The sequence below is a fragment of the Meriones unguiculatus genome, chromosome X, assembly GCF_030254825.1.
Source record: "Meriones unguiculatus strain TT.TT164.6M chromosome X, Bangor_MerUng_6.1, whole genome shotgun sequence".
Lineage (NCBI taxonomy): Eukaryota > Metazoa > Chordata > Mammalia > Rodentia > Muridae > Meriones > Meriones unguiculatus.
This window is the reverse complement of record NC_083369.1, coordinates 141,386,752-141,530,930: the sequence shown is the minus strand read 5'-3', so window position 1 is coordinate 141,530,930 and position 144,179 is coordinate 141,386,752. Positions and strand designations below refer to the sequence as shown.

Sequence of the window (144,179 nt, the reverse complement as noted above, 5' to 3'; positions counted from 1 at the left end):
CCATCAATCACAAATTTTAAAAATGCCTTACAGCCAGATCTTGTGGAGTCACTATCTCAATTGAGGTTCCCACCTTTCAGATAACTCTAGCTTGTGTCAAGTTGACAAACTATCCAGCAAATTATCTGTGTGATCTTTAATGAATGTTTGACCATGACAGTCCCAGGAGGAGCATGAAGGGGCCAGAAAGACCCCTTGACCTACCAAAGCTGCACACTGCTGTATCTCTGAATTCAGGGCCTATCATCCCGTTGCCCTGCCACTAAGGACAATAAGACAATGTGAAGGACAAGTCACAAAGCTGATCTGCAAGATGGTCTGCTGAACCTGATCCCCAAACACAGAACCTAAATCCAACATCATCCCTGCAAACGAGGGAGCTCTGGATCCTAGAGAGTCCACATGTGTGCATTTTTGAAATAACTATGTTCCTCTTCTGACTGTAAAATTTTAAATACTATTTTATCAAGTTTTAGAAAAATGCCAAATTTTGTTTTACTTTTTTAAAGAGTTACGTGTTAACACACAAAACATTTCACTGTTTGGGGATGTGGGGGGGATGTATGACTAACAAAATGTCTCCCAAGCTTGATTAATGGGAAAGCATCTTTCCAGCTAATCTCGAATGACACATCTTTGCTTCAAGAATAATATCCTGATAGTCACACACATGTCTCCCTTGGCACAAAATTCCTAGTGGCATGGGAAAATCCTCCTCCCTCTCAATTATGGTCAGATCTCTTCAAAGAAGAGGACTGTTGGAATCTAATCCCTTCAAATTGGTTTGGCCAAAATGCTAAGTGATCTATAACTTGCAGTGACACATTAGGATGGTGTTCCTCAAAAGAGCAGTAAATCCTTTTGTAAGACTTTGGCTCTTCAGACTGAAAATTCTGACATTTTCTCCCATTTCCTACAAGTCAGGATTTGCTTGTGGAAAGTTGTTAAACAACATCCTTATGTGAAAGGTCAACCATCACTCCAAAATTGGATTTTGTAATGGCTTTCTGATCTTGGTCACCCATATAAAAAGGGAATTCTAAAGCTCTTGCATGCAGTTAATAATTGTCACCTATATTCTTCCTTAAACACTGGGATGGTTTATGAAAAGTATTATTAATAAAGCTGGATAGGTTCAGGTTGGACAAAAAAGAAATGAAATACAATATAGCAAGTTTGTACCTAACCTAGGCTACATAACAAGGCCCTATCTCAAAATAAAATACCTTTTTTTTAATGTTTATTTATTTATTTATTTTTTCAATGCAGTTTATTCAGGAACCTTGAACAATCATCTGACCCTGGGGAAAGCCAGCCCACAGCTTAAATAGCCTCTGGGTAGCCAACCCCAGCGTGCCTCATGGGCAATGCAGATAGGTCCACATACAGGGAAGCAAGCCAGATCCTCAGCCTTAGCCAAATGTGGAGTTGTTTGTGACAGAGAGCACTCACCATCAGGAAGGTGGAAGGCAGAAACCAGCTCCATCTTTAAGGCGCAGCATTCCGCAGCTCTCTACAGTTCCCCCTTTTTGTTTTAGACGCATCAGGCAAGAGTAGAGGTCTGATCTCTGATACTAGAAATAAATTGGGACTTTGTACCGATGTTCATTTAGGTGTCATCCACCCAAAGAGCATCAGACCCGTCCGATACCTTTTTCTCAGAGGCGGGACCTGGGGCATCAACCCGCATGCAATCAGACATGCTCTTCTCTGGGTCGAAAGCGGCTGACCCTGAGTGCAGTGCTTAGCCTCGCATCCTGAGCGTAACATTTTAGCTTTTTATGGTAGCCAACCATGCTTGGGGAGACTGTCCTGCTTCAATGGCTGTAAAGGCCTGAATGATCATGGCTGCATTAAAATATCTTTTAAAAGAGCAAAATAAATGAAATAATGGACTACTGGAGACTAAGGAAAAAAGCTCCTAAAAAGAAACCACTTCTCCTGTCTGATGATTATACTAATATTAATGTGTTTGATAGTTAATGTTTTTCCTAATCTCCTTTCCTGGGCTTCTTTGTGAGGTAATAAATTCCAAACACTACAGTTATGACCACCCTATCCATCCAGTATTATGCAAGTCACATGAGTGATTAATAAACTTTGCACACAGAAAAGAGCTACTTTAGTTCGTATCAACCTATCATATCATATACACCTGTATCAACTAGTGGAGTAGTATCTTATAATTCAGCTGCATTGATTCAATTTACTCTTCTAATTACACCTCAAAATGGGGGGTTTTAAAGCACAAATTTAAGAAATCAAGAGATATTTTAAAAAATAGAAAACCTCTTTTCACCAAGTATTTGAAACTATTCACTAAAAGAACTACTCTATTTGTAATTTTTATAATATTGTACAAAGTCAATGTGGGAAGAGCAATCAGGTTCCAAACTATTTTGAGATATATGTGTGTATATAGAGAAAAATGTATGTGTATATATTAAATGTATATTTATATATTAATACATTTAATATAAATTAATATAGTTGATATATCGTATATTTGAATGTACATTTAAATATATTTGATAGGCAGCATGAGTAGGAAAAAGATCTGAGGCAAACTATATTTAAGCAGTGTGCTGGCTTTACCCTCATTCTATTTTTGTGCCCTTGGTTTATGACCTCTGCAACTGAGCCACGCTCCATCTATAACGTTCTAAAATCTTTCTATCAGTTAGAATTAGATTTGGTAGCAAATAGAATGGTCTCAAATAACTTTTTAACAAGATAAAAACTTACTTCTTTCTCACATAACAAAATGAGAAGTAAGCCTTTATCTTCATAGTCTTAAATAGTGCCTAGAGAGCCACTCATCACTTGCATGTTTTAGACAACAAGAACTGCAAAAGTTAAATATCATGAGAAGTAAATTGCACACACAATTTTTTTTACAGCAAAATCCTGAAAATTGTTAGCCATGGATTCTGTCAATATCATGCTGATCACACAGAGTTGCAATTGAAAGCAGAAAGTAAGGTCTTAATTTTTTTTTCCAATTGAAGTTGGGACAAATGGTTATTAGAAAAACCTTGAAATGTACTGGGAGGCCAGTGAGATGGCTCAGTGACTAAAGGTTCTTGCTGCCAAGCCTAGCAAATTAAGTTCAATTTCCAGAACTTACATGATGGAAGAAGAGAAGCAACTGCTGCAAGTTGTCTTCAAGTCTATTATGGAACGTGTATACACACACACACACACACACACACACACACACACACACAGACACACACTGATTTTAAGTGCTATGAAAAGTTAAAGCAAGGGAAGGGAATAAGGAATAGTGAATGATGACAAGGTATTGCGGCAAATGTCAATAATCCCATCACTCTGGATGGGGTGTGAGACAGGAAGATCACAAGTTCAAGGCCAGTGGAGGATACACAATGAGCTCCTTTATCAAAATAAAGAAAAAATAAAACAAAGAGACAAAGTACAATGAAAGCTATAGTTATTTTTAATAAAGTGGCCTCTGCTCACCTGTAGGAAATGAAGCTTATCATTTCTGAAGGACAAAGTGCCAAGCTCTGCAAATAGTGTATGCAAACACCTTAAAAGCAAAGAATAAACCTATGAGGAGAAAAGTCAGCATTCCTACTCAAGCCACTATTTTGTCTACATATGAAAGCTGAAACTATTGTGAACACCTTGTAACCATAACAGATAATCCAGAAGTCCAAATGTATCTTCTGAGAATTTCGGGTCAAAATTATGGGATTTTAAGGTCAGGAAGATGGCTCAGTGGTAAAAGAGATTGCCACCAAGCCTGACAGCTTGAATTGAGTTCAATCCTCCCCACAGCCCATGTTGGGAAAGCAGTGTGCTGACTCTCTAAGGATGTCCTCTGACTTCCGCATGTGCATGCACATGCAAATAAACGGATGTCAAAGTAAGATCTCAATAACAATGTCATAAACTAATTAATCTTGCAAACTTCCTATTTCCTGTGCTCTTGTTGTATTAGAAAGAAAGAAATGAATGCCTTTAATTCTTAAACTACTTTTAGATACAGCTTTCTGCAGTTAAGAAAGAAAGAAAGAAAGAAAGAAAGAAAGAAAGAAAGAAAGAAAGAAAGAAAGAAAGAAAGAAAAAGTTGAGACACCTCACTTAGTATAATACAAAAGTGACTTAGTATAATACAAAAGTGTGATACTTTTGCTTGATTTTACATTAGCTTTTACGCACTTCTCTTAAAGCTTAACCTCCAAGATAAAATGATGAATAGACTTTAGGTTTTTGTGTGAAATGTACAAAATCTTTTCTATAAAATAACAGAGAGAGAGAAAAGGTTATTCCTTTTCAGTCAAATGTATTTGGGCAGATAACAATGACATCAATGCTCTTGAATTATTTAATACTTTCTCCCACAATGTCACTTATGAGTAATGTCTTTTTCAGGTCAGGATAATAAGAAATTTGGCTTTGTGCTTAATTTACCTTGATCACATAGGGTCTTTTTAAATTGTCTACCTTGCCTTCCTAATTGTGCTTTTCAACTAATTGAATTTAAAATACTACAAGATATATACAAGATACAAAAGCAGAGAATATCTAGATAAGTAAGCAGTAGCTCCACATAAAAAAAATTCTCACTCTAAAACACTAATATAGCTTTACAAAGAGTTAATAAGGTACAAAGAACCAAAAATTGTCATCAAAGTCTAGCCTAAAGATGTAGAAAAAAATCTATTACATGAAAAATATTTAAAGATGGTTTCTCTCTAAGATAAAGCTGCTGTGGCATTAATGGATCTGGGGAGTAAGTTTAGATTCTGAGTATGTTCTTGAAATAGTACCAGGAAAAAAAGCCTAGTCCAGTAGCAAGGGCTGGAAAAATAGGAAGAATAAATAAAATAAAGCCAAAAAAGAAGATGGATTCTTTTTAATTTTTTAAATTAATTACAGTTTATTCACTTTGTATCCCAGTTGTAACCCCCTTCCTCCGTCCCTCCCAAACCCACTCTCGTCTCCTCCCATGCCCGTCCCCAAGTCCACTGATAGGGGAAGTCCTCCTCCCCTTCCGTCTGACCTTAGCTTATCAGGGTCTCATCAGGACTGGCTGCATTGCAGAAGATGAATTCTTAAAAAGCAGTCTACTTAAGGCTGAGATCTGGTCCATGTAGTTAAAATTTAAAAAAAAAAATCCATTATACTTACATAGATTTTTATGTAAGTATAATGTCAGCATTTAAACTTTATTAAATATGTCCCCCAAACTGTCCAGTATGTAGAAGATACCCATGGAACTCTGCTGCTGAATTAGTTGGGAATCCTTGTTATGTTTTTATGATATATAGATATATGACTTGCATGAACATTTTAGGCAGTGTTATTTAAATTCACCTTAGTTGGAATATTTCAATTATTTCCAACATTTCTAATAAAGCACTAAAAATCTAAAAGGCACTTAAAGAATATTTCATAATATAGGCTGACGTGAATAAATTATGTTGCATTACTTCCAAAGGAATTTAGCAATGACTTAACTAAAACCATTATTGGCACTGTTTTAATGTTGGTTTTAATTCCCTTCAATGGAAGTAAATGTTGACTTGGTTACTCATTCATTCACTCAGTATCTATCAGCATGATTTTGAGTGAAGCCCTGTAGTAGGTCAGGTAGAGTAGGACAAAATGAATCAGGGAGCAACTCTGACCCTTCTGATTCTATAGTTTGGGAAGATAAAACTATGCACACAAGACAAAAAACCTGAGGTTGGGAGAGGTTAATGCTACAAGAGACATTACTATATTAGTTACTTTCACATAACTGTGGCCAAATACATGTCATAAACAACTTAAAGAGAAGAATTACTTGTTTCAGATCATGATTTCAGAGGACTCAGTCCACCATGGTAACAGGAGAGGAGGGGTGTGGTAGAGCAGAGAGAGCAATTGATGTCATAGCATTCAGGAAGCAGAGTAAATGTGATTATAGGATGAGGCCAACCTCCTTTTTTTTTTTTTTTTTTTTTGTCTCCAGCTCCCAATAATGCCGCCTTCATTTTGAATCCATTTTTGGATGAATCCATTGATTAGTCAGAACTATCTGGATCCAATCACTTCCCCCAAAGCCAATCTCCTCTCAATGAAGCTCCCAATTTACGTGAGACCATAGGAGACATTTTATATTCAGAGCATAACAAACATGAGGATGAAGTTTAAAAAAAGAGTAAGAGTACATGTGTAAGCGGTAGATCCAATGGAGGCTTCATGGAGAATGAATACTGGTGTTTAGTGCAGTTTTGGTTTTTATTTCCTAGAAAGGAACCCTTACTAGGAGGAGGCTTTGAGAGTTTATAGAGCTCTGTCTCATTTCCAGTTCACTCTCTGCTTTTGTGTTGTGGTTATAATGTGATCTCTCAGTTTCCTGATCGCCTGCTACCATGCCTCCTTCCACTGTTATAGACTCTACCTTCAGAAACATAAGTCAAAATAAACTTTCTTTCATATGCTGATTTTGATAATGGTATTTTATCACAGCACCAAAAAGTAACTCACAAAGTATGTATGTATATTGAAATCTGTATTCTGCATATGAGAGAAAACAAGATGTGTTTTTGTTCTGTGAGTCTAGCTTATTTCCCTTAATATGATGATCCATCCATTTTCTTGGAATGATGTGATCAATTTTTTTTTGAAATGAGAAGATGACTAGAACACCATTGTGTATGTGTCCCGTATCTTCTTTACCCATCCATCTATTGATGTGCACCTAGGATGTCGAGATTGACCATGGTGGATGGTGCAGCAGTGAACATAGATGTGCAAGCATGTCCGTGCTGTTGAGTTAGAGTCTTTTAAGCATCTTCAGTCTATCCCAGGAGCTGTATAGCTAGGTCAGACGGAAGTCCAATTTTTATTTCCTTCAGCAACCTCCATGCAGGGTTAATCTTTTCCCACATCCTCACCAGCATTTGTTGCCATTTGTTTTAGTTTTTCTTTGTTTGTTTTGTTTTTTATGGATAACCATTCCGAATAGTGAGATTGAATCTTTTTTTTAATCATTTCTATCATTTTTTTTAACTTTTTTATTTTTTATTAATTACACTTTATTCCTTTTGTATCCCCCCATAAGCCCCTCCCTCTTCCCCTCCCGGTCCCACCCTCCCCCCCTTTCTGCATGCATGCCCTTCCCCAAGTCCACTGATAGGGGAGGTTCTCCTCTCCTTCTTTCTGATCTTAGTCTATCAGTTCTCATCAAAAGTGGCTGCATTGTCCTCTTCTGTGGCCTGGTAAGGCTGCTCCCCACTCAGGGGGAGGTGAACAAAGAGTAGGCCAAGTGAGATTGAATCTTAAGGCAGTTTTAGTTTGCATTTCTCTTATGGCTAAAGATGGTGAACATTTCCTTCCTTATTTATTTATTTACTTATTTATTTATTATTATAATTTATTCTGGATATTAAGCCTCTGTCAGATATAGGGTTGGTAAAGATCCTTTCCCAGTCTGTAGACTGTCGTTTTGTTCTGATGACAATGTCCTTTGCTTTACAGAAGCTTTTCAGTTTCATGAGGTCTCAATTATAGATTGTTGATCTTAGAGCCTGTGCTGTTGGTGTTCTGTTCAGGAAGTTGTCTCTTGTGCCAATGAGGTCAAGGCTCTTCCCTAGTTTTTCTTCTAACCGATTTAGTGTGTCTGGTTTTATGTTGAGGCCTTTGAACCACTTGGACTTTAGATTTGTGCAGGATGATAAATCTATTGAGCCACTGTTCTGTTTCTATGTCAGTATCATGCACTTTTTATTACTGTTGCTCTCTAGTACAGTTTGAGATTAGGGATGGGGATACCTCCAGACGATCTGTTGTTGTACAGGATTGTTTTTGGCAACTCTGCGTTTTTTGTTTGTTTGTTTGTTTTGTTTTGTTTTATGTTGTTTTTCCATATGAATTTGAGAATTTTTCTTTCAAGTTCTGTAAAGAATTGTGTTGGTATTTTGATGGAAATTGCATTCATTCTGTAGATTGCTTTTTGCAGAATGGCCATTTTCACTATGTTAATCCTACAGATCCATGAGCATAGGAGATCTTTCCATCTTCTAATATTTTCTTCAATTTATTTCTTCAGAAACTTAAAGTTTTGTTTTGTTTTGTTTTGTTTCTTTTCAAGCAGGTCTTGCACTTGCTTGGTTAGAATCACACCGAGGTACTTTATGTCATTTGTGGCTGTTGTGATGGGTGTTGTTTCCCTAATTTATTTCTCAACCCTTTTGTCTTTTGTATACAGGAGGACTGCTGATTTTTTAGTTAATTTTGTATCCAGCCACTTTGCTGAAGGTGTTTATCAGTTGAAAAAGTTCCCTGGTAGAATTTTAGGGGTCACTTGTGTATACTATCATATCATCTGCAAATAGTGATACTTTGACAATTTATTCACTTTGTATCATGGCTGTAGCCCCCTGCATCATCTCCTCCTAATACTATCCTCCCTCCCTGTTCTCTCCCTATGCCCCTCCTTTAGTTCACTGAAAGGGGAAGACTTCCTCCCCTACTATGTGACCCTAGCCTATCAAGTCTCATCAGGACTGGTTTGATCTTCTTCCTCTGAGGCCTGGCAAAACTGCATCCCCCAGGAAGAGGTGATCAAAGAGCAGGCCACTGAGTTCATGTCAAAGACAGCCCTTGTACCCCTTACTAGGGAATCCACTTGGACACTGAGCTGACTGTGTGCTATGTTTGAGCAAGTGGGTCTAGGTCCTCTCCATGCACGGTCCTTGGTTGGAGTATCGGTCTCTGCAGGCCTCCTTGGGCCCAGATTTTTTTTTAGCTCTGTTGGTCTCTTTGTGGAGATCCTGTCCCCTCCAGGTGTTTCTATCTCCCCCTTCTTTTATAAGATAGATAAGCATACTAAAAGCTATACTCCTATAGAAGCTAAACAACAAGAAGGACTCTAGAGAAGATGCTCAATCCTCATTCAGAAGGACAAACAGGACAGACATCAGAAGTGAGAAAAGACAGGAAACAGGATATGAGCCTACCACAGAGGGCCTCTGAAAGACTCTACCTAGCAGGGCATTGAAGCAGATGCTGAGACTCATAGCCAAACTTTGGGCAGTGTGCAGGGAATCTTATAGAGCATTTTCTATTTTTGTCTCTTCTTTTGAGAACTGTCAGGGCAACGCATTTAGCCATTTATTGAATGAATGGTTCAAGTTTTTTTGTTGTTTGTTTGTTTTTAATTTTTATGTCCCTTTACATTCTATTTGTCAATTCCATATCATACACATAAGTGTCAAAGATTTTTCGTCATTTTGTAGTCTCTTCACTCTGATAATTGTGTTGCTATGCAGATTTTAAAATTGCATGCAATCTCATGTGAAGATTTTTGCTATTATTTCCTGAGCAACTGGAGTTATTTTCAAAATGTCTTTGCTTATGCCTATATCTTGAAAGTTTTTCTCCATTTTGAAATGATTTTGTGCAGAGCAAGTGATAAAGATCTAATATCATTCTTATATATGTGGATATCTAGTTTTCCTGGCACTATTTGTTGAAGAGGTTGACCTTTATCTAGTGCATGTTTTTGATACCTGCTGTGTAACACTATTCCTAGAGAGATGTGAAAAAGCATCCAATTACTCTAGACAGGAAAAAACAACTAGACCTAAGTAATAATACCCAAGTCCAACTTGGTGAATCAATGAGGGTTTTTTTTTTCTTTTGGATACTTAAATGTGTATATCTTCAGGGGTTAGGAAAACAAATTCCACATATTCTCTCTTAGATGTGGATGTTAGGTATGAACCTTTAGATACATGTATTTAAAGTGAAGTGCCCATAATAATTATGAAACTAGTAAGTGACCTTGGGGATGGATTTTAAGGGAAGAGAGATAGAACACAGTTAGAATGGAAAGGAAAGAGGAAATACTGGACTAAGAGAGGTTAAGTGGGATAACAGATGATAGGGCAAGGTAGAAAGGGAGTATGGGAAGGGCTAACTATATGAAAGACCTTTGAAAATACCATATGGAAACTTACTACTAAGAAAGTTTCCTAAAATATAAACACACATTTTTAAAAAATTACATGACAATGCCATTATTAGACACCAAGATTTAAAAAGAAGAAGATGACGACGACAACAAAAACTAGCACCAAGAATAAGTTACTTCTTTTGGAGGTTTTAGAAACTGGAGCCTCATAGACTCCCAAACGTTGTAGACTATTACCATTGCTCTTAGCATCCTCTATAACTTAAGGATAAGACTCTATTCCTAAAATACCACATGCTTAAATTATAGAACATGGAGAAATCTAGTTGGTATTGATATAGGAAATCTATCCCCATTGGCTAGCTTCCATAGTGCTGAAGATGTTACATATGCTACCAGGAGAGAAAAGGAAACTGTAGTCTTATACAGGTGTGAGCCCTGCGAGGAAGATATGCCCATGTATAATAGTGGTACAAATGTTATGAGAGTAACCAGCCACTTTGTGCATAAATTAAGACCTCCCCCAAGAGACAGAAATCATTCCTAGCACCGTTAAAATGTCAAAAAACCCATGGTTGTGTAAGTCATAGATCCTGTGGAAGAACCTGCTATTATTACTCTGCTAAATGGATGTAGCATTAAACTGTCCCTTAGGTTCTAGGAAATTCTTTTGTTTACCTAGTAAATCTTTTTTTACTTTTTAAAATTTTTATTTCTTGGTTTTGTGTTTGTGCATGCACACTACAGCATGTTTTGTGGTAGTCAGAGGAAAGAGTTCAGTGGTCAGTTCTACCTTTAACCACATGTATCTACATCTGCCAGGCTTGGCATCAAGCATCTTTTACCCCTGAGCCACCTAACCGGCTCTTCATCTTATTTTTTTTTTACTTTTTATTTTATTTTATTTATTACAGTTATTCCCTTTGTATCCCAGCTGTAGTCCCCTTCCCCATCTCCTCCCAATCCCCTCTCTCCCTCTTCTCCTATGCCCCTCCTCCAGTCCAATGATAGGGGAGGTTTTCCTCCCCTTCTATCTGACCATAGTCTATCAGCTCTCATTAGGACTGGCTACCCCCTCAGGTAGAGGTGATCCAAGAGCCAGCCCATGAGTTCATGTCAGGTGGTCCCTGGTCCTATTATTGGGTACTGAGCTGCCTTGGGCTACATCTGTGCAGGAGTTCTAAGTTATCTCCACGAATGGTCCTTGTTTAGAGTATCTGTCTCAGAAAAGAACGCTGAGCCCAGACTTTTTGGTTCTGTTGCTCTCCTTGTGGAGCTCTTGTTCCCTCCAGCTCTTTTTATCTCCCCGTTCTTTCATAAGATTCCCTGCACTCTGAAAAAAGGTTGGCTATGAATCTCAGCATATGTTTTGATACCCTGCTGGGTAGAGTCTTTCAGAGGCCCTCTGTGATAGGCTCCTGTCCTGTTCCCTGTTTTCTCCCTCTTTCGATGTCCATCTCATTTGCCTTTCTGAATGAAGATTGAGCATCTTACCTTTTAGAATTACAGAGACTCTTGCCCAAATGGAATGCTACAAGTTCTAGGAAATTGCTGCATTACAACACCTTTGTCAAAAAATTAGTGGCTGTGACAATGTGGGTTTTATTTCTGCTTTTTATTATGTTAACAAGTGTTTGATCTTGTACCACTTGCATGCTGGGTTTGTTACTATATTCCACAATATGATTTGAGACTAAGTGTTGTGATAGCTCCAGCATTGTTCTTTCTGACTAGAATTGTTTTAGCTACTCGGGATTGTTTGTGCTTCCATACAAATGTCATGGTTGTGTTTTCCAGGTCTGTGAAGAATTCTGAATGAAATTTTATTGAATCTTTAGAATTATTTTGAGAACACCAATTTATGAGTCATTGTCATACAAAATAATATTTATATCCATGGACTTGGATAAGACCAGTAGCGGAAAAAACATTTCTATAGTAGTACAAGAAAGCTTAAACCAAGTCTTCGGTACTTAAAAGATGAATAATATTTTGATAGACAGAGATATAAACAGCATCTAACCATAGAGAAGAACACAGTGAACAAAAGCTAAGTTAAAGACAAGCTTAGCATAAGTAGGAGAGCATGAGTAATTCGTGTAGGGAGAGATAATAATAGATGTCAAATCCTAGGTGGATCCTCAGATTTCAACTGGAGAATAATGTAAGGTTTTTTGTTTGCAGAGAGTTTCAGCTTTTGATGATACCTGAGTATCCCCTACATATGACCACCATTTTCTTTATAATAACTATAAACATGAAGCAAAATTTTGGTGGCACATGCCATTAATCCCAGCACTCAGAAGACAGAGACAGATGCATTTCTGAGTTTGAAGCCACCTTGATCTACACAGAGAGAGTTCCACGACAGCCAAGGATACACAGAGAAACCTTGTCTAAAAAAAAAAGCAAATCATCATCATTATCATCATCATCATCATCATCATCATCTTACTAAAGGCACTGGAGAATAAACAGAAATTGCCAAGTGTTGGATGGGTAAATGTCTGAAGAATGTCAGCTTTCTTTGAGTTTCCCATTTTCATTGGCTTTTTGATTAGGAAAAAAGTTCTGGTCTTCACCAGAAATATTTACTGAAGAACCAGAAAGCAGTTTAGAGAGAAAAATAGAAATCTCTTAAAGAAAATATCCAGATACCAGCTGCTTTAAATTCTGTATTTTAACTTTGCCTAAGTCTCTGGTTGATCCTGAAAACACATGTACATGGCAGATTACAAGAAAATCAGCTCAAGCTTAAAGATTTGGGCTAAAACTTCAGCTGCTGCCCAGTTTGGAATCTGAGGTCAGCCCAGTTCATTGCCTGTAAAAACAAACAAAAAAGACCAAAATTCTTTCGTAGGATCATAACATAATCCAGACTCCCTAGGCATGTCATTTACAGTATTTAGGATATAATCCATAATCATTATATACTTGAATAGTAAAATATGACCCGTGATCAAGAGAAGTAATATTCAATGAAGAAAATGTTGCAGTAAACATCCAGAAGGGAAATGTATTAATATAGAGCTGATAAATCAACTCATCATTACATACCTTAGAAGAATGAATCATTTAAGTCAGTGGATGAGATGAATTTGAGTAAGCAAAGGCCAGATGTAGGAGAACAGTAAGGAAGCTATTAATTAGCAAAAAGATACTTTGTGAAAGACATAACTTGAACATAGGATGAGAAATTGAGTTTGGGAAATACTCAGTTTCAAACATTAGCATGATATTCAGATGGAATACCCAATGTAGAGTTCCAAATACAAGACTGAGTTATGCAAAAGTTAGAATGAAGCATGAGGAAAATAATTCGGAGTCAGTCAATATAGAAGAGATTTCTGCTTTGGAAGCATAATATGCACATTTAAAAGACAAGTTATATGCTTTAGTTAGCAAGTAGTATGATGCTAAGTGTTATCAACTTGAGATGATCTAGAATCTCTGGGCATGCCTGTTGGGATTATCTTGATTATGTTTACTTAATGTCCAAAGACCCATCTTAACTATCTGGGAGGCCATGCCTTGATCTGTATGAATGGAGAAAAGGAACAGAGCAGTAGTATGTGTTTATTGCTCCCTATTTCTGATGATGGACACAATGTGACCAAGATCCTGCCATCTTGCTTACCTGTCTTCATGGGTCATACCCTTAAATGGTGAGCTAAGATAACTTTTCTCCCTTAAGTTGCTTTTGTCAGAGTATTTTAGCACGACAACAGGAAAAGAAACAAATACAGTTACCATGTGCTTAAAGCAACAACCAGCCAGAAGGGACATATCGGTCTATAATCCCGGCAAAGAATGGAAGATTATGAGTTTGAACTACTTAGTGAGATCTTATCTTGAAATAAAAATAGCAGCAACCACTTAGTTGGCTTAAAATTTCATAAAATGGAAATTTGGGGTGAATTCAGCTCTTTTATATACAATTATTCTGCTCTTTTTTTAGATCCACTCATATCTTTGTAGTTAGCTGTCCAGTCCTTAGCTAAACATTCACACTTTTGTGGTTTGTTTTTGTTGTTGTTGTTTTGAGCCTCATCTAAAATGTCTTTCCTCGTGTGTTCTTTATTCCCTAAATATTTCTGCTCTAATTGTGTTCATGTGGACTCTAAGAAAGGAAGAAAAAGTTTGCAATATTACTATGGCTTGGGCTTGAAACCAGTACCACATTGCATTCATCACATTCTATTGGCTAAAGGCAGTCATCAGGTTGTCCCTTGTTTAAATAGTCAAAAATTAACTCTGGAAAATCATGCTGCAAATTGGCACTGTGTCTGTGACAAAATCTTTCCTAGGGTGATGAAACACATACTTCTATTCATCCCAGACAGAGAACCTATGACAGACCAAAGTACAGATACCATCAAAGTTCATGAGTTTCACTGGGGTTACTTACAGGAGTATGGATGAGGGGTTACTTACAAGAGCAGAAATCAATCAAAGACATCTGCATCACCAAAACCCACCCCAGCATGAATAGGCTCACAAAACATGGGAACATGGAGCACACTGCACAGCCTGAAGGCATCTCAGTGGGCTGGAGAGGGGTCCTGTACAGGTGCCTCAGTTGGTCCCAACCTCTTCCAGGCATCTCTGTTGGTTTGTGCTTCTTTCAAACCAGCTGGGCTGGTCTCAGAGTCTATCTTCTTGAAAGCTCAGCTTTTTATTGTTTACTCTGGCAGGGAGGGGCATAGTGAATCTGGTCCGTTTCAGGGAGTTCTTGAAACTATTTTATAGCTTATTTTTAAGTTGTTTACCTCCGTGCTTAAGGCTCTTCCCTGTAGGATGGAATCTCTGAAGAGGCTGTTACACAACACATGGATACAAGCTTAGTGTGTGATTTGGACTCATTAGTGTATGATCTGTACTCTACCATTTAATCAGGGACATAACTGGATTTTCATATTCATGTTCAGAAAAGATTATTCATGATAACCAAAAGAAGCAAACCATTTTCTCACTAATGAATGGATAAATAAAATAGTCTGTTTATTACAAGCAATGTTACAAATTACAAGTGGACTCAGTGAAGAGAAGAAACGTTGATAGAGTGTTCAACCACAAAGGAGACATTTCTGTTATATCCTTTCCTTCTATGTGAGGAGCTATTGATAGATGACAGTTTCTGAGGGAAAAAGAGTTTGTTTTCTTTAAAGGTGTGGTCCTTGGTAGGTTGATCATGCTCCAGTGGACAGCCACAAACCCATGAGTATATGAGCAGCACAAATTGGAATAAATAGTCTATTTAAAAAAAGTCACAAAATCAGAAAGAGATGGTGGTGGATATGGGAGGAGTCAGAGGAAGAGGTAGACGGTGAATATTATCAAAGCACACCTCATGTATGTATGGAATTATCAAAAGCTAACAAGATAAGATATCTTAAAATAATATTACAGAGAATATGGATAAATAACCAGATTAAAAAGTCCGTAAGAAAAGATACAGAGGTGCTGTGACTGCAGGAGCTTCTATCCCTGTGAAATTTGGATGCACTACCCTCCTGGCACAGGGATGTGGTCATCAACCTGAAAACTCTCCAAACCCTACAGCTTAGGAAATTTTAATAGCTGCTTCATCATAAAGCATGATCAGTTATTAACTCAATCTCCAGTCCCTCTCTTCTCCCTGGAGCATGGTAAGGATGAAACCTCCAAGCTTCTCATAATATTCAGAGCCCACTAAAAGTCACCTTACTACTCACAAAATTATAAGAGTTTTAGCAACTGTGTGTGAGAAATTAGGGGCAGAAACTCTGTGTGTGTGTGTGTGTGTGTGTGTGTGTGTGTGTGTGTGTGTCTGTCTGTCTCTCTCTCTCTCTGTGTATTTGTGATGTTACAACATGCAAGGGAATGTTATCTAACCTTAAAAGAAGAAAATCCTGTCACATACTGCAACATGGATGAACTTTGAAGACATGGTGCTAAGTGAAATAAACCAATCACAAAAGAAAAAGCAAATAATCTATTTGTCCAGTTGTATAAGGTATCTAAAGGAGATGAATTCCCAGAGATGGAAAGTAGCATGTTCTCAAACAGGGCCCGAGATGGGGGGAAAAATGGGGAGTTTTTTACTGGGTGAAGTTTCAAGCACTGAAAGATTTTTTTAAAAAGGGGGAAAAATCATGACAATTTTGCAGCAGTGTGAGTTAAGACTACTGAGTTCTGCACTTAAAAATAAATAAGTTGATACAAAGACTCATAGCCATACTTTGGGCAGAGTGCCAGAATGCCTATGGAAAAAGAGGAAGATACAAAGACCTGGAGGGGACAGGAACTCCACAAGGAGAACAACAGAGCCAAAACACCTAGGCCCAGGGAGCTTGCAGACATATATTCCAACCAAGGACCATGCATGGAGAGGACCTAGATCCCCTGTTCAAAGGAAGCCCATTGGCTGCTCAGTCTCCAAATGGGCTCCCCAGCAAGGGGTACAGGAGCCATCTCTAAATTTGTTTTTAATAGACAAGGGAGGGGACTGCAGCAAGGATACAAAGTGAATAAATTGTAATAAATAAATATGTAAATTAAATTTTTAAAAATAAGGTGGTAAATTTTCTATGACATTTTTGTCACAAAATATCAAAAATAAAATAATTAAAATATTAAAAGATAGATAAATAAAATAATAAATATTAAGTAAAATATTAAAAAGATAGAGTTTACTCATGGGGAGGGGGAGGGAGAGGAAATAAAATGGAAAAACAAAAGAAACAAATTTTTTTTGCTATGTCTGAAACTAATGGAAACCAATCTAACAAGTGGATTTGGAAATTGGTTTTCTACTCTTTGTCTTTATGTATCACTGTCAGATAAAGGGCTCCAAAATGTATTCTTTGTTTACAGGAGTGAAAAAGAGAGCCAGCTCATCTGGCCTTCATCTCTCCAGGCTAGGATTCACACCATCTATCCTATTTTCTTATAATATCTAATGGAAATTCCAAACCCCAAAACATATTTTTTTCTCCTTTTTCTAGGATCTGTCTATGCAAAACTACTAGATTTTTATGGAAAAGCATTATGGATTTTAAGGAATTAAATGACATGAACTGATTGGCTTGCTCTTTGATCACCTCCCCCTGAGGGGGAAGCAACTTTACCAGGCCACAGTAGAGGACAATGCAGACAGTCCTGATGAGACCTGATAGGCTAAGATCAGAGGGAAGGGGGAGAAGGACCTCCCCTATCAGTGGACAGGGGGAGGGACATGGGTGGAGAGGAGGGAGGGAGGGTGAGATTGGGAGGGGAGGAAGGATGGAGCTACAGGTGAGATACAAAGTGAATAAACTGTAATTAACTTTTTTAAAAAGGCCTAAATTAAAAAAAAAATGCATCCTTTGACCATAGGTGAGAGCTAGTGAGAAATGCTTTGACAAGCAGGGCAGAGATAGAAGGGGCCCTCAGAAGCAGTTACTGGGAAGGGGGCACACTCCTTTAATCCCAGTATTCAGGGAGGCAGAGGCAGAGGTAAGCAGATGATGTGAGTTCCAAGCAAGCCTGGTCAGTTCAGGTCAGTCAAGTCTACACAGAGAAACCCTGTCTCAAAAAAAAGAGAGAGAGAGAGAGAGAAAGAGGAGCTTAGATTAGGAAGTAGAATTAAGCTCTAGTTGTGCAATAATTCTGGAAGTGGAAGAAAAATGGGAGGAGGACAAGGGTTGGATGGTATGATGAGGCCTCACATACCCCTGTCATGTACCTCCCTCCCGTCTTTTCTTTCTTCATATAGCCTAAGCACACACACACTAATCCTGACCTCTACAATTCTAACTTGTTAAACTGAGCAAATGGTCATTCCACAAACCTCCAAAACCTCAGGAAAAGAAGAAAATTATTATTTTTTCTATCCAAAGACAGACAGCCCTTATATAAGGAAAGATTTAATATTAATTTGGTCTAATAATAGTGCTATACCGTGTGAGGGAGAAGTTTTTCTTATAAATTTTTCCAGATTCCAGAGACCTGTAAAGAAGAGTCGAGGCTATGTTGTTGATATTGTCTTTAACCCGAAAAAAAACAATGAATTGGGGCTATATTTCTAATCCATTTTAAAATATCTTACATAGCCCTCTGTTGTTATTTCCCCCTGTTGCTTGCAAAGATAAAACTGCTAATTGATAAAATCTTTTTAAATTTTTTTTTATTTATTCACATGTATCCCGAATGTATCCTCCCTCAACTCCTCCCATTCCTGTCCTTCCTCCTTCTTCCTTCCCTATTCTTCTTCCCTAGTCTACTGATAGGAGAGGTCCTCCTCCCTTACTGTCTGACCCTAGCCTATCAGGTCCCATCAGGACTGCCCAGAAATCAAGGAACAGTCAACCTAGTTCATGTCAGAGACTGTCTTTGAGAAAATCTCAAATTCTAAGTGTAGTGTTTTCAAAAGTGACAATGTTTTGCAAATACACAAGCAAAAAATACCTCCATCGTTGTATTAAACAGTTAGTGCTGCTATAAAAAAAGGACTGCAACCTGGACAGCTTTAATGATCAATGCTGAAAACATACATAAAAGTAACATTGTATAGACTGAGAATGTTGTATTCAATAATAAATGTACACATACGTATGTAACACAGTTAATGAAAAAAGGAGGCCATGAATTTGAAAAAATAAAAAAGAAAATCTAGGATGGATATATGGCAGGGTTCAGAGAGAAGAATGAGAAGGAGGAAATGAGATAACTATAATCTCAAAAAAAAAAAAAAAAAGAATTCAAATCCCTGTCCACCCTCCATTCAGGAGACTGATGCAGAAGGATAGTGAGCATAAGGACAGTGAAGGCTCTAGTCTAACCTTGGTTAATCCAAAGGAAAAAAGCCCTGTCTAAAAAAAGGAAGGGAGGAGAAGGAGGGGATGGGGAGAAGGAGAAAAAGAGGAGTTGGAGAAAAGAGAGAAGAAAGAGTAAGGAGAGATTTTCTTACAGTTGCAGAGGGTAGAACCCTGATCTCAGGGTAGTGCACAGACTCTAACTCCCTCTGAAACCTGTAGGAACCTCTTCTTAGTCCCTCCTTAGGTTTTGGTGCTTTGACATTCCTTGGATAGCAAATGTATCATTTCCATGTTCCTTTGTTATATGGCACTCTCCCTGTGCCTCTGTTCACACCACTATCTTCCTATAAGGGCCCTGGTTATGTTGCATTACAGGCCCATCCACTAAAAGCGGGGCCCCTCGCTAATTCATTAAGCCTGTAAAGAGAGTATTACTAAGTGTGGTCACTTTCTAAAGTAGTAGTGTGGAAGTTTTTCATTATTTTGCTTTCAAACTACCTGTTTTTTTTATTTTGTTTTGTTTTTTTAAAATTTTACTGGGAAGGGAACTCAGGGCCTGTCACATGGCAGGAAAACATTCTGTCATTGACCTATAGCACCAGCCATCAAAAATTATGATATTTCTCTTTGAAAATCATAAAATTTTTTGGGTTTTCTTTTTTATTTTTATTAATTACAGTTTATTCACTTTGTATCCCCCCTGTAGCTCCCTCCCTTCTTATCTCCCAATCCCATCCTCCCTTCCCTTTTTCCATCCATGCCTCTCCCCCAGCCCACTGATAGGGGAGGTCTTCCTCCCCTTCCTTCTGATCCTAGTCTATTAGGTCTCATCAGGAGGGGCTGCATTGTCTTCCTCTGTGGCCTGGTAAGGTTGCACCCCTTTCAGGGGAAGGTGATCAAAGAGCCAGCCACTGAGTTCATGTCTGAGACAGTCCCTGCTCCCATTACTAGGGAACCCACTTGGACACTGAACTGCCATGGGCTACATCTGTGCAGGAGTTCAAGGTTACATCCATGAATGGTCCTTGGTTGGAGTATCAGTTTTCTAAGCAGCATTTCACAAAATTTCTTGCACAACTACAAACAATTTAAACGTACACAGTTTTATTAGGTGTGGTTAACTACATTTTCAAATAAATCCATTTATAAAATTTACCCCTTACTTAATAAGCAATTTTAAGTTATGTTCAGGTTTTTAAAATAATGTTTTTGGTAGCTATACACCCAAAGTATTTTTATCACCAGTTATCTGTTTAAATATGTTGCTAAATCATAATCAACGTGTTTCTTTTTTTTTTTTTTAAGAAAATGTGCTTCATTCATAGATGGCATAATTAAATCAGTCACCAATTTTCCCAGCAACAGACCTGATCTAACACTGCTTCACTTACATGGTTTTCTGATTTTAGTTGCATATTTCCCAAACATAAAAATTTGGGATTTGGTTAGTAGCCACAGAGTAGAGTTCAATTTAATTCCATGATGTCACTTCCAGTTGAGCACTGGTCATGGATGAGTTTAAATCCAAATCTCTAAAAAAAAAAAAAAAAGCCCAGATTTTTTCTTCAAGTTGTCTTCCTAACAACACAAAAGTAACCACAATAACAGCCACATTCTAAAACAATACTTTCATGATGTTTAAACATTTCTTTTTCTTTCTTTCTTTCTGTTTTAAATTTCCTCCCCTGACCCCCACGATGATGAATAGGAACCGGTGGTCCTTGGGGTTTTGCTTCAAAATGGTTCATGAACTGGAAAAAAAATGAGAACCACTGTTCTAACCAAGCACAGTAAATTGATAGTTATACAACAGAAATGCTGGCCTCTGAAGGAACACATTATACTGTGATTTTTACTTAAAGTTAAAGCAACCAATTTTAATATTGGTTGTAAAATGAAGTTTGAATGTATTATGTCCCTCTTATGAATTAGTGTTTATAGACAAGAACATTTCAAGGGTCTTTTCTGCTCCAGTCAAAAACTGAAGGGAAACAGTAGCTTATTAATGCTTCAAGAATGGCTTCTCAGTTCCTTGTCAAGTCTCAAAGCTTTGTAATGTTTTCCCTTCAAAGGACTCTAAAACAGAATGACACCTCTAAGGATTAAACATTTTGGAAACCAATAAAAGAAGAAAACATTAAAGCATGCCTGACATAAACTCTATATTACCCTGTTCCCCCTGTGTTCCCTCCATAAGTATGAGTCAGGTGCATTTGTAAGTTTCTTTTGAGCATTCTATAAACAGGTTTTGATCATAGCCTCTGTGGCAACTGACCTATAATCATTTGCATTTCAACACATGTAGCTTGAAACACAGAACAGGTGGTTACCCTACATACTTTTATTTGAATTCCACAGGAAGTTACTCACAGTGCCCTCCCTTTTTTTGTTAATATGAGTGCCCTAAAGAAATAGTACTACAATAAAATGCTCACCTAACAAATGGAAAGATATAACTTTCAAGTGCTACATTATGTATTTAGGAATACTACCTTTATGAAATGGGTTTTTTAAAAAAGCCCCATTTATTGAAGGCTTTCTAATGACAATGTGCTTAATGCTTTATAGACATGGTCTCCCATTTAATCTTCACAACCATCCTATGAGGCAATTACTATTATTCTCATTTCAGATAAGGAAATCAAATCTTATTTTGCAAATACCTGTTGAGCAACTATTATATGCCAATGTTCTAAACAAAATTGAAGCTTAGAGAGATAAACAAATGTGAAATTTGGATATGGGCCTGTTTCTGCTCTTATCATGACCCCATTCTACCTTCATGGAAATAATGCTACAGAAAGTGCTTCTTGGGCTGGAGAGATGTTTCAGCAAGTACAGTACTCACTGCACAAGCATGAGGACCTGAGCTTGAATTCCAAGAACCGATGTAAAAGCTGGCACCATACCATAGGTAGATGTAGGAGAATCCCTGGAAGGTCAAAGGCCAGCTAGCCTAGCACACACATGTGCTGAAGAACAAAAGAGAGACCCTCCCTCAAACAAGGTGGAAGGCAAGGACCACAGACACCTAAGGTTGTCTTCTGACATTCACATGTATGCCTGCAATCACACGTGAACCCAAATGAGTCAAATTTTTTAAAGGAAGCATTTCATGTGTTTGTATTGTAGAATACCTTTACCCTTGTTCTGTATAGATTTTATTAATGCCTTTCATCATTGAACTTTCTATATGGAGAGGAACATACGAGAAAATGCTTACATTTCCAAGTATTTGACTTTTCTCAAATAAAATAATCAACTAGATCTTTCTTGTTCTTTCTTATAGGTTTGTATTTCAACATGTTTTTCATTTGACAAGGAGTCTTACTCTGTAGCTCTGGCTGGCCTGAACTTACTATGCAGACCAGGTTGGCCTCAAACTCACAGAGATCCACCTGACTCTGCTTCTGGAGTACACAGTCTTTATAATTTTTTTTTTTTAATTTCAGAAGTTTAAAAAAATCATATACATGAAAGATACATTACTATGCATTTTGTTTGGCTCTTGTCTTATGTGATGTAAGAACCTAAATCATATCATTCTTTCTGTAAAGAAGAAAGTGTCTAGTATTTGTTTAACTTTTCCTTTTGTGAAAATAATATAAAAGGTAAAGCCTTTTCCTGGAGGTGACAACAATTATGCTTTGTGAGTTTTCTATACTGGTGGCAGGTCCATATGTATAGAACTGTGAATTTTGAATGGACACTGCACCATGAGCCACGTGAGTCATGTTGCAACTTTTCCAGACTGAGGTAAGTCAGTTTTTTGACAAATGTTATTTTGTCAAATGAGTGCCCATTTAAACTTGTACACAAAGGTTATAGTTACAGCAGAAAATTGCTGGGGGCAGAGGAGGTTAAAGCTAGTTGTCCTGTCATACATTAGAAATCATCTCTTGGAACTTTAGTTCAGATTTTCTGCTCAAATTTGCTCTTTTCTCAGCTGTAACTTTCCAGTAGTTTGGATCTTGAGACATCAGGTAGGTAGATTAGAAAATAAATGAATCAATCCTTTTTGCTGATTTTGCACAGAGATGTGTATGTGTGTCTGTGTCTGTGTGTGTGAGAGAGAGATACAGAGACAGAGAGAGCAGGATCTAAAGCTCTGAATTTAAGGTTATAGGACCTGTAGGCAGTCATAAAAGGCTCAATGTTAAAAGAGAATTCTAGATCATTGCTGTCCTTTAGAACTATTCTGTGAAGCTTAACAAGAAATGCCATGTGCAAGAATGAGTTTATAGATGGTTTTTTTGTTTGTTTGTTTTTTGAGACAGGGTTTCTCTCTGTGGCCTTGGCTGTCCTAGACTCACTTTGTAGATCAGGCAGCCTTTGAACTCACAGAGATACCCCCATCTCTGCCTCCCCGAGTGCTGGGATTACAGGTGTGAGCCACCATGTCCAGTGAGTTTGTAGGTTTTAAAGGTAAAATCAGAAGCTAGTTGTGGGGGTGGGTGCACACTTGCAATCCGAGTACTCAGGAAACAAAGGATTATACGTTCGAGGACAGCCTGGGGTAGGTGGTGAGATTCTGTCACAAAGTGAATCAAAAGTGAAATGAATATAACTAAATTTTATTTAACACAAGGGAGTTGTAATTTCATTATAGTATATACAAAAATTTATTGACGAGATACTTTATATTCTTAAGGTGTAGCACATCATCTCATCTTGTTTTGTTTGCTTGCTTACTTGTTTGCTTGGTTTTGTTTGGTTTTTCGTTTTTTTTAAAACGGGTTTTCTCTGTGTAGCTCTGGCTATTCTGGCACTCACTCTGTAGCACAGGTTGGCCTTGAACTCAGAGATCCACCTGCTTTTGCCTCCCAAGTGCTGGGATTAAAAGCATGTGCCATGGCCACCACTACTCAGCTAATCTTCATAGCTCACACAGACCTGGCCAGCCAGGCGTGGGTCTCTAAGGTCATTCTCACAACCTGCTGAAGGGACACTGTCCAGGTGTCTGGATTCCCGGGATGATTAAAGGATCTGTTAAAAGGCAAGACATACAGGAAGAGCACAGCAGAGGGACGCACTGTGGTAGCCAAGCCTAGGAGGCTTATGGGCCTCAGGGACTGAGGAGACAAGCTGACCTGGGATCCTGAGATATTCATGTTCTCTCTCTGTCTCTCTCTGTCCCACTCTGTCTCTGTCCCTCTCTCTCTCTCTGTTTCTCTCTCTCTGTGTTTCTCTCTCCCTCCCTCTCTCCCGTGTGTGTGTGTGTGTGTGTGTGTGTGTGTGTGTGTGTGTGTGTGTTTCCGATGCAGGGCGATTAGCCAGGGTCTGCAGTAGCTTTCCACTCAGCCCAGCGACTTTTACACATTTCTGTCCTGGCACACTCAGCGGCGCCTAAACAGCAGGCTCAACGAACCCAGGATTGAATCTGGAACCTACTCAGAGAGCCCAGGCCTTAATTCTCAAACTCTTAAAATGCTTCGGCTCAGTTGCCGCCTACTGAGGATTGGGTTCCCTTAACCCAGGGCTTCCACTTCTTGGGCAGGAGGAGGAGTCACAACCTCCCCTCCCTTTCTCCTCCGCCTACGACCAGCTTGATTTAAAAAAAAAAAAAAAAACACTCATCTTTTATTTAAAGTCAACGGAGGAGCAGGAACCCCGCGCTCCTGCCTACAAGATATTTTTACTAACTTCTTAATCTCTGCCAAGAAGGGCAGAGATTTAACCTTAAGGAACCTCTGTTTTCTCTTCTTTGAAGATTTAGGTAGCAAGAGAGGGTTGTGACAGTCTGGGCTGAAACTCGAGGGCTCTACACACTTGGGAAGGGTTATTGGGACGGGGGCAGGGTAGAAGGAAAAAAAAATTACCAATTCCTACAAATTTAATACGAGCACCAACTCAAAAAGCTTTGAATATAACTGGGAGCTGAACCTTCACTAGGCTGGGTCCCAGGAACCAAGCCTCTCGAGTCCTCGAGTACCGGTCCAAGCAAGAGGAAAGGGGTCAGGTGAATTCCCAGCATGTGACCCTCAAGAGGTAGAGTCGCTGGCCAGAAAGGGATGTTCCCAGAGCCTAGGCGAGCCCAAGCGCACCCCTGGAGGAGAAAGGCTGAAAGACGCCTCCTGCCTCCGCCCAGGGCTGCTGGCACGGGACCACAGCCCCAGTGCCTTGCCTAGCTTCTCCGGCTTGAGCTTGAGCGCGAACCACTCTGCTCTCCCATTCTCAAGGAGCCTCTAACCTGCTTGGACTCGTGGCAGTGAAAGGCACCCAACCTCTCATCCTTCCTGCATAGGCCATTTCTCTCGCCCTCCCACCCCCCGCCACCTCCCCGCCACCTCCCGCCAACGCCCACAAATCTCTTGGGCACGTTCTTCCTGAAAGTAGGCGAGGCCCAGAAGCTGAGGCTTGGGAGAAGGAATTGGAGGGTGGGGGGAAGAGGAGGAACGGAGCTCCGCGGCTCGGGGGCGTGTCCTGCCCCAGCCCCGCCTCTGGGTGCGCGCGGTGGTGGTGGCGGCGACCCAGCCTGGCTCTGAGAGACAGGTATCACTTAGACGCCATGTTGTGAGCGGAAGTGGGGGTGCGCGCGACGGTCGCTGTTCTGCTGGGAGCGGGCGCGGGAACCGGCGGGGAGGGGAGGTGGGGGGGCGGAGCCGCAGTTCGGGCGGCGGAAGGAGGAGAGGAAGAAAGGGGCGAGCCCTGGTGCCTGGCGGCGGCTCGAGGCTCTCGCTCGGAGTGCGGGCGGCTGTGGCCAAGCGCTGGGCGTTCCGGGCGGTCAGTGTTGGCGTCGAGCTCACTCTCCGGAGCCGCTGCTCCTCGGGCTACCGCTTCTCGACTCTTGCCTCCGGCTCGAGCGGCCAAGGAGCCGGGCCGGCCGTGGGGCGGGTGGGGAGGGAGGAGGCGGTGAAGGCGGCGGGCCGGGGAGGGGGGGAAAGATGCCGCTGGCGCAGCTGGCGGACCCGTGGCAGAAGATGGCTGTGGAGAGCCCTTCCGACAGTGCTGAGGTGAGTGCAGCCGGGCGCGCCCCTTCCCCGCGCCCCCGCCGGCTCTAGCTTCCTTCCCCGGAGCAGCCCCTTCGACCACCTTTCCCTGCTCACATCTTGTCCCCAGTGCGGGATTCTGCTTCAGGTCGTTGGGGTTTGCCGGTCCGCCTGTTCCTCCCGCATGCTCACCTCTCCCGGCTTTTTTTCTTTTCTTTTCTTTTCTTTCTTTCTTTTTCTTCTTCTTCTTTTTTTTTTTTTTTTTTTGGTGGGGGGCTGCCAGTGTGGCGGCGCGTGGGGTTTGGAGTGGGCGCTGAGGCTTTGCAAGGAGCCCGTTTTAATCAACTTTGCGTGGGGGAAGCAGGAGGCAAAGCTAGAGCCGGCAGGGAGTTGGGAAGTTTGGCCCTGCCGGCTCTAAGGGGTTTCTCTGGAATCTTAAAAGACTTTGGGGTAGTGGGTTGGGTTCACCCTGGAGCCAAGACTTGAATCTGGCTGAGGGTGGGGGTTGCTGCAGGGAGACGGGCGCACTCGGGGCAGGGTGGCAGAGCCGTAAGGGTTTTGAGTAAGGGGTACTGGACTGGAGGGACCCCCCCCCCATCTGCCGCAGCGCTCTCTGCTGCTGCTGCAAAAGAAAACCGGGACGTCTCCTGTCCCCACGCCAGTGTTTTTGAGGTCACTGAGTTGAAAGACCCAGAGTATAACTTTGTTTCCTGTCCGTGGAGGTGAGCGGGTGAAATTCAAGGAGATCAGCAGCCGCTGTAAAGGGCTATCTGATTTTCCCCGCCCGGGATCTGGTGACCATCACCGAGATATCCACCCCTGTATCAAAACCCCAAACAGTACACCCAAACAAGGCAAAACAATCTCTGCGGACACATCCCAGCACCAAGCTTCTCGCAACTGTCCCTGTCCCAGAATCAACTCGAGATCTGAGAAAATAATGCAGACAAGATCCGTTCTAGGGTATCGGCGCTCCTCTCCGAGAGTGGAAAATCAGTTCCTGATGGTGGCGCGTCTGTGATTCTTCTTTCTTGACTTTTCGCTGCCTTCTATCCTCGCAGCGGACTTCAGGGGATTACAGGATGATAGGCTGGGTGTGTGTAATAGTTACTGAGCGAGTGACCCCATTTCTGGAAAGCATGACTGAAATGCGGGGGTGGAATGGGGCAGGCTCTGATGAGTGGTGTACTTGGCGGCAGCCTCTGCCCCTGTCGGCCTCTGCAGTGTGAGAGGTGGGTAGGGTTACTGGTTACGTCAGTAAAACTCAGGCTCAGTTTGGCGTGAGATGAGGGACACTGACATTCCCCGGGAGGGGGAAGGAGGAGGGAATCTGTTCAAATCCTTTTTCAAATTTTTCTCCCCAGTCTCCTCCACAGCCATACAAAAATATTTACTTGTTCTTCTTAAATGCAGGAAGAGTTGTAATAAAGCTTACGAGTCCATGCTTAATATTTTGCGACTGGATAATGCCTTTAATATATAAATACTGTTCTAAAATAGCAAAGACATAGATATATGTTGCCATTTTTCCCCCAAATGAAAGCCCGGTGTGAAAAAAGAAATCATGTTTTTGAGACTGGCAGAATACAAGAATTTTATTTAAATTTGAAAGCCAATATGATACTATAAATCTTTAATAACAAAGTTAAATTTAGAATGTTTAACCATAATTTGAATGGTTGGTGTGAAAAACAGTACGACAAGGGATTATCTTCATTTTTTCCTAAAGAAAAAAAAAATGCATTTAAAAATACATCTATAAAGGTGTTTAAAATTGTTCCCCAAGTACTACACCTGTCGAAAATATTGTATTTGCTTATAATCTGCTTTTTATTTTAGGGTTTTTTCCTTAGGGTTTTTTTTGTTTTGTTTTTTTTGAGACAGCCAAGGCTTTCCTGGGACTCACTATGTAGACCAGGCTGTCCTTGGTCTCAGGGAGATCCATCTGCTGCTGCCTCCCAAGAATTTGGATTAAAGGCATAAGCCTCCATGCCTGGTTTACGAGTCTGCTTTTTTAAATACACACAATTATAATTATGACTCAAAATTAATCCAATGATATATTTTAAATAATTTATTAAAGCTATACCTCAACAATTGCCTTTAGATAGTTTCTTTGGTTGTTAAATTGCTAATCCACATTTTTCCTTGGCATATGTCAAATATGCAGGGAGAAATCATTTAAAATTTTACTTCATCTTTTTTCTGTAGAGTATGGATTTAGCTAAAGAAAGTACAGGCCTACTTATTTAGCATCTACTATATGAAAAAATACTGTGCTATGTACATGCTGTTTCATTTTATCCTCCCTATAACCCAGCAGGAAGGATTGTCCCCATTGTTACAGATTAGGAAACTAAATTCAGTAGTTAAGAGCACAAAATTATAAATAGTCAATAGCAGAGCCATGATTTAAAGCAAGGTAGATACAATTTGTGTGCTTTGCTTTGGGAAAGAGTCAAAGCATACACATGCTCATATTTAGAGATCATGTATTTCTTATAAGCAAATATAAGATGCGAGTTGGCAAAGCCTAAATATACTATATAAATATATATCATGTGTGTTTATCAGTTAGTGTGACATTTCCCAAAGCTTGATGGATAAGATTTCGCATATTGCAATTTCTAAAAAATTTCTTACTATTCTGGCATAAGCTATGTCAGAGCCAGAGGTTGCCTAGATTTATTAAAAGTAGACTTCAACAAATTGCCTTTGGATACTGTTTCCTTTGGTTGTTAAGCTGTTTCAAGAAAATTCTAATATGATTTTCAAATATTGAAACCAGTAAGAAAAGAGTTGAGCGTTTTCATAAAGAGATCTAATATTGATACCATTATTATGCCACCTCCTACCCAGTAGATTCACATCAGGGAATAATTGTGTTTTACCAGAGAAACATCAGGGTTTCTAAAGAAATATTTACTTGAGCAGATGCGTCAGAAAATTTGTCTCCATGCTTAAAGATATATAGGACTGCATTTATGGTCTCATTACTAGTTAGACTGAGCTCTTGAAAGCAAACTCTCTTTATTTCTCTGAATCCTCAGCAGTTAACAGAATGCCTGGCACATACATATTATGAACTCAATAAATATCTGCTAAATGAATTGTGAAGGTTGGGAATAGGGTGCTTATGACTCTTAGCTCTGTTCTTATCATTTTAACTCCTCATTGAAATATGAACAATTTTAGAAGACCTGAGTGCCTCTAAAAACACAGGCAGTTTCTTATTCTTTCACACACTTCCTGCCTTAAGACCTCACACAGTCTCATGGTGTTCAAAATAAAACAACAACAAAAACAACAACCAAAAAAAAAAAAAAAAACCTTTGTGGTTGAACTCAAACGTAGGTCACAGCATGTTAGGCTAGAACTAGGCCAAATGTTGAAGGCAAATTTAGGATAATGTAGTACTATGTAAGCGAACTCAGGATTATTAGAAGATTAAAAATTGAAAATCACTTCCTAAATAATTAGATAAATTCAGAAATCCTTAATGGGTTACTTAAAGTTGCAAGTACCTTTTCTTTTCTTTCTTTTTTTTTTTCTCTTTTCTTGGTATTTGACTGTTTAGAGGGTGGATATAGAGGAATTCTGTTTCTTCTACAAATCCATTGACACTGCTGTCAGGGACAAATAACACTAAATGACAAGCCTAACTTAAAGTATATGGCTTTCTTTAGTGGGTGGAATTGGGATAAATGCAAATTTAAATAGAAACAATGTACAAAGTAATAAAGTGGATGAAATTGGGATAAATGCAAATCTAATAGAAACAATGTACAAGGTAATAAAGTGAAGGTTATTTTTGCTCTTTAAAAATAGTTACAGTGCAGTATATTGTATATTATAGGACCAATGTTTTTTATACAATGTGTTGCATAAAAATAGCCACCTTGCCTTCCTTTAAATAACAACTATTTTACAGGCATAATACTATATTTGATAGAAAAAAATAAGAACTGTGTTGTAGATCATCTTTAGTGAACATGAAACCATTTTTAACCTCAAAAAAATTATACAGAATCCTTCGTATAATATAGTATAAAGTTTCTAGTAACTATTATATAGGTTTCTTATGTTCTATCTGTCAGGAAAATGTTTGTTTTTGTTCATCTACGATGATTGACTTTGAACAAGTATTATATTAAGTTCTTTTCCATTTCCTGTTTCATTTTTACCACTTTTCAGGTTTTTTTTTTTCCACCTAAGGAAGACGTAAGGCGGGAAGAGGTATTGCTTCATGTTAACCGTCAAGTAACTGTGACACATTACTAAATACTTGATTGTTTTTAGTAATTCTGGTACAGGACAGCAGTTTTTGAAAGTCTAAAAACCTGTTTTATTTTGGCAGCCGGATCCTTTATTAGTAGAGTGTATCTAAAATGTGAAACTTCCCATATTACTTTGAACTGTAAGGTAAAGAGATAAAAATATTTATTCACAGAAGCAAATATAGGCACATTTGGCCTTTTCTTTCCTTCTGGAAATCACAGTTGGTGTATCCTAATTTTATATAAGAAAGATGACATAATTTAGATATGTACTCCTGAACCCAGGACTTGGTAAGTTGTTAAATAAACAGAAGTGGAACAAATTATGTATCCTGAAGTCTGAATTGCAAAATTGTTCTTAAAGTTTACCTTTAATTATCATCTACTAAAAAATTCATGCTATTGTCACATTAGCAAGATTTCCTCTACCCTTCCATGTTCAAGGATGTGTGTAATGCCATGCTATAAATGATGAGTAAAGTCAGAGGGGCCTATTCACTCATTGCAAATTGGATGCTTTAGTCTCAGTAGTTCAGATTGTAATGAATTGTAATTAAATGTAACATTTAGTTGAGTCTCTAATGATACATAAGTATAATAGTGTTTAATTGTTAATGTGCTTTAGTGAAAAATACATTTTAAGCATTAAAATACAGATGTGTATATTTAAATCCCATTCTCTGAATTCATAGAAAAAAATCAGTGATTACTTTCTAATACTTAGTATTAACACATCCTTGTACCCACCAATGTGTTCTTTAGATTTAACAGAGTGACTTTGATACCATGAATCTGGAGCAAACATCAGCTGCTCAGTCTGATTTATCAGTTTAATACCAAAAAGCATAAACACAGAAGAAAAATATAAACAATAAATTTTACTTGCTAAGTAAAATGTGTCAGGAATTAACAAAATAAGTACATTCAACAAATACCCTTTGCACAGATTATAAAACAAGTTCAGAAGAAAATATACTCATATAACATATAATGATCTTTTAGTGTATTTGATCTATTTCAGTGAATTCACTGGTTATTATTTGCAGTTAAGAATTTTAGCTTTACCACCTTGCAATTTAGAAGAAACTTCTAGTGAGATCATTTCCTTTATTCAAAGGTGGTTTAAAAACAAAACAAAACAAAAAAACGTGGAGCTCTAAAGACCTATGCTTTAAGTCTTGGCCTTTCTTAATATCTTTCTAACAATTATCAAGTTTATTTACTGTGTCTATCCTTGAATCTTCAAATTAAGCATAAAAATAGTGACTTTAGAGTTGTGATGAGAATTAAATGAAATGATACTGTATTAAAATAATTGTATAATCTATGATTTATATTTATTAACTATACTTATAAATTATTCAAAGAACTGTCTTGGATTTTTTTTTTTCAGATTTAAGTAATGTAGGTAAAATTACTTGGTTGATCCTTAAAACAGAATCATTATAATATCTGAATATCAGGGTAAGATAAGCAGAAATCTCTTCAGTCTTATCCTTTTTGTATTATTCTTTCCAAACATTATCTTTGAAGGCTAAAAGCCAACAAAGAGTATCATGAGGGACATGTAAGGAAAAGGAGGACAAAAAAGTGTGTTTACATCTTAAAATTGTTAAATTAGAAGGTGTGTCATAAACTAACAAGCCAGTTTTCTTCTTACAGATAAATAAAATGATAGTAGACCTTACATGATGGTGTCTTATCTGTGAAATACAGGATAACCTGTATAGAAATGGTTAAAGTCAATATATAGCATTAATAGTACAATTTTCACTTTCTAAAGTATGACAAGACAAGATATGAAAAGATGTGTATCCTTTTATAATTTAGGGTTAGTCAGTTCTTGTTCATTTTACATTTAAGGAAATTAATATAGCACAGCTCCCTTCCCATTACTGTAAGCACATTTATTTTGGTTCTTGAATAGGCCATGAATAAATAGGATTTCCTGTCTAGAAATATAACCCTTTGAATTTTGTCTTTTGTGTGGTATTCATATTTTAAAAACTTTATATACTATAGAGTAGTTTACAAAGAAGAATCCAGAGACACTGTTAAAAAAATTTCCAGAGCCTCTGGTGTTGTTATTAAGGAAAATGTATAATATATGTGTGTGTGTATGAGTATATAGGTACATTTGTATATGAGATATGTATATATATATCCCAGCAATCAACCCCCCCCAAATAAGAACACATAACATCAGTAGTTTAAAAAATGTGGAATATATTTACTACAGAATTTCTGAGAACTTTTAAAATTATGTACACAGTGAAACTACAAAATAGTACGTGAGCCAGGGGTACATAATGAGATCCTGTCTTTATAAAACAAACAAGGAAAACGACAAAAACAGTATTTGAGACTTGATGTCAGAACCTTGTTTTCACGAATCACCTATTGGAATCTCAAACAATGCAAGCGTTTTACAGAACAGTTTCAGAAAGTTCAATAGCTTGTAACTTGATTCAGTGTTGCCCAGAAAAGAACTCCTATTTTCAGTTGACTGTTCTGAAGCTTTTGGCTTTGTCAAGAAAATTTTCATTTCGTTTTTAATTACAATATAATTTGTACAATAAATTTCCAGCTCCGTAGTGAGCTAAAATTTAAATACGACTTAAGGCCAACAAGCTGTCTCAGTGGGTAAAGGTGCTTACTCACCAAGCCCAAGTAACCTGATTACATCCTGGGATGCATATAGAAGAACGATAGAACCAGTTCATATAAACTGTTCTCTGATTTCCACACGTGTATGCCATAGCACATGTGCACTATGACATGCTTGTGCTACTCTCTCCCAGCAAATAAATAAATGTTAAAAACATCACAATTTTTAAATAAAATATTTTAAATTTTTTTCAATTTTTGATAATCATTAATTATATAGTTCTCTAAGTTCAAGCCTTTATTAAATGACTGCCTACATTAACTTCCTTTAAATTTTTCAGGTATTCATACTTTTTAATTTTTTACTTTCTGTTTTTCAGAAAGAGTCTCAATGTAGTCCATGCTGGCCTCAAATTTGCTCTGTGGCTAGGCTGGCCTAGAACTGCTGATCCTCTAGCCTCAGCTTTCGAACTGTTTAGATTATAGGTGCACCTCCATGCCCAACTTAAAAAAAAAGTTTGTTTTGCTTTGTTTTACCATATGCCACTTTATTCTTCTGTTAATCTCCCTGCCACTTCACATTATGCTTTTTGTAAATTAACTGCTTCTAACTTGCAGTTAATTTCTAGAGAGTAGAAAACTAGGGTTAATACTATTTAGATGGAGCTATTTTTAACGTGGGAATATTTTGACTTCATTTTTTAAATTCACCAAATAATGTAAAAGAAAAAAAAAAACTCAACCTTTTGTTAGGCTCTGGCCATTATGTACACCAGGGGTATCCAACTTTTTTATTGCAACTTGACATCATCTATAAACAACTCATAATTATCTGGGGGATTTATGTAACCTGCATGTTGATGTAGCCATAGCTAGAGGATCGGTATTAGACATATTACCTAATATTAAATGTTAATTCTTGTTTTGGTATACCATAACAAAATGGCTCTATTTACTGCCTTCTCTTAAAGATGTCAGCTAGAAAATACCAAGGACCTTGCATGGAAAGGACCTGGACAACTGTTCAGAGGAAGCCCATTCGGCTGCTCAATTTCCAAGTGGTTTCCCTAGCAAGGGGTAGAAGGGCTGTCTCTGACATGAACTCAGTGGCTGCCTCTCTGATCACCTCCCCTTGGGGGTTGCAGCCTTGCCAGGCCACAGAGGAAGATGATGCAGCCAGCCTTGATGAGACCTGATAGGCGAGGGTCAGATAGAAGGGGAGGAGGTCCTCCCTTATCAGGGAACTAGGGAAAGGGCATAGGGGGAGAAAAGAAAGGGGACTGCAGTGGGGATACAAAGTGAATAAATTGTAATGAGTAAATATATGTTTAAAAATGAAGAAGTAAAGAAAAGAAAATAGAATGTGAATAAAGTAGTGACCAGGCAGCTAGCTCTAAAGTAGAAAGCTAGCCTATCTCCCCACATGGAGTCAGGTTTCCACTGTGTGACTCCAGTTTTGTTCTTGGAAGATATTCCTGGTTTCCCAGATATTATTTATTCTACACTTAGATGTCAATCCAAAAGCACTTTTAGATTTTTTCGTTCTTCTATCCTGTAGTAGTAGTAGTATAGCCAAACTGAGTTAAAGAGAGTGTCTCTCCATTTTAGCTAATACAGTCTCTTACTTTAGGTGTTGATTATGTTTTGTTGACCATATAAGTTGATTTTTGTATCGTCATCTTATATACGATGATCTTTAAATCTGACCTGGTCATCTGGATTTCTCTGGGCTTAGCTCTAATTTTTTTGGTTCACAAAGCTTGTTATAGGAAACTTAGTTCAGTCATATGATATGTGTTAGAAGCAGGTGCCAAATAATAGCTTAAAGCAAAAGACCATTTTGGCTCTAATAAATTGAACTGCATCTTACATGCAATGGTTGGAAAGAAATCTTCGTTCTAGAAATCTTATAAAACCTATAATAAAGTCCTCACAGTTAAAATGTTATTTATTTTTTTACACTTGAGGAAAGAGGCACCTGTGTTTTATTATTTTAATACTTTAACATTTTTAACACTATGAAATAATGAGAAGCTAGCTGAGCATAGTGGGACATGCATATAATACTAGTGAATGGAAGGTGGAGGCCTGAGCATGAGTAGTTCAAGATCATCCTGAACAACATATATGAAGTTTGAGACCAACCTGGGCTATGTGAGACTTCATCTTAACTGGAGAAAAAAAAATGGATCTAAATGGTTCAGTGGATAAAAACAGTTGTCATGAAGACCTGAGTTTGAAGTTGCAGAGCCCATGCAAAATCCAGATTTGTAGCATGAGCATTTTAAACTCTGTCACTTTACCAGGAAAAGGAAGGCAGAGACAGGGAGAATTCCCTGAAACTCAAAGGCCAGATGGCCTCGCTTATTATGCAGAGGAAAAACAACAGAGAGTCAGCCACAAAGAAGGAAAGGGGCAGAACTTCAGAGATTGTCCTCTGATCTCCACATGTGAACTTTGGCCCATACTTATAAGCCACACTCTTCACACATGCACAAGCCCCCCCACACACACATTGTGCACACACCCAAAGATTAATTTTGTTAAAAAACTGAAAGGTGGTGGGGAAGTGGCTGAGCAGTTAAGAGTGCTGCTCTTCCTGAGGACTGGATTTCAGTGTCGAGCAGCCATGTCTGTGAGGGACTTAACCACCCGTAACTGCGACTCCTGGGGATCTGTTGCCTTCTGCATCTGTGGGCATCTACATGCACTTGCAACCCAATCCCCACCACAAACACAAACAGCTCAGCATTGTTAAATAAAATAATAGTGGGTTATTACACACTTGAAATACAGTCTTCTGTGACTGAACAACAATTCTGGGAATGGAACACAGGGTTTCACATATGCTAGGAAATTGCCCTATCATCCAGTCCTGAAATTTTAGTTTAATTTAAATAGTCACTTATATTTTTTGTCTACTATATAGACCAGTATAATCATAGATCGTAGGATTTGTACAAATAGAACCCCCCCCCTTCTAGTTCATTGCTATTTTCCATTCTTCTACTTATTTGTATTTTGAAATGAATAGGCTAAGACATTTTTTTCTAAATAAAATACATTTGATACGTTTTCACAATTAACTGTTTCCTATACTGATGATCTTTTATAAACCTCTTTAAAATTAAGTAATGTATACTCACAATTCATTCTGTTCTTTAGTAGTTTTTCTGGTGGCATTTCCTTTTGAAGCAATGAGACTATTTGGCTATCAAAATGTTGCAATTATAAGCTTCTGCTTGTGGAAAGAAGTACAAAAGAATAAAAATAGGGCAGAAAAATACATGCTTATATTTTGTGTTATTTAGGGAAAAATGCATGGTATCTTAAAATATTGTATTCTGTACATTCTATTGTGCCACATAAGAAATGGACTTAAGTGTCTTGGAACTTGAAACTTTTACATTTTAATTTAGTATAGAATTTTGGAGCTAAGAACAATTTAGCCCTACTCTATGTATGAAAGCTGGGACCCAGCCAGGTGTTATGATGCTCACCTTTTTATTTTTATTATTTTTTATTAATTATAGTTTATTCACTTTGTATCCCAGCTGTAACCCCCTCCCTCCTCCCCTCCCAACCCCACCCTCCCTTTCCCATCTTTATCCATGCCCCTCCCCAAGTCCACTGATAAGGGAGGTCCTCCTCCCCTTCCATCTGACCCTAGCCTAACAGGTCTCATCAGGACTGGCTGCATTGTCTTCCTCTGGGGCCTGGTAAGGCTGCTCCTCCCTTAGGGGGAGGTGATCAAAGAGTCAGCCACTGAGTTCATGTCAGAGACAGTCCCTGTTCCCCATTACTAGGGAACCCACTTAGAGACTGAGCTGCCATGGGCTACATCTGTGCAGGGCCTTGTTCTAGGTTATCTCCATGTATGGTCCTTGGTTGGAGTATCAGTCTCAGAAAAGATCCCTAAGCCCAGATTTATTGGTTCTGTTGCTCTCCTTGTGGAGCTCCAGTCCCCTCCAGATCTTTCTATCTTCCCCGTTCTTCCATAAGATTCCCTGCACTCTGCCCAAAGTTTGGCTATGAGTCTCAGCATCTGCTTTGATAACATGCTGGGTAGAGTCTTTCAGAGGCTCACTGTGGAAGACTCCTGTCTTGTTCCCTGATTTCTCCCTCTTCAGATGTCAGAGAATTCTCAATAGAGAATACCAAATGGCAGAGAAATACTTAAAGAAATACTCAGTGTCCTTAGTCATCAGGAAAATGCAAATCAAAATGACCCTGAGATTTCACCTTACACCCATCAGAATGCCTATGATCAAGAATTCAAGTGACAATACATGCTGAAGAGGAAGTGGAGAAAGGGGAACCCTCCTCCATTGCTGGTGGAAATGTAAATTTTTACAACCACTTTGGAAATCAATCTGATGCTTTCTCAGAAAATCTAGGCATATATCCAAAATATGCTCAAGTATACAACAAGGACATTTGCTCAACCATGTTCATAGCAGCTCTATTCGTAATAGCCAGAATCTGGAAACAACCCAGATGTCTCTCAACTGAGAAATGGATACAGAAATTGTGGTACATTTACACGATGGAATATTATTCAGCAATTAAAAACAGGGAAAGCATGAAATTTTCAGGTAAATGGTGGGAACTAGAAAAGATCATCCTGAGTGAGCTAACCCAGAAGCAGAAAGACACACGTGGTATATACTCACTTATAATTGGATATTAGACGTATAATATAGAATAAACATACTAAAATCTGTACTCCTAAAGAACCTAAACAAAAAAGAAGACCCTGGGTAAGATGTGATGCTCACTTTTAATCCCAGAACTAGGAAAGCAAAGGCAGGAAAATCTATGAGTTCAAAGACAGCAAAGACTGTGTAAATAGACCCTGACACACACACATTGAGACCAGGTCAGAACATTCTATTTCACTAAAATTCTTTTTTTTTTTCTATCCACAACATACATAATTTAAAAGTGATTATTTCAAAACTTCTTTAAAGGTCAGTTTTTAAAAACCTCTGTGTAAAGACTGGACTGTTTTTCTATTGTATTTGTTCATTTTAGGTTTGCTTTGTCAGAATAATAAAATCAATTTGCCTTAACTTTAGTTTGTAAATTTGCAAAATTCAGTCCTTAGTGTAAAGAAAAAACTTGGGAAAGACCTTAGTATAATCAAGTCATGTGGAGTATGTCAAGGTCACTACTCTTTCTCTTGTAGGTGAGTGTGAACACTCAAATTTACCGAGTGCTCCTTTGATTTAGGTACTCAGTATATATTAACTGGAATGAGGTATATAATTATTCTTATCTTAAAAGCAGGGCAAATTGAAGCCCAAGGGAAATAAACTGCTCGTGAGATTCCACAGCTAGTAAACAGGAGCAACAATTCAAACCCAAGTCTCAGATTGCCAGTTGCATTGAATTTCCACAGAGTTGGCCAGCTTGAATTGAGAATGTCCAGATGAGTGATTCCATCTGGATGAAATCATCTGCAGTGATTCTGAAAGCATCCAGGTGGTTTGCATAAGTGGCTGTATCTGTGAGGATCTAAGGAGGTTAATGACCTAGAAAGATAGACACCCTCTCCTATATGTAAAGCCCTCTCACTGAGGAGGCCAGTAGAGGACATGATGCTGGCATGAACTAAGAATGCTGTACATAACAGAGACAATGTTTATGTACTTAGAAAAGGCAGTAAAAATTACTACTTCTTTGCACATACAGCTTTTTTATTTTTGTTTTTGTTTTTCTTGACACAAGGTTTTGTTGTATAGCCTTGGCTATCCTGGAGTTCACTCTGTAGAGAGCTGCCTGCCTGTGCTTCCCAAGTGTGGGGATTACAGGTGCCACCACTGTCATTGCCCATCTCTCATATAGTATTTCTAAGCTGTCCAGAGTAAAAGTATTTCATAGTACATGAGAAAATGCTTTGAGATTTCTAAAGAGCTCTATTACCAGTGAAACAAAGTGTCTTGTATTTGAAGTGGGGAGTAGGCTGTCTAAACATTACTTAGCATGTCTTATAGAAGCCCCTAGGTAGGTATGTATTTGAGTAAATGTGGCCTGTTATTTGCAGTTTTTAAATGAATCATTACTTGTTGATATTTTACTTCTCTTTTCAGGGGAAAAAGTATACTCCCTTAAAGTGCCAGGAAATTGCATCTACTTCAATTCAAAAAACAAAAACAAAAAACTTAACAATTGAAAAATAAATTATGTTGTTGTAGTATAAGAAAAAAATAGGATTGGAAGGTGGCTTAGAGGTTAAGAGCATTGTCTGTTCTTGTATTCAGCAACCACGTGGATGGCTCATAACCATCTATAATGAGATCTGGTGACCTCTTCTGGCATGCAGGCACGCATGCAGGCAGAATACTGTATAAATAATAAATAAAATTTTAAAAAAGAAAAAATATAAAGTTATGCAATCATTGGATTCTTTCATTAGACTTCAAAACAAGTGCAATGGCAAGGGCAAACAGGATAGACACTGGAAGTAGGAGAAGACAGGGAACAAGATCGGAGCCTTCCACAGTGGGCCTCTGAAAGACTCTCCCCATCAGGGTATTGAAGCAGATGCTAAGACTCATAGCCAAACTTTGGGCAGAGTGCAGGGTATCTTTTTTTAAACTTTTATTAATTACATTTTATTCGCTTTGTATCCCCCCATAAACCCCTCCCTCCTCCCCTCCTAACCCTACCTTCCCTCCCCCTTCTTCACGCATGCCCCTCCCCAAGTCCACTGAAAGGGGAGGTCCCCCTCTCCTTCCTTCTGATCTTCGTCTATCAGATCTCATCAGGAGTGGCTGCATTGTCATCTTCCGTGGCCTGGTAAGGCTGCTCACCCCTCAGGAGGAGGTGATCAACGAGCAGGCCAATCAGTTTATGTCAGAGGCAGTCCCTCTTCCCATTACTGTGTAACCCACTTGGACACTAAACTGCCATGGCTACATCTGTGCATGCAGGGAATCTTATGAAAGATGGGGGAGATAGAAAAACCTGAAGGGGACAGGAAGATCAACAGAACTAAAAAATCTGGGTTCAGCCAGACCTGCAGAGACTGATCAATCAACCAAGGACCATGCTTGGAGAGCACCCTGCTCAGGTGTAGCCCATGGACAGCTCAGTGTCCAAGTGGGTTCTCTAGTAAAGGGAGCAGGAGCTGTCTCTGACATGGACTCAGTGGCCTGCTCTTTGATCACCTTTCCCTGGTGATGTGTCCTAACTAGGCCAGAGAGAAAAGATCCAGACAGTCCTGATGAGACCTGATATGCTAGGGTTAGATAGTAGGAATGGAGAACTTCCCCTATCAATGGACTAGGGGAGGGACATAGGCCTGGAAGACAAAGGGAATATGGGACCTGGAAGAGATGAGGGAGGGGCCTACAGCCGGGATACAAAGTGGATAAATTGTAATAAATAATAATAATACAGAAAAAAATGGAACAAAAAACAAGTGTGATGGTCTTTAACTTTTAATTGGGATAGAAATTATAGACTACAAGATTTACCTTTATAAAGAATGTGCCCTAGTTTGCTTTCTGTTGCTGACATAAAACATTGGCCAGAACCACATTGGGGCTTAAAAGGGTTTATTTGGATTATATCTCTTATATTTGAGGGAAGTCCTGATCAATGAGGGAAGTCTGGCAGGAACTAAGGCAAGAACTGAATCAAAGACCATTAGAGGAACTCTGCCTACTGACTTGCTCTCCGTGGCTTGCTCTCTATGGCTTGCTCAGCTTGTTTGCTTATAACTTGGGACGACATACCTAGGGGTGGCCCCATCCACACCGGGCTGGACCCTCCCATGTCAATCATTAATTATGAAAATACCCTCACAGACATGCCCACAGACCAGTCTAACAGAAACAATTTCTCAGTTGAGGTGACCTCTGCCCAGGTGACTGGTTTGTATCTAGTTGACAAAAATTAACCAACTCGGACAGTGACTTGCTCTTAACTATAGTCACCAAATTGTGCGTCCATTATAACTCACTGTTTAATTGTAATATTGCCATTACTCCAAAAAAAAAAAATGTCCCAGCTGAGCATAGTGGTGCACCCCTGTAATCTCAGCAGAAATTAATGGGAGAGGCAGAGACAGGTGGATCTCTGAGTTCAAGGCCAGCTTGGTATACAAATCAAGTGTAGGACAGTCAAAGCTACCCAGAGAAACCCTGTCTTAAATAACCGAAAGAACTCACACACACACACACAAAGAGAAAGAAATGCTTCACTCATTAACTGTTATATTTTCCCACACTCACTGGCAACCACTGATGTAAATTTTATCTTTATAGTTACCTGTTAGGGACATTTCATATTAATGGAATCCTGCAATATGTGGCCTTTGAATGTGTTGTGTTTACCTCCCGTGATGTTTTTAGGGCTCATCCATGTTGTGTAGAATGTGTCAGTGCTCCATTTTTCCCCCACATTGTGTGAGTATTCACGTTTTATTTACTCACCAGCTAATGGAATTTGACATTTCAAAATTCTACTCTGTGATTTTTATGAATAATGATATGAATGTTTAAGTAAAGGTTTTGTGTGAACATGTTTTCAATTATCTTACGTATGTAGAAGGAAAATTGTGGAGTTACCTGATCTTTATTTTTGAGGGATTACCAAACTCTTTTCTCACCATTTTCCATTGTCCTTGGTAGTGTTTCTACACATTCTCCCTAACACGTGTTACAGTTATTTACTGAAATTGTCTGTAGTTAGTAAAATATCTCATTTTTAATTTGCATTTCCTAGTAACTAATGATATTAAGAATAGTTCCATTTGCTTTTTGTCCTAATTTGTGTGCTTGTTACTGATTTGGCAATTTCTCTAAAGAAGAGGAAAGTGCCCTATATGTCTGCGTTCTCAAACAATTTCATTTTGTATGTAATAAATATAAAACTTTCCCTAGAACAGCGGTTTTTTTTGTTTGTTTGTTTGTTTGTTTCAGTTGGATTCATAAAGGCCTAGGTCCTATGAACAAGCTTTAGGATACATCATTACCTTGTATACCTTTATCTGAGCAGGAGCAGGGTTCCTTGAGGAACACACTATCAAGCTATACTTTGGTTATAGGAAGCTACAGACAGTACTTGAGGGTGGAGGCAGTAAGTAGTTTCCTTGGTCTTGGAACCTCAAGGTCATGCTAGCAGTTGGTATAATTCAAGGGAATGACTAGCACAGTGGATGTTGGTATCAAAACAAGAGGGGTTGGTTAAAGAGAGAAATAATATAGGCAAGTTAAAAATAAGATATGCCCTGTATTAATGAAAAGAACGTGTAAATTAGTTTTAAAATATTCTTTTCCACTTGGCTCCCTTTAGTTTGTGAAATATAGTATTGGGTGATAATGAATTAAGTAGAATTCAATTCCTTTGCATTATTTTAGTCTAAAAATACCTAGTTGTCTGGACAGATAGCTAGAATAGCATAAAACAAGCTAAATTGGCAAGGAATAAAAACATGTAATTGGATATTTAGAGGGAAATTATAATATGTTCTAATGTAACAACTTTCCATAGTACAATTTTAATGATGTGAAAACTAGAAAACAAATGTCATTTTCAATATAAATATCACTTGAAAGAAAATTCTGGTTCTGCCAAAATGGAAGAGCCCTATAGGCCCTGGGACTTCCCTTTCAGCTGAAATTCAACAGATAAAACCAAATACATTGGAGTGGTGGAAAAAAGAAGGCAGATTGCCTGAGGACCTTGGAACCTAAAAGTAATACAAGCCATGAGGTCTCTGTTGTTGGTGGTGGTGGTTCCCACTTATCACAGACAAAATGCTAAAGTACTACCAGGCACAAAAAAAGAGCTCAAAACTCAGTTCTCTTTAGTGAAACGGGGAAATGGTAGCTCATTAAGACTAAACCTTGGCAGTTCTCATTCTAAGCTATCCAGATGCTAATAGAAGTAGCCTGTTCTACCTCCAAGAAATAAGTGGCAGTGTTCTGCTCCTCCAGCCCAAGAATGCTGGCTAAGGAAAATAGGTCCTAATTACCCACTCCTTGCTTTGGGGGTGGGTGTCAGTGCTTTGGTTTATCTGCTGGGTGACTTTTGCAGACTGTTAAGGAAGCTGGTTCCTCACTAGCTTTGTAAAAGAAAGTTGTGCTCTTCTCAGTATACTGTCAGCAATAAGTTGAGCCTTCACCACAAACCCAAAATAATGAGAATTAAAGTAGTATAAGGCAGGGACACTTCACACTAAACTTGCACCTTCTCCCCAGCATCAATCAAGCAGAAGATACTGGAGGCAAGAGTTGTCAAGTGTTTCACATCCCCACCAATGTTAGTGGGGCTTAGCAGACAGCTGATCCTCCCCTTCCATCTGAAAGATGGTAACACTAGCTTAGGCATCCACTTCTCTTCTGTTCCTCTCTTTTTAAACTCTTCCTGAAGAACTCCTTGAGAAGACAGGCTGTTGGTTCTTTAGCTGATCAACATAAAAAATGAGCCAACTTTGCTTCCTCAGAGCTCTAATCATAAGCAACAAGGTGTTTAGAGGTTGGTAGCTCACTCTCTGGAACCAAGCATATAGTTGAATACATCTGCAACAAGCATTTCAGACATTGTTCCACTATTACTTGAGTAGTCTTGGTAGTGTCCAAGAAACATATATACTCATCTGCTCTCACAGTACACCTCAGCAAGGGACTGCCTGCCAAAGTACACTAAATAGGCTCCAGTTAAAATGCTCGTCATACAGTTTTTTAAAAATGCATCAAGAACCATGAAAAAATAGAAATGTGAAAAGTCAGCAGATAGTAATACTCATGATTCAGATGTTAGAATTACCTGGTCAGAATTTCAGAGCAGCAATTTTTAAAAGTGAGTAAATATAGGCAGTTAAATAAAATTTTCATCTCTGAAAAATAGATTTAAAGGAGAGCTAGGTGGAAATTTTAGAACTGAAAAATATGAGTGAAATAAACTGAGAATAAAACCAGTAAGAGTAGAGATGATGAAAAATCATAATATTGAAGATAGAGCAAGAGAAATTACCCCTATCAAACTGTGTGTTGGCATATACCCATAATCCCAGCATTTGAGAGGCCAAGGCAGAAGGATTGCTGTGAGTTCTTGGCCAGCATAAGTTGCAGTGCAAGGTCCTGCCTCAAAAAAAAAAATAAAAAGTACACACCAAGTCTGAACAACAACAACAAAAACCTGGAGGAGAATGAATAGGGCATTAAAAAGGACTTACAGTTGATGTTATCAGAGTCGCAGAAAAAAGAGCCGCCTAAAGAAATTTAATGGTTGAAATTTCCCCAAATAGGCAAAAGGTACAGTCCTCTAGATTCCAGAGTCCGCCCAAAGTAATCCATCCCCTGAGTCATCAAATCAAAATTTTAGTTGTGGTTAGTGGGCATAGAATCTCCATTTTGCAAGATTGGTTGCACAACAGTGTGACTGTCACTCAGCACTGCTGAACTGTTCAGTTAATGTGATTCAGAAAGTCTCATGTACAGTTTATAGCAATTTTAAAGCAGCATGGAAATTAAAGAGAATTTTTAAAGCAGCTAGTGAGAACTGTGCTAGTACCTATAGGGAGTGATTTATATGCCAGGGATTTATCGTCAGATTCTAGGGAAATGAAGCATGTTTTAAACTCTGATGAAGAACTACTACTCTAGAATTCTAAACCCAGTGAAAATATTCTTTAGAAATGTAGGCAAAATCAGTAGTTTCTGGTATAGGGTAACTAAGAATTTTGTCAGTGTCAGACTCTAAAAGAATTGGCTAAAGGAAGTTTCTTGAAACAGAAAAAAAAATGGCAAAAGAAGAAAACCTGGAACATCAAGAATAAAGAAACAACATGAAATCTATAGTTTCTCTCAGGAAATAGAGGGGGAGAACATTTCATATGAGACTTGTTAAATACTCAGAGGCAGTACAGAAATTGTGTGTGCCATAAATACGTATACAGAATTGTTAACAAAATATTAGCCTCAAGCAAAGCAATACTCATACACCATTACCAGGTGGGTTTGACTCCAGAAAGAGAAGTCTTTCAGTACTGAAAAGTTTCAATTGAAGATAGTCCAAACAGTTTAAAAATTGAAAATCACATACTGATGCAAAAAATACAGGTGCTAAATTAAACATTCAGGATGAAAATATGGCAAACTAAGAAGGGAACTTTTTCAGCTTGCTAAAAAATGAGAAAACTCCATAGTTGACATGTGGTAAATACAAAATTAAACAAACAAATATTAGTGCTTTGTTTTTAAAATCCAGGGATATGACAGAGATGTCCATTCTCACAACTGTTGTTCAGCATAGTCCTAGAAGGGCTTACCAGCATGATAGACAAGGAAAGAAGGCAAGAAGCATATGAATTTAACAGTGAGCTAGCTCTGAATTTGCTGTGAAAGCCCCACTGCCTGACTTAGAGCCCTCAAACCAATGTGGTAGAACACATCTGTATTCCCAGAATTTGTTTGCCAGGTTGGGAGGTGGAGACAGGAGAACTGACCAGAAGCTCATGGACCAGCTAACCTAGCATACACAGCATGGCAGAAACAACAAAAGAGACCTTAGCTCAAACATTCTCTTCCTCTCTCTCTCTCTCTCTCACACACACACACATATTAGAAAGAAATAAGACTACCCCTAGCTGCAAGCACATATTGTTCTCCAGTGAAACTCTCAGGAAATCTACCAAACATTTGAATTAAGTGATTCTATCAAGGTTGTAAAGGTCAGCATACAAAATTAAATTTTATATATATATATATATATATATATATATATATGTATGTATGTATAAAATATGTGTACATATATTTATGTAACAAATACGTAGAAACTGAAAATTATAGTTTCGCTTATATGTAGCATTTATGTGATGAAAATTAAAATTCCTAAGAATGTCTAAATAAATGGAAAATAGATCACAGATTCGAAGACCCGACATAATAAGAGACGTTAATTTCTCCCAATTCACTTGAAAACCTTTGCACAAGTTTATCTCCAAATTAAGTAGAAAGTTAAAATAACTAAAGTATTTAAATAACATGGGAGTGTCTGGGCATGGTGGTAGCCTCCTTTAATCTCAGCACTGGAGAGCCAGAGGCAGGTGGGTATCTTTGAGTTCAAGGCCAGTTTGGTCTACATTGTGAGACCTTGTCTCAAAAGAAAGGAAGAAAGGCTTTTTAAGTGTGGTCAACTGGTTATAGCAGATTAAAAAAAAAAAAAAAAAAAAAAAAAAAGCTCAAGTACTGGGAAAATCAAATATGAGTAAAAGCTCTGGCCTTAAACAGCTTACCTGAAATCCAAGCAAGAAAGCAGGTTACAAGACTACAAAATAAGCAGATTTTATGAAAATGTTTGGAAAAAAAACACTAATGATCATATAGTAAATGTGAAAATATAGTTTCAGGTGATTTTGCTGCAATCAGACCAAAATAAAAGTTTGGCCTTTGAACCAAGCATGATGGTATTTCTCATTTAGATAGGAACGCTTCTTGAGACTCTGGAAGCCAACTAAATAAATCATGCTTGCTCTAGAGACCTCTGAATTAGTCAATTTTTAATCAAAGGATTCTGACATTTTGAGGCTGAGGGAGCTCTTAGCCTTAGGGGCTTCCCCACAGTCTGTGATACACTCTCAAATGTAAACTGGCCAAAGTCCCATAGAACTCTGAGAACTGTAGGTAAGTATTCTCTTAAGTTACATTTTCAAGATCACACTAGTTCTTAGAAATAAATTGGACAGAAAATCATGTTTACTTTTGATTCCTTGCTTTATTTAGTTTTGCGTTCTCTTTTTTTCATAACTCTATTGAAAATAGGTTATAGAAACTCTTCCTAGGAGATAATATGATTTGAAATATATTTAGCCAATAAAATGGTAGAAAAATGAGCCATGCCCTTATTAGAATAATTTGTTTACAAAGTGATTATTTTCAGAACATGTTATATTAAAGAAATGTGGTTGTCTCCACTTTCTTATAAAATTTTATATTATGCAAAGAGATAAGCCTAAGTGTGTTTACCAGGTCCTTTGCATTTTTATTTTGGTTCAGTTATTTTATTTATAAAATGTAGCTCTGATCTTAAAAAAAAATTACCCTCAACCTTTCTTCATCTCTACTATACTTAACACCAATTATTAATAATTGAAAATAAATCGTAGGATGAAAATAAATGTAGTATGGCTAGTGCTATAATTTAAGCTAGGCACTAAATAAGTGATAGTTGCTACAGTTTTCTTCCTTAACCCAATGTTTATTTAGAAGAACATTAATTTCTGGGTGATTGCTATAGGTTTCTTTTTTTTCCTCGTTTAATTTATCGTAACCAGGAGAAATACGTGATTCTTAATTTTAGTAGTTTTATACTTAGGGCCTCTTAGATGGCTCAATGGTTAACAATGCTTGTCACTAAACCTAACAGCCCAAGTCTGATCCCTAGGACCAATATGGTGGAAGGCAAAATTGAACTCCCATGGTTTGTCCTTTGACCTCCATACATGTGCTGTGGCATGTGCATGTGGTTGCAAATGCGCACACGCATGCGCGCACACACACACTATATTTTTACAAAAAGAATTTTAGAGACTAGATAAGGCTCAGAGGACCCAAGTTCAGTTCCCAGAACCCATTGTTAGAGTGCTCACAATCCACTGTAACTCCAGTTTATATACACATATATGCACATAATTAGAAATAAAAATAAGTATTGGAAAATTTTAGATTTATTTTAATGGCTTAGGATAGTCAGTTTTAAAAACTTTTCATAGGTATTTAAAAGTCCTTAATCTTTTTACATTCTATTTTATTCTAAAATGTAGTATTTACCTATCCTAGTAGAAATTATAACAAATTGCCCTTATTCTATTTTTGTTAGTTGATGCTATTATGTTAAAGTTTTCATATCTCCCTTGTTTCCACTTAGTTCATGGTATAGTCCTAATACATCTGCTTTTGTGTTGTAGTTTGTTTAATCTATGCCTAAATGTTCAGTAAGTACTTTTACACAATTACTGTTTGATTATTTTTGTGCTTAAAAAGTAGCACATGCTAGTTATGTAAGACCTGAAAAATAAAGAAGCATACACAGAGGAAATACACATCTGTACTCTTGCTATAATGGAGAGTTATTAAAATATTCTTGTGATTAAAGAACAGAAGGGTTAGATTTAAATTTAAGTCTAAATGTAGGTCCCAGTTTTATCCTTGGACAGGATATTGGACTTTCTTATGTGTTAACCAAATATTTATTGATCATGTACTATGTGCCAGGCATTTTTCTGAGACTATACTAAAAAATATTGACAGGTCCGTCTTGGCTTTTTTATTTGTAAATTGATTATAATGTCTCTCAAAGTTGTGAGAAGCATCAGAGAGAATAATACGAAAGTATTTGCCTAGTGGGCAAGAGCTCAGTGAATGACAGCAAACATTACTACTATGAATTCATTACTGGTGTCTTTAGTACAGACAACCTTTGTGATCACCTTAAAGGTTCTATGTCTTAGGTTTTATGTTAGGTATTAATGTTACGAACACCTGCTCCCATTTTTATTAAAAATGTGTACATAGAAGAGTTTGGAAATGATATATTTCGGTATTAGAACACTTGACTAATAATGCGTGAAGGCCTAGTTTCAATTTCCAGAGCTGCAGAAGTTAGTTTGCTCGCATTCTTTTTCGGTATGGTTTTCTATACTTACCTCTTTGACGGTAAATAATGGGTTTTTTTTTTTCTTCTTTAAAAATTTATGCCTACTAAAAGTTTTTCGTGTAAAGTATTTCACACGCAGAACACTGTAAGTAGCATAGTCAAGCAACATTTTTTAAGAATAGTCTCAAAAATTATCAATGTATGACTCACTATTTTATTTCTATTGGTTCCTCTCTCACAGACTCCTTACACACACACTTCTTCACCCCATCTCTAGTGAATTATTTTTAAGCTAATCCTAGATAAATCAACTCTAATATAAATATCTGTGTCATATTTCTTAAGAAATAAAGACTTAAAAAATTTCATACTCTTTTCACACGTGAAAATAATTTTGGGGCTTGGACTAATAGTTCAAAACTTTAAGCCCAGCCACTTGGGAGGCTGAGAAGGGGTTCAAGTCTAGGTTTGGCAACTTAGTGAGACCCTGTCTCAAAATAAAAAGTAAGAGGACTAGAGATATAGCCTAGTGGTAGAATACTTATCTAACTGAGGTCCGTCCTAGATTCTGCTCCTAGCAGCTCAGACAGACAGACAAACAAAAAGCCCCAATAGAATCAAATACTTAGTCACTTTATTTTAATTAAACACTTGAAATTTTTTATATAACCTTTAAAAGAGTTGTTATTTTGTATATTTCCTTGAGAATTTTTCTTCTTCCATATGGAATGTTTTGTTTGAGAAAATTGTGAAAGAAAGATAGGAGACTTGCTGAACTGAAAAGACCTGAGTGTGAGTCCTGTTTCCTCCATTCACTAATTAATTCACCAAGCTTTGGTTTTCTCAACTGTGAAATACTGGTAATTTACCTCATATTCTTAGGATTGCATGAAGGTCTATCAAGTGTATCTGCCACATAGCACCTTCTTTAGTGATCTGGACTCTAATAAATACCTATTTTTATTATTGTGTGTTTTTTTTTCAAAATATTCCAAAACCTTAGATACAAACTAAACATAATGGTTGTTAAATATAATTTTAGTAAGTATGGAGAATTAATTTTTTCTCCTGCTATTTCTTTTGAGTCCATATGAACTTAGTCTAAGGTTACAAATCTTAATTCTATAAAATAATTTTATTTTGTATTATTTATATACTTATAACAATTATATATTCATGTTTTATACATTCTCCTTTAGTGGGATTAAATTAGTCAGTTACTCTTGGATATTAGCTTGGTGTCTGTAGATGTCACTTCTTCTTGTATACTTGAACTCTTTATTCTCCTGATGGTCTTCTAGAGTATGCCTTTGAACATTTTATTTTTAAAAGATGCTGCCAAGATGGTGACAATTTATAAGACGTTGTAGATGTAAAAATAATTTTCTATAACCTTTGAACTTGACAACTAGGGTGAGGTATGAAATCCTTAGTTCTTAACTGTTTCCTTTTAACTCTTCTGTAGGTCATTACTTCATTGTCTTCTGGCATTTTATTGTGAGGAGAAATCTGAGATCAATTTGATTTTAGTACCTTTGAAATAACCTATTTTTCTGCTTGTATGCTTATAGGATTATATCTTTATCCTTGAAATTTAAAAACATTTACCAGGACATGTCTTGGTGTTGATGATCTCTGTTGAACCTTCTCAGTCTGCAGTCTCAGGTATTTTTTTCAGAACTGGAAAGTTTTCTTATACTTTTGATTGATTGAACTGCTCTGTTTTTTTTTTCCTTAGGAACATTTGTTATTCATAGATTATTTCTGTCTGTCTTCCATAGTTTTTAAATCTTCTTTATTTTATTTTATTTTTTTCATTTACTCAAGTTTGTCCCTTGTGGCATGGATTTTTGTTTTCTGCAGTGTGTGTTCTGATACTTGCTATTCACAATATAGACTTAATTTTGGCTATGGTGTTTTCATTTCTTTATTCCCAACACAACTTGTTTCATAAACAGAATTTCCCTTAGGGGTACACTTCAAAAAACATGAGATGGATCTAGGCCTAAACATTATTTTCTGAGGCCACAACTATAGGACCAAGAAAAAAAAAAACTAAATAAAAACTTAAGAAAGGGCCCTCATAAACTTAAAAGTATAGATATAATCAAAGGTCATACCTACCTAGTCTAGAAAATAGAACAGTTGTGGGTACTAGCAAGTTTTTGGTAGGGAGATAGCTAATAAAGCAGGCATCACTGCACTGTAACTAGAAGATAACTGATTTTTCTAATTACATTTATTTTTTTTCTCTTTAAAAATACATAATAAATGCATATAATTTTGAAAAGACAGTACCAAGAAGAAAATGTTATGGCCCAGGTAACCGCTGATAAGGTTCTGTGTTTTGTTAGTTACATGCTCCCATGTTGGGAGGGAGGGTACAGAATTGGGACCATACTTACAAGTTTTATATCCTTTTAAATGTAATATATTGCAAGAATATTTTGCATCATTTTCATTAGGCCCTAATTTTAACCATTACATAGTGTTCCTACATATGAATAGATGTATTATGATTTATTTAACCAGTCCCCTGTTGGTCATTTAGATTGTTTTCTATTTTAAAGTATAATGAATATCACTGTACATAAGTCTTTATGCACATCTCTGATATTTCCTTAGGATAAATGAGGAGCTGATTCTTAATCCTGTCACATTGGTAAGGATTATATACATTCCTTATTAAGAATATAAAATGCTTGTTTCTTATTGTTTCAATGTGATTGCATAGAAGCTTCATTAGATTTTGAAAAATACAATGGTATCTTACCAAAGTTGCCTCATGCACAGCACCTTTATGATGAAAATTCTGCTACATACACTTTCAACAGGAAACCACTGCTGAGATCAGGGAGTTTGAAGGCAGATATACTTGTAGAAATGTGAAGGGGGGAGTTTTTGTTTGTTTGTTTTTGTTTTTGTTTTTGTTTTTTTTGGTTTGGGTTTTTTTTTTTAAGTGTGGTCCTTGCTCCTTCCTGCAACTAGGGTCTCCATAGTAATATACTATTGCTTCAGGCCCTTTTCTTCTTCCTTTCCTGTTATTTCAGAGTGTTATTCTCTGTGAGTAATCCTTTTCTCCCAGTGTTCTTATGTGCATTTTAGTTCTAGGTAAAAGTGTATAACTAGTTTGTATGTCCTACAAAGGTAAAGGTCAAATTTCATTCTTCACAGATCACTTCTTAGTCCTAATACACTTGTTCCAGGTGATCTCCTGTTAGAAAGTCAAGAACTTCTTTTTAAATTTACCTTATATTTTTTTCCAGAGATATAAAACAACAACCTGGGAATATATAGTGTAACATTTCATTGCAGCAAAATAATCTCCATTAATAGGGTTGCTCAGAGTGAAACATTTTTAATTAAGAAAATATCTTTAACATGTCAGCATTTCTTTTAAAATAGTTGGGACTAGATGAGAGGTATTGAAACCTCAGTTTAGAATTACTGATTGAATTGAATACCTGTCATTGTACCTTAAAGATAACTTTTAGTGATCCCTGTATATAACATTGAAAGTAGTTTTGAAAATAATATGTGTTGTAACTGAATGAATAGTCTCCTTTATCTGGTTTGTTCTGAGCAGACCTGTATTGTAGGTTATTCCAATTTGACTTTTTACACATTTCAAAGTAACAAAGTAAAGCATGATTACCATTTCCTAACCTTTTCTAGTATTTCACATCATATTTGCATATATACAATCTGCCAAGCTCTACAGGTTTTGTTTGGTTTTGTTGTTTTAGCTGGCAGGCATCTTGGTAGGATGAGAGAGGAGAAATACATTTGACTCACTTTAAAACTATTTTTCCCACACTTATTCTTCAGCCACAATGTACTGAAAAATAGCACACATATGATTTCTTCTATCCTGCTTGGCAGGAAATTGACTTCTGTGAGTGATGAGAGAGGCATCTCTCCTGTTCTTCACAGCATAATATCTTTAGAAGTTATCTGTAGAAATGGAAACATTTCTGGATCAGTTTATAGTCAGAAGAGAAAAAATATATAGCATTAAGTCACCTGTGATGGAGTCTTCTAGTTACAGTTTTCTGTGAGGTGGGCATTATATATATATATTTTGTTTAATAAATCCTATACTCTATCTTTAGAAACTATAGAAAGTACAGCATTGAGTCAGATTAATCATGTTTATCCTACTCTCTAGTGATAACAAGGGCCAGTTTTCAAAGTGGAAATAACTTAACTGCAAAAGTAACCTTAAATTCACTTCTAATTTTTGAATTCTTGTTTTGATGAATGATGCCAATGGTTCATTGAAACAAAGTTTTTTTTTCTATTTTAGTAGAAAAAAAGTGGTTTATAAAGTTGGTATGTTGGATAATACTGGCTTTTGTATTTTCCTGCTTTAATAATGACGTTCAAAGTTAAATCTTTCCTAAATTCAAAAAGAAGTAAATATTTGTCTACACTAGAGAATAGGATGCCTTTGAGGTCATGTTTCAGTTCAGTTGTTTCTTAGAATGTTTATTTTTAGTATTAATTACCTAAATAGTTCCGAAAAGATAATACATTATCAAAACTTGAGAGTGACATAAAATTGAAAATAGTGAAGTGGTTTACAGGGTTTTTTTTTTATTCCAATGTATAGAAATTGTAGCAATAGATTATAGGTGGAAAAAGATGAATCATTAAGACCTTTTCTGTGGTAATAAGTTGAGTTACAACAGGTTCAAGATGAAAGATATACTATCTTGAGTGTGCCCCAGCATATTGTTGGTGTATAATAAGTTGTTCTTTAAATAAAAAAAAAAATGAGGGTCGGCACTAGATGGTTCTTCAAGTAAAAGTAGCTGCTGGGAAACTTGATGACCTTAATTTAATCCCTGGGACCCATGTAATAGAAGAAGAAAATCCACTACCTCAGGTTGCCTCTGGACTTCATACACACACAACGGCACAAGTAATCCTCCCACTACCACCAAAAACAAACTAAACAAATGTTGGGACTAGAGAGCTAGATCAGTGGTAATTAAGGGGACTTTTTCTTGCAGAGGACCCAAATTCAGTTCCCAGCACCTACGTTAGGTGGTTCACAAGTGTATGTAACTCCAAGAGGATGCCATACTTCTGGCCTCCATTGGCACCTACATATACCTGTATAAACCCATACATAGACATACAGATACACATAACTAAAAATAAAATAAATCTTTTAAAAAAGACAAAGACTGAATCAACAGAAAACTTAGTATGTGTCAACAACATGTTGAGGCATACCCAAAATTGCAGATATGGACAGCCTCAATGAGAGTATATTACCTAAAAAAGGGGGAGGTAATATGCCCTTATTTCTGCATTTTTAACCAGAGTTGTATTTTTGACTGCATGTATCTTAATATATTACTCTTTAAAATTAATCGAGAATATGCTCAGAAAATGGGATCACAAGCCTCAACTGTCTTAAATATATAAAGAAACTTGAGGTTTTTTCTGGAAATGGTAAGACTTGGCTACTTTATAAGCATGGATGTAGATTTACTTACAATGACTTTGCAGGTAATATAAAAGCAAATTAATATTCACTTGTTAGTAATCTTTTTTTTTCATTTGTTAGTAATCTTAAATCAAATTTGTGATTGAGGAAAAATTACTGTACAATGAGGATTTATGTCTTTTTTTTTCCAGAGGCAATCTAGTACTGAGCTTCCTGGTGAGCCCATATTCTTGTCCGGATAGTAACATAGGGGAAAACAGGGTAGAAAGAATTTAAATAAATTATATGCAGGAGGAACAGAAGAGTTTGGAGATCTTTTTGATTATCAAAAGAACTTTATGTCATTTTATTCTTCTGAGGCTGTCTCATTTTAATAGCACTTTACATTTGTATGGTTAGCTAACAAAGTGCTTTCTTAAAAATTATCTCAATTTTGAGCTGAATAATAACCTTTTGAGTAGACAGGGAAAATAGTCCCCATTGAGCATGATAGATTCGTTGAAAGTACAATTTCCATAAATCATAAGGCTTATGAATGCCATTTCTCTGTGCCTTTACCACTGGTCTACCAGTTCCAAGTTTAGTGCTGTTCCTGTTACACCAAATTACTTTAGAAGTAATTTCAAAATTGTGATGGTTTTGTATGCATAAAAACTTAAAAGAACCTAAGGGTTCTAAAATTCTGTTCCCATGGAAAATAAAAGTACACTCCCAATTAGACCAAGAGTTCTAAAATCCAAATAATAGCAAAAGGTAAATAGAATTACTGGATGGCAGTATTCACTAAGAGAACAAATACAGGAAAAGTAGCAGGTTGGTCGGCCATAGATGATATGATTATATCTGAACATAATAAAAAATAACTAAAAAAAATAATTAATGCTGATTGTTTATTAAATGCCAAATGCTCAGCACAGGTTTTCATGTAATTTATCTTTCATCTTCATAATACTCTGAATAATACTCGAATTTATCACTTTCCATGTACAGAAACTAAATCTTACATGATTTAAATAACTTTTCCAAGGCTTCATCATCAGTATAGAATAAGATTTTTAATATACGTGCTTGACTCCAACCCAGTGTTCTTTCTTTTTTAATTTTATAACTCAGTGTTCTTAAGAACTAATTTAAGGTTTCCTTGGGGTCCCTGGATTGGATTTAAAACAATCAGTAGTCAAATAAAAAGTTATACCTTTTGGGGGGGGGAAGGTGTGTCTTGGAGATAGTTTAAGATGCTCTTGCCACAGAAGTGTGAATCTTGTAGCTTCTAAAAATGTGTCAGGAAATTAAGATTTTATTTTACATATGCACCTCCCACCAATTTCCTGCATTTTGGCACCAATTTTATCCTTTGTGTTATTGTATGGACAAACCCTAACCTAGGTGCCCTTGTTTAAATCAGTAGACGTTTTAGAATGAATAACATGTTTACATTAATTTTCAGGTCAGAACCTAGAGCATAGCATGAATAAACAAAGAATGAATGAGTGGATGAAAAATAGTGCTGGGGAGAGTGGAGAGACAGGAATTCAGATTCAGAAAATCTGCCTTGTGTGATTTTGGGGGCTGCTTTTTATTACTTTCCAGTTTATAATGCTCTAAAAAAGATTAACATAGATTCTGGTACACTTGTTGAATCAATAAGGAGATACAGGGCTTTGTCCACTGAGGGAACAAAAGAAGACCGTTTATATTCCCGAATTCCTTCATTTTAAGTTTTTCTTTGAGATGTGGGCTTGCTACATAGCTCAGGCTGGCCTAAAATTTACAGACCTTCTGCCTCAAGATAACAGGTTCTAGAACTATAGGCATGGATCATCACTCCCTACTGTTTTTTTTTAATTACACAAATAATACATATTTATTATAGATACTGTAGATACATTTCAAAATTCAAATGAGTAAAGTAAAAGTTTAAGTCATCTGAAATTCTGCCATTCAGAGATAGCCACTGTTAACATATTGATGTATATTCTTTCAGAGTGTTTTCCCATGCAAATATATACATGTTTTGATGTATATATTTGTTTAAAATGGGTTTGTTATAGTCCATATTGTTTTGTAAACTGCTTTTCAGTTATTATATGTGACTGTCTTTCCATGTTAATACATTTACATCTTTATCATCATTTTAATGACCACATAGTATTCCATTATATGGATGTATCATACTATATTTAACTAGTTCTCTATTGTTAGGAATTTAGGTTTCCAATTTGGAGTTCTTTTTGGAAAAAATTATGGTGAGCATCTTGTATATACATCTTTGTACACTTGTCTATTTTAATAGAAGAATGGATGGGAAACTTTAAATTTTTTATGTCTGATATTTGTTTATTTTAATACAGACTCAAATTGTCTTCTTGAAAGATTGTGCTGATTTACATTTTCTCCACTGTAAACCCGAACTGCTTTTCCCCATGCCCACTGAGTGTTCTTTTTAGTCCATTTGTAAACTATTACTGATTTGGAAGGTAAAGGTATCTTTGGGTTAAATGCATTTCTATGACTGGCACTAAGGCTGAATTCTTTTTTTCCCTTATTGCTTATTTCTGTTGAGGTTCATCATTTTTTCTTACAGGTTTGTAAAACAAAGATCTTTATGTATCAAGGATACCAACTCTTTGTCATGTTGCTTTAGTTTTTTTTTTTTTTTTTTTTTTTTTTTGTAATGTTTGTCTTTTGTAATCCCTTGTGTCTGGCAAAATAACTTTTATGGATGCAAATGTCACTTTTTTCTTTATGATTTCTACTCTTACCTTGTAACTATTACTCACCCATATAATAAAGCTTACTTAATTTTGTTTTTTACATTTAAATGTTTAGTCCATCTGGAACTAAATTTTGATGTAGAGATTGAGCTTAGTTTTCTCTATAATAATTAATCAACCGATTAATTATTAATGGAATTGGAATTTAGAATGTGTATTGCTGTACAAAGATTATAAATGATGTTTGGTGAGGCTTAACTAAGACCATGTGTAATACATTTATGTATGAAGCATAAGAGCTCACCTGGAAAGGTAGCCTTTATTTATTGGTTACATGGAAAAATTGCTTACATAAGTTTCAAATAATTAAATTACCTATGAACTTTTGAAACACAACTTGTTGCAAAGTTGTACTTGCATTCTTAGATGGTGGTTCTAATTCATTGAAGCCCTTTAGGGGTAGAGATATTCTAGATGATGGGTTGGTAGTTTTGTTGGTTTATTTTCTGTCTGTCTTCATATAATTTTGATGTAAAATTTGTTTTGTTAACTTTCTACTTGCTGTGCTTTTCACAGAATGGACAGCAAATTATGGATGAACCTATGGGAGAGGAGGAGATTAATCCACAAACTGTAAGTAGAATATTGTTTCACAAAGGACAGAGACAAATCAGATGATATAAAATTATTCTTAATTCTAAACTAAGCAAAGCAATCATTTTATAATATAAGCCACTCACTGATGCTTTCACATTAATTTTACCAAAATATGCCAGTGACCTTTCTAAGCACTGTTTAAGATTTGTTTTAAAAGAATGACAAAGCTAGATCTGGTGGCACAGGCCTGTAATCCCAGGAAATTGAGGCAATAGAATCATATGTTTGACACCAGCCTGGGTTAATAGTAAGTTCCAGACCAGCCGGGATTACATAGACTCTGTCTCTGTCTCTGTTTCTCTGTCTCTGTCTCTTTCTCTTTCTCTCTGTGTGTCTGTGTGTATTCATTTGTATGTACATACATATTAATGTCATATTAAAGAAACATTTAACACAGAAAGTGGATATTGACCATTTCTTCCCTTTTTAATTTGTTGTTCAATATTTAATACCCAGCATCTAGATCTTGGCACACATTAAGTATTCATTAAATGTTTATAAATGAATTAGTATGTTGTTGCCAGTCTCCCCGGGATACCTATCTATTGTCAACAGCTCAGCTATAATTTTGTTATTCTATGCATATGACAGTAATTCTGCAACTTTATTTTTTCACCAACATGTCTTGGACATCTTTTCATAACATCTGTAAATTTACCTTTTTAAAAAAAAAAATGGTTACATCTTTTTTACAGTGGTTACATGCTTTACTATTTTGTGTGTGTCTTATATTTAATGTAATTTCCACTATTTATTTTTATAAGCTTGTATTTCAGTAGACTACAGAAAAGGTTACATTGAGCCAAAAGGTATGAATATTTAAATTTCAACAGACATTACCAAATGCCTTCCAACACAATAGGTTTGTAAAACTAGTTAAAGTTTCACTATAGAACAGTACCTGTTTGACCATTTCCTGTCCCATACTGGAGTGTTATCAGAAAAGTCTTTATGTACCACTGTATATATTTAATACTTTCTCACTTTAGTTTGCATCTTATTTGATTATTAGATTAAGTATTCATGTATTGTTGGCTTCATGTTTTATGTTTAGCATGAACTTCTTTTGGATAACTCATTTCTTTTCTGGTTTGTACAATGTCTGAACATATTCTGGACAATAGCCTCATGTTTTTATCAATCTTCCAAATATTTTATGCAGTTTTTTAAACATTGATTTTGCATTAAATATGCACATAAGTTTTTATTTTAAAATTAATACAACTGGGTTCTGGATTTTATGTTTAGTCTAGAATACCTATCCCCCAGGCTGGAGAGATGACTCAGAAGTTAAGAGCACTGGCTGTTCTTCCAAAGGTCCTAAATTTAATTCCCAGCAACCACACAGTGGCTCATAACCATCTATAGGAAGATCTGGTGCCCTCTTCTGGTGTACAAGCGCACATGCAGACAAAACAAACTTACGCTATGAGCTATGTTTCTGTCCAAAATTCCCTTCTCATAAGAATGTTGGCCATTTTATTACGGACTATCCTGTTCAGTACAGCCTAATTTATATTGCATTTACAAAGATTCTACTATAAAATAGGGTCACATTCATAAGTAACAAGGCTAGAACTTGAACATCTCTGTTGAGTTTAACTACAATCCTCCTTGAATATTTTGGTCTTTTTCAACTACTGTGCTTTTACCATATTTTTAATATGTGTAAGGCAAGACTTTCTCTTTTAAAAATTATAATCTTTCACATTTAATTTTTCAATAATCTTATATTCCGTTTGTCTGTTACTCCTGAAAAAGATGTACTGGAACTTTTAAAAATTAGATTGTGCCAAACTTATAGGCTAACATGAGAAATTATTTTAATAATATCGAGTCTTCATATCTAGACATATTCACTTACTCCAATATTCTTGTGTATCTTTTCTCAAATTTTATGGATTTTTACATACAGTTTTTATACACTTTTACAAAGGCAAGGTAATTTATGTGTATTTTATAGTTCTTTTTATTTTGGGGGGGGAGGTTCCCCACTCTGAGACTAGTCTGAAACTTACTGTGTAGCCTAGGATGGCCTCAGACTGGTAATTTTTTTGCCTCAGCTAAGAACTAAAATTATAAGATTATACTAACAATGCATTTTAATTTTTGTTATTATAAATTTGTTAATTTTCCTATGTTTTACACCCAGTAACTGATAATATTTATATATGTGTTTCTTTTCTACTTTAGTAAATAGGGAAGTAGTTTTGAAACATGATTAAATGTAGCCCAGGATGGGTTCAACTAAGAATGTCAATGAATTCCTGATGCTCTTGCCTTCACCTTTCACATCATGGAATTAAAGATAGTTATGTGTTTCTTTTGTTTGTTTCTTTCTTTGTTTTGAGACAGGGTTTCTCCATGTAGCCTTGGCTGTCCTGGACTCACTTTATAAACCAGGCTAGCCTCAAACACAGAGAGATCCGCCTGCCTCTGCCTCTCCAAGCACTGGGATTTCAGGCATGTGCCATGGTGCTCAGCTAGTTACGTGTTTCTGTTGGCTTTTTAACATATTGCAAAAGTTATTTTTTCAGAAATCAACAAATTGCTATGAATACCGTATGAATTATGGAAGAATAAGCTTATTTTACTCTTCTGCTTAAAGCTCTCTAATAGTTGTGTGTTTCCTACAAATAAGGGCTAAACTCTGTAGTATGACCTATGATGTCCTGTATAATAAGACCTTTCCACACATCGTCTCTGGCCACACTACTCTGTCTACTACTCAGAGAGCACTCACTCAAATTTCTCAGCTTCTCTTTTACTTTAGCACTTTCATAGATATTTCTTTTTCCTCTGGTTCTTAACCACCCCGCCCCTTTCATTTAATTCTTAATCATTGCCGAGGCTCAAGTTTAGATATCATTTTAGCTGAGACATCTTCCTGATATAACTAGCACTTTCACTTCTGTCTTGAGTTATGCATTTTCTTTTGTGCTGCCGTAGTAGTCTATGTATATCTTAATGCAAACACCACAGAGATTCCTTTATTTGTTTAGATTCCCTATTGAAGTGTAAACTACATGAAGTAATGGCCAAATATGGCTTATTCATTGTTTTATAGTACTCAAATGGCGAATTTGTTAATTCATTCTATGCATGGATTAAGTTTTAGCTGTAGAGAAAAGGCCTAGGACTATCTTGATTTTGTCTTTTCAAATCATTTGATGTATTTTACATCATGGACTATAATGTATATTGACATAAACATAAAATTAATCAGTAAATATTAACATTAAATCTCTTTTGCTTTGCGTAACAATCCTTTTAGATGGAAAACCTCCAAATTTTCTACTTTTTATAGTCTAAAATGAAAGCATATGATGTCGTACCGCTTGTACTTTGCCTATGGTACACTTCATCTACGAACTGCATTATCGATACAAGTTGGAAAAATGTAGAACTAGAATATTACCAGCAATGTGAATCAACATTCTAGTAAATATGGAATTAGATTTAGCTATCAAGTACAAATTTAGTACACCTCTAATGTAATTAGATAAGACTATCCAACATATAAAGTGGCTCAGTGGGTTAAATGTTTGCTGTGCCAACATGAAGGCCTAAGTTTAGAACCCGTGACCCACATAAATCCAGGTACATGGTAACAGAAACCACTAACCCTAGCACTACGGGGTTATAGACACAGGTGGATTTTTGGTTAGGAGCTTGCTAGCCCAGCTTTCTAGCTAAAACAGTGAGAAGCCTTGTCTCAAGCACAAAAGTGGAAAACAATAAAAGAAGGTATTTATTGTCAGTCCTTGGCCTTCAGATGCACATCTGTGAGCATGCATACTCACAAGCATACACCTCACACATATACACAAAAATAGATAAATGTAAAAATTATTACCAAAATTTATATTAGCATTGTTCTTGAAAATCGTCCTTTACATTTATTTTTTAAGTTATTTATTTTTTTTATAAATTACTCACTTTGTATCCCAACTGTCGGCCCCTTCCTCATCCCCTCCCAATCCCAGACTTCTTCCCTATCACTTCCCATGTCCCTCTCCAAGTCCACTGATAAGGGAGATCCTCCTCCCCTTCCCTCTGACCCTAGCCTATCAGGTCTCATCAGGACTAGCTGCTGCATTGTCCTCCTCTGAGGCCTGGTAAGGCTGTTCCCCCTACAGGAAGTGATCATAGAGCCAGCCACTGAGTTCATGTCAGAGACAGTCCATGTTCCCGTTATTAGGGCACCCACTTGAAGACTAAGCTGCCATGGGCTACATCTGTGCAGGGGTTCTAGTTTATCTCTATGAATGGTCCTTGGTTAGAGTATCAGTCTCAGAAAAGAATCCTGTGCTCAGAATTTTTTGGTTCTGTTATTCTTGTGGAGCTCCAGTCTCCTCCAGGTCTTTATATCTCCCCCTTCTTTAATAAGATTCCCTGCACTCTGCCCAAAGTTTGGTTATGAGCCTCAGCATCTGCTTTGATACCTTGCTGAGTAGAGTCTTTCAAAGGCCCTCTGTGGTAGGCTCCTGTCCTGTTCCCTATTTTCTCCCTCTTCTGATGCCTGTTCCGTTTGCCTTTCTGAGTGAGGATTGATCCTCTTACCCAGAGTCCTCCTTCTTGCTTAGCTTCTTTAGGTATACAGATTTTAGTATGTTTATCCTATATTATATGCCTAATATCCACTTATGAGTGAGTATGTACCATGTATGTCTTTCTGTTTCTGTGATACCTCACTCAGGTTGATCTTTTTCAGTTCCCACCATTTGCCTGCAAATTTCATGATTTCCTTGTTTTTAATTGCTGAATAGTGTTCTATTGTGTAAATAAACCACAATTTCGGTATCCATTCCTCAATTGAGAGACATTTGGGTTGTTTCCAGATCCTGGCTTTTGCAAATAAAGCTACTACAAACATGGTTGAGAAAATGTCCCCGTTGCATACTTGAGCATCTTTTGGATATATGCCTACGAGTGGTATAGCGGGATCTTGAAAAAAATCCTAATTTTCTCAGAAAGATCCAGATTGATTTCCAAAATAGTTGTACAAGTTTAAATTCCCACCAGCAATGGAGGAGGGTTTCCCTTTGTCCACTTCCTCTCCAGCATGTATTGTCACTTGAGATTTTGATCTAAGCAATTCTGATGTGTGTAAGGGGAAATCTTGGGGTTGTTTTGATTTGCATTTCCCTGATGACTAACGACGTTTAGTATTTCTTTAAGTGTTTCCCTGCCATTCGATATTTCTCTGTAGAGAATTCTCTGTTTAGGTCTATACCCCATTTTTTAATTGGATTACTTGATTTGTTTCTGTTTAACTTCTTGAGTTCTTTATATTTGTCCTTACATTTCAAATACAGTTAACACAATGGAATACTACTCAGAAATTAAAAACGAGGAAATCATGAAATGTGCAGGCAAATGGTGAGATCTAGAAAAGGTCATCCTGTGTGAGGTATCCCAGAAGTGGGAAGACACACATGGTGTATACTCACTTATAAGTGGATATTAGACATATAATATAGGATAAACATACTAAAATCTGTACACTTAAAGAAGCTAAGCAAGAAGGAGGACCCTGGATAAGATGAACAATCCTCACTTAGAAAGGCAAACAGGGTGGAAATTGGAAGAAGGAGAAAACAGGGAACAGGACAGGAGCCTACCACAGAGGGCTTCTGAAAGACTCTACCTAGCAGGATAATAAAGCAGATGCTGAGGCTCATAACCAAACTTTGAGCAGAGTGCAGGGAATCTTATGAAAGAGGTAGGAGACAGAAAGAACTGGAGGAGACAGGAGCTCCACAAGGAGAACAACAGAACCAAAAATGTGGGCACAGGGGTATTTTCTAAGACACATACTTCAACCAAGGGCCATGCATGTAGAGAACCTAGAACCCCTGCACAGATGTAGTCCATGGCAGCTCAGTTTCCAAGTGGGTACCTTAGTAAGGGGAACAGGGGCTGTCTCTGACATGAACTCAGTGGCTGGCTCTTTGATTACCTCCCCCTGAATGGGGAGCAGCCTTACCAGGCCACAGAAGAAGACAATGCAGCCAGTCCTGATGAGACCTGATAGGCTAGGGTCAGATGGAAGGGGAGGAGCACCTCCCCTATCAGTAGACTTGGAGAAGTGCATGGGAGAAGAGGGAGGGAGGGTGGGATTGAGAGGGAATGAAGGAAGGGACTACAGCTGGGATAAATAGTGAATAAACTGTAATTAATATATAAAAGAAAAATTAAAAAATACAATTAAAAGTTTGCTTTTTGTCAGCTATGAATAATTCACATGGTGAAGGTTAAACAGCTATATTAACCTATAAAAATTGTATACATTTATTATCTTAAAGTTTCTATAGGTCAACAGTCTGTGCACAGCTTAACATAACCTTTGAGTTGTAAAGACTCTCATAGATTGCAGTCAGGATACTGTCCCCAGATAGCTTCTCATCTGAAATTCGACTAGCCCTGTGTCTGTTTCTAAGTTCATATGGCAGTTGGCTAAGATTCCTAGTCCACCGGAATTGTGAGATAATATATGTGTGAAGATTGTTAACTGGTAGGCTTTTTTTGTAGGTTGATTAGTCCCTTTATCATGGTCTGCAGTCCAGAGTTATGATAAGCCAGCTTTCACCAGGACAACACAGAAGATGAAGAAAAATGAGGAAGAAGAAAACTGAGCCTCTTAATTACCTCTAATGAACTACTCTTCACCCTAACCTACCCTCTTACTTGTGAACTGCCCTTTGAGAAATGAAACAGGCACTTACTTTACTTGCATCATTGCAGTTTTAGGTCATGTATTTACAGCAGATTAGTCTGTATCTAACCCACTCAAACCATTGATTGGCTGAGTTCTTCATGTCTGTTAGGTGCCAAGTACACTACTACCTTGGTAAAGATGTGAAAGAATCTAAGAGGAATTTTCAGTTTTAAAGGCAAAACAAAGCTGCTTTGTTCTACTTTTCTTGTGGGAAATTGTCACCCAAAACAATTAAAAAATAAGAAACAGAAGCTTTTTTTTAAATTAGAGATATATTTTGAATCGTAACACATACATGAAAAAGCAGATGGAAACCTAACAATAGGAAGTGATTTTAGAATACTCCAACATGAAGCAAGCCTTGGTTACAGCCCTGGAACCTCAAAAAGAGGTCAAGAGGGGCCCCAGGTACTATGGGAAGTAGATTCATAGCAGTGAGCTAAAAATATGGCAGCTTGCAAGAAGGTGTGCCATCTGACTTGTCCTAAGATCCTCAAGTTGTTTCCTGCCTCTTTTTTTTTTTTATATATAGGATTGCCTAGGCTAACTTTGAACTCTCGTGCTCATGCAGTTCTCCTGTCTCAGCCTCCTGAGCAGCTGGAACTCCTTGTACATAGTACCTCACCCTCATTGTTACTAATAAAAATTAAACAGAGAGAGGAAAGGTAGAAAAGAAACACCATTAGAAATGTATTTTCTCATATTTTAATCTTTGAAATCACAATGTTAATCATAACCAATGGAATGGTGCCTTTTAATTGCATGATTTTTTTTGCATACTTGTATAATGTTGCTCATGTTCTTATATTAGGTAGAATATGATTGCACTGTTTTCCCCCAAGTAAGGATGACTCTCTGGATTAAAACATCCCACCAAAAGACTATTAGTAGGAGAAAGACCAAATAGGCCTGATCTTAAGAATAGTCATTTTTATGAAATACCAAAACACCAGGAATAAAGGTAGTGCCCCCTCCCATTTTTATTGTTATGGTGGTGGTGCTGGTGTGGTTTTGGTCTGGTTTGATCGGCCTCAAAAATAACTGAGATTATAGATATGTGTTACTATGGCCTATTTCTAAGAACTTTTTAAAGAGATTTTTAAAAATCATATAAAAGATTGGACATAAGAACACTATTACATAATAGAGATGAAAGATCAATGGCTTAAAACACACAGTGAAAATGATTTTCAGCCAGTATATTTGTAGACATTACCTGTTGGAGAAAGTTTTTAGAGAGTTGTTGGCAAAGAAAAAGGCAAGATACTGGGGACACAACGGATCTGGTACTACAATTTTGCTGAGGAAAGGGCCTTCTCATCATAATAAATAAAGGAATTTTCAGAAGACTAGTTTATTCAGTAGGCTTAAAAATACCAAATCTGGACTGAAACACACACCTTCAGGGATGCTGCCCACAAAGAGGATAGGAAGCTGCCAATAGTATAAAAGCAATGAATTCTCCAATAGGTCTGAGTGTTGAAAATTCATTTGAGATACTGTTGCAGAGTAGAAAGAATTTGAAATAAATACAAGGAAATCAAGTTTGAAAATAAAGCCACTATAATGTAAACTTAAGAAAAGAGAATACACCTAGGAAATAAACAGTTTCTATATAGTCAGAGTAGTCTTAATGTTATGCTTGCTAAGATATAAAATATGTCTAATGATATCAGAAATTGATAGTATTAGATAACATGTCAGGGAAGCCAAGCATGGCTTATACCTTTAATCCCAACACAAGTTCAAGGCAAGTGTAGGCTACATATTGAGTCCTAGGTCAGCCTGAGCCAGAGGGTACTCTCTCAAAAGTATCAGAAGAAATGATGAAAAGACCTTAAAGGGTTAACATTGGCAGCAGTTTTTGACCCTTTCACCCTTAATTGAAAATTTTAAGTCAGTGGCCAGCTCTTTGATCACCTCCCACTGGTGAGGTGTCCTTACTAGGCCACAGAGAAAAAGGATCCAGACAGTCCTGATGAGACCTAATAGGCTAGGGTCAGATAATAGGGGAGGAGGACCTCCCCTATCAGTGTACTAGGGGATGGATGTGAGGGAAGTAGTAGGAGAGAGGCTGGGATGGGGAAGAGTTGAGGGAGGTTCCTATAGCCTGGATACAAAGTGAAAAAATTATAAATAATAATAATAACAAATAAAAAGTTCAGTAAAAAATTTTCAGTAACTATATCATGTAATCAGATTTAAAAACTGGAAATTGCTGAGTAGTATTCCATTGTGTGAATGTACCACAATTTCTGTATCCATTCCTCTGTTGAGGAACATATGGGTTGTTTCCAGATTCTGGCTCTTACGAACAAAGCTGCTACGAACATGGTTGATCAGATGTCCTTGTTGTATACTTGAACATCTTTTGGATATATGCCTAGGAGTGATGTAGCTGGATCTTGAGGTAGCAATATTCCTAATTCTCTGAGAAAGGGCCAGATTAATTTCCAAAGTGATCGTAGAAGTTTGCATTCTGACATGCTCAGCAGTTAAAAACAAGGAAAGCATGAAATTTGCAGGCAAATGGTGGTAACTAGAAAAGATGGTCCTGAGTGAGGTATCCCAGAAGCAGAAAGGCACAAGTGGTATATACTCACTTATAAGTGGATATTAGACATATGATACAGGATAATCATACTAAAATCTGTACACCTAAAGAAGCTAAGCAAGGAGGAAGACCCTGGATGAGATGATCAGTCCTCATTCTGAAAGGCAAATGGGACTGACATCGGAAGAGGAAGAAAACAGGGAACAGGACAGGAGCCTACCACAGAGGGCCTCTGAAAGACTCTACACAGCAGGGTATCAAAGCAGATGCTGAGGCTCATAACCAAACATTGGGCAGAGTGCAGGGAATCTTATGAAAGAAGGGGGAGATAGAAAGACCTGGAGGAGACAGGAGCTCCACAAGGAGAGCAACAGAACCAAAAAATCTGAGCCCAGGGGTCTTTTCTGAGATTGATACTCCAACCAAGGACTATTCATGGATATAACCTAGAACCCCTGTACCATGTATCCCATGGCAGCTCAGTCTCCAAGTGGGTACCCTAGTTATGAAAGCAGGGACTGTCTCTGACATGAACTCAGTGGCTGCCTCTTTGGTCACCTCCCCCTGAAGAGGGAGGGAGCAGCCTTGCCAGGTGACAGAGGAAGACAGTGCAGCCAGTCCTGATGAGACCTGATAGGCTAAGGTCAGATGGAAGGGGAGGAGGACCTCCCCTATCAGTGGACTGGGGGAGGGGCATGGGAGGAGAAGAGGGAGGAAAGGTGGGATAGGGAGGGACCTCCATGTGAGATACAAAATGAATAAATTGTTACTTAAAAAAAGTGCAGCCTAAGTTCTCCTGAATATAAAAGAAAGATCTCCACTCAAACCTTCATATTCAGAGTTCATCTCAGTGTGCATCTTTAAACATAACCTTTTATTTGTGATAAAGCCATTTCCTTCTGACTGGATTTTTCTTTTCTTCGCTCCTCATTAATTCCTCTCTTCCGTTTGTTGATTTTCCTGTAATCTTCCTCCCACCCAAATCTTAGATACTTTTCTATCTTCTTTAAGTTTTTTTCCATTAATTTATTTATTTCATTAAATCATTTAATAATTTACGTCCCTCCTCTCCTCCTGGTCTCTCCCTCTCTCCTCCTCTTTCCCTATTTCCCCACCATTTCTCTTCAGAAAAGGGGAGGCCTCTCATGAGTATCAACCCACCTTGGCATATGAAGTTGCAGTGGGCATAGACAAGGCAGCCCAGTTAGGGAAAAGAGATCCTAAGGCACACAAGGAACTCAGAGACAGCCCCTACTCCAATTGTTTGGGGACCCACATGCTGACCATGCTGCATGTTTGCTAAATATGTGTAGAAGGCCTATATCCAGCCTGTGCATGCTCTTTGATTGATGGTTCAGTCTCTCTGAGCCCCCATGGGCCCAGGTTAGTTTACTCAATAGGTCTTCCTGTGATGTCCTTAACCCCTTCTGGCTCCCTCTGTCCATCCTCCCACTCTTTCACAAAACTCCCTGAGCTTGGCCTATTGTTTGGCTGTGGGTCTCTGTATCTTTTTCCATCAGTGCTGGATGAAACCTCTCAGAAGTTAGTAATGCTAGGCTCCTGCCTGCAACTATAACAGAATATCAGTAATGTTAGAGGTTAGCTCTCTCCCATGGGATGGGTCTCAAGTTGGGCCAGTCATTGGTTGGTCATTCCCTCAATCCCTGCTCCATCTTTATCCCTACACTTCTTGTAGGTGAGACAAATTTTGGGTCAGAGGTTTTATGGGTATGTTTGTGTCCCCATTCCCTCCATTGGAAGTCTTGCCTCATTATAGGAGGTGGCCATTTCAGGTTCCAAATCCCCTGATGCTAGGAGTCTTAGCTAGGGTTACCCTCATAGATTCCTGGGAGTTTCCCTTGACCTAGGTTTCTGGCTCATCCCATAGATTTCCCCCCACCAGTTCCATTTCTCTCATTTTTCTCCTGACATCTGCTCCACACTTGATCCTCCCTGTTCCCCTCCCCACCCCCTCTCCTACCCAGTTCCCTCCTTCCACTTACCTCTGATGTCTATTTCATTTCTCCTTGTGAAGCACCCTCTGTTGGGCCCTCCTTGTTATGTGGCATCTTCGGTTTGGATTATGGAATGGTTATCTCTTACTTTATGACTATAAGTCCACTTATAACTGAGTGTATACCATGGGTGTCTTTCTGCTTCTGGGATAGCTCACTCAGGATGATGTTTTCCAGTTACCACCATTTACCTGCAGATTTCATGCTTTCCCTGCTTTTAATTGCTGAGTAGTATTCCACTGTGTAAATGTACCACAATTCTGTATCCATTCCTCAACTGAGGGACATCTGGGTTGTTTCCAGATTCTGGCTATTACAAATAAAGCTGCTATGTACATGGTTGAGCAAATGTCCTTGTGGTATGGTTAAGCGTCTTTTGGGTATATACCCAGGAGTGGTATAGCCGGGTCTTGAGGTAAAGCTATTCCCAATTTTCTGAGAAATTGCCAGATTTAATTCCAAGATGGTTGTACAAGTTTGCACTTCCACCAACAATGAAGAAGTGTTCTTGTTCCACATCCTCAGCACTGTGTGATATCACTTGAGTTTTAATTGGCCCATTCTCTACGTTTTAATGCTATTATTCTTTCTAAAGATTCAAACTTTACCAGTCTTTACTCACTGGAAATTCTTTATTTCCTCTCTGCATCTTATAAAGTATTAAGAAAATTTGCCTAATTTAAATTGTTCAGCACCAGAATATCAACTGGTAGTATCTCCTTCCCTAGATATGTTACCTCATTAATTTCATATTTATGCATAATTAATTTATCTTACAACATATTCCAGCCACTATTCTGTCTTTTCTGCTGATGAGAGTAGGTTATTTTTATCTTTCATTCCTGTAAGACTGAGAAGAGAAGTTGCCTTCTTAGTAGAAGATAGAACATTCCTTATAGTATCCCAAGGTAAGATAGCTTCCTAGACTTCAGACTTCTCTGTCTTTTCTCAGGTGGTCAGAAAACTACATGGTCTTCGCTGAAGAACTATCAAGTATTCACTGTTAAGATGGCCAGTAAAGAATAATGTAAAGCAATTTTCTGCTTAGTAGGGAATTTATTCTCTTAACAGCTCTTATAATACTATGCAAAGGTCCTTCTGAGAATTGAGAATCGAAGTAGAGAAGTAAGTGCCTAGCACCAAGTAAGGGACTAATAAGGAATATTTTCCTGTATTATTCCTTCTAGAGGCCGCTCTTGCTTTCCCATATTGTTTGCCAGAGATAACATATGTTCCTAAGGAACTAGGGTGATAGCTAGTATTTACTTAGTTCGTTATTTAGTTATTTTGCTGAAAGTAGGCTGGGCTTTAGGCAAAATTGTGAAATGAGATCACTTTCCCCTTAATGTAGTCTATGGACCTTTCCATTCATCGGCCATTCATTCATTTATAAATAAGAAAATAAGACACAGAATTGTCTCCGCCAACAAGCTTCAACCTTCTGGACTCAAGCTTTTCTCCTGATTCAGCCTCCTAACTGAGTAGCTGGGACCAAAGTTACCCACCACTGCACCAGCATCTCTTCTGTCATGTATTTCCCATGAATATACATATATGGATTGCTTATACCATTAGCTTTCTAAATAACATATTGCTATAAAACAAAACATTTTATTAACCCAGTCTCCATATCTTTTTTTTTTCAAGACAGGGTTTCTCTGTGTAGCCTTGGCTATCTTGGTAGACAGGCTGACCTTGAACTCGTAGAGATCCACTTGTCTCTCCATCCTGAGTACTGGGATTAAAGCCATGTGCTACCACCTCTTGACTCAGCTTTTACATAATAGTTATGAATATAATTACTAAGAAGCAAAGAAAGCTAGTGAACACTAGAGCACCAAAAGTGTTCCAAAATCTGGAACTTTTAAAAGCATGGGCATGATAGTACAACTAAAATATTCCATACCTACACTGGTATGACAGATTGTAATAACAATGAAGGCTTTTGAAAAGTAGTGGATAAAATTAGCTTCTGGCTGTGTATATAAGGTGGGTATGAGACATACATGAAGTCTATATTTAGACTTGAGTTCCATCCCCCAAATATGTCATTTATTAGGTATTTGAAAATACTCTGAAACTTGGTTTTTTGTTTTTGTTTTTTTTTTTTTTTGTTGTTGGTGGTGGTTTTTTTGTTGTTTTGTTTTGTTTTGTTTTTATTTGCCATGCTGAGGACTGAACCCAGGACTTTACACATTTCAGGTTTGGGGGTTGGTTGGTTTGTTTGTTTGTTTGTTTGTTTGTTTGTTTTTATGAAGGACACAAGCAGTGGTACAACAAGTAGTAATACCCCGATGTTTTCACATTTCCAGAAGTCACATTGGGGCATTAGCAGTTAGCAGTAGCTTCTTCTCCCACTTTCGCCACTGTTTTAGCTACTGCTTGTTCTGTAACTATGAGTCTGCAATGCTGTACATAATCCACTTCAAGGAATTTCACTTGCTCATTTAGGCTCCCTCAAGCTGCCTTAAAACTTGAATTTGAGCATCCCAAATATTACTCATAGTCATGAGTTAAGCATACCACTAGCAGTCATGGTTAAAGCACAGAATAAGCTACAGAAAGAAACTATATTATTTCTTTTTTAAATTTTTTATTTATTACAATTTATTCACTTTCTATCCCAGATGTAGCCCCCTCCATCAGCACCTCCCAATTCTGCCCTCCCTTTTCTCCTCCCATGCCCCTTCCCCAGTTCACTGATAAGGGAGGTCCTCTTCCCCTTCCCTCTGACCCTAGCCTATCAGGTCTCATCAGGACTGGCTGCATTGTCTTCCTCTGTGGCCTGGTAAGGCTGCTCCCCCCTCAGGGTGCCATCCCCCACCACTCAGGGGGAGGTGATCAAAGAGGCAGCAACTGAGTTCATGTCAGAGACAGCTCTCTCTGTTCCCATTATGAGGGAACCCACTTAGACACTGAGCTGCCATGAGCTACATGTGTGCAGGGGTTCTAGGTTATCTCTATGAATGGTCCTTGGTTGGAGTATCAGTCTCAGAAAAGACCCCTGTACCCAGAATGTTTTGGATCTGTTGCTCTCCTTGTGGAGCTCTTGTCCTCTCCAGATCTTATTATCTCCCACTTCTTTCATAAGATTTCCTGCACTCAGCTATGTAGACAAAGAGATGGGTGAAAAGTTTCTACCTGGAACACTGATGTTACTTCCTATCTCTCTTCTGGTCCATGGGAAGGCCACATAGTGTGCTGCACTCCATCCAGACAAGGCCTTCATAGCAAGCACTCACAGTGCTCTAGGAGTCACTTCCATTTAGTTCCAGTAATCTTTGTAGAATTTGTACCCTGTCTCTGATTTCACACCTTAGACCTTTAGTACCTAATAGTAGCAGTTATGGATGGATGTGTACCAAAACTCTTGTACTTTGAGAAAAGATCCATCGATACCAAACCCTTAAATATTTGAAAACCTTGGATTACTATACAAAAATACATCCTAAAGACATCCATTACGAACATTCTGATTTTACATGATTAGCATCCAAATTCTGGTGTGTGTATTTGTATGTGTCCCTTCAAGATAGAGTTGCAGGTATCCCAGGCTGGCCTCAAGTTTTTGGTTGTGGAAGATAACCCTGAATATCTTACCCTCCTGCCTCTACCTCCAGAAATACTGAGCTTACAGATGTGTGCCTCAATGCCTAGTTTATGCCCAGCTGATGATCAGCCCCAGAAAGCACTCCACCAACTGAGTTGCATCCTCGGTCACAGAAATTGTTTTGTTTTGTTTTGTTTTGTTTTCCAAAAGGATTCATCAGTTACAGTATCGTGAAGGTGGTAGATAACCGGGTTTGTTCATGGTTCTGCCTTAGACCTTACTGACACTTCTTCCTTCAGGGTCTTATGAAAAAGGTTACCAATTTCCTTTTTTTGCTTGTTTGTTGATTACCCAAATCAGCCACTAATTCAGTGGTTCCCCACCTGTTGTCTCCACCATTTTGGGAATTTAAGCTACCCTTTCATAGGGATCAACTTTCAGATATCCTGCATATCAGATATTTACATTATGATTCACATCAGTAGCAAAATTAGAGTTATAGCAGTGAAAATAATTTTATGGTTGAGAAACCTATATTAAATGGTCGCAACATTAAGAAGATTGACCAGTGGTCGTTACATATACTCTTCATCATCCATTGAATTGCTTTATTATGCTGCCACCAAAATCCCGTCACTTCCATATTCAAACTGAGTAGAGTTGAGAAGCAGTTATTTAATGTTCCCTCTAAGCCTCAATCTCTTTATCTGTAGTGCAGATAATAGTACTTAAAATGAGTTAACTGGTAAGAATTATCTGAGATAATTCCATATAAATGGTGGTGGTTAGGATATAGTACTGCCTTAAATATTATTGCTATAGCTATATCTGCAAGAGAACTGCCTCAACAAATGAGAGAATTGAAATATAGCAACTCCATATTCATTTAACAAAGAAAAATAGTAAACCAATAAAAAGCAAGAAGGAAAAAATTCAATATAAACTCAAAGACAATGAAATAGAAAGTGTAGGGGGGACAAATGTACAACACTAGTAAAGCAAAACAGGCTATAACCACAGGTAGGAAGGAGATTGGGAGCTATTTCAAAATAATTACATGAGTAAGGCTGATGTGAATATATAAAAGAAGGTCATGAGTTGAAAAGTGTCAAAGCTGTTCTGGAGATGTAGCTCAGCTGGTAGTACACTTGCCTAGCACACAGGAAGTCCTAGGTTCTTTCATAAACATAAAACCCAGTATGATGGTGCAGACTTGTAATTCCAGAACTCTGGAGGTGAAGGAAAAAGGATCAGAAGTTCAAGGTCATCCACAGCTACATTGCGAGCTTGAGGGAACTACATAAGACCCTGTGTTTAAAAAAAAAAAATGTGCTGGACTGGGTGGCACATGCTTTTATGGGGCAGAGGCAGGTGGATATCTGAGTTGGAGACCAGCTTGGTCTACAAAATGAGTCCAGGACTGCCAAGGCTATACAGAGAAGCCCTGTCTCAAAAAAATAAATAAATAAATGATTTTTTAAAAAGCAAACAAAGAAAAAAACAGGGTAATTGTTAAAGCTCAGTGATGGACTGAGTTTACCATAACTAGTCTTTGCATTTCAGGGTATACTCAAAAATAATACTAAGTTTATTAGTGTTAATTTGTTCTGAAATACATAGTTTTAAGGGAAAATCTAAAGCATATTATTTATAAATGAGCAGAAGAATCAAGTATACCAGTAGTCTTGAAAAGAATTTAAATCATTAGTAAATGAGAATGCAGCATGTGTAATACACATACACAATCACAATGCAGATCCCCCAAAATTTCTTATTAGCATCTGATTTCTTTTATAAATTTATAGCCATGAAAATGAAAATTGGCATAGAAAAGAAAATAGAATGCTAATTTAATATATGAATACAAATCCAAAAATCTTAATAAAGCATCTGTAAAGTTCCGAATTATATTTAAACAGCCGGTTTTATCCAAAATGCAAGTATAGATCAGTATTAAGAAATCTATTCATATAAGTAACTAAATTAGTAAATCAAAGGAAGAAACACTGGGTTTATTATATTAATAGGTAATACAGATTTATGAAATTGAACTTCTAAAGAAAAAATGCATCAGACAGGCTTAAAACTAAATTTTTATGTCTAAGTGCATTAGTGATTTTATTTCCAAAGTGAAGATCAAAGTAGCATTTGATATAGCTTACTTTAAACTCCATTGATGGAGAAATTTAATTTTGTTATATAATTGGAAATCAGTGAAGAATTTTGGGTGGGACCATAACCTATTTTAATTTTTGTTTCATTTGTGTTTGTTTGTTTGTTTGTTTGTTTGTTTATAGCTAGGATATAGATGTTTATGGCTAGTATAAAGATGTGACTAGATAAAGACTTTTTTTTTCCAAGGCAGAGTTTCTTTGTGTTTGTGGCTGTCCTTTACTTGCTTTGTAGACCATGCTGACATTGAGCTCACAGAGATCCACCGTCCCCTACTCATGATAAACAGTCTTTTTTATTTCATTTTATTTATTTTACTTTATTTTGAGATATATTATCTTTCATTGTATAGTCAAGGTTGGTCTTGAACTCCACCTCTGTCTTCCATGTGTTGGAATTATGAGCCTGTGCCACCACACCTGGCCCTTATTTATGCTTTAGGATTATTCTGCCTACTGTAAAGACAAAGGACTGAGAAGGGGAAAAATGGAAGCAAGAAGACAATATTCTTGATAATATACTACTGCTTTTCAAAATTAGTTCTGGATAAATGTGAATGCATGAAAGATGAGGACATAACAAGAATACAAAAATAAAAATAAAAACAAGTGCCCTGCAGTAAATTTATATTGTAGGATTTTTAGCATTCATTAGTAATGCATTTTTAAGTTTTGTGGTTTTTTTAATACTAGAACTGGAATCAGCAAACTGCACCTATGATTCTTTTTTTTTTTTTTCTGTAAGTGAAGTTTAATTGAAACACAGCCTCACCTATTCATTTCCCATTGTGTTGGTAGGATAGGAGCCATCTGTCCTGCAAAGCTGAAAATATTTGCTAAATGGCCTTTTACTGAAAATGCGGTAACACATTTAGTGTGGCCCAGATGTATATGTGTGTATGTGCAGAAAAAAACAGTAAAGAAAATCTCCATAGTCCAGTTTATTTTTCTCCTGGTTCTAGGGACTGAACCAAAGACCTTGCACATGATATGCAAATACGGTATCACCAAGCTTCAACCCCAGGCCATGGTGGGTGGGGGTGCAGTAGGATCGGAAAGAAGATCAAGGCCTGTCTGGGCTACCTAGGGACTTAAAGGCCAACCTGAGAGATACATGAGATAGTTTTTCAAATGAAAAAGAGTGCTTCTTTGTTTGCTGCTTTAAAAGTGTCTCTTGAATGAAGTAGAGGAATATTCTGAACCAAGAACTCTTTCCATAACTGGTGGTGATCAAACATGATGTTTGGTTCAGTGTAGTCTGATGAGGCATGTCTCGTGCAGACTGCAGTTGTGTATTAGGTGGACTCCCTAACTTCTGTTCTGTTGGAGCTTCTTAAGAGTACTTAACTGATTTCATTTTGAGATATGGAAGAATTCTGCTCTGATGAAAAGTTTGTGTTTTCCTTACTAAAAAACAGAGTCATCTGTATTTAACTGGAAGTGTGTAGCCGTCTGGGTATAATTCTAGGATCTAACATAGACATGTGTTTCAGTTGATTTCTAATGTATTTGCATGAGATCCTTGACATGAAAATTTGATGTAGCAGGAAGAGCCCTAGCTCTTTATTTATTACATAATGGACACAATAATGCATGCTCAATCAATAAGTGTTCAGCTGAGCTCTGTTACCAAAATTGTGCCCACCTCTGCCCAGTTTCTTCATGTAGAAAGCTAGTTAATTCTAATTGTTCTTTCTCCTCCCACTTCCCTTCTACGTTCCGTATACTGAGGATGAAGCTACACAAAAAGATCACTGAGCCACACCCTAACGCCCGTGTTCTGGATGTTTTCAGAATCTCTTTAGGTTTGAAATTTCAATGGTTTTTATTAAATTTTATAAGGCATGTAGATTAGCACTTGGGGTTTTTCTTGGCTCCACATAGATTAAATTTACATTAGCTTTTGTATCTGCTAATCCTTTGGTTATTTTAAGTGCCACTTGTGGTGATGTTCTGAGTATTGGCATAATTTAAATTTTTTTCCAAAGTAAAATATGAGGAAGGGCTTGTATAAAAGCCAGACTTCACCTTCCTTTTCAGCTTAGTTTATTAGGAATTCACTTTTGCTCTCTAATAAGCCCTGAGATTGGACTTTTTAATTTAGACTTTTATCAACTGGGAATTGAGTTTTAGTTACTAGAGCCTTGAAGTCTTTAACTTGTTTGATAATTGATGATTACAATCCATGTAAATTTATTTACGTTCAGTGTACATTCATTTAAGATGGAAAGAATTTATCCTTTAATCTAAAAGTTTGTTTTTTGATTTGTTTTGTTTTTCATGAGCCTTTGTTTTCTAACCTTAGTTATGAAACTCTTCCTTACTGACAGGGAACACCCTTGGCATGTCTAAATATAACTTTGAAGTCATCTTGAGGCCATATCTTGTATATGTGTATAAACATTACAAAGGGTAAATTCCCACATTTGCATCAGCAACTTTTACTATTTTAGTAACAAGAACTAGTTTCACTTGCTTTTAAGACTCAAAGTTAAGAAACATTGCCGTTTCTCAAGATTCTAAAATGCCATTCGTTTTACTGTTGTAAAAATTATTAGGGCTGCTGGGAATCAGGAGAAAAAAAAATACTTCAACAGGATTTTGTTATCAGCAAATCTATTGCAGTTTCCTGTTCTGGCCTCCCTACCTAAGCTATACACCAGAGCCTCTGTAGGCAGGTTCCTCCTTTCTTTTACCACAGGAAAACTGTCCAGCCTCTTTTTCTAGCATTTTCAGGACCCGCCTGACAGGAAATTTTCTAATTGCGGGAACAGCTGGTAGAAGAAAACTTTTCAGGGGCTTGGCCCTCTCTTTTCTAACTTAAGTTTTACTGTCAGGAATTCTTTATCAGCAGCATGGTCTCGTAGTCATGTTTAAATTTTTGTCTTTTCGTGTTCGCTCTATACCGGTAAGCTTTGCTCAACTTTTTTTTTTTTTTAAGATGTTTGATTCAGAATGAACTATAATTATGCTAGTTATTCAGTTTTATAGATTCTTTTAAGGAACTTTTAAAAACTCAGAATAAGTTTTGAATAAACTTTTAAAGAAATACATTTTCGGTTACTAAAAGCTGGTTGGTTATATTAGGCATTTCAACTCTTCATTTTGTTAATTTATTTTTATATTGGATTATTTGTGCTAGAGTAATTTTATCATGCTAGTGTTTATAATTTTAAACAAATGGTTTTACCTCTCAGAATTAAACTGGTTATAAACAGAATTGCAAACTTAACTAATATTATTACTCTGTAATATTACTGAAGTAATATTTTGGCATATGTTTTAAGTATTCAAACAGTATTGTTGTAAGTAGTCAAACAGGTTTTTTTGGAGAGCTTTAAGCATCTCTACATTTAAATAACTGTAAACAAATAATTTAACCTGATTTAGAGTAGGCACAATTTTCAAAGAATTATTTTGTCACAGCGGGTTTAATGAAATGATAATTTGCATTCTATTTAATGTAAAATATGGTCAAAATTAACTTGATGTGCTGCCATGAGAATTGTTCAATACTGCTGCTCTTTAAAGAGAATTAAATTTAGTGATTGAGATTCCTAAATTGGGGGAAAAGTGTTGACAATGTTGATCTGTAGATTTAACAATGCCGTTTCTTTTAAACAAGGAAGAAGTTGGCTCATGGTATTCTGTTAAAGAATTTCATTAAGTAAATATATTGAACTCATTTATTTCATTAGGAAGTGAGATAAATTGAATCTAATCAAATGTTTTCTAGAATAAATTAAAATGTTGTTTCTTACCATGCGTTGGATAACTAGCTTAATTGTTTGCCACATCATATGATTTATCTAAGTATAGATTATAGTAAAAACAAAAGTTAAAGCATCTTTTTAAAATAAATATAATGCTTTAGGAATCTCTGTTGGAAGGGATTGTTCAGGGTCTTTAGTCTACAGTACCATTAAGAAATAAGCTATTTATATTTCATTTGTAATGTCTTTTCTATGTTACACCAAGAAATGGGTCCATAGTTGAGAAATACTTTTTATGGTCTTGTACCAAGTAACATTTAAATATTTTTCTTCGAGCTTTAAAAATGTTTTCTGGCATTCAAAACAATTTGGAAAATACAAATGCCTCAAGAACACATTTCCTGACTCAAGGGAGGGGAGGAAAAGGAAATTATGTATACAAGGTAGGGCATAATGCCAAACATTGAGTCATTCTTTAAAATCAGTTAATATCACCCAGTTTGTGGTCTTAGTGCTAGCATGGTACAAGGTTAGGTTTTTTAATAACTCAAGAAGACAACATTAATTTAACTACCTTTTCTTTAATTCTTTTTACATTTTAGGGTTAAGGTAACATTTTCCCTTCTTGGCTTGAAAAGGATTTTTTTAAAATTTGAGACGGGGTTTCTCTATGTAGCCCTGGCAGTCCTCGAACTTGCTTTGTAGACCAGGCTTTGTAGACTTTCTTTGTAGGTACTCCTACCTCTGCATCCCAGGGCTGAGATTAAAAGTGTAACCATCACACCTGGCTTACAAAGGAATTATTAAGCTAATCTTTTTCCCACTTTAAGAGTGAACTTTGAAGACTAAAAATGAGCAGCTGGGCATGATGGCGCATACCTGTAATCTCAGCACTCAGAGAGGCAGAGGCAGGTGGATCTCTTGAGTTTGAGGCCAGCCTGGTCCACAAAGTAAGTGCAGAACCACCAGGACTACACAGAGAAACCCTGCCTCAAACCAAACAAACAAACAAACAAACAGAAAAGACCAATAATGAACTTGATGGCCCTTAATACTAGTACAATGTGGTCAGTACCCTTAAGCAATGGGTGAAAAATGTCAGGGAAATTTAAAAGAATGATATAAAATTATGTCATAGGTTGATTGCTAGCCCATTTTGGCTGTCATAAAATCTTTGCTTAACAAATAGGCAGAATTCAAAAAATAGAATTAGAGAATTTATAACAATTTTAGGTGCACAGGGATTTTTTGTAGTGAAAAAAGTACTCATGTATCACTTAAAATATCATACACTATGTTAGATCTACTACATAAAACTAGATATGGCAGTACACACCTGTAACCCCAACACTCAGAAGTCATAGGCAGGCAATTTCTGTGAGTTCAAAGTCAACCTGGTCTGCATAGTGAGTTCTAAGACAGCCAGAAATACTCTTGTCTTAATTTTTTTTCAACATAAAAGTAGGAAGATAGTCAAGGAAATTTCTCAGAAAGTACAGATATGAGATTAAAATATGTAATTCCAAACCCACCGAAAAAGAAGTTGCTAAAATAAAAGCCCTGAAAAATGAAATTATTAGCTATTAGATTCCCCACAGAGAGAAAGAATTCATGGATGGTAAAAGTTATGTAAGCACCTAATATTCTGAGAAAAAGTGGACTCCCGCTTATCTCATTAGTGTAGAGTTTCAAAAAATAAAGACAAAGGAGAATCTTTTAATTTTTTTAAATAGGATTGAACACTCCAAAGTTAAAGGAAGGGGGATTTCTGTATATTTGAAGCCCAGATGGTTTATTTATTGAGCTCCAGGCTAGCAAAGGCTATATAGTGAGACCCTGTCTTAATATATATATAATAGAGGCCAGTAAGATGTCTCAGGGGTTAAGGAGTAGGGGCATTTGCTGCCAATCCTGGCTACCTGAGTTAAGTCCCAGAGAGCCACATGGTAGAAAGGAGCTAACCCACTCCACAAAGTTTTCCTTTGCCTTGCATGTTGTCACACACACCAGAAATAGATGTTAAATACATTTTTAAAAGGCCATCGAAGACTGGAGAGATGGCTTAGTGGTTATGAGTACTGGCTGCTCTTCCACAAAATTCAGGTTTGAGTCCCAGCACCTACATGGCAGCTTACAGAGATCTGTTCCATATGATCACACATTCTCTTCTGGTCTCCATGGGCAACAGGCATACATGGGCAGAAAATACTTATACTTACAAAATAAATAATTTTTTAAATCCTAGCACAGAGAAGAAGAAGTAGGTATAAAGTCTCATTCCTAGCCAAGACGACATTCATAATTGACACCTGCTGGGAAAGGAAAAAATCAGTTTTCTCCAATGCACTGTCACTGGGTACATCAGCCACACTACAGGGCAAGCCCAAGCCTAGGAATATTTGGCTAACACAAAATAAACTCCATGCTCTTTTTGGTTGGTTTGGATTTTTTTGTTGTTTTTGTTTGTTTTTAAAATTTATTTATACAATATTCTGCCTGCATGTATGCCTGCACACCAGAAGAGGGCACCAGATCTCATTATAGATGGTTAGAGGCCACCATGTGTTTGCTGGGAATTAAATTCAGGACCTTTGGAAGAACAACCAGTGCTCTTAACTTCTGAGCCATCTCTCCAGACCTGAATCTGTTTTTCTTTCCTTTTGGTTTTGTTTTTGTTTGTTTTTCGAGACAGGGTTTGTTTCCTGGCTCTTGTGGACTCACTGTATTGACCAGGCTGGCCGAGGACTCAGAGATCGCCTGCCTCTATTTCCTGAGTGCTGGGATTAAAGGTGTTCACCACAGTGCCCAGTAACTTTATGTTTTTTGTATGTCTACTTTTTGTTTTTTTTTTTTTTTTTTGTCTTGTTGGTATTTGTTGGTTGATCGGTCTTGACCTTTCTTTGATTTTTATTTATTTATTTATTTGTTCGTTTGTTTATTTATTTATTTATTTATTTATTTATTTTTAGCAAGAGGCAGAAAATTAAATTGGTTGTGTCGGGAGGTAGAGAGGAGCTGGAAGAAGCTGGGAGAGGAGAAACCTCAATAAAATATATTGTATGTAAAGAGGTCATCTGCAAAGTGTGACTAGGTTAGCATCACCCATCTTGTAAGCAACCCAGTTGCTAGAAGGCAATGAAGAAATGACATCAAATTTCTGAGCCAAAGTTATTTTCAGCCTGATATCTGACTCCAAGCCAGACTTTACAACTATGAAAACAAAATAAGGACAAGATTTATGCAGTCCAGAAAATTTTCTTCCAGCAGGGCATAGCAGTCAGGAGCCTGAGATAGAATTGTGAATTTGAGACCAGCCTAGACTACATAGCAAGACCCTGTCTTAGGACACTGAAAAAATTTCCCCCCATATAATCTTTCATAGGAAGTTATAAAGGGCAATCCTAAAAGAGGGAGGCATAAAAAAAAAAAAAAAACAAAAAACAAAGCAAGAACAGAACATCATAGATTCAGCCAGTAAAAAACTCCCCATGGATTGGCCTGGAAATCACTGTTAGAGGCTCATATAAAAGAAATCTACTGTATTACCTAGTATGTCATTGGGATGTCAATGCTGTTGTATAGGGATTTAACCTAGTCAGGATCAGGCTATAGAGAGTACTTTTTAAATTGCAAAATAGAAAACAGAGCATTGGTGTTCTCTCTCACATACAAACATACAAGAGTGCACACAACACACATCTTGTCTCAGGCTGACCTTGAACTGCTTCTCATGCCTCAGCCTCTCTCCAACAGGGATTACAGGCATGTTTCAGCATGCCTGTACAGAGCATTAGTTTTGGGTGGTTTTTGTTGTTGTTGTTTTGTTTTGTTTTATTTGTTTGTTTGTTTGCTTGTTTCAAGACAGGGTTTCACTGTGTAACAGCTCAGTCTGGCCTCAAACTCACAGAGATCTGCCTGCCTCTGTCTCCCAAAGTGCTGGGATTACAGGTGTGTACCATTGTGCCTAGCTTAGTTTTCTTCATGGGCTTAGCAATGTGAAAACATAGCTACAGGGGAAAGTTAAAGAATATGGGCACTATCGACTTTTACAAGGTGGGGGAGTTAAGATTCTATTCAAAAACAGGATAATGAAAGAGTTTAAGTAAAAGTAATATAATTATCAACAGTAGAAAAGATGATTAAAGAAGGAAGAGATCTAAGTGAGCCTTTGTCTTATTTTAAAGTTATTAGGTATCCTAAGTTTAATAAATTATCAAAGTAAATGCAAAACTAATTGCTTTTAAAATCTGTGTTGAGCAATGCATGATGGCAGATGCCTTTAATAACATGACTGACAATGCAGAGGCAGGTGGATTTCTTGAGTTTGGGCCAGCCTGGTCTACATAATGAGTTCCAGGACAGCCAGTGCTACAAAGAGGTACTCTGTCTCATATATCAATAAATGCAAAAACCTATATAACCTGCCTTTCACTATAAGCTGCTCTGCCACTATCTTGTTTGTAATCTATGTACATGTGTTACTTTGAATTAGAAATTTAAAAAAAAAATTAGGGAATGACATATATTTGGAACTAGAGAAGGTGACTCAACAGTTAAGAGTATTTGTTGTTCTTGCCCATTTTAGCACCCACACCAGATTCCTCTCAACTGCATGTAACTCCAGCTCTAGGACACTCCTTCAGTACCTACACACTTGCTCATTCACATGCAGAGAATCACACACATACATATTAAATTTTTAAAAAGTGAAAAATAAGTATTGTAGGCTGACAAAAGTCTATTGTATAATAAAGAAAAAGGTTGAAGCCGTATTGCAAAGGACCTCAAATGGTGAAGCAGTGCGTTCAACTTGGGATAACTTGAAGAGGTGTTTGAGCAGTCTGGTCATGTAACTGGAGCAGAATATTTTTCAGAAAAATGTATCAAGAAAGATGAACTAGACAGAGGCAGGACGAGGTATTATGTATGCACACCCAGACCTATTTCAGTCAGTTTTCTACATGAAAGATTAAAGGGTTACAATCTGCATGATACTATTAGCAATAGAAGAAAGGAAGAAAGGTCTTCCAAGTGCCATACTTGATATGTAGTTGGTATTTCAGTATATATTTATTGACTGCAGAGATCAAAGGAAGCCTGCATTTTTAGTGGCTTAATTGACATGAGAGGAAAGGAAGGGTAGCTATCAAAAAAGAGAATAGTAACCAGTGTTTATTCTGAGATCCATTCCATGATTGTAGCCTACATTGTAACAGTAAGCCATGATCCTTTTTGCTTGCAGCAGTCTGCTAAATGCTTATGATTTAAGAGCTGTTCCTCCTTGTTTATGTCACATCCTTGTGAAAGGCATTCTAGCAGGTATTTCCTGTGGACTATAATGTGCAAAAATATTGTAGCTGAATTAAATTACATTCCAATTACCCAAGAAAAATAAATGATAAAATGTAGACTATTACAGAGTATAGTACTGCTAGATTCTATAGAAACTAACTGACACATGCTAGAATCCAACCAGTGAACATGGCTCCATGAGGCAAGTTTGCAATCTGTTACTAGTCTTTAAAATGCAATGTGATGATGCTTTGGATGTGGAGAAGAAAGATGACTCCTTTATGTGTATATAATTTATGAATCAATAAGCATACAAATATTGGTTTTTGATAATCATTTTATTGCTAAGCATGTACTACTGAAGCAGGAGATAGATGACTAGTTACAGCTAAGATAATGGCTTATGCCTGTAATTGCAGAATTTAAGAGGCTGAGCCAAAGAGATTTACCACAAGTTCAGGCCAGCTTAAACTGATAGTGATACCCTGTGTGAAAAACAAAGATCACAAAGCCCAGGGGCATAAGTCCAAAAACATCTACCACCCTTAGAGTAGTGTAAGTGTATGGACCTTGTTTGGAAGTAGAAAACTAGAATTGAATCCTGAGTCTGCAACATATTGGCTGTGTTCTTTAGCCCTCATTTAATCTCTTTAAACTTTACACTGCAGAATATCCAAAGCATTTTTTACTTTAATAGAGCTGTTAAATTTATCATGGTAAATGGGGGGAGGAACGCGTGAATTCTGAAATGCTTTTTCCTGATCTTAGAATTTATTATCATCAGCCCTCAAAAACATTAATAAAAGGTTAAAGGTTTGTCATGAAACATGAATACAATATAAAAGGAAGAGCACCTGATATATGTTTGATACAAGATAAATAATAAGTATTTGCTATCCTTTCATATATAGAGATCTTATTTATCACTCCTACCTATGCATTCTTTGTAAAGTTGTTTTTTTTTTTAATTTGGTAGTTTGTATCCTGCTTTTCTTACTATAACTGCTTAGACTCATTCCAAGAGAAATGTGCTCAGAAAGAGGGTAGCACTTTAAAATGAGTTAATGCTTGGTTCAACTCTTAATATCTGACATTAAGTATTGCTATGAGAATTGAAGGGAATAATGCTTGTGGAATTACAAAATACATTAAAATATTGGAAAAAAATTTGTTATTTGCTGGAATTCTAAGACAGTACAAAATTACTAAGATGCCAAAGTAGTAGGCCTATGAACTACAGACTACTTCTGCCTTGGAAAGTGATATGGCATATTCCTTTACCTCCTCTACCTGAAGGTTATTTTTCTTTTCATTACACATTTCCAGAAACTACATTATGGTGTCTTAATGTGTTGGGTTTTATTTTTTTTTTCTGAGAAATCTCTGCAATTACTTCTATTGCCAAAATTATTCTTGATTGGTAGTTGGTTGGTTAGTTTTTAATAGTATTGGGGTTGAACCTGCGGCTTCCCACATGTTAAACAAACGTTCTGCCACTGAGCTTATTGCCAGCCTTGTAAGGGTATATGAAAAAATGCTAATGGAAACATCTGTATAAAGTACTACAATCCTAAAAATAGGGAGACCAGGTATGGTGGCATAATGCCTATAGTCTTAGTGCTCTGGAGGCTGAGGATCAGTAGGATCCTGAGTTTGAAGCCAGCCTGGATTACATAATGAGACCCTAGCTTCAAAAACAAAAGTATTGGTATAAAACTTTTAGATTATTCTACCAGTACTTCTGCATTTAGAACAAAACAACATTGATAGTCAAGAAAATAGAAATGACAGTATTTATTTAACAGACTTATACCTCTGGTTTGTGTGAATCTTGTTGCTGCTGTTTTTGTCTGACACACAGTATTGTCTGGATTAATCTGTTCATCTCAACACAAATAGGTAATTAGAACTCTATGTACATATTATATTTTCTAGTATCCACTTTAGGCTTTAAAGACTCTTTCTGTAAGCTGAATGTGATGTTGCATGCCTGTAATCACAGCACTGGAAAAACTAAGGCAAAAGGATTGCCTACAAGTTGGAGGCCAGCGTGGTCTACATAAGACACTATCTCAAAATATCCTCCCTTGGCCCAAATATTTTTCAGTTTTATTGTGTAAAACAGTCATGTTTGATCCCTATATCCAAATGTTAATTCTTTTCTTACCAGAGTCAATAACCCTTTCTCTCCTTTGTGAATGAGAAGTACCTTAGGTATTTCAAACATAAAACCTCACTCTACGTTTCCCATTCTTCTTCAGTATGCTTTCTTAGACAGCTGTGTGAAGGATGGAACTGTCTCTGTATTTACCCCAGAACAGTTTTCAGTCCCTTTCCCCAACAAACAGGGCTTAATATATGGCATTTGTTTCACCTGATAAAGGTACATACAAGACACATGACAGAAAATACAATAATCTTGTATGCTCAGGTGTTCTCACACACTTTTGTTCCCCTTAAAACTACTCTAATTATCTCTAATAAAAGAATGAAAACTTGCAAATAATTAGTACTAATATCATATAGACGTTAATATGGCTTAACATTCTCTAACATTTAACTTGAAAGTATAATTACTTGTGTATTTTTTATTCATTTGATAAGTCAGTATAGAGTTGTTTTGTATATTAATTTGAGAGTTTATAATATGCTTTACTAAGTTAAGATTATTTGATTCCTAATGAGAGTCATTCTGGCTAACAATATGTTGTCTCTTTATATTTACGTTAACAGGAGGAAGGCAGTATCAAAGAAATCGCAATCACACATCATGTGAAGGAAGGACATGAAAAGGCAGATCCTTCCCAGTTTGAGCTTTTAAAAGTATTAGGGCAGGGATCATTTGGAAAGGTAAGTAATAACTGTGTGCTATAAAGAAGTTTATAGAAATTCTGTAAAAGTAGACGACATTAAAAAAAAAATCACTGCAGTTGCAGTTACTCGTTTGTAAAATTATTTATTGGCTATCTCTCCCATTAGGCTAGAGATTCCATGACTAGCATAGTGCCTAGCATCTAATTCTAAAAAAAAATTAATGAGTCATAGTGATGACCTCATAGGATAGTGGTGAGAATTAAAAGATATAAGGCTAAACATAATATCTGGCATTAATTCTATTATCATACTGTTCAACAAACCCAAATAGACTGGTTTATTTTCATGCATTAGATTTCAGGCAACACAATATTTAAGGAATTCAAATGCTTCTCCCTTCATTTCTGTAAAAGTATTTTAAGTGCCTCACTATAAATAGCAAACATTAAAATAGGGTGTCTTCTTTCTTACTCATCCTTAAAGGCCAGTGTAAACCAAGGAAACAGGGATGACCTGTCAGAGCCTATAATAGCTGCGTGGGCAAGTGAGGACTCCTGCTGCTCTCACTGAGCTTGGCAGCTCACTGGATTAAGCAAACAGTTAAAGAATTTTCATGAGCAGGAACCTGGAACTGGGTATCTGACCCAGGTCATGTCCCACTGTGACACCAGACAAGTGGTTTGACTTTACTAAGCCCTGATTTGGGCAACTATCAACTGGCATTGTTTAGTAGGCCTGCCTCTCCAGACTATCATGATGCTGCAGTGCAGATGTTTCTGAAGGCACTGTGGAAGTTAAGCTCTAAAAGTTATTAAGAAGATGCTTTCAAAGAACGGAAACACATTTAGAAGCTATATGAATTGTTTGTTTGTTTTTGTTTTTGTTTTTAGAATGGAATAAAGCCATCTATAAGGCAATCTGCCTAATTAGAATTTATTTCTATTCATAGTTACTACTAATATCTAACTGCCTTTGACATTTGAACAACAGTCTACCCAACCACCCTTTTTTAAAATGCCTTTCTCAGAGAACACTCCTCCATTACTGGTGGGAAAGTAAACTTGTACAACCAGTTTGGAAATGAATCTGACACTTTCTCTGAAAATTAGGAATATTGTTTCCTCAGCCAGCTATACCACTCCTAGGCATATATCCAAAGGATGCTCAAGTACACAACAGGGACATTTGTTCAACCATATTCTTAGCAGCTTTATTTGTTATAGTCAGAATCTGGAAACAGCCCAGGTGTGGCTCGACAGAGGAATGGATACAGAAATTATGGTAATTTACACAATAGAATACTATTCAGTAGTTAAAAACAAGGAAATCATGAAATTTGCAGGCAAATTATGGGATCTAGAAAAGATCATCCTGAGTGAGTTAAGCAGAAAGACACACATGGTATATACTCACTTATAAGTGGATATTAATTATATAACATAGTATAAACATACTAAAATCTATATTCCTAAAGAAGCTAAACAAGATGGAGTACCCTAGGGAAGATGCTCAATCCTCACTAAGAAAGCAAATGGGACAGTCATCGGAAATTGGAGAAAACAGGGCACAAGATAGGAGCCTACCACAGAGGGCCTCTGAAAGAATACACAGCGGGGTATCAAAGCAGATTCTGAGACTCTATCCAAACTTTGGGCAGAGTTCAGGGAATCTTAAGAAAGAAGGGGGAGACAGAAAGACCTGAAGGGGACAGGAGTTCCACAAGGAGAGCAACAGAACCAAAAAATCTGGGCACAGGGGTCTTTTCTGAGACTGATATTCCAAACAAGTAGCATGCATGGAGATAACCTAGAACCCCAGCACAGATATAGCCCATGGCAACTCAGTGTCCAAGTGGGTTCTCTAGTAAGGAAAACAGGGACTGTCTCTGACATGAACTCAGTGGCTGGCTCTTTGATCACCTCCCCCTGAGTGGGGAGCAGCCTTACCAGGCCACAGAGGAAGACAATACAGTCAGTTCTGATAGGCTAGGGTCAGCTGGAAGGGGAGGAGGTCCTCCCCTATTAGTAGACTTGGGGAGGGTCATGGGAGGAGAAGAGGGAGGGAGGATGGGATTGGGAGGGGACAAAGGAGGGGGCTACAGCTAGGATATAAAGTAAATAAATTGTAATAATCAAAAAATAAATAAATAAAACTTTTTTTTTTTAATGCTTTTCTCCTCCTAGATCAGCTCTCCATAATTAATTAAAAGAGCTACTAGCTAGGGCTAGTGCTAGCAGCAAGAATGCAGTACAGGAAAACATATCCTGCCTCTGGGCATCTGATTAAGATGTGGCACTTTTCATTTGCTTTCATTACTCACTGTCTTTGTACTATTTCTCAAAACAAACAAACAAAAATATCTGGGCTTCTTTGTCTGGCCCTAGTGGAAGAAGATGTGCTTATTCCTGCTATGACTTGAGTTGCCAGGGTGTGCTAGTACCCCTTAGGAACCTCCCCTTCTCTGAGAAGTAGGAGAGGATAGAATGAAGCATGTGAGTGGGACTGGGAAGAGAGGAGGGAGAGGCTGGGTCCAGGCTGTAAATTAATTAAGAATTTTAAAAAGTTTTAAAATTTAAAAAACTGCCTTGCCTTTGAATCAACTGGATGAATTATTTTGAGATTTTTGTGGTAATCGTATACTGTGTAACTCAGATAATTGAAAGCTTACCCTAAACTTAAATCTTGATTACAGTTCTTCTTTCCACAGTGTTCAGGAACACTGCTTTCAGTCAGGCATGGTGGCTTACATATAAAATGTCTAACAGTTAGGAGGCTGAGGCTGGCAAATTTTACTGAGTTCCACACCAGTCTGGGCTACATAGAGTAAGACCCAGTTTCAAAAAACAATCAAACAAACCTTAAAAAAAAATGATTGATTTGAAAGAATAGGTAAGGAAACTAGGTGAAGGTTCAGGTCCAGAAGCTACAGAAATAACTCAGTAAGTAAAGTTGCACAGGCATCAGGACCTGAGTCCAAATCCAAAACACCAATGTTTTTTAAAAAGTGTGGCCCTGTGCACCTGTGACCTCAGCATTGTGTAGAGCAGAGACAGGAAAGTCACTAGGGCTTGGCTGGCTAACAGAATAGCTCCCAAGTTCAGTGAGAGATCCTGTCTCAAAGGAATGAAGCAGAGAATGATAAGGCAGGATATCAACTATCCTCTATCTTGTCCCATATGTACACACACACACAAACCATCAGGTTTCTTTAAGGCTTGGTGGAAAAGGTCAAGAGTGTAATAGTCAAAGTGAGTATGATGTATTAAGAATGTTGGTACCAGCCATATTACAGCATAACTATGAGTTATTTAAAGTGCATCTTATTTATTTTGCTGAAACCCTACAGTCTTCAAAATATTTTCAAATATTCAAAAATTGAAGATGCTAGATAATGATCCTGGGCCTTGTTCTTCATATTTTGATATATATGATGATTTGCTGGTAAAAAGGTGAAGAGGTAGTATTACATTAAATATTTCACTAGTATTCTTCATTAGCAACGTTTTAAATTATTCTCTAGCAGATGTGTATACTTTTCATACACAGAAAATTGTTCATCTGTGAATAATTATGTCAACAGAAGTATGTCACAAGATGTCCAAGTATAAGAATTTTGATGGGGCAACTAAGAAGTGTCCACCCTTTCATGAGGATTCGTAGACAGTTCATGGTTGTTCAGGAAGGGAGGGACATTTTCTTTAGAGGTATAGCTACTGGTAGTTTATGCTCCTACAAACAGCTCTAATTAACCTCAGTGGGTCATCATAAAAAAAGACATGAAAATAGACAACTTGGAAAGGGCAAGATGGAAAGAAGATAATGGAGAAAGTGAATATGATAAAGAAAAGAAAAAGGAATTGTGACATGGGACTTGGGCTATAGCTTGGTAGTAGGTGTTTGCCTAGTGTGAATGAAACCCAAAGTTACACCCCCCAGCACCCAGAAAATTTGAGGGACTCAAAAAGTTTTGTTTTGATAAAATAGAGCCAATATCTCCTGTAGTATCCTTTAAATTTGTGGAGCTATTTTTTAGCTGCTGTATTTGTAATTGACTTTTTTTGTCTTATTCTGTATATTACATGATCCTTGGGAATTGGAAAACAACAAAATTAAATAAAAACTATTCACTTATATTGAAATGTCAATATATAACTACCGTTTATAGCTTCATCTAGTAACTGATATTTTGGACAGAATGCATCCCTAATATATTAGAACATATATATGTATATATATTGGGATCTTGCTGTAATAAAGGAATATGGTTTGTGATTCTTTATAACATTTTTTTCCTTTAAATATAGGTTTTCTTAGTTAAAAAAATCTCAGGCTCTGATGCTAGACAGCTTTATGCCATGAAGGTATTAAAGAAAGCCACGCTGAAAGGTAAGTGCTGTTGATTATCTGCTATGTTCATGTGACATGAACAAACTGCAAGGTCTTTATAGAGCTCACGTGATCCTGAGGCTACTTACTAACATTCTGGATTGGCTCCTGTTAACAGCTTTAAATTTAGACTGACTTTTAGTGACTTTTTCCTACTGGGCTAAGAGTCATATTACTGTTAAGAACAGGACCTGCCATGTTAGAAAAGAAGGACTATCAATTCATCTTGGGCTGTAGGCAAGTAGAAGTTGAAAAGATTAAAACTGGGTTTGATTCATCTTCAAATAATTATTTTAATATTTTTGGAAAACACTAATTATCTAGATGCAAAATAGCTATAATTTTTTAGTATTTTGTCATCTTGACCTCTGGTCAAGTTTCTGAATCTTATTTTTTAAAAAAGTAATGTAGGATGTGAGTCTGATAGGTAAAAAGATATTTAGAAGGTATACACATAGATTTTTAAAATACTTAAATCTTCCTTTTGTTTAATAATATTGCTTACTTTGCCACATCTCTAGATTCTAGCTAGTTTAGGTATTCATTACTAATATCAGGTTTTTTTTCTTAAATGTACATGTAATTCATAAATCATTAAAATACCCAAAGGAATATTTGTATTGATCATTTATTATTTCTCATGTTTCCGGTCATTCAATGTGGATATTATAATATCATCATGCCAAGAAATTTCACCATGTTCTACAAAAACACGCTCACTTGCTTTTATTTTCTTGCTCCTTTCCTTGAATACATTTTTTTTTATCCTATACAATCTTCACTTCAGTGGTATTACTACTTATTTGATTGCTAGAAATAGGTAATTAAAATTTTTCAGCACCCTACCTTTTTAATCGCTGCCTTTTAAACTTTGTCCTCCCAAATCCCATTTTATGAACTCAAGTAAGTGGAACTCTGACAATTGTTGCGCAAAAGCAAGAGAAATTTCTTGTTCTCTTATATTTAAGCTATATGTTATATATAATATCTGAGGAATATTATTAAATTAGAAATATAAGATATTAAAAAGGAAATAAATGCCCAATTCTTATGAGAGAAGGCTGTTGATCCTATACTCCTTTATCTTTCTAATTGCTTGGCTCAGCATCCAGATTCCAGTTGAATTGTTCTTAACACTTAACAAAATGAAGCAAACTTTTGCTTGAAAAACACCTTAAAGAGTATTTTGGAAAAGAAAAATGAGAGGGGAAGAGCTCAGGGCCATATTAAAGCTTATTTATAGCTTTGGAGAAATAGAAATACTAAAATATATATTAAATTGTATTATATCTGTCACAGTATTGAGTACCTGCTATCTTGTATACTAAAGCCAGTGTATAGCAACAGGAAATTAAATAATGGTTTCACGAGTTGTTTTTTAAATACTTGAAAAACAATTAGAATTTTTTCTTAAGTCTTACATCATAACAAACTTCATCCTATCTGAATTTCCTAATTATTTAATATTAAAAACCTCAGAAGGAGATGTATAAATTTCAGCAAGCAAATTGACAATAAAATATTTTAGGGACTGCAGAGAGGATTCAAAGGTTAGGACCAGTAGTTACTCTTGCAGAGGATCTGGGTTCTATATAAAGCACCCACATGGTGGCTCACAATCAGCTATAACTCCAGTCCTCAGGAATCTGATGCCCTTTTCTAGTCTTCTCAAATACCAGGCGCACATATGGTACCCAGACATATATATCAAAGTTTGCTGTGCACATAAATATTTTTAATTAACCTTTCCTACCATGTAAAATAGTTTGAATAGGGAACAGAAAAAAAACTTCATGTCTCAAATATTATATTAGTTTAAGAAATTGGTGTACTGGAAAAATGGATTAGTTTGTAAGCACTTGCTGCGAAAGTTTAAGGACCCAAGTTGGGATGCTAACACCCACATAAAAGCCCAGTGTGACCACATGCATGCCTGTAATCTCAGTGGTTTGGGGCAGAGACTGGAGGATATCTATAGCTTGTTAAGGTAATAAGGCAGAGAGTAGTGGAGCAAGACATCTGGCATCCTCCCCTGGCCTACAAATATACATAAGCACACATACACATACACACAGGTATATGCATATACCACACACATATATCATATAGACACACTTTCCCACAGAAAAAGAATATGCATACAGAACTGTCTGGGTTGCTCTTACTGGTTAAATCAGGGATAGTTTGACTGCCGTAATAATAGTTTATAGCTTATTAAATAAGAATCTGTAGTTAATGTATAAATTAATGAAGAAAGGAAATTTCTTGCAGTACAATTGCAATTAATAAATGTAAAACGTAATAGTGAAGGTAGGAATTAATAAGACATAGTTTTACAACCTTATGTAAAGGACTTTAAGTACAGTTTACCTAGGAAGATAATTTTTTTTTGAGAAGGGATGGAGAGGTAGTTCAGTGGTTAAACATGCTCACTGCTCTTCCAGAGGACAAAGGTTCAGTTCTCAACTCCTAACATGGTGCCACACAACCATCTATAACTCCAGTCCCAGAGGATCTACTGCCCTTTTCTGGCCTTTGTGGACACTAAGCACACACAAGAGATGCAGAGATGTATAAGCAGGCAAAAGGTTCATACATATTAACAAACAATAAAATATGTTAATACCAAAAGCAATCTACAGATTCAGTGCAATTCCTATCAGAATGCCAACACAAATTATAACAGACATTGAAAGAACAATTTCATATGCAAAAACAAACAAACAACAACAACAACAAAAAAAAAAAAAACTCAGAATACCTAAAGCAATTTCGTACAATAAAAGATCTTCTGGTGGTATCTCCATCCCAGATCTCAAGCTGTCCTGTAGAGCAACAGTAATAAAAACAGCATGGTACTGGCATAGAAATAGACTAGTAGATCAATGGAATTGAATAGAGACCCAGAAATAAATCCACAAGCCTAAGGACACCTGACTTTTCACAAAGATGTCAAAAATATATAATGGAATAAAGCATCTTCAACAAATGGTGCTGGTCTAACTGGATGTCCACATGTAGAAAAATGCAAATAGACCCATACTTAACACCCTGCACAAAATTAAAGTCCAAGTGGGTCAATGACCTCAATATAAAACCAGACACACTAAATCAGAAGAAAAAGTAGAAAAGAGCCTTGACAACTTCCTGAACAGAACACCAACAGCACAGGCTCTAAGATCAACAATTGATAAATGGGACTTCATAAAACTGAAAAGCTTCTGTAAAGCAAAGGACCATGTCATCAGAACAAAACACCAGCCTACAGACTGGGAAAAGATCTTCACCAACCCTACATCTGACAGAGGGCTAATATCCAGAATATATTTAAAACTCAAGAAGTTAAACTCCAACAAACCAAATAATCTAATTAAAAAATAGGTTACAAAGCTAAACAAAGAATTCTCAACAGAGGAATATTGAAAGGCAGAGAAACACTTAAAGAAATGTTTAGCATCCTTAGTCATTCGAGAAATGCAAATCAAAACGTCCCTGAGATGCCACCTCACACCCATCAGAATGGCTAAGATCAAAAACTCAAGGGATAATGGCATGCTGGAGAGGTTGTGGAAAAAGGGGAATCCTTCTCCATTGCTGGTGGGAATGTAACCTTGTACAACCATTTTGGAAATCAATTTAGCACTTTCTCAGACAATTAGGAATAGTGCTTCCTCAAGATCCAGCTATTCCACTCCTGGGCATATAACCCAAAATATGCCCCACCATTCAATAATGACATTTGCTCAACTATGTTCATATCAGCTTTATTTGTAATAGCCAAAATCTGGAAACAACCTAGATGTCCCTCAACCAAGGAATGTTTACAGAAAGTGTGGTACATTTACATGCTGGAATATTACTCAGCAATTAAAAACAGGGAAATCATGAAATTTTCAGTCAAATTGTGAGAGCTAGAAAAGGTCATCCTGAGTGAGGTAACCCAGCAGCAAAAAGACACACATGGTATATACTCACTTATAAGTGGATATTAGCCATATAATATAGGATAAACATACTAAAATCTATAGTCTTAAAGAAGCTAAACAACAAGGAGGACCCTAGAGAAGAGGCTGAAACCTCACTTAGAAGGGTAAACAGAATAGATATCAGAAGTAGGAGAAGACATGGAACAGGACAGGAGCCTTTCACTGGGGACCTCTGAAAGACTCCACTCATTAGGGTACGGAAACTCATAGCCAAACTTTGGGCAGAGTTCAGGAAACCTTACGGAAGAAGGGGGAGATAGAAAGACTTGAAGGGGACAGGACTCCACAAGACCAACAGAGCCAAAACACCTGGACCCGAGGGCTCCTGCAGAGACTGATATTCCAATGAAGGAAAATTCATGGAAGGGACCTAGAACACCTGCTCAGAGGAAGCCCATAAGCTGCTCAGTTTCCAATTGGTTACCCTAGTAAGAGGATCAAGAGCTGTTTCTGACATGAACTCAGTGGCTGGCTCTTTGATTAACTCCCCCTGGGGGATGCAGCCTTGCCAGGGCATAGAGGAAGATGATGCAGCCATCCCTGATGAGACCTGATAGGCTAGGGTCAGATATAAGGGGAGGAGATCGTCCCCCATCAAGGGACTAAGGAAAGGGCATAGGGGAAGAAGAGGGAGGGTAGGTGGGATTGGGAGGAGATGAGGGAAGGGATACAGTGGGGATACAAAGTGAATAAATTGTAATAAATAAATTTTAAAATATGTTATCTGTATGAAAAAACAGTAAAATATTTTTTTAAATCTTTGAGGAAATGATAAGTATGGCTTAAGATAGAAATGCATATTAGGTAATATTCATATTTAAAATGCATACTAAATAATAATGAGTTAGTTCATATGGAAAGAAGTTTTGCAGTTAGTTCAATGTTGCTATTAATGCTGTTGAATGAACCTGAGGAAATAGCCTTGCAAAATCAGTTTCTACTCTTGAAAATATTCACAGAAACATTTACAGTAATAAGATAAAAGTTGCATAGATATTAAAAAAATGAATGTTTGTGAAATCATGGTAATATACTTAATTGAAGATATGATTAAAATAAAATGCTGTTGAGCACTTGCTGCTTTTACAGAGGATCTAGATTCTATTCCAGTATCCGTAAGACAATTCAACCATGGTCTCAAACTCTAGTTACAAGGGATCCGACTGCCCTCTTCTGGCCTTCAGAGGAACTTCATGAAGGTTGTACAGAGGCATACAAGCAAACTACTCACACACAAAAAAATGTAAAAAAAAATAATGTTTTAAATATGATTACAGAAAATAACAAAATATATAATACACTGGGCTATTACAAGTAGAAATGGAAGGAAATGCCAAAATATGTTTGCAGGCATCACAGTTTTAGAATTGTAGATAATTTTGAATGTGTTCTTAAATATAGTGGTTTTTTTTTTTTCATTGAAGCTTTTTTTGAGACAGGGTTTTTCTGTATAACCCTGGGTGTTCTGGAACTCACTATGTAGACCAGGCTGGTCTCAATCTTAGAGATCCACTTACCTCTGCCTTCCGAATGCTGAGAATAACTGCATGAGCCACCACTGCCCAACTATTTTTTTTTTTTTTTTTTTGCCCAGCTATTTTTATCAATGTTTTATCATATAGAATAGTGGTGCTTTACCCCATCTCCCTGCCTGTCCTAATTCTTGACCATTCTGGAGTCACTGACTTGCTGCTTTTCACACTCCACATTCATTTGTCTTTGCAAGTCTTTGTTTTCATTTGGAGCCATAAACTGTTAAATATCTAATCCATATATATATATATTATTTATTACAGTTTATTCACTTTGTATCCCAGCTGTAGACCCCTCCCTCATCCCCTCCATACCCATACCCAGCGGGGTATAAAAGCAGATGCTGAGACTCATAGCCAAAATTTGGACAGAGTGCAGGGAATCTTATGAAAGAAGGGGAGATAGAAAGACCTGGAGGGGACAGGAGCTCCACAAGGAGAGAAACAGAACCAAAAAATCTGGGCCCAGGGCTCTTTTCTGAGACTGATACTCCAACCAAGGACAATGCATGGAAATTTTAAGAGTTAGTTGCTTTATACCACCACCCACACAGTTTCTATGTCTATGTCTTCCTGGCAATGTTCTCATCATCTCTGCTTTATAAAAATTGATCCTAATTGAATGAACTAGCACAATGGAGCATGTGTCCTTCATCTTTGCTATATTTCCTTTTTCTGGATTCTATACCTACCTTCTAGTCTCTTAGTAACTACTACAGAAAAGGCAATGCATTGCACGATAAAATTTGTGTGATCTAGTATGTCTAAAAGTATATTCTGCCCCATTACTGAATTTATAACTTGATCAGGTTTACAATTCTCTAGGTCACAAAAAAAATTTCCCTCAGATATTTGAAAGTACTGCTTCTGTCGTCTTCTCGTTTCTCATGTTCCAGTGATGAAGGTCATTGCCATTCAGTTTGCCAGTCCTTTGTGTGTAAACAACTTTTCCTCTCCAGCAGGCTATAGATAAAATCATCTTTATCCTTATATCCTGAAATTTATGAAGTAGGAACGTTCCATGTGAGGTCTAAATTTTCATCATACCAAATGTGGGATGGCTGTTTTGAAACTAGGAACTCATATTTTCAAGTTATGTGAAAGTTTATGTCATGTATTCTTGATTTTGTAACACTTAGAATTGGTGTATGTTGTACTTCCTGGATGATTCCCTAACTTGTATTATTTTTATCCTTTCTGGATTTTTTCTTTTTTTTTTTTTTTGTTTTATTTTGCTTTTTCATTTTTCTCTTGTTTTCTAAGAAATTTCAAGCAAAATTATGTTAATAGTTTTTCCAAAACACAATTAATGATTTTGGTAATTTAGACATGTCAAAGAGAAGCCATAAAATATTTCTTATAAGTGAAAAGTTAAAATTTCAGTAAGATATTTGGGGAGAAGGAAAGAGACTGAGACTAAGTACACATTCAAAGAACTTTATTATTTGTTTTTGTCTTTTTATTGTGCCTAATGTGTAAATTATATTTTATCATAGATCTCTGTCTTAGGGTTGGTATTTCAGTGATTTTAGGCACCCATGAAGAGTCTGAAAATGTAGGTAGCCCTTGCAGATAAGAGCTTGCTACTATCATTTTTTCCATTAATGTCATTGTGGTGGGGTTTTGGAAATAATTAACAGAACACCCATGTTTACCCAGAAGTCTCTTTCCATTTCAAAGTTCCTACTAAATAACACTGAGTGGGGTCAACTAGAAGTTAATGACATTAGATTAATTTAATGGGGAATTTTGTTCTATTAGAGTGGTCTGTCAGCCTAAAAGACTTTATATAGCATTACTTAAAAGTGTTTTCTATATATAGTCCTAGAAATATAAACAGCCTTTCTTACTCACTCTCATTTTCAAGTCAAGGAGATTTAAATATAATAACTATCAGAGAAATCTCACTTTGACATTTTGAATAAGCATTAAAACCTTTAGGGTTTAGAAGTTAACTGATTAAAAAAAAAAACATGATTTCTGGAGACTATTTGGGAAGATGTTGGGAGAAGGAGGGACAAAAGAGGGCAATAGAGTAATGAATATAATGAATGTAATCAAAATAGATTACATGTATGAAAATGTTATAAGCAAACCCATTATTTTATACAATAAATATAAGCTAATAAAAAATAAAACATGGAGCTAGAGAGACGGTTCAGCCATAAAGAGCTCACTCTTCTTCCAGAAGACTGGAGTTTGGTTCCCAACACTCTTCTCTGGTAAATCACAACCTCCTGTAACTCAAGCTTCAGGACACACATCCACGTAAACACTTACTTTCTCATTACACACAAATAAGTAAATGATCATCTTAAAAGTTTTCAACAAATAAAATGCATGTCTGACCAAAATTCTTGATTATAGGATGACTATATATGTGTGTATATATATTATATAATCATCCTATAATCAAGTAGTATTTAACCAGGAATGGAGTGGTATTTAAATGATGTATGAACTTTGTGTACTCATTAATAGTTAGAAATTTAGAATTCAACTTTGAGGTAATGGTAACTAATGATATAGTTATCTGTGGTTAAGAAAAAAAAAAGATTTAGACTAGGCTAGAGCCGAATTATCAGCCAACCTGTAAGATGCAATAAGGATGACAAATTAATCGGATTATAAATTGATAATGAATTTGATATGTTAGCTGAATGTGTCAATTAAAAGGCAGAGCTTCGTAGCCGCCAAGAGGAATTGACTTCTATTCCCAACTTATTAATTTTAGTTGAGTGAAGGATGAGATGGAGAAAACAATATTTTTAAAAATATTATTACATTTTTATTTTGTCGTTTGATGGTGCTGTGCCAGGAGTCAAGTATGAAAGTCAGAGGACGACTTGCTAGAGTTGGTTCTGTCTGTCCACTGTATGATTCCCAGTAATCAAAGTGAAGTTATCAGGCTTAGCAGTAAACACCTTTATATACTAAGCCACCTCCCACTGGCCCTTACTTGTTTCTTTTTTCACAGTGGTCTTATTTCTGTTTTTTTTGGTTTGGTTTGGTTTGGTTTGGTTTGGTTTGGTTTGGTTTGGTTTGGTTTGGTTTGGTTTGGTTTGGTTTGGATTGGTTTGGTTTGGTTTGGTTTGGTATGTGGTTCCCTTAAATTGAAAATAAAGCCAACTCAAGTTTCCCCTTTCCTCCCCCTCACCCCATCTTTCTTTTTGTTCTAATCAATCATAAATGTTGAAAGTTTTTTTGTTGTTGTTTTGGTTCAGTTTGTGTTTTGTTTTGTTTTTGAGGCAGTATGTTGTAATCCAGGCTGGTCTCAATCAAACTCACCATAGAGCTGAGAATAGCTTTGAATACCTAACACTCCTGCCTCCATGTCCAAATGCTGTGATTAGACACATGGCACTACACCTGACTTTCAGAATGTTTTCTGATCATTTACTTAGTTCTCATTCCCCCTGCATTCTGAGCCTTTGGATGTACTTCTAGCTCTGGTGCCTAGCTTATAGGCTTTACCCAGAAAATGCTTGTTTCTAGGAAGGTTTTGCCACAAACCCAGATTCTTTCTAGCATTTCCAAGTAGCATGAATCTGAATCCTCATTATGCTATCTCCCTATAGTGAACCTCTGTTTCCACACTGATATGTCTCCTTCCAAGTCATCATTTGTGCTTCCATGTCTAATCAGGTGTTGGCACTCCATACTTGGTTTCTTTTAGAACCCATCCTACAAGAAAATCCCCTGGAAGAGTCTTAAAGCTTGTATCCTAACCCTGTATATTCTTCTGGACTTCTAGTCTTCCTATAAAAGTAAAACTGATCTTGTATTTCTCTGAAATCCAGTCATACTTATCCCTGGTAATAGACTTCCTCTTAGTCATATTCATACTACTGCTTTTTGATATAATGAATAGTGCCTATTACTTGAATACCTCTTACACACTAGGCTTTGGTTATTAACTTTATCCTAGCAATCACAAATTTTTCAACGGTCTAGTGGGATTATCCAATTTTATACCTGAAAGGTAACTGAGGTGCCAGGGAGTTTAAATTAGTAACTTACTAATAATTATTCCAATTTGAGTATGTATCTTTTTAATTTGAAAAAGAAAAGAAAAATATTTGGCTCTTTCAATTGTACAGTATTTCCAGTCTATCTTTCCTCCCCAATTCTTACTCCCTCAAAATAGACCTCTGGGGATATATCTATCCTTTACCGAGTCTGCTACATTTTAGATTCTTAGTGAACATTTGTTGAAGTGATAGGGTTAGCAAAGGTATTGAAACCTATTTCAGGTTTTTGTTTTATCATTTCATGAAATGCCTTTTTTTTTTTAATTTGCATGCTTTTTGCCATTTTCCACAACTTCAACTAAAATGCTTCTAAACCCAATACCTAATATGTCTTACATATTTTTAACCTAAAGTATAGAGTTTATAAATACACTTTTTGATTATGTAATGTAGTAAAGTTATTTTTATAGACTTTAAAATCCAACAGGAATAAAAATTCATGTTTATGCACATAAGCAAAATTTAATTTGAAATGATACCTAAAAACAATTTGTTTTAATACTATCTTTGAAAAATACTTGCATTGTGTGTGTTTATAGTTCGAGACCGTGTTCGGACAAAAATGGAGCGTGATATCTTGGTAGAAGTCAATCATCCTTTCATTGTCAAATTGCATTATGGTAAGTTTTGAACCAACTCTCACCTTATCTCTTCCTCAATTCCTTCAGCCCATCAGTATATGCAAATACACTAAAATATACGTATATAACATTACACCAGCATTTTATAGTCCCTGTGTGTTAGCCCAAACTTAAGACAAGATAGAACTCCAGTATCAGCTTCCTAAAACTTCTGCCATCTATTTTTCTTTTTCTCTGAAAGCCGAGTGCTACTTCTCATTGTATGAAAGCATAGAATCCTTGAATCTGACCAACCCACCCTTGTAGCATAGTTTTGTATTTTAGTTCATCGTTAAAGAAATCTTTCTGTTGTGAGTTTTTCTTACTGATAACATATTTAGAATGGTAACATTCTTGAGAGCTTCTTGCCCATAGAAAACTTTGTTCCATAATAAGACACCGTATTTGACATTTCCTCATGGAAACTAAGAGAATCACTGTTTTCTTCCGTATATAAATAAGCATGTAGAAATAAGCTTAGATTTCTGATATTACTTACTTGCTAAAAATAATATTCATTTATGAATGAGTTGACCTCATATAAGCCTAAAAAGTAATTTAAACTGGTTTAAACAGAAATTTTGTGGTTTTTTTTTTTCATTCAGCTTTTCAAACTGAAGGGAAGTTGTATCTTATTTTGGATTTTCTCAGGGGAGGAGATTTGTTTACACGCTTATCCAAAGAGGTATATAATTAATGTCTATTTTTAATTTATTTCTACTTATCCTATTTCTATTAAAACTTCATTATTTTCATATTGCATGTATAATACTTTCTCTCATAGGACAAAATTCTTTCACTCAAGAAACTGAATCAAAAAGAATTATTTTCTTATCTTTTGAATTTATACTGAAAGCAGTGCTTTACGTGAAAAAATTAACTCTGCTGCTTCTATAGTTTCTCAGAATTGATAATAATACCAACAACTGTCTTTAATAATTGTTGCTGACAATTCAGCATTTATTCTCAAGATCATTTTTCATTTCTAAAATGTTAATATGCTAAGAACATTTCTGCTGCAGGTCATAGTTAACATTTAGCATGTGATTATACTTGACTGATTAAATCACTTTGAAAATTTTTTTTTCATGAGTGAATTGTAACTAAATCTATACCTGATTATTTACAAATTGTTTGAATATTTAAACTCTGAAGTGGAACATTATTTAAAAATCATAAAGAGAAAATGAAGTTAGAAATATTATTTTGTTTTAGGTGATGTTCACAGAAGAAGATGTCAAATTCTACCTGGCCGAACTTGCACTTGCTTTAGACCATCTGCATAGCCTGGGAATTATCTATAGAGACTTAAAACCAGAAAAGTAAGAAGCCATGCTTGCTATTATGTTGAATTCAGTGTGGTGCAGTTGTAAAGGAGGTCATAAAATGGGGTAACTTCACAGATCTTCATAGTACTTCATTGTAGTACTGTGCTTCACGTGTCTACTAACACTGTATAATCTTAAACTTTTAAAATCTTTGTTAAACAACAATATTAATCTGTTTTCATATGCTTTATTTGTTTTAAGACAGAGTCTCTCTACATAGCCCTGGCTGTCTTAGAACTCACTGTGTAGACCAGGCTGGCCTCTAGCTCAAAGATCTACCTGCATCTTTCTCTCCCACTGCCTCTGCCTCTGCCTCTGCCTTTCCCTCTGCCTCTGCCTCTGCCTCTGCCTCTGCCTCTGCCTCTGCCTCTGCCTCTGCCTCTGCCTCTGCCTCTGCCTCTGCCTCTGCCTCTGCCTCTGCCTCTGCCTCTGCCTCTGCCTCTGCCTCTGCCTCTGTCTCTGCCTCTGCCTCTGCTTCCTGAGAGCTGGGATTAAAGGTGTTCACTACTATTGCCCAGCTTTCCTGATTTTCATGTACATTCTTTGATTTTTAATGAGGTTAAAGCCTTTTGGTTGGCAATTTGTTTGGGGAGGTTTTCTATTCATGGCCTTGATTTTTTTTTTCCTGGAATGTCATTTTTCCCATTGACTAAAAGGGAACTTTACGAATTAAGAAAGTTTTTAATTTACCTTTAATTCTTTATTTTGTATGGATGTGCACATACACAATGGCATATATGTGAAAGTCAGAGAACAACCAACAGCAATCAGTTTTACCCTTCTACCATGTATGCGGTGGGGATTGAATTCAAGTTGATGGCAAGTACTTTTTTCCACGGAGCCATATTGCCAGCCCCAAAATAAGAATTCTAACCAAGTATCCAGGAACAGTTGAACAATCATGTAGTCACATCTCTTGGTGAAACTTATGCGCGAGCATGCTTGTGTGCATAAATGAACATGCACATGCCACAGCAGTTGCATAGAGATTAGAAGAGACTACACTTAGGAGTCAGTTTTCTCCTTCTATTATGGGTTCGATGCATCAAACTTAGACCCATCAGGCTTTCATAGCAAGCACTGTTATCCACTGAGCTATCTTGCTGGCCTTTATTAGTGTCTTTTTTTTATTAGTGTCTTTTATATCCCCTAAACATATCCAACTTCTTAATAAATAAGCATAACTAAAAGTAATTTTTACTAATAAGTTTGACAGTGACCTGAAAAATATGTCCCTTCTCAATATAATTATGTTTGAACTGCTACATTAGAAAAGTTGGTGACTAATTTTGACAAGGGAAAGCCCAAGTGGCCTCAACCCTGCAAAAAGAACTATAGAAAACTAAGGAATGCTAAGAATAAGAGATATAGTCTTCTCCAGGAAAGAGCATACCAGTTGGTTATCCAATACCAAATAGTCAGCCCTGAAAATATGTATACGGGGAACATACAGACTGAAGAGGAGATAGATAGATAGATAGATAGATAGATAGATAGATAGATAGATAGATAGATAGATAGATAGAGGTATATGTATGTATATATATATATGCATGCATGTAGTCACAATTAATGAAAAATAATTTGAAAGAGGAATAAATGGGAGGTTTTGTGGGAGAGCAAAGGAAAAAAGAGAAATGACATAACCTCAAAAAAGAAAAGAAATAATTTAAAAGTTGGTGTTTTGGGCCAGTAAAATTTTATTATAACAAAATTATATTATAGGGCAGCTTATTTGACTTTTCAAGTTAGCATACTAGCATGTGTATCCAAAAATATAAGTATGGGTTTATAACTTAGTAGTTAGTCCTTCCTGTGACTCCATAATTAATGGCATTACCCTTCACAAAAGTATTTGCTCAAACTAGATATCTGAGTGTCCTTTTCGAGTTGTTTCTGTGATGACCCAAAGAATTCACTAAATATTCCATATATTCTCCTCCTCTGTGCCATTATACATTTCACTATTTCTGTTGTCCATATGAAGAAGCAACGATTATTGGGAATGCCTTTTAGACCCTCTGTAGACAGACTTCATTCATCCAACAAACACTTTTAAAATTTTATTTTAATATATTTCTTTTATTTTTGAGATTATAGTTACCCAGAGGAGTTAGGCAGAGTGGCATATACGTATAATCCTAACAGCTGGGAGACTGAAGCAGGAGGACGGCCTTGAGCTCAGCTGAGATCTTGTCTCAAAAACATAGAGAGTTTAGATTGAATATGTACTTCATAATGTCTAGTATGTATGGACAAGATTTAGACAGGTCATCTCAATAGAAAAGCATTAGAGAGAGCACCTTGAAAAGGCATAGCTTGTTGTTTTCTTAATCATTATTCATGGCCGAAAGTAAACCTGTAGCATGAATGTGGTCAGCTGATACCTGAGTAATTTGTTTCACCTTCTGTACATCTCTCTGTAGAGTGCTTTAAAGACACTTTCTGACTTTGTTTTCTTTCAGCATACTTCTTGATGAAGAAGGTCACATCAAGTTAACTGGTAAATGCCTTCATTTTATTAAAATATTCTTTCTCTCCTATATTTCCTTTATGGTTGATTATAATGAAAAATTTCAGCAGTTAACTGTTACAGTTATAGGTTAATATGTCTCATTATAAATAAGTATTGGAATTCAGAGTCTAAAATGTATATAAAATACTACAGATATTTATTAATTCCATATTTACTTCGGCAGATTTTGGCTTAAGTAAGGAGTCTATTGACCATGAGAAGAAGGCTTATTCTTTTTGTGGAACTGTGGAATATATGGCTCCAGAAGTAGTTAATCGTAGAGGTCATACTCAGAGTGCTGACTGGTGGTCTTTTGGTGTGTTAATGGTAAGGTTTGAATTTCTGATTTTTAAGTGGTGGAAGTTGTTATTTTGCTTTTTAAATGATATTTGGCAGGACACATTCTGAGAGAAAACTTTGATTTTTAGTATTTTTTATTATAAATACTAAGTAACCAAATAAAATGATTGCCCAAAGGGTAAGAAATAGAGAACCTATTGGTTGCTTCATCCTCATTTGAAAAAATATTTTTTTCCTTTGGTTTTTCTATATATATCCATGGGCTGCATATACCCCAAAATATGTGTGAACAGAGCCCAATACAAAATCATACATTTATCTAAAATATTAGGGTGAGAGTAGGGTTTTAGGGGTGTTACTTGTTAACTTGATTTTGCAGTTCTCAAAGCATAAACTTTATGACAACATTGTGTTACAGTGTCAGTAAGTTAGATAAGCCTGAAAGTATTAATAGTGTTTATTCTTTGCAAAAGCCTCTTAGAGAAACTGCTTAATAGGAAATTGGCAAGCTGTTAGACTAGTCATATATTTAGACATTTTAAATATGGTTGGTTTCTGCAGAATTATATAGTTTAGTTATTTATGTTTTGTGAATTGTCAAGAAGTTTGGTAGACATATAGTTTGAACATAAATAATGTTTATTTTGAAATATATTAACTAGCACTATAATGGAATGATTTAATGCAGTTTTAAACAAAAGAAAGAGGAAACTGATTTTCTATAGGTAGCAATTTTAGAAGATTTTGTTTTAATTAAGGTGCTGGTTTTTGCTTTTAACCTTCTGACCTTGAAACTTTATACCTATTGGCTAATACCTCTGTTTTACTTTTCTCTAGTTTGAAATGCTCACTGGTACACTACCTTTCCAAGGAAAAGATCGTAAAGAAACAATGACAATGATTCTTAAGTAAGTACTCCCAAATGAAGGTGTTTTGGTGAGATTTTAAAATAAATGCTTCAAACTAAAGCTAAATACCTGTAAAATGCTTTTGTTTGTTTATCCCACGGTTAGGCATGCACTTTGTCACTTATGCATCAGGGTACTCAAGAAATAAGTGCAAAGATGTTCAGAGCAATGCTATTGATAATAGGGAACATTGTATTAGTAACAAAGAGTGGATTTATAATGGTGTGTTAAAATGGTTGAGTCTTTATTACTTTCCTCTTGTATTTCTTTATCCAGCACTATACAAATATAAAACAATTGTTTTTTGAGACAAGGTCTCACTGTATAACCCAAGCTGCTCATATTTATAATTGTTCAGCCTTGTCCTTCTTAGTACTGAGATTTACAGGCATGTATTGCCATGCCTGACTAGAACAAGTCTTGACTCAGGAGCCGTATACAAAAGCAGGCCCAAGCCTTTATATGGACCTATGTACATAAAGCAAACAAAATGGTCATGTCACAGTTCCATGCAAGAGTTTGGATGAGCCTTGTAAGAAACTTGAACGAATAATGCTTACACTCAAAGGAATCTGTTTTAGAATTCTATTCATAAAGTTTTCAAAGTAGCAAAACTAAAGCATATTTTAAGGTTTATATTCAGGTGGTAAAAGTGGAAGCAAAACAAGAAAAACATGATTATGTTGGATGAAAGTTTCTGGCAATGCCATCATCCTTAGCCAGACAGCTGTTTCTTGGGGTGTGTATTTGTTTTGACAGGTTTTTAGTCATGCTATTCTCTATAATAAAAAGGTTAAAAAATACATATTACATACTGTATATGTGAGTGTTCACTAAACTCACTATCAAAATTTCGTTGCCGATCCCTTCATTTCAACTAATCCTCTCTAGTGTTTTGTTTTGTGTTTTTAAGCCAAGCTCTTTCTTTGATCTGGCTTTCCTTTCCAGTTACTGCATTATCTCCTTTCATCCTTTCAACACAAAGCCTCTTTAAGTGTAGTCACTGATTTTTGTTACTATTTTTCAGCTGCTTTTACTCCACAGCTTATTTGTTCATCCCTAGCACTTAACTAAAACTGCTCTTCATTTGATTGTCATTGACCTTCTAGTGGCTAAATCATGACAGGTTGTCAGAAAGTTCATCCTTTTGTCCATCCATGTGATTCATTCCCCAAGTCATAGAGTCCCTGCCACAGTACTGGGAATGCAGTATGAACAATTCTGAAAAGCTCGTCAGCGTGTCACAGACTGTATGTTCTAGTGGAGAGATACATGCGTTCAGCTATCGGCAGCTACTACTATTACTACTACTACTACACACAGGCACATGCACACACCCACACACAAAATCTGTCCTCTGAGTTATTTACTACTTTCATCTGTTTATCTTACCTCTCTATTGTTCTTTTGGTCTGTTTTTGGATTGGTTTGGGGTTTTTTTTGGGGGGAGGGGGTTGTATTGTGTGTGTTAAGATAGTGTCTCACTATATAGCTCAGACTGGATCAAATTTTTGATTCTCTTTCTTCAGTCTCCTGAGGGTTGTGAATATAAGCATGTGCCACCACACCCAGCTGTTCTTATTTTAGGGATTTAAGTATTAGCAGCTTTTCACATCCAAAAGAGAATTGGCATCATATATAAGAATGTAATTACTTGGGTGGGACTGCCAATCAGTTGGCACTTCATATGTGCTTATGTGAATGAGGCTATTCCTGATTTGTTAATTTTCAGAGATAACACTTACCGATCAGTTGGTGTGGAAGTTTTCCAGACAAATTGTCATTGATAATTGAATCGATTTAAAATCAGTTCTGTGATTCTTTTATTACCTTGGTTACATAACAATTACTTTACTCAAAGAACTGTGCTGATAACTTAGTAATTTATTTCTCTGTATTGTTTTTTGCTTAAATTCTTGTTTCTGTGATGGTGTTTGGTTTGGTTTTGTAGTTTTTTGAGTCTTGCTAGGTAATTAAACTGACCTGCAACTTAATCTGGGTATTCTAGAGATTAATCTCAAACTTTCAGTCCTCCTGCCTTAGCCTCTAAAGTACTAAGATTATTGGTTGTTTAAACTTCTTGGTAGGGTTATTTAATGACTTATACTATATGCTCCATATTTCATTGAGTCAGATGGCTTACAACATTTGATTGTCTCACTTTGATTCCAGCTGAGCCCACCATGATAGTTTCCTGTCAAATGTTGTCTAATGGTTTAATCTGTTAATAATCATTACATTAAAAATCTTTTAAAAGATTCTTCTGTTACTGTTTATTCTCACTTTTTAGCTGGTATTTTCTGAAACAATGAACTTTCCTTAATCAAATAATCAGTGTGTTTTCAACCAGTTGTGTTTTTCTTTTTCTCTTGATGTTGGAATTGAAAATGCTAGCACATGCCCTACCACTGAACTATCCTCCCAATGTATTTTTATTATTTCTAATGTCCAAAACACTCTTTTTCTAACCACCTCTTAAATGGTCTTCTGTCACTAGGGTTCCATCTCTGATGTGTTTTTCTCCCTGTCTTCCCTCTCGATGTTCAGTTCCCTGACTTCAGTCCTTTAACTCCTCTCAAAGTATTTTTAAGTATTCTCATGTCAGTATACCAGGCACAAGACCTGTACTTACATTGACTTCCCCACATGATTTTATAGTATGCATCACTTCATATTGTTAAACTAAGTCCCTATTTGCTATTCTTTTCATATCTGTACATACCCAATAAACATTTCCATGAATCCTATTTCCCAAGCCAGAAACATGTCTTCTTCATTCTTTCATATTCAGGTATTCTGATTTTATCTTAGAATTATTTCATTGTTCTAGCCCTTCCTCTGCAATGCATTGCTCACAGTATTCAAGCCATGGGAACATCTCTCCCACAGTGTTGAACCACACTCCTAAGTGTAGAGCCTACCACCTCTTTCCATCCAGATTGTTCTCTGCTACCCTTGGAGTTACCATCTTGAAAATAAGTCTGGTCATTCTAGACTACTGTTTCAAGACTTCTACCACACCCCAGTGCTTTTCCAGTTTTTCTCAAAAGAGCCCTAATCCTAACAAGTAGTTACCTTCTCAAAAAGGAGTTCTGGAGATAAGTATTTAGAAAAAATAATGACTTATTTATTCTAGATTTCTTAGCCTTATATATGTAGTATTTTTATTTTATGTCTTCAACATGAAAGATGTAATAAATCACAATCCATAAGCTAACTGGATTACACAATGTTCTTTATTTTGTCTCCAAGTATCTAGGGGGATAATATTTAGTAACATTTTGGGCAACACTACCCCAGTGAGTAACTTTAATCTAAATTCAACCTTTAAGTTAATTTGAAAGGGAACTAAAGAGATGGCTCAGCTGACTAATAACAATTGTTCTTGCAGAGGACCCATATCTGATTCTTAACACCCCGTTGCAGTGCACAACCATTTGTAACTCTAATTCCAGGGATTCTGATGCCTTCTTTTGCCCTCCTTGAGTACTACATGTACATAGTGCACAGACATGCATGCAGGCAAAGCATCCACACATAAAATTTGTAGATTAAGAAAAAACTTAAGAAAAATAAATAAGAAAAAACTTAATTGAAGGTCCTTTACCATGTCCCATGTTAAATTAGATACCTGCTACTGTTCCCTTAGCGTTTTTTGCAAATCTCTTTTGGGGGTTGTGTTTTGGTTAATTGGTTGTTACTCGGGTTTGAGTTTGGGTGTTTTTGAGGCTGGATTACACTATATAACCCAAGATGACCTCAAACTTGAGATCCTCCTGCCATAGCATCCTCAGTACTTTGATTACAGGTGTGCACCACCACTCCCAGCTTTGGATTCATCACTTAATACCATGGTTATCTATATTCATCTTCTTCCCATAGACTGGAAGGGGTACTATCTTTTTGTTAATTTTTATTTAATTTTATTTTATGTTATGTGTGAAGGTGTCAGATCCCTTGGAATTGGTGGTACAGACAGTTGTGAGCTGCCATGTGGTTGCTGGGAATTGAACCCGAGTCCTTTGGAAGAGCAGACAGTGCTCTTAACCACTGAGCCATCTTTCCAGCCCAAGGGGTACTATCTTTAGCTTTGTATTCAGAACACTAAGCAATATCTGTCACATAGTAACTCAGTAACAACTCAATATGTAAGAAATGCATCTATTTCTGAAATAGGAATTTTTGTGCCATCCATTTTTCCAGATTAGTTATTATTGTCATACTTACAGGGATCTTCAGTTTCTTTAATTTGTAGGTTGGGGAAAAGAATACAGTTATACATGGTAGCTGAAACAGACCATAAGGTTGTTCAGCCTGATGGTTTTTAGACTGTGTGTCCCAGGATCTCCGGTGTTTCATAAATTCCTTTCCCATAAGTTTTCTTTCACTATAGGGTTGTTAAAGGACTTGAAACAGAGAAAAGTGACCTATAAAGCATTTATTCTCCTTGCAGCATTAGGTTTCTTAAAGTCTGTTTGGAAAATGGACTATAGTTTAAAAACCATTGGTCTAGAAAAACAATTCCTTTGCTTATGAAGAAGTGCTAATAGGCAGAAGAGCAATAGCCGTAACTAAGGCTCAGATGACCTTATTCTCACACTACTGATTTTTATAAAATATGTTTACTCAAAAACCTGTACATGAATGTTTGTGGCAGTTCTATTCATAATCCAAACTGAACACAATTCAGGTATCCTTCAGAAGGTGAATAGATAAATGAACTAGTAAATCCATATAGGAGATTATTCATGCATGTAAGAGCATTGCATAAAACTAAAATTACACAAACATCTAAGTACAAATAAAACTGGAGTCATCTGTTGTCTTTCTTTTTTTTTTTTTTTTTTTGATACAGGGTTATTTGTGTCTCTGTGCTGCCCTGGCTATCCTGTAATCACTCTGTAGACCAGGCTGGCTTTAAACTCAGATATCTGCCTGCCTCTGCCCACCAAGTGCTGAGGTTAAAAGGCATGCACCACCACCACCACACAACTGGAGCCATCTGAATAAGATCTCAGAGTCAGTACCCCAGTTGTGATATTATATTATAGTTCTATTGCCATTGTAGGAATTACAGAATGATACAAAGATCATTATTATATCTCATAACTTAGCATGAATCTATACATATTTTAAAATAAAAAGTTTAATATTTAAAGATGAAAAATTCTTCCAAATGTTAACTGTTGTTTCATGGATTTATATTTAGAGCCAAACTCGGGATGCCACAGTTTCTGAGTCCTGAAGCCCAGAGTCTTTTACGAATGCTTTTCAAACGGAATCCTGCAAACAGATTAGGTAAAAACACTGAATTAATTAGTTTCTTTGATGAGTTTGTATTGATTTCTTTCAGTGGAAGGTGGATTTTTTAAAAACAGGACTATTAAATAGTCATACAAATATTCAAAGCAAAGACTGAACAATATATGTACATTTGTCCTTGAAATAAACTATTACCAAGCAATTTCTGATAGGTGCTGGACCAGATGGAGTTGAAGAAATTAAAAGACATTCATTTTTCTCAACAATAGACTGGAATGTAAGTACAGGCTGAAGACATACTTGATGGAATTGAAGGAACAATTTCCAAGGTTCTGGGTTCTCAATACTACTTTAATTAAAAAGAAAAGTTTGAACTGTTTTTGAAACAAACTGTTTTTGAAACACAATCCATGTCTAAATCTTTTTTGATACCAACAGAAACTGTATAGAAGAGAAATTCACCCACCTTTTAAGCCTGCAACTGGCAGACCTGAAGATACATTTTATTTTGATCCTGAGTTTACTGCAAAAACTCCCAAAGGTAAAGAAGAAGCACAAAAACTCAAATATAAGACAATGGCTGTCTTTTCCTGGTTAAACAGCTATCTGGTTCTGGTTCAATCAGAAAATATTTTCCTTGAATCTCCTATGCTATGGTATCCCCACTCCCAGTAAAAATGAGGAGCTATAGCATTGATAGATCATCATGTGAGGCTGTGATGTTCAGTATGATAAATGTGTGGCTGATTGAATTTAATTAAAATTCAGTTTCGTAATCATAGTAGGCACATTTCAAATACTCAGGAACTATGTGTGGTTACTTACCATATTGGACAGCACAGATCAAGAAAATTTCTTTTATATCTTCCCTTTTGCTCTGCCTAAAGCTTGGCTGTGAGTCTCTGCAGCTGCTTCAGTCCCCTGCTGGGTGGAATATAGAAAGACCCAGGGGGAACAGCAGCTCCACATGGAGACCAACAAAGCCAAAAAAATCTATGTCCAGGGGTCCCTGCAGAGACTGATGCACCAACCAAGGACCATGCATCAAGACAACCTAGACACCCTGCTCAGATGTAGCCCATAGGAAGCTCAGTCTCCATGTAGGTTCCCTAGTAAGGGGAGCAGGGGCAGTCTCTGACATGAACTTGGCTGCCTGCTCTTTGATCACATCTCTCAGGCAAGTTGGCCTACCAGGCCACAGAAGAGGAGGATCCAGGCAATTGTGATGAGCCTTGATAGGCTAGGGTCAAATAGTAGGGGAAGAGGACTTCCACTATCAGTGGACTAGTGGAGGGGCATAAGGGGGAAAAGGGTGGGAAGGTAGGACCACCCAGGAAGAGATGAGGGAGGGGGCTACAGCTGAGATACAAAGTAAGTAAATTGTAAAAAATAATAATTAAAGAAATTTTCCTGTGTTCTAAGACAATGACTGGTATGACACTAATTTAAAATACCATTAACCCAATAATCATTGATTTATTATGTTCTTCATACATTAACTATTTTTTTAGGCTCTGAAAGTAGATTAGTAGGCTGATGATAACAATAAGTAGTCAGAACAGATCTAATACACTACCTCACTGAGTTATCTTGGACAGTAAGATGTATTTAGGTGTGCATATATATACATGTCCACATAACCAGATAACTGAGAACTCCAGAATAAGTGAGAATGTTCACAATGACAACAGCTTTTCTGTTAAATACCAAAGACTATTAGTAATTCCTTGTTCTTTTTAGATTCACCGGGCATTCCACCTAGTGCTAATGCACATCAGCTTTTCCGGGGGTTTAGTTTTGTAGCAATTACCTCAGATGATGAAACCCAAGCTATGCAGACAGTTGGTGTGCATTCAATTGTTCAGGTAAGTTATATCTCAATAACTTAGAATTTGAAATGTTAATATGTAGTTTAGGATGTTAATAGTAAGATTAGATTTTTATGTGCTGACTTTAAACGAGCCCCTTAACATATATTTTTAGATTATTTACATCAGAGAAATTCTTTCATAAACCATTGCAAACGTTGCCTGAACCAAAATACATATGTGATGTGAAACTGAAATTCTAAAAGAATTGAGATAAGCATCACTATTTTGTTGCCTCCTCTTCTATACCTCAAAATATTTATTAGGCCTAGAATATTTCATCTGTATGGTCTGTCATGTCAGCCATGATAGATTGAGGTCCCCAAGTTCCTGCTCAGGAGACCTTATAAAAAGTGAGAAAACAAATATATGAGGCTTTGTGAACTATTCTCACAATTATTCAACACTGATATTGTTGCAAAAAAAGCAGCCATGGTGCTTCATGCCATGTACCTGGGTAATTACGACATTCAGGAGGTTGCAGCATTAGCATCAATTTCAATGTTAGTAGGGGCTGCAGAGTGAGATTAAGGCCAGCCTGGACTGTTTATCAAGCTCAAGTTGAAGAAAAATAACAATAAAACCCAAAACATACAGCCATAGATAATTTATATGCAAATGGACACTACTGGATACCAATAAAACTTTATTTAACCAAAACAAGTAGTAAATAAACTCAAGGCAGGAACCTGGGGGCAGGACTGAAGCAGAAGCCATGGAAGAATACCACTTGCTGGCTTGTTCAGCCTGCTTTCTTATACAACCCAGCACCACCTACTCAGGAGTGGCATTTCCCACAATGGGCAGGGACGTATCACATCAACCTTTAATCAAGAAAATGTCTCACAAACATACCCATCTGATGGAGGCATTTTCTCAGTTGAGGTTTCACCTACTCTGATAACTCTAGTTTTTGTCAAGGTGACCAAAAAATTTTCTACACTTTTAATATGATCTGATTATCAGATTGGAAAAAGAAGTACATAAAGGACATAGAAACAGGTTTCTAAGAATACATGTGTGGGAATAGGAGTGTTTATAACAGAAAACTAAACTGGTAAATACTGTTAAAGGAGTATAAACTTTGAAATCCCATTCTTTTTCTCATAATGTTATGGGAAGATAATTTCAGTTCATCCTGTGTGGCCATTACTCATTGTGTGCATATATTGAGATATACTGTACATCATAAACATGTGTAAGCACTGTGTCAAAAAATAAAAATACAGTAAAATTTTTAATTTGTCTTTTAAATCATAGGTTTCAATTAGCCTTTTGAAAAATTAAAACTTAGGAAAAGTTAAATAGCTTTTAGGGTATCATTAATACTTGAATTTGTTGATATAAGTATTTTCAAAGGCCTCTTTCTTGGAAAAATAAATATATACTTTAAGAATATGTACTATGAATAGTATTTTTACTCATTTTTATTATTAATATTTGTATTAATAGATAACATCAAAAATATATGCTCAGTACAATATTCTCCTATTATGAAATGCATCAGAGACATTACAGAAGTCTTTACCTTGATTTTTACTTGTAGCAATTACACAGGAATAGCATTCAGTTTACTGATGGATATGAAGTAAAAGAAGATATTGGTGTTGGCTCGTACTCCGTTTGTAAGAGATGTATACATAAAGCCACAAACATGGAGTTTGCAGTGAAGGTAAATATTTTTAGATTTTAAATGCAACTCTTAGCAGTTCTTTTTTTTTATCATAAATGTCTGTACAAGTTACTTCTAACCCCGGTGCATGGGAGTGGCACATGACTACTATCCAACTACTTAGAAGGCTGAGGCAAGAGAATCATGAGTTATAAGTTAACCTAGACAGTATAGCAAGAACCTTGTTAAAACAAAATACATTGTTATCTTTGGCAAAAGTACCTTTTGTTATAAAATAAATTAAATGTAAATATAAGTAATTATGTTAGTGATCTTCAAAGATACAAATCTGTAATCATGGATTCCCATTCTCATGAAATGAACAGTGAAATGGCTATATAGCCAACTAAGCCAGGGAAGTGCCAGTTTATATATCAACTCATTTTAAAAATTTATTTATTTATTATTTTTACAGTGTTCTGCCTGCATGTGTGCCTACAGGCAAGAAGAGGGCACCAAATCTCATTATAGATCGTTATAAGCCACCATGTGGTTGCTGGGAATTGAACTCAGGACGTTTGGAAGAATAGCCAGTGTTCTTAACCTCTGAGCCATCTCTACAGCCTCCCTCTCATGATTTTTAATCAGACTCCCTATATAAATATCTACTTTATGATCAGAGTGTCAGGGAATTCCTCAAAACTATGTGTAAATTTTGTGTTATTTCTGGTGAAAATGTCCATACCTTTCTTTATATCTAAAAGGAGTCTTTGGACCACTAAAATAAGTCCTTGGACCACTAAAAGAATAAGAGCCATGATAATTTCTTATCATTAGTAATTTTAATTTCATAAGATATCTTGAGGAAAAAATGTCTAAGTCAAAAACTGGGTATCTAGTTTTGTGATGAAATTTGAATTTCAAACCTCTAGCTGTGAATAAACAAACATATTCAAATTATCTGACCTTTCACTGTTTATGATAGTAATCTCTGCTTTCCCAGTTCAAGTAATTCAGGTAATGCCTAAAGCTTCCAGCTGACCTTGAACCTCCATGAGTCATTCATGTCTAGTTAGCAAGAGAGTAGCAAATTGGTATTACTGTGTAAAACTGGATATAATTGCTTTAAAGAGACATCAGTGTGTCCCTGAGGTTTTTCTGTCAGATACAGGGATGAACCACAAAAAATGCATTTAACTTGCTGTTCTGCTGTATACTGTTCTTTTTGAAATCTGGAGTGAATAGAAGTTTCAAATTGCTAACATGCAAGGAGAAAAGGAGAATAGTATACTTGATAGGCAGTTTAACATTGTGTCTTGCCTCCATCAAACATGCCCAGAGGGCCCATTTCACAATAATTGCTGCCAATGTGAAGCCAGCCTGAGCTATGTGGTAATTTTGAGGCTGCTCTAGACTATAAAATGAGGATCTGTCTTAAAAAAAATTAAAAACTAAAGGTGATAAAATAAAATGAACATAAAAAATAAAATGAACAAAATTTGCTTCAGACTACTCAGAGTGAATCAAAAGCCAGCATTGAGCAAGTGTGGTAGTACATGTCTGTCATCCCAGCACTTGGGAGTGGAGACAGGAAAGATCAAGGGGAGCTCATCCTCAGCTACATAGTGAGTTTGAGGCCAGTCTGTAGTACATGAGACTCTCTCAGAAAACAAAGCCCGAATTGTTTTTACAAAATATAGTACTTAGGGGTGCAGAGATGGCTAAGGAGTTAACAGCATGTACTGCCCTTGCACAAGACCTGGGTTTATTTCCCATCACTCACAAAGTAGCTTGCAGCAGTCTGAACTCAAGTTCCAGGGGATCCAACACCCACTGCTGACCTCTACAGACATAAAATATATATTTTTATAAAAAGAGAGCACTTCTTAAAGCAGATACAGGTTTGATTCCACATGGAAGCTCACAACTATCTGTAACTCCAGTTCTAAAGGCTCCAACACCCTTTTCTGGCCTCATCAGACACCAGACATGCATGTGGTATAGAGTTATATACATGTAGACAAGACACCTATATACATAAAATTAAAGTAAAAATATATGTGTGTATGGTACTTGAAAATATTAAAGCATTAAAAAAATTAAGCAACTGACAAAAGTTTTAAAAAGCTATATTAGTATTTTAAAGAGCTTTGTTATGATCAAATTTAGTCAAGTAATATTCTAGGGGTGATTTTATATAGAGTTTTCTACTTAGCTTCAAAAATAAGCTTGTTTACTTAATTTTTATAAGTAGCTTGCAGCCAGTGTGATAGTCCATTAAAATATTATTTAATTAAAAGAAGTAAAGTCAATTTAATAAACAGATGCCAATGGTGGTATTTCAGATACATTTATCTCTTAGATATGTGTAGATATATCTATATCTTAGATATAGGGGATTAGAAGTTAAGAGAATTTTCAAATGTTTGAAAAACTCAATGATGAAAAAGATGATGTGGTAACTTTGTTCTTGATAACTTTTCTGGAGGCTTTTGAGTTTTTAGGAAGTCACAAATTTGCTACAAACTTACATTGGAGTGACTTGTTAGGAATATGCCACATGGTTAGCTTTATGTAGCCTGCCATCTATATGGAGACTAGCTTTCTAATTAACAGTCTGGCTAATTAGTTGACTACAACTGTCTGATAAATGGCTGGTATGTATAATATTGACATAGCTAAGGCCTATAACTATAAACATTTAAGGTTCGTATTCATGAAATTGTATAAATGTCTGCATTTTAGATTATTGATAAAAGCAAGAGAGACCCAACAGAAGAGATTGAGATACTTCTGCGTTATGGACAGCATCCAAACATCATTACCCTAAAGGATGTAAGTAGATTGTGTAACAAACCCATATTTGGGATGTTTTTTCTGAATAGATAGACAAAGACGGCTTTAGGATAATCAGCTTAGAACATAAATTTGAATGGATGACTATGGAAATTGCTATCTTAAGCAAAATACCCTAGACTTTGAGTAACAAATACTGCATAGTTCTCATATGAGGATCCTAGATTTGTGTGTGTACAAGTGATGGTTATAGGTTATTAAACTAGAAACATAACCATGAGAGGTAATAAAGATATCTTATGTAGAGTTTGGGAAGGGGACATGGAAGTGGACTTGTAGTAGGAAGGAGGGAAACAGCAGGACAGGGACAAGAGATTAGAGGGAAATGTAGTAGAAAAAGAGTATTTATTTAAATAAAAACAGTATGTATGAAAATTATATAATAAAATTCATTACTTTGTATATTAACCTAAAAAATAAAATATAAAAAGATTTGAGAAAATATTGAGCTGGGTATGTTGTCACAAACGTTTAATCCCAGTATTCAGGGAGGCAGAGGCAAGTAGATCACTGTGAATTCAAGGACAGCCAAGGCTACACAGAGGAACCCTGTCTCAATAAATCAAAAAAAGAAAAAGAAGAAAAAGAAAGAAAGAAAAGGAAAAAAGGAACAAAATGTTGATGGCCAGTTTATAAAGAAAAAATGTAGGGAGCTAAAGAGACACCTCAACATTTAAGAGCAGTTGTTGTTTTTCCATAGGACCCGAGTCTGTTTCCCATCTCTCACTTCAGGCGGCTTACAATCAACCACTGTTACTCTGACTCCAGGGGATCTGATGGTGGCCTCCACAGGCTCTAACATAAACATTTATACGCATGCACTCAGGCACACACACATGCACAAATAAATCTTTTAAGTTAATAAAACCTTAAAAATTATGTAATTTTCTGCTTTTGCTTTAAAAACTATTTTTAACATTATTGTTTACCATATGTGAATTTGAACATATAAAATATTAATATTCCAGACTGATTAGCTTCTCTGAAGGCTCCCAAACTGTGTAACCAACCCGCCTTCTTCTGTAGAGCTTTACATACTTCTTTACGCCCTCTGTGTTCTGGACATGCTTTATTTGGGATGTTGACCTTTCGAAGCCTATGCTCCTCATTTTCTCCAAGTGTTCTTTGAATGTGGCACTCCTAAAGTGGAAATATCATTGCCCTTCTATGCCTGGTTGACTACTACAACTAAGACTTCGCTAAGGACTGCTTCTTCCCAGGAAACATTTCCTGCCCATTACCACCCGCAGGACAAAGGGAAGTAACCTTTACCTGGGATTTCCTCATATCTCTGCCTCCCTTAGCTTTTATTATTATAAATATCAACAAAAATATCCACTTCCCAGGGAAGTAGTCAGCTCTCTTTCTTGCTGCCGGTGCTCACATAGGCACAAAGGTTGTCTATCTAAATAGTGTCAAAACAATGATTTTCTCAGACTAATTTGTCATAGATAAAGAATGCTGACTTAGTCACATTAAATATGAAACTATTCACTGTAAATATTTCTTTAACGCAATCTCCAGAAATCCTCCACAAGTATTTCACAAGTAAGTTTTTCTTGAATATGCAATTTTTATATTTCTTTTAATATACTTACTTATTTTTAGGATGTTTGTATACTAATCTAGGGACATATGTAAAGCCGTAAAGCTTCATTTTTTTATGTTTTAATGTTAAATTTTATAGGTATATGATGATGGAAAATATGTGTATGTAGTAACAGAACTTATGAAAGGAGGTGAATTGCTGGATAAAATTCTTAGACAGAAGTTTTTCTCTGAGCGAGAGGCCAGTGCCGTCCTGTTTACTATAACCAAAACTGTTGAGTATCTTCATGCACAAGGGGTAAGTGTTTTGAACATAATTTATACACACACATACTTGTATGCGCATCCTTTTTTCTTAATACTTAAGCTTAAATTACAAATATAAATGTAGTGGAAAAACTATAATCAACTTGATTATCCTACTACTCTTTCTTTACATACAACTTTTTCCTTGATCCTGAAGTACTTTGAAATTATAGCATGCTTATATTCAGTTGTTATGCTTTCCAAGGAAAAAGTTAATGAGATCTTCGGACTTCTTAAACATAGCACTCTGTTTCTTTGGAAACCAGGCCTAATTCAAGGTATAAGAAGAAAAACAAAGTGGTGGTTTATGTCCATGTAGACAAGTTAAAAAAAAAAAAAGGTAGTCACTTAGTGAATGGTCTTATTGTTTCCTCCTGCATACAAATTTTAGTAAATGGGGAAAAAATAATGTTTTCAAAAGAATGAGGTCTGTAGAAGAAAGGGAAAAAGAAAAAAATAAAGAAGAGGGCAGAATATCAGAACAAGGAGTTTTGCCTATCTATTAATATTTTTTAATTGACAAAATGCTTTTGTGGTGTATATCAAAGATTTTTAAGCATTTGCATGTGTATTCTTAGATTTGTGTGCACATGCATATGGACCTTAATATCATCCTCAGGAACATCATCTATCTTTTGTATCACAGTCTCTCATTAACCTGAAGCTCACCAATTCAATTAACGCTAAACACACGACTGATGAGCCTCAGGAAACCCCAGCCCTCTTGTCTGCCTTCAAAACCCCAGGATTGCAGACAAATACCACCATGCCTGGCATGTTAATATGATTTCTGGGGATTGAGCTGAAGATACTTTCCAACTCCTTTTGTTTTTTAAGTCTTCCTTCCGAAAAAAGTCTAGGGCCAGACAATTTCAGCACAGAATTCCACCAGACAGTCAAAGAAGAGCTAGCACCAAAATTCTTCAAACTATTCCACAAAATAGAAACAGAAGGAACATTACCAAACCCATTCTAAGAAGCCACAGTCACCTTGATATCTAAACCTCACTAAGACTTAACAAAGAAAGAGAATTTCAGACCAATCTTCCTTATGAGCATTGATGCAAAAATACTCAACAAAATACTCACAAACCGAATCCAAGAACACATCAAAGATACCATTCACTATGACCAAGTAGGCTTTATCCCAGATATGCAGGGGTGGTTCAGTATATGGAAATCTATCAATGTAATCCACCATATAAACAAACTGAAAGAAAAAAAAAAACAAAAAAAAAAACATGATCATCTCTTTAGATGCTGAAAAAGCATTTGATAAAATTCAACACTGGTTCATGTTTAAAGTCCTGAAGAGACCAGGGATACAAGGCACTTACATAAAGATACTAAAGGTAATATACAGCAAGCCTATAACCAACATCCAACTAAATGGAGAGAAACTTAAATCAATTCCACTGGAATCAGGGAAAAGGCAAGGCTGCCCACTCTCCCCTTACCTCCTCAACGTAATTCTTGGAGTGCTAGCTAGAGCAATAAGACAACTAAAGGAAATCAAGGGGATACAAATTGAAAACGAAGAAGTCAAAGTATCACTCTTTGCCGATGATATGATAGTGTATATAAGTGACCCCAAAAATTCTACCAGAGAAAATTCAGCAAAGTGGCTGGATACAAAATTAACTTAAAAAAAATCTGAAGCCCTCCTGTATACAAAAGACAAATGGGCTGAAAAAAAAATTAAGGAAACAACACCCTTCACAATAGCCACTAAAAACATAAAGTACCTTGGTGTAACTCTATCCAAGCTAGTCAAAGACCTGTATGAAAAAAAAAAATCAAGTCTCTGGAAAAAAAATTGAAGAAGATATCAGAAGATGGAAAGATCTCCCATGCCCATGGATCAGTAGGATTAACATAGTAAAAATGGCCACATACCAAAAGCAATCTGCAGATTTTAATGCAATTCCCAACAAAATACCAACACAATTTTTTACAGACGTTGAAAGAACAATTTTCAACTTTGTATGGAATGACACGAAACCCAGAATAACTAAAACAATCCTGTACAATAACAGATCTTCTGATGGTATCTCCATCCTAGATCTCAAGCTGTATAATAGAGCAACAGTAATAAAAACTGCATGGTACTGGCATAGAAACAAACTGGTGGATCAATAGAATCAAATCAGAGACCCAAAAATAAACCCACACACCTACAGATACTTGATTTGTGACAAAGAAGCTAAAAGCATACAATGGAAAAAAAGATAGCATCTTTAAGAAATGGTACTGGTCTAACTGGATGTCTACATATAGAAAAAAGCAAATAGATCTATATTTATCACCCTGCACAAAACTAAAGTCCAAGTGGATCAAAGACCTCAACATAAAACAAAACACATTAAACCTGTTAGAAGAGAAATTGGGGAAGAGACTTGACCTCACTGGCACAGGAGACAACTTCCTGAACAAAACACCAACAGCACAGGCTCTAAGATCAACAATTAATAAATGGGACATCATGAAATTAAGCTTCTGTAAAGCAAAGGACACTGACAACAGAACAAAGCAACAGCCTACAGACCGGGAAAAGAACTTCACCAACCCTATATCTGACAGAGGGCTAATATCCAGAATATATAAAGAACTCAAGAAGTTAAACACCAACAAACCTAGTAATTCAATTAAAAAATGGGGTATAGTGCTAAACAGAGAATTCTCAACAGAGGAATATTAAAAGGCAGAGAAACACTTAAAGAAATATTCAACGCCCTTAGTCGTTCAGGAAATGCAAATCAAAACGTCCCTGAGATTCCACCTCACACCCATCTGAATGGCTAAAATAAAAAATGCAAGGGATGACACATGCTGGAGAGGTTGTGGAGAAAGAGGAATGTTCCTCCACTGCTGGTGGGAATGTAACCTTGTACAACTGCTTTGGAAATCAATCTGGCTCTCTCTCAGCAAATTAGGAATAGTGCTACCTCAAGATCCAATTATACCACTCCTGGTCATATGCCGGAAAGATGCTCAACTATACAAGGACATTTGCTCAACTATGTTCATAGCAGCTTTGTCAGAATCTGGAAACAACCTAGATGTCCCTCCACTGAGGGATGAATACAGAAATTGTGGTACATTTACGCATGGAATACTACTCAGCAGTTAAAAAATGACTTTTTAAGGCATTCATTTCAGTGCAGTGGTCTCATCTTAGTTGTTTGTTCATTGGGGTGTTTTGTTTATCTTGCCCTTAAAAGCTAACAAGTGGAATGAGTTAGATATAACATTCTGTTTCTGGGCTAGTCAAGACTTGCCTAGTATTATAACTTGATATTGCTAGAAGTCAGTGTTTACTGAGCAACTGATAGCTATACAGTTATCTGAGTCTTCTGTTTTTTCCCCCCATGCCTTATTGCTTAATTAGTAAAACACAGTTAATATTCAGGGTGTTAGGTACTAAAACTAAGTTGATTGAAATATAGACTCTGAATTTGGTGATTGAATAAAAAAAATCAAATCTAAACTTTTTAAAAGGAAAATGGATTGACGCGTGTGGTATCTTGATTTGTACATCGAAAAACTTATTTTTTATTTGGGTTTGGATTTAAGTTTTAAAATTATTTTTAAGTCTTAAAAACAACGTGCCAGTTCATATACTTATTGTGCCTCTATCTTGGTATATACCATTCTTCCACTTTAAAATAGCTTTCTAGCACTGTTTTCATGAGTTAAGTACCCACTTTAGGTCTTAGATCAGATGTTATTTCCTCTCGGAACCCTCCCATACTTCAAAATGAGTTATCTACACCTGTTATATTCCTTCCCACTACATTTGTTGCAAGTGCCTAGCATGAAACAGCCAAGATCTTAGGGGTTGATTCACACCGATTCTGCGGCTCTTTATGTGGTAGGGACTGACTAACTATTATGAAAAGAATTAATTACCTGGAGATAGATATCATTGTTATTGTTATTTACATTTCTCCTTTACCCAGTTATGTAATTGGGCAAGAGCTAATAGGTAACTAATATTGTTTCTTCCCCTTCCATATTCCCAGGTCAAGTGTTAGAAAGCTATACTTCTATTAATAGCATTCTCTAATGTTGGGATCGTTTAAAGGTCTGCACTCATATGCTTGTTAGGTGTATTGTTTGGCAATGTAAGAATAAAAAAAAATTTCAATGGGGAAATATATTGTTACATAAATTTCTAATTTTTATTTCATCTAGGTGGTTCACAGAGACTTGAAGCCTAGCAACATTCTTTATGTGGATGAGTCTGGTAATCCCGAATCTATTCGGATTTGTGACTTTGGCTTTGCAAAACAACTGAGAGCAGAAAATGGTCTTCTCATGACTCCTTGTTATACTGCAAATTTTGTTGCACCAGAGGTAATTGTGAGAGAGTGTGCTTGCACTATTTGGGTATATTAAGAACTCATTTAAGAACTCAAAGTTAACAAACTGTAACTAATAATAATAATAAAAAAAAATGTACATCAGTAAAGCAGGGCCAAACACTTATTAGAAACACAGAACTCCCTCAAGTGACAAGCATAGAGATGGACACAGAGTATGATGACAGCCCCTAAACAGCCTACAAGTTGAGAATCTTGTCACTTCTCAGTTCACAAGGCTAGATGCTTCAACAGTTCCAAGCTGATGACGAAGAACTTCAGAATTCTCCCAGAGCCAGGAGTTTCAATGTCAGTAAATAATGGCAGCTACAACAGCAGTAACGAGGAGATAAATGCACTCCTGATCAAAGAAAAGGCAGAGAGGGAAAAGCCATGGCTTTTTCATTGTATAGATCTCCTTAATCTGGCCTACCATCTGCAGGTTGCTCCCATTCTAGGGGAGTATCATCCCTTACCAGGAAATACCTTACATATCCACCTTGAGGCTTGTCTGAACCCATTTCAGAACCAAACAAGCTGACAAGGAAGAATAACCATCACAATTTTTTTTAATTTTTTTTGTTTATAAAATTCTATCTCTGATAATATACTTACAATTTTAAATGTAAAAGCTGATGCTCTGAACATAGTATCACATTCTTATAGTTTTAAGCACCTTCAGTGACATTTCACAAATTGGTTGTTTAAACAGGTCTCAGTCCCTTTTTTATGATAAGTATACCTAATTTTTCTGTTTCTGATTCCAAGTAGCCATTGCGAAATAATTATCAATGTAGTCTGATATTATTGTTCAGCATTGTATTATTATAATTTATACTTTTTAGGTGAATGGAGTCTCAGGTATATTCTACCACTTATTGAATGTATGAACATGTATAAATTCTTACAATGTATAAATGTAAAAAAAAAGAACTCATTTGATATTTTCAATATAGAATAGTTATTTATTGTTTAATTGAAGAATCACTGACAGTTGAAATAAAATGCCAGCCCTCTATTTCTCTGTTTAATCCTTCAATGATATCAGATAGGGAAAAAAATTAAATTCCTTAGTAAGATATTACAAAAGCTCTCCAGTTTCTTTAGTATCCTCTACCTGAAATTCTAGCCACTTTATATTTCTTTTTCTGTCATGAAGACTGTTCCGTTCTCTTGTTTTATTCTGAATCAGGGCCTCAGTTCTATACTGAGCCTGGCCTTGAACTTGCAATGGTCCACCTTACCTACCCAAGTGCTGGGATTACAGACGTGAGCCAAAATAACCAGTTTTGCCTTTTTGCTTCTACTTTTGACTGTCTTCTACCTCCTCTCTTTGTCTACAGACATCTTACTAGATGGTGCAATACAAGCTAGCTAACTCCCCATGTCAAAAATAAATTGGAGCTCAAAGTATAACCTCAGTGATGAGTGTTTCTGTGACCTATAGGAAGCCTTGGATTTGATCCCCACCTACACAAAAGTTAATAAATATTCACCTCAATCTCAGTCTTTCCTGACATGATTTTGTTATAATACTTAATGTTGAATTGTTAACTATTTATATGTTGGATTTCCCTGCTATATTCTATTTTTAATAAATGGATTCTTGGACTTGAGAGATGGCTCAGAGGTTAAGAGCACTGGGTTGTTCTTCTAGAGGTCCTGAGTTCAATTCCCAGCAGCCACATTGTGGCTCACAACCATCTATAGTGAGATCTGGTGGATTCTTCTGGGGTGCAGGTACACATGCAGGCAAAACACTGTATACATGATAACTAAATCTTAAAAAAAAAAAAAACAGGACAGGAGCCTATCACAGAGGGCCTCTGAAAGACTCTACCCAGCAGTGTATCAAAGCAGATACTGAGACTCATAGTCAAACCTTGGGCAGAGTGCAGGGAATCTTATGAAAGAATGGGGAGATAGTAAGACCTGGAGAGGACAGAAGCTCCACAACCAAAATATCTGGGCCCAGGGGTCTTGAGACTGATACTCCATTTATGGTTATAACCTAGAACCCCTGCACAGATGTAGCCCATGGCAGTTCAGTATCCAAGTGGCTTCCCTAGTAAGGGTATCAGGGACTGTCTCTGACATGAATCCAGTGCCTAGCTCTTTGATCACCTTCCCCTGAGGGGGGAGCCGCCTTGCCAAGCCACAGAGGAGGACAATGCAGACAGTTCTGAGGAGACCTGATAAGCTAGGGTCAGATGGAAGGGGAGGTGAACCTCATCTATCATTGCACTTGTAGAGGAACATGGGAGGAGATGAGGAAGGAGAGTGGGATTGGGAGGGGATGAAGGAGGGGCCTACAGCTGAGATACAAAGTGAATAAACTGTAATTAATATTAAAACATAAAAAATTAATTAAAATGACATAAAAAACAAAACAAAGAGATGTACCCTTTTTCAAAGTTTGTCATAGCTCATAACTGATAATAATCAATGATGATGAACAAATGTTTGAGTGGATCAAATTATATGAATTAGTAGTTATAGCACTGTATCATTTGTATGAGGATACATATGTTCTTAAAAGTACTGTTAATTGCCAGCCATGAGAGGCATACCTATAATCCTAGTGCTAGGGAAGCCGAATAATAGGGTCAAGAGGTCACAGCCAGGTGCAGTGGCTCATACCTGTAATCCCAGCACTCAGGAGGCAGAGGCAGGAAGATCTCTGTGAGATCAAGACCAGCCTGCTCTACAAAGTGAGTCCAGGACAGCCAAGGCTATATAAGAAACCCTGTCTTGAAAAACTAAAACAAACAAAAAGAGTTCATGACTTGCCCACACTACATAAGAAATTTGAAGCCAGCCTGGACTATAAAGTGAGACCCTATCTCAAAATATATATAGTCATTTCTATAGCTGCATGCAAAATAGAAATTCATGAAGATAAGGAACTTGCCAGGTGTGGTGGCACAGACACCTTCAATCCCATCACTAAGGCAGAGGCAGGTAGATTCCTATGAGTTCTGGGCCAGCCTGGTGTACATAGTGAATTCCAGGCCAGCCAGAACTACATAGTGAGACTATGTCTTAAGAAGTAGAGAAAGTATCCTCTGTACCAGCAGCAGTACACAATAAGTGTTCAAATACCAATGTTAAATTCATAGATGTATATATGAATTAACAGAAGCAAAATGTTCTAATATTAGATTACTGAATGGTCTTATTTGTTAATCATGTTTTATTGAAGTTGTTCTTATGTGTATTGCTTTGGAAAATATAATTCCACTTACTATCCAAATACATGTTAAAAAAAAAAAAACATCAGTGTGGTGAAGGTAGGGAGATAAGATCAGTTAAGAGCACATGCTGCTCTTGCAGAGGACCAGCAGCTAAAAGACATTTATAACTCCAGTTCCATGCAATTAGACACCCTCTCCTGACCTTTGTTGTACATGTATAGACAAGCTGGCATACGTGTGTGTGTGTGTGTGTGTGTGTGTGTGTGTGTGTGTGTATTAACATGGTAATATTCATCTTTTACTTTTTCTAGGTTTTAAAACGACAAGGTTATGATGCTGCCTGTGATATATGGAGTCTTGGTGTCCTTCTTTATACAATGCTTACTGGGTAAGTGTGTATCATAAGTCGTTATTCTTCAGTATTTAAATTATGTAGTATTTTTAATCCCTATATTGTAATATCTTTTCATGTTTCTCATACTACTATATATAATACACATAATAAATATTTTATATATGCCCTATAATAATATATTTATATCTGTATCCCTTTTTTAAATTAGCTTTTCTTCTTTCTTTTTTCTTTTTTTTTTTCCTTTTTTTTGAGTCAGGATCTCACTGTGTTCTGGCTGGACTGGAACTCTTTATGGCCTCAGACTCACAGAGATCTGCTTGCTTCTGCCTCCCAGTGCTGGGATTAAAGTGGTACACTACCACACCTGCCAATAGCTGTCTTTTAATTAATTTTCTATATTTTTATTATAATTATATAATAAGCATATATGATTTTAATATATTATGCTAGATTGTGTCATAACTTAAAAAACATAATATTAAATATTAAGTCTAATTAGTATAACCTATTATTTGGTTTATGGAGCTTCATTTTACTGTCTTTTATTCATTTTCATGGACTCCAACAAAGTATTATATTAACTGAATCACTCAGAATAATTTTAGAGACTACAAAGAAATGTAAATATTACCAACCATAAGAGAAATTTTATTCATTGACATTTCAACTTTATTATAATCTAGTTACACTCCATTTGCAAATGGCCCTGATGATACTCCAGAGGAAATATTGGCACGAATAGGTAGCGGAAAATTCTCACTCAGTGGTGGTTACTGGAATTCTGTTTCAGATACAGCAAAGGTACGTGTGACTTCCAGTTAACATGGTTGTTTCCTTTTGTTTTGTTATTAGGGGTAGGAATTGAGCCCAGCATATTATATATGCTCAGTACACATTCTACCACTGAACTCTACCCCTCAGCCCTATTACAGACAGATTTGACAGGGGAATAGGTTGGTGAGGTGTGTACATGTTTGTCAGTGAGCAGATGGATATGTGTGTAAAGGATGTGGAATACAAAGGACAATTTTGGGTGTCTTTTCCATAGTGGCCATCCAAACTTGAGTTGAGTGGGTGTTGCTTGCTTGCTTGTCTGCTTTGAGGCAGGTTCTCAAAGTGGTATAGAGTGCACCAATTAGGCTACAGTAAGCCCCACAGATCTACCCATCTCTGCCTCCTAACTCTGAGATTACAATGCATGCAGTAATGTTCAGCTTTTTCTGTGGGTACTGGGGAATCAAACTCAGGTCCTCCTCGTGCTTGTACAGTTTTCTAGCTTTCTATTGCTATATAAGCAGCATGACAAAAGCAAGTGGAGAGGAAAGAGTTTATTTGGCTTAACACTTTCTGATCACAGTCTATCACTGAGGGAAGCCACAGAAGGAAGTACAGTAAAAACTGAGTCCATAAAGAATGCTGCTTACAGGTAAATGGTGAGATCTGGAAAAGATCATCCTGAGTGAGCTATCCCAGAAGCAGAGGGATGCACACAGTATATACTCACTCATATAGACATATAATATAGGATAAACCTACTAAAATCTGTACACCTAAAGAAGCTAATCAAGAGGGAGGACTGGCTAAAATGCTCAATTCCTATCCAGAAAGTCAAAGAGGCTGGACATCAGAAGAAGGAGACAAGAGGGAACAAGTCAGGAGCCTGACACAGAGGACCTCTGAAAAGCTCTGCCCTGAGACTTATGGGCAACCTTTGGGCAGAGTGCAGGGAATCTTAGGAAAGAAGTGGGAAACAGTAAGATCTGGAGAGGACAGGAACTCCATAAGGAGAGCAACAGAACCAAAAATTCTGAGCACAGGGGTCTTTCCTGAGACTGCTGTTCCAACCAAGGACTATGCATGGAGGTAACCTAAGACCCCTGCACAGATGCAGCCCATGGCAGTTCAGTATCCAAGTGGGTTCCATTGTGATAGGAACAGGGACTGTCTCTGACATGAACTGATTGGCCTGCTCTTTAATTACCTCTCTCTGAGGGGGAAGCAGCATTACCAGGCCACAGAAGAGGACAAGGCAGCCACTCCTGATGAGACCTAATTGACTAGGATCAGAAGGAAGGAAAAGAAGTCCTCCCCTATCAGTGGACTTGGGGAGGGGCATGCATGCAGAGGGTGGAGAAAGGGAGGGAGTGGGACTGGAGGGGGGAGAGAACCACAGGGGGGGGATACAAAGTGAGTAAAGTGTAATTAATAAAGAAAAATAAAATAAAATAAATTAAAAAAAACAAAAAAAAATCTTTGAACAATACATACGGACAGAGGGGAAAAAAAAGAATGCTGCTTACTCGTTTGCTCTCCATGTCTTGCTCAACCTGCTTCCTTTTTTTATGGTAGTATGCCAATCTTTTCTTTTTATTCTCTTATACATTACGTCCTGTCCACAGTTTCCTCTCCCTCTACTCCTCCAGTCCTCCCTTCTACTTCCCCTCTCCCCAGATCCATTCCTTATTCATTTCCCTTCAGAAAAGAACCACCAAAGGACAGCAACCAAACATGGCATAATAAGTTACAATAAGACTAGGCACAAACCCTCATATAAAGGCTGGGTGAGGCAATCCAGTAGGAAGAAAAGGTTCCTAGGAGCAGATGAAAGGGTCAGAAACAGCCCCCACTCCCACTGTTAGGAATCTTATAAGAACACTATGATACACGACCATAACATATGCAGAGGAACTAGTGCAAAACCGTGCAGGCTCCATGGTTGCCACTTCAGTCTCTGTGAGCCCCTAGGTTGTTGTAGAAAAGTAATATGTATATTGGGCTATGAAATGTTTATTAGACCTAAAATTATCACGGTGGTATTATTTAACCCACTGTCACAAATAATAAGACACAGACACCTATTAGGTTTATAATTGCCTTATTTACATTGGGCCAGTTGGGTATTTCACTTACACTGTCTCAATATGATAGTCACCATCTATCTCCCAGCCCCCATCCAATGCCATCCACCTAAATCCTCCAAAATTGCACTACCTTTCATCCATAATCCCATGGTACTTGCTTTTATTCTTTTTTTTTCTTTCGTTTTTTTTAATTTTTAAATATTAGGTACAGTCTATTAACTTTGTATCCCAGCTGTATCCCATGCCCTCATTCCCTCCCAACCTCATCCTCCCTCCCTCATCTCCTCCCTGACCCTTTCCAAGTCCACTGGGGAGGACCTCCTCCCCTCTCATCCAACCCTGGTTTATCAGGTATCTTCAGGACTGGCTGCAAAGTCCTCCTATCTGACCTAACAGGGCTGCTCCTTGGCGGGGGGGAGGGGGGTGTTCAAAGAGCCAGCCGTTGAGTTCGTGTCAGAAATAGTCCCTGATCCCCTTAATAGGGAACCCACTTGGATACTGAGCTACCATGGGCTACATCCAAGCAGAGGTTCTAGGTTATATCCATACATGGTCCTTGGTTGGAGAAACTTTCTCATAAAAGACCCCTGTGCCCAGATATATTAGGTCCCTGTGGAGCTCCTGTCCTCTTGAGGTCATACTAACTCCACCTTCTTTCTTATGATTCCCTGCACTCTGCCGAAGGTTTGGTGATGAGTCTCAGTATCTGCTTTGGTACACTGCTAGATAGAGTCTTTCAGAGGCCCTCTGTGGTAGGCTCCTGTCCTTTGCTTGTTTTCTCCTACTTCCAATGTCCATCCCATTTGTCTTTCTAAATGAGGATTGATCATCTTACCCTGAGTCCTCTTTCTTGTTTATCTTCTTTAGGTGTATAGATTTCATTATGTTTATCATATTTATAGGTCTAAATAAGTGAGTATATACCATGTGTGTCTTTCTCCTTCTGAGATACCTCACTCAGAATGACCTTTTCTAGATCCCACCATTTTCCTACAAATTTCATGGTTTCCTTGTTTTTAATTGCTGAGTAGTATTCCATTGTGTAAAAGTACCACAATTTCTGTATCCATTCCTCCGTTGAGGGACATCTGGGTTGTTTACATATTCTGGCTATTACAAATAAAGCTGCTACAAACATGGTTGTGCAAATGTCCTTGGTGTGTACTTGAGCATAATTTGGGTATATGCCTAGGAGTGGTATAGCTGGATCTTGAGGAATCAGTATTCCTAATTGTCTGAGAAAGCACCAGATTGATTTCCAAAGTGGTTGTACCAGTTTACATTCCCACCAGCAATGGAGGAGGGTTCCCCTTTCTCCACAACCTCTCCAGCATGTGATATCACTTGAGTTATTCATCTTAGCCGTTCTGATGGGTGTAAGGTGAAATCCAGGGTCATTTTTATTTACATCTCCCTGATGGCTAAGGACGTTGAGCATCTCTTTAAGAATTCTTTCTAGAGGAATATAGAATGGCAGAGAAACACTTAAAGAGATGCTTTCATTCTTTACCTGGGCCTTTCCACACCAGCATTGGAGTCCTGTCCTCAGTGCCATGTGGTTTTTTTTCACCATGCTAATCCATGGTGGTGTCTTCTTCTCTTCCTCTGTTTCCTGTGATCCACTCTGTCTCTAAAGACCAAGAACCTTAGCCACGCCTACCCCATCTGCCCTGCCCAGGTAAAGGCTGTTTAATCAACCAATCAGATATGTCTTAGGCAGGTTTACAAAACAAAGATAGGTGTAACCAGATTTTAGGGGGTCAGCAATCAGCATCAGACCAACCTCCAACACCTCTATGAGGCCTGCTTAGTCGATTCTGTGTGCCAAGTTCTCCTAGTGTCCTTGAGCCCTCTGGATTCTAAAGTCCTTCCTCCCTTCCCAATTTTTACAGCGTTCCCCTAAGCTCTGCCTAATTCTCGATTATGGGTCTCTGTATCTACTCTAATCAATTATTAGATGAAGCCTCTCTGATGGCAATTGAACTAAGTGCCTATCTCTTCTTCTGGATGGCATGGCCTACACCTGAGCAGGGATCAGCCTGATCACCAGCCAGGACCACCTGCCCAGGGATGGCACCACCCACAGTAGGCTGGATCTTCCCACATCAATCATTAATCAAGGAGATGTGGAGGCTGGAGAGACTGATCAGTTGTTGAGAGCACTTTATTGCTCTTGTGGAGAACCTAGATTCCTTTCCCAACACCCACATGATGGCTCAGAATCATCTGTAACTCCAGTTACAGGGGACCCAATAACTTCTGACCTCTGGATGCCCCAGGCATGCATGTAGTGTGCCTGTATACATGTATGTATGTAGTATACATACATGTATGCAGGCAAAACACTCATAAAATAAGTAAATCTAAAACATTGTTTTTAAAAATGTCTCCTAGACATGCCCACAGGCCATTCTAATGAAGGCAAATCCTTAGTTAAGGTTCCATCTTCTCAGATGACTCTAGTTTGTGTCAAATTAACAAATGCTAAACAGCAAACACAGTACTGACTGAACTATCTCCCTAGTCATTATTACAATTACAAGCTTTTGAGAAATATTTTGTCAGGATTCCTGAATGGAAGAAACAAAGAAGTTTATACACATATATAGATATACTTATGGATATAGATATACATATACATATGGATATACATATATAGATATACATATATGTATGTATATATTTATATATATATTTATATAAATACTCATCTATTTAATATCTATATAAAGTAGTATGTTGAAGTGATGTTACCAAATATCTTGAACTCCAAAAAGGATTGTTTTTTATTTTCTCTAAAGGACTTTAGTTTGGCCTTGTTATCTGTATGCATTCAAAAGCTTTGTCTTACTAACAAGCATAGTGAATGATAATGATGGTAATCTTTATTATTTGTGTCTACTACGTGCCTCACACTGCACTTTACCTTGTAAGAACCGTGTAAAATAGATGGTAGTATCCTCATTTCATATAACAAGAGTAAGGACTAGAGTTTTAGTATAAACTTGTCATCGTTATACACCAGGCACAAGTGAGCACTTGAAACTCTCACTGCAGAGTACATGTTCCCTAAAAGAATTGCACTATGTCCTCATTTTGATTTGTTCTGATGAACAAGGGTTAATTTTTATCACAATTAACATCAGGTGGTTTATAGCCTGGTTTCTGGAAATTATTCAGAAACCTTTGGCTCTAGAGCTGCCTTTCTTAAACTAACACTGATGTGCTTTCCAATGCTCCTCTACTCTCACTCAATTCATAGAAAAAAAATACTTTTCTTTTAAAAAAAAGAAGTAAACTTTTCCACATCAAAATGAGGAAAATACAGAAGAGACTGAGGAAACATTGGTAAAAATACTCACTGACTTTCCTTTGAAATGGAAGTCTGAGTTGAGGTGATTGTGAATAGAACACATCCAAAAAGTTCATAGGTTCTTTTGATGTAGAACAGCAAGCTCAATTAGCTAGATGAATTAATGTTTAGATACTTGGCTTTTAAATTTGTTTAAAATTTGCATGTTAGACTAAGGGTGTAGCTCAGTGATGGAGCATGAGCTTAGCAACCATGAGTCCCTGGGTGAGATTTTTCCCAGCATCAAAAATAAAAAAAATAATAATAATATTAGTCTTATGTTTTTCTAACAGTAAGATTTCTTAAAGCTGATTCTTCATTTTTCTGGGTACCTGTTTTCTTCTTAATTCTGCTTATTGGTTGCCAGAATATGCTTCATAAATAAAAGGCCTGAAGAGAAAAGATGTGACAAAGGTAGAATTCTTGACCTCTGAGAACGCATGATCTGGCAGAAAGACAACCCAAGATGCACAATACAGGATTTCTTGTATTACAGCTTAGTACAGTTTTTGTGCTAAAGAAGATTACAGATGATCTGGACAAGAAAGCTATGGAGAACTTGAGTGGATGCCACTAGGTGGTGATAAGAGCATGGGAACAGCAAAATGCCTCCAGACTGGTCATTTGATGTGACTCTTACAGCATGCACAAGCAAAGATAGCTGATGAACCTGAATTGTAAATAGCTTTGTGACTCATATTTAGGATTATTGGCTTACTCTGGATATTGTGGAAATTTTTTTAAGAAAACAAACTATTAAGCTAGCCAGGCATTGTGCCTATAATTCCAGCACTCAAGAGGCAGGCAGATCTCTGAACCAGGCCAGCCAGGGCTACACAGAGACACCATCTTGGAAGAAAAAATAAAGAAAAGAAAACTACTAAGCTGTGTACAATAACCAGATTTTCTATTTTGCACTCCACAGAACAGTCGTTTTCATCCATGCAGTCTTCCACAAACATGGGTGAGGTATATGAAGAAATGTTACCCATTACCAGAGTATCAGAACTTACACATCACTTGCTTTTTCTAGTCAGTTAAAACTAGCTAAAGTTACCTTGGTGCTTTGAATTCATTTTCAGTCCAGAATGCTTTTTTTTTTAGTGAGAGATGAGGTTGGAGACCCAAATATAGAGCATAAAAATTATATTAAACTCAGCTTGTCTTATAAATTCCAAGCAATTAGAGTAGTTTTTGCACCTATTACACAGTTAAGACTCCCTATTGTAAGCATCATGTAATGCTATCATTACCCACAAAGTGAAAAAGGATTATGTTAATATGGCTGTGTCCCTGTGTTGCCTATGTGAACATTGTCAGTAGTTTGGGTTACATAAAAGCTGTGAGAAGAGAACACGATCACATCTCCTTTTACTGAGTATTTACTCTCAAAGTTTGATACCTGTTTGAGTTGCATTGTTTTATTCAGTGCTGACTGGCATAAGATTAGGGTTATTACTTGTAAGGTTTTTATGCATTTCACATCACGAATGGTGAAGGCCTTAATTATTCCAATTGCAATGGAATCTGAGGAAAATGAAAGGGAAATTTAGAAGACAGAACAGACTTTATAGTTTATTGAACATAAATGAGTAAGAAGCAGCTATCAAGCATGCAGTCCACAATGCTACTTCAGGCAAATAAAAGAGAGTATCTTTCACCAAGCATTTGGATATCTAAGAAGCTTTCAGATGGTAGTAGTTGAAGAGTTGGACATAATGAATTTGAAATACTTCTGTTTGGCTATTAAGGAAACGGGCCTTATGGCTTCATGTCTTAGAAGTTTGTGGTGGAATATGAAGGAGTTGACATCATCTGTAGTAGCTAAAGTAATGATTGTGATTAAGATTATCAGAGCATAGTGATTAAAGAACCACAGAAGGGATTCAGCAAAATGCTACCATTTAAAGAGAAAGCTGGGCCTGGAGTAGGATGCAGATACATAGCTCAGTGGTTGAATTCTTGCCTAAGAGTTATAAGGCCTTCCCCAGAACCACAAGGAAGGGAGGGGTACCAGGCACGGTGAGTACCCATTGAAGGGTTAGCAGTAAAAGAAAGAGAACTTTGAAATTACTTGGCCAGTCAAACACAGAGGTGTTATTAAAATTATAGTTGAGTTTTGTTTTGGCCCTGGAATTTTACATTTACTTTAAGCACTTTGGTCCATTTTCAGAATTTGATAAGAAAGGTCTTTTTTTCTTTTTTTTGATTTTTTTTTACCTATTTTTTTTTTTTTTTTTACTTATTTATTTTTGATACAGAGTGTCATAAAGTATTGCTCAGGCTATGGCCAAACCCCTGAGTTTAATGAATCCTCCTTCAACCTCCCAAGCAGCTAGGACTACACCCATGTGCTGTCATGCCTGGCTCACTCTTTATTTCCAGTTCTGTTCAGTATCTTATTCCTGTTTTTATCTGATAATAATAGCCAAGAGAGTCCACAAGTGTCTAAAACAGAAGAGTACCTAGAGCAGCAACTCCCTAATTCCCACTATGTAGTCAACCACTAGGTGCTGTCAAGGCATTTTTCCTACCCAGGAGTGATGGTGCATTCCTAAAATGTCAGCATTTGAGAAACTGAGGCAGGGATTAAGTGTTCAAGATAATCTATGGTGACTTAGTAAGTTTGAAGTCTGCTCAGTCTATGTGAGGCCTTGTCCTCAAAACAGACAAGAAAACTAAATCCCCAGGCTTTTGCCCCTGTAACCTATTTTCCTCCATACGTAAAGAGTATAATCTATCCAAATTAAAAAGTTGAGCACCTTACTCTCTTGCTTTATTGCTTTAGAATAAGTCCATATTGGTTAATATAGTTTGCAAAGATCTTCCTCACCTGTTTTTTCTCACCTCTTTCACTTTATTGGCTGCCATGATCTCCTTGAGAACAGTTGTCTACTGTAGCCACACTAGTCGCTTTAGTCAGTTCCTCAAATATGATGTTGTATTAGTTACTTACCATTGCTGTGGTAAAACCCACAATCAAGGCAACTTAGAAAGTATTTGATTTTGGGCTGACAGTTCCAGAGGGTTAGACTCCATAATGGAGGAAAGGCATGGTGGCAGGAGAAGCAGTTCACATCTCAAACCACAAGCAGGAGGCAGAGAGTGCTAACTTGAAATGGCATGCGTCTTTTGAAACATGAAAGCCTGTCTCTAGTAACACCTTTCCTCCAACAAGAACATACCCTCTAATCCTTCCCAAACAGTTCCACCAACTGGGGACCAAGTATTGGAGCATAGATGCTTATGAAGGCCATTCTCATTTAAGGCACCATAGACATGTTCTCTTATACCTTAGGGCTTTCCTCCAGATGCACTCCCTTTTGTCTACCTGAGATGTTCTGCTCCCTCCATACCTTCTGAAATTCAGCTCCTACCCATTATTAATGTTTCCCCTTCCTTTTAAAACTCACTTTTATGGGGACTGGAGAGATGGCTCAGTGGATAAGAGCATTGTCTGCCCTTCTAGGGGTCCTAAGTTCAATTCCTAGCAACCAGATAGTGGCTCACAACCATCTATACTGGAATCTGGCACTCATACATAAAATAAATAAATTAAATTAAAAAAAAAGAAGAGTCACTTTTAAAAGCATTCAGGAATCTGAGGCAGGAAGATTTCCACAGGTTTGAGGCTACGCTGAGCTACAAAGAGAGTACCAGGCCACTTGAGGGTACATGGAAAGAATATCTCAAAAAAGTAACAATCAAAAGTGACAGTTTTGAAGCCATCTCCCAGCGTAGGCCAGGTATCTCTTTATGTTCTTCTAGCTGCTATTGGCACGTTTTCATCTAATCAAACACCTTACCATGCTTTTTAACTGATTCTTTGTCTCTCCCATACTGAACTAAAGCTTCCCAAGGCCATAGGTCTCCACATGTTTTGAGCCTCTAGAATTAGAGCAGAGCTAAGAAAAGCCAGAGTAAACTGAGCCTTTGCAACATTGTAGCACTCAGGGAAGAGAAAGGAGTGATTGGAGTATTTTTCTCACAAACTTATTTGTGAGAAAAAATTGCTTTATGACAAAAGGGCTGCAATCAAGAAATACAGCATCATAAAATCTGAAGAAGAATGCTGATCATAGAAATACAAGAGAAGCCAGGCACAGTGGTGCATGCCTTTAATCCCAGCACTTGGGAGGCGGAGGCACACAGATCTGTGTGAGTTTGTGGCCATCCTGGTCTACAAAGTGAGTCCGGGACAGTCAGAGCTCTGTTGCACAGAGAAATCCTGTCTTGGAAGACCAAAAAGAGAGAGAAAAAAAGAAATGTGAGAGAAAAAAGAGGAAAATTAACCTTGTCTTATTCTCCTTCATCTGATAGGATCTGGTGTCAAAGATGCTTCATGTAGATCCTCATCAGAGACTGACTGCTGCTCTTGTGCTCAGACATCCTTGGATTGTCCACTGGGACCAACTGCCGCAATACCAACTAAACAGACAGGATGCACCGCATCTTGTAAAGGTGAGCAGCCCTATATCCAGCCATTGCTTTCTGTGTGAACTCCAAGATGGACAACGCCAACTGAGCGTCCAAGAATCCCATCTCCGTGCCCTCAGCAACTTTCCTTTTCATCTTGTTTACAAGATCTAGTATGGGATTTTCATATACAAGTGCCTAATATCTTGAGGGCAGGAGACACAAGGCATACCAGAATGTCAGTAATTAAGTTAACTTAAGGGGAACTTTTGCATTTCTGTCATTCTGTATACATAGGTGTTGACTATCAGTAAGGACAGAATCTATAAATTTTTCCAACTGAAAGGTCATGGCTTATATTACATGATTATAAAGACAAATTAAATGACCCTAAGAAAATGAGAACTGCTCTATTTGAGCCCTGACCTGTCCTTTCTCATATAAAGTATCAGCCTCACACACTGGCCTCGGTTTTAGTTAAATCTGAAAAATTGACCAGCAGTTATTCTCATTATGAAACTAATAAACCTCTATATTAATTTACATAAAAAAATCCCCACCAGGCTTGATGGAGCATGCCTGTAATCCCAGCACTTGGGGAGGCAGAGACAGGTGGATCTCTGTGAGTTCAAGGCCAGCCTGGTCTACAAAGTGAGTCCTGGACAGCCAAGGGTACACAGAGAAACCCTGTCTCAGAAAAAAAAAATCCCTGGGGTTAAAACCCTTTATTTTATATTTGTATACATGTCATTTTTTGTTGAAGTCTTTCTTTACTTTTCTCAGGGTGCCATGGCAGCTACATACTCTGCTTTAAACCGCAATCAGTCACCAGTTTTGGAACCAGTAGGCCGCTCCACTCTTGCTCAGCGGAGAGGTATTAAAAAAATCACCTCAACAGCCCTGTGAAGTGACCTCAGTGAGATATTTGGTACCATGATGCAAGCTGATAGCACAAGTTCTGGCAACAGGTAGCACATACCTGAAGAGACACCTGCAAGCACACACTGTCCCAGCTGGTACCCATAATGCTGCTGCTCCTGCTGCTCCTGCTTTCATCTCTTCTCGCTTTAATTGATTGTTAGCAAGTTAGATTTTCCTGGAGCTTCGAAATGAAAATGGAAACATGATGAAGATATATTCACTGAATCAGCAAGAAAGAATAATGAACACATGAATACCACCTAAAATACACTGAATAAAATACTCTACACCATATAGCATTATTTTTATAGGAAATATTTCATGTCCGCTAAATATTCTTTGTTAGTTATAGGGATGGACAGTTTATGTTAAGCACTTAGCTTAAACAATCCGTTTATATTAGCACTGTATCCCTTGTGCCATCCAACATTTTGTATGTTTTTGTAAACATATATACAGTACATTTCTGTACTGCTTTCTTTAATGTATACATGCCTTGTTTAACTTGGAGTCTATTAATCAATGACTATTAAATCTGGATAAATAGTTCACCTGGATTAACAGTATTGTTGGGAAACCTTAAGGATGACCAGATTGATGGAACATCTGTTGAATGTAATTCTTTCAAATTGTATATATCTTCCCCCATCTGTTTCACTGGTTTGTTTATTTGTTTCTTCAAGTCAGGTGCTCTGTCAGACTAACATAGAAAGCTGTTAATGGTAAAGAAAGTTGTTGTGTGTGTGGCATGAAATCAAGAATACACCTATGAAGTTAGTCCATATTCTTTGTGATTTCTTAGAATTTCTTTCCCTTAATTAAGAAAGTAGTCCTTGCACTTTTAACCTTACATAGTCCTCATACTTAGTATTTGGCATATCATTTGGATTTTTGCCAGTATACATCAAAGGCCTTTAAAAGAATTCTAGTAAAAAAAAAATAGAAAAGGAAATTTTAGCAACTGGTAATTAAAGCCTTACTGAATATTTCATGTTTAAATAGATACTCTATATTAAACACTAATTTGAATGTAATAAAGGCCACAGGCCTCCATATGAAATTGGATTTAAACTTTCTTATTCTAGGGAATAAAATATTCTTGGTCAAACAATATCTGTGCTAACCTGAACTCACAGCTGAGACAGGCTCAATGACCGATCAGCGATCAGCACTGACAGGTGTCTGAATCCCTGCTGATGGTTTATGGCCATGATGTTTTCTTTGACTTCAGTAGAGACCAGTTATCACCATGGCTCCAGCTACACATCAAGTGCAGTATTCAGTATTTCCATCTAACCTGCTAGTTTCCAGTTCCATTTAACAAAAGAAATGTATGAAACAAAAGTATCATCACTGCACATTTGTCACATTATCCAGTGTACATTAGTATGTGATGTGATAAGCATGAGCGAAGAAAAAGTGACTTACCTTACCTCATCGGGAATGTACCGCAGTAGATGTGAGTCACTTACTGAGCCGTTTACATCAGCAACCTTATCACATAGGAGTACCAACCCAAGAGTGCGCTTCTTGTAATTCATAAAAGACACTTGTCATTCTTTATTTCCTCTCATACTAAAGAGAAAGCGAAAATGTCTAAACACCCTTTGCCCTAACAACACAAAATGATTGTATAGAAGTCAAATGTATGTTTATCTTCTAAATGAAAGGTGCATATATATTAGGAGGTTGCTAGAAGTTCTACATACCAACTATTGAAGTTCTTGTGTATATGGATGCTAACTATTGAAAGTTGCTTTCCATTCCCTGGGAAGAAAGCCTTTCCACCCTCCTTTGTTCAGTGTGTCAGATTCTTCCATTTACCCCATCTCCCATTTAGTTTTTCCTCCTAACACCACGCTGCCTTTGCTTCATGTTATCACACAACCAGGAGCTAAAGTAAAAAAAAAAAAAAAAAAGTATCTTTTTCAGGGCAGACCTCTACTATAGTATGATGCCAAGTTTATATTTCCTTTAAGCCTTCTTTGTTTCATCAAACTGCCAGTTTTATTGAAGAAAAGCAAGTTACAGATCCTCAAAACTGAAGGCTTCCTACTGACAAAGCAGGTTAGGAGCGTAATGATTTCATCTGTGGCTTTGGTGTTCACATTGTCTTTAGGCAAACGTAGCTGACAATGTAGTGCTCATGTAGTTAGCCTTTCCATTCACTTCACAAAGTCCATTTCTTACAGGCCAGAGTACTTAATGGTATTAAGGCTCCTGAAGTCTGCCTTTCACCATCGCTGCCAATTTCTGGGGGGCTTATCCAAGAGTTGTCAGTCCAGCTTTTATGTTTCACTGAAAGAAGGAACTAAACTGACAGGACTTTTTTTATGGATATCTCTTGGTTTATGATGCAAAATAATATCCCAAACAATAGAAATGCACTTAGCATAGCCACACACATACCGGAAACTATGAATTACAATACTGTGTGTTTTGCATCTTCCCTTTCAAGTGATGATACTAAATTAAGGTAAGTTCTGTTGTTGTTGTTTGGGTTTAGGTTTTTTGTTTGTTTGTTTTTTGTTTGGTAGGTTGGTTTTGTTTCACTTTTTATGAATCATTTCAGTTTCTTGTCTCTAAAAAGGTATCTTCTAAGTGGCTTACTCCCTTAACTTTAACAGATGTGATGTAAATCTTTTTTTACAACCAACCCCAAAAGTCTAAATATAATTTTGGCAAGACCGAAAGCCAAGATGCTGTGAGGCTGGCATATGGAAGAGTCAGTTCTGAGTGTGTGGAGAGAGGATGTGGGGTATGTGCAGTAGTTTTCACATTTCACATGCATTGCACTCCAAAGAACAGGTTTGGGGTCTGGTGGTGGCATTTTCCATCTGATTTTTAGACATGCCTTCTGTTAGGATCAAAGGACATCAAGATAAGTGTGTGGTTGTCTTGTAAGCCGTGTCCATACCCTCAGCCTAAGAAGGATTAGAAGAGAGAATAGGTGCAGAAGCTTCAAAAGAAGGCATGTACCTGATACAGAAAGGACCAGGGTGATAGTTGGCAAAAGGCTTTCTAGACTCTGGGGTCTTGGTATAGGTGTTTTTAATCACGGTGGAGGCCAGTAACACATCTCAACATGATTTTGATAGTTTCCATTTCCTGGCTTTATCAGTTACCTACAATATTTCAGGTTGTTTTGCTATATTTTATAAAATAAATTCTTACTATAGTGTTGAGCATTTGAGACTTTTGAAAGTATTCAGACAGAGCTTGAGAATGTACAGGATTTTAAAAAAAAGGTCTATTTTCTGTGACTCATAAAACACAATGGTTTTCATGGCTGATCTTGGTGCTTAAACCAGGAGGGTCCAGTCTAACTCTAACTGTCCCTCTGCAAGGTCCAACTCCCTGTGACTAAACTGGATATATACTTGGAGCCTTATTTAATTCACAGAGAAGTTGACTTAATTCAGTGTTTTTATTTCAATTAATGAGAATAGTCCTCTTTCAACTCCAGGTTACTTACATTTTGCTGATCTCCCCAAGAGACCATTGGTGGAGACCAATTAATGAAGGAATGAATTCAGTTTCTTGAGACTGTGGTATTCTACAGAGCCACACCTAACCACTTTTTCCAGTGAAAAATCTACACAGTGATAATACCCAAACATGGATGGCCAAGAAGAATTTGTATCTACAGTGTGCTTTGTGTGTTTTTGACACTGCTGTATTCTGTGTTGCCAAGTGACTTGTAACTGATTCCAGAGTGACGGTTCTTAAAAAATTCTAGTAGTTAAGTCAACTTACTTTTTAAAAAACCTGGTGTCACTCACTATAGGTCTCACATGTACCACTTTTATTCCAGTCTTTTAACTGTTCATAATGGGCATAGCAAGGGTTGGAGTGAGAGCCTACTTCCTACCTCTTAAGGCACTTTCCTCATTGTTTTGCCATATAACCTTGAACTGCATGATAAGCTGTTGAAATACCCATGACTTTCCGCAGAGCAACTAGCAAGGTATATGACATTTTGACTAGAGATTAGTGGAAAGGAAAATTTAGAGATTTAATTCCAGATGTATGAACCTCAAGAAAAAAATGTCTTCTAACACATACCATTTAAGTATAGTATATGGAAATGTATTTGAGAAGAGAGTCACTATAATAGTTCTCTCTAAGTAGATTAGTTCAATGTCCAGTGAAAGTGAACATCTTTACTCCTATATTATAGTACTGGATGAACTGTATACTGAGTTTTTCAAACAAGTATTTAAAGTAGAACTTTTAGGTACAAAGCAAGGGCATGAGGATAATGACTTTGGGTTATGTTTCTGTAAGTGTAGTTTACCATATAAAGCTTTGTGTTTTTTTTTTTTAATTTAAAAAAGGTTTCAAAGCATTCATTAGCATCCTTAATGATTATGAGTGATGAGCGTGTAACTCGAAATCATATACATGTATTAGTTTATCTTAACTTTTGCCCTAAATAAAAGGGAAGGTGTATACCTAAAAGATGTAATTATTTTGCATTTTTGGCCATGGGTGGGAATGGGGTGGGTATCTAATTAAGCAGTTTTTAAAAAAGAAAAAAATCAGAAATATTTTTCTACTATTATATATGATCTTCCTTTATACTAATTTATCTCTAGTAAAGCATGCCAGAAGCCCAAGCAAGGTACCATATCAAGGGTTCTAATGTGTTGTACCTTTTATTGTTAGGTAAATCGTATCAGATGCTTGGCATTGCTGCCATAGTTAGGAAGTGCTTGTGAGGATCAGATTTTACTGAATTCTTTTAAGTTGTTTTACTTAAGAGTCTAATCTGGGAAGTTTGCAAATCATACTATTAATGTGTAATCTACGCTCTTTCCAATGTATCCCTAAATAATCCTGGAACAATACTGCTTGTATTCCTGTCACAGAACAGGTTTTGTAATCTTTAAAAGAAATGGAAATTTATATAATAAAGTTTCAAGTAAAGCACGTATGTACCTTTTATCCGGTTATTTGAGTTATATGATTAGACCTTTATAATATAAAATTTTCTGTCCAAATTGTATTTATGAAATTGTATGATAGCATTTAAAGCAGGAATATTCCTAATTTAATGAGTACAAAATAATTTTGCTATACATCATCTTAGAATCATTTGAGCCAAATATCTTCCCCAATATCAGACCAGGCACAAATGAAACAATCCTTTTCTCAGAGAAGTCTAAAACTACCGGACTCAGCTCCAAAAATTCTCCTTTCTCCTTTGTTATCTTAGTTCTCTTTGGATTCCTTTTGCTATCCAGAGTGAACCTTGAAACATCAGAATCAATCACCCAAACTTCTCTCTCAGAAGTATCCTAAAGTTTCTTATATCCTTGCTTTTGTTCTGTATCCATTGAGCAAAACTCCAGTCTTTGCTGCTGGTTAATTCTATCTCTGCATCTCTAAATGTTGTATGAAACTATACAATTAAACAAATGGCACTACAAATTTCTGTTTTCCAAATTTCCAATTGTACTTAAATCTTTAAAGCATTTGTCCATCTTTTTTCCTTATTAAAATCCATTCTCCCAATCCTTTTTGTTTTTTAAATAAAAAGTTTGTAGGGGAGGGTTAGAGGTGTTTTGGTTCAGTTCGGTTTTGGACTTTTTAGAGACAGGGTTTCACTATATACTTGGTTGGTCTTGCAACTGAGTATGTAGACTAGCTTATCCTCCAACTTGGAGCATTCCTGCCACTGCTTCCAGGTGCTGGGATTACAGGCATGTACCACCACACTCAGCTCCCATTTGTTTTCAAAATAATTTTCTTTAGATATGATTCCTAAAGTTCGCCCATTTAAAATTTACAATTCAATGTTTTAAGCGCATTGACAGAGGTTCATGGCCACCATGACAGCCTAGCTTTAGAACATGTCATCATA

The 144,179-nt window shown here is 36.9% G+C and overlaps 1 protein-coding gene across 9 annotated transcripts; it reads left to right on the top strand.

Moving 5' to 3' along the window:
* The first annotated feature begins 25,077 nt into the window (after positions 1–25,077).
* On the top strand, positions 25,078–143,249 carry Rps6ka3 (ribosomal protein S6 kinase A3). 9 transcript variants are annotated; one of them, XM_060374604.1, is made up of 25 exons: positions 25,153–25,203; positions 49,708–49,801; positions 50,762–50,798; positions 55,797–55,840; positions 56,885–56,941; positions 85,715–85,831; positions 90,100–90,181; positions 100,270–100,350; positions 100,956–101,035; positions 101,566–101,672; positions 104,144–104,181; positions 104,378–104,520; positions 105,331–105,401; positions 110,611–110,699; positions 110,876–110,940; positions 111,102–111,204; positions 112,404–112,528; positions 114,078–114,203; positions 116,889–116,978; positions 118,687–118,845; positions 123,048–123,209; positions 126,720–126,796; positions 127,447–127,564; positions 137,297–137,437; positions 138,176–143,249. In XM_060374604.1, the coding sequence occupies exons 4-25, from the start codon at positions 55,838–55,840 to the stop codon at positions 138,296–138,298; spliced, it is 2,157 nt and encodes a 718-aa protein (XP_060230587.1). In that variant the 5' UTR covers positions 25,153–25,203; positions 49,708–49,801; positions 50,762–50,798; positions 55,797–55,837; the 3' UTR covers positions 138,299–143,249. The 9 variants fall into 9 exon arrangements, with proteins under 9 accessions (XP_060230593.1, XP_060230587.1, XP_060230592.1 ...); XM_060374607.1 differs by lacking the exons at positions 25,153–25,203; positions 55,797–55,840 and adding exons at positions 25,553–25,664; positions 56,158–56,178; XM_060374603.1 differs by lacking the exon at positions 25,153–25,203 and adding an exon at positions 25,553–25,664.
* Positions 143,250–144,179: the final 930 nt, after the last annotated feature.

Coding starts and splice junctions, on each gene's coding strand:
- Rps6ka3 (XM_060374612.1), top strand. CDS start 25,596: ATGCCGCTGGCGCAGCTGGCGGACCCGTGGCAGAAGATGGCTGTGGAG. Junction 116,979..118,686: donor ACATCATTACCCTAAAGGAT/GTAAGTAGATTG, acceptor TAAATTTTATAG/GTATATGATGATGGAAAATA. Junction 127,565..137,296: donor CTGTTTCAGATACAGCAAAG/GTACGTGTGACT, acceptor TTCATCTGATAG/GATCTGGTGTCAAAGATGCT.